General features: G+C 42.1%; 2 protein-coding genes and 3 long non-coding RNA genes across 7 annotated transcripts; 2 read left to right on the plus strand and 3 right to left on the minus strand.

Annotated features, from left to right (window-relative positions):
- Nucleotides 1-31308: 31308 nt before the first annotated feature.
- Nucleotides 31309-32128, minus strand: LOC137596037 (uncharacterized). The gene is made up of 4 exons (XR_011035504.1): nt 32040-32128; nt 31687-31762; nt 31570-31595; nt 31309-31407 (listed from the first exon to the last, which is right to left on the minus strand). It is a non-coding gene; the product is annotated as an uncharacterized lncRNA (long non-coding RNA).
- A 6333-nt stretch (nt 32129-38461) lies between these two features.
- Nucleotides 38462-40686, minus strand: LOC137596023 (uncharacterized). 2 transcript variants are annotated; one of them, XR_011035501.1, is made up of 6 exons: nt 40660-40686; nt 39906-40008; nt 39122-39182; nt 39002-39027; nt 38737-38840; nt 38462-38587 (listed from the first exon to the last, which is right to left on the minus strand). It is a non-coding gene; the product is annotated as an uncharacterized lncRNA (long non-coding RNA). The 2 variants fall into 2 exon arrangements; XR_011035500.1 differs by lacking the exons at nt 39906-40008; nt 40660-40686 and adding an exon at nt 39495-39620.
- A 7192-nt stretch (nt 40687-47878) lies between these two features.
- On the plus strand, nt 47879-76549 carry lrig1 (leucine-rich repeats and immunoglobulin-like domains 1). Its single transcript, XM_068316217.1, has 18 exons — nt 47879-48904; nt 57258-57329; nt 58068-58142; nt 63500-63637; nt 63721-63864; nt 65012-65155; nt 65564-65707; nt 67286-67429; nt 69958-70038; nt 71462-71533; nt 71953-72024; nt 72128-72291; nt 72613-72969; nt 73107-73388; nt 74794-75228; nt 75520-75654; nt 75793-76077; nt 76192-76549. The coding sequence occupies exons 1-18, from the start codon at nt 48702-48704 to the stop codon at nt 76377-76379; spliced, it is 3135 nt and encodes a 1044-aa protein (XP_068172318.1). The 5' UTR covers nt 47879-48701; the 3' UTR covers nt 76380-76549.
- Nucleotides 76550-76615: 66 nt separating this feature from the next.
- slc25a26 (solute carrier family 25 member 26) lies at nt 76616-121090 on the minus strand. Its single transcript, XM_068316138.1, has 10 exons — nt 120953-121090; nt 118778-118934; nt 118292-118410; nt 112207-112311; nt 111723-111770; nt 94237-94281; nt 90991-91060; nt 88936-89000; nt 85917-85990; nt 76616-80948 (listed from the first exon to the last, which is right to left on the minus strand). The coding sequence occupies exons 1-10, from the start codon at nt 120983-120985 to the stop codon at nt 80852-80854; spliced, it is 813 nt and encodes a 270-aa protein (XP_068172239.1). The 5' UTR covers nt 120986-121090; the 3' UTR covers nt 76616-80851.
- Nucleotides 83865-90982, plus strand: LOC137595817 (uncharacterized). 2 transcript variants are annotated; one of them, XR_011035463.1, is made up of 4 exons: nt 83865-84385; nt 87182-87377; nt 89790-89979; nt 90541-90982. It is a non-coding gene; the product is annotated as an uncharacterized lncRNA (long non-coding RNA). The 2 variants fall into 2 exon arrangements; XR_011035462.1 differs by lacking the exon at nt 87182-87377 and having other exon boundaries at nt 84141-84385.
- Nucleotides 121091-121896: the final 806 nt, after the last annotated feature.

Raw genomic sequence — 121896 nt, forward strand, 5'->3', positions numbered from 1 at the left:
TGGTTTTCGATTGAAGGCAAGAATATAAGCAGGAATGGAAAGGATGAGGGTTGGGAGAAGAAAAGCAGCTGGGGTTATGTCTCAAGTCAGGATACAGCTGCAATCACAGCGGTGTGTAAGGAGACTCAGGCCAGACTCGGCTAAAACACGGAGCGTTTCACGCCTCAGCTGCAGAGAACTCAACTGGGAAACAGGAGGCTAATAAAGAGACTGGGAGCAGAAGAGTTTCTGCTTTTTCAGAGCTATCCCCGATGTTAGTCTGTGTTTAAGGTCTGGGCCTGTATCTGCATAGACTGAACAAATCTGCATGTGCCTGAGTCTACATATGCACCCCTATGTATGAATCCTTTAATATGTTTTTTTTACAACACCATATGGGAAAAGACAAAGGCCTGCTTCTGACTATAACAACGGAAAACAGATGGTTCTCTGTCATCCGGCAGACGAGCACAAACCTCCTACGACTCTTCCAACCTGAGGGGTCATATAAAATCAGACGGCCTGTAGCAAACATTGCTTGATGTGGCTGCTTTTGAAAATATCTGAGGAAGTTCACGTCAACAGAAATAGATCTTGTATTTAACAATTGATTATTATTCTGTCTCATTTTGCAGACATTCCATCTTTGTTCACTCCTGAGACAGAGAAAAGTTTCTTCTTCCTCCACAAGGTGGCAAACTTTCTCCAATCCTTGCATGTGCATGTATAAGATATGACTTTCAACTTTAGTCATGAACACAGTATTGTGCAGTTACTGTTGTCTAAGTATGAAATGCTTGGCTCCGATGTTCTAGTGTGAGGATGTTCTTGTTCAAAGTTCATGTTATTAAAGCCCAGCTTTTGTTTCAAAGGCATCTGGGCCTCTACCTTTACCTCAGATGAATTTCCCACCATGATATTCAAACTCAACCGTTTTATCCCCCTTTCCAGATTTCTTTTTTTTTTTTTTTTTTTTGCTGGCTCAAGGCAGGAAACAAACACAGGAGGTTTTTGTGCTACGCTGTGGTGGGGGTTGAGACCTCCCACCCCTCCCAACAGCTCAACTTGATGTTGGGAGATGAGACGGGAAACAGGTGTCACCCATGACCTTCAGTGCTCAAACACCACAGGCCTCACAATTGGGGTGCTCAAAGCAGGGGCTGACTTCATCTCAGGCTACTTTACCATTTCTCCTCCATCACTTTCCTATTAGCAGGGGTGGTGCTAGATTCTGAGAGGCCCCGGGCACAGACACCTCTAATAGCAACTAACACCATGCACACATGCACTTAACTGAATATATCTAAGACAGGAGATGCAAATATTACAAATGACTATACGTATAGCAGTTCATCTGCAGAGGTGTCCAAACTAACACTACCCAACTGTGTTCAAAGATTATTTCTGTCCCATTTGATTAGTTTTCAGGATTACCTAACATTACACTGCACTTCTTACAGGTTCACCTGCTTTTGACCTCATCTGAGAAGGATGACCCTTCAGACAAAGAAGGGAACACAAAATAATAACCTCTAAATCCCAACGACTGGCTTATGTGAAGCCGGAGATGATTAGGAAGTCTACTGTGGAGAGGGACAGATGTGGGAGCTAGTGGTATCTATGTCCTCAGTATGTCTGTCAGCGCAGTTTCTATCACCCACTCCTTTTTCCTCATAAGAAAAAGATTAATTCAGCAGATTATCAAGCTCCAATAAAGTTTGTGCTGTTAACCAGTTGTTGGGAGAAGTTGATGCCTTGTGCAGATGAGTGCAAAGGGCAGTGAGGAATTGCACAGGAGGCGCCAAAGTACCTATGTGAAAATGTACTTCAAACGCTTGACAGCGCCACAAAACAGTTTCTTACAATTAAGAAATAGTAGAAGCACTGAAGAATGTATCCAAATGTCATGTTCAGGAATTCAGTGGAAATTTTTTTTGAAAAATTGCAATGCAGTTTATAGATTGCCAAGTCTTGTTGCCTTGTGGATTTTGATATTCCTTGAGGATAAGTAGATTTGAAACATTACATGTCTGAATAATAGAAGTAAAATGTAAACTGCTAGTCATCCAAAATAGAGATTAATGATAAAATGCAAAAATAATTAAGTTACTGTTAAGAAAATCTATAACAAGGAAGAACACTTGGGACTCAGGGCCTGAGTTTCCATGTACTGTTGTGCAAAAAGGGCTAATCCCATCAGACTGACATGAAATGATCCTACAGGTCAGTGAGTTGTTCCGTGAACAAGTAAAAACACCCTTCCTTGTCGATTCCAGTTCATTCCACCTGTATTTCTCATCAACAGTCGTATGTCATATCTTCTTGGCCATTATTTCGCCACAGACGTGACCATAGACGTCCTAACCATTTGTCTGTAGAAGGGCGCCTGTTTATGGACTAATGGTTATCCTGGTTGTGTGTCTATGGCATGGACTGACAGCCAACTGTTTGACACTGAGGCCACATAGACAGATGGCAACCAAATGCCTTTTATTGCCTGCCTTTACCACTTGTGTGGATCACATCGGTCACGGACACTGCAGGGGCTATATGACATGGAGCGCTCTCTCTCTCTCTCTCTCTCTCTCTCTCTCTCTCTCTCTCTCTCTCTCTCTCTCTCTCTCTCTCTCTCTCTCTCTCACTCAGTCACCCACTTGTATCAGCCCTTCAGATCTTCAGATCGAAATAAATACTGAGATACAACCACCAGTCTATTCATTTCATTGTCATATATGCATTTCTACTGTGTGTGTGTGTGTGTGTGTGTGTGTGTGTGTGTGTGTGTGTGTGTGTGTGTGTGTGTGTGTGTGTGTGTGTGTGTGTGTGTGTGTGTTTATGCTTGAGAGTGTCATATTGCCATGCTATGTGCTGACACAGCGCATAGAGCCACAGGTTGCACCTGGTGTGTGAGAGCGATTCACAAGCTGCTAAGTGTTATACACACACACACACACACACACACACACACACACACACACACACACACACACACACACACACACACACACACACACACACACACACACACAACTGTATTTTTGTCCATTCCATTCCTTACACATGTGTGCATCAATACATTTGCCTTTGCGTTAACATATGTGCTGTGGTGTCACGCATGTGGGCTACAATGCATGGATGCTTATTTTTACCTTCACAAGCAGAAAACAAGAATAAGACGCTGAACCCAAATGTGTTCTGATGCAGGTTGTGTTTGTTCAGTTTTTGTCAAGTGATTGATTGGCTTTTGTATTAGCTCTTGTATTTGTTCTGTTTATTTTAAATTTACATCTTAATTAATTTACCTTGAAACCCTTCATCAGACAGACCTGATAGTCACTGGCTTTCTTCCACTTGTTGACTGTGGTACAAAGGTCACAATGTTCATGCCTTGGGGCAATTTAGAGTCACCAATTCATCTCCAATAGAGTTTTTGGTAGTGGGCGGAAACGAGAACCCACACAGACACGTTCAAACTCCATGAAGAACAGTCTCAGGTGAATTTGAACAAAGGACCTTCTTGCTCTGAGGCCACAGTTGCTACCCTTCCATGAAGAACATGTAAAATGTTAATAAGGTGACACCTACAAACCAGACCTTCTAGTAATGCAGTAAATTTACAATTTAGATATTTATGAGAACTTACATGCTTTTAAATGAGCAGATATTTCTTGTTGGCAATATTTTGATATTGTTATTTAATTTTCTTTGCTTAAGAAGAATAAATGCAGTTAGATACATAATACGTTGAATTTAAAGAGTGAATAGCAGCCCTCGTAACAGGTTGACAAATACTCCTGCACAAATATTCAATACATTATTGGTTGTGTTATTTATATTTAAAAATAGTATAGAATTCTTGATCATACCATAACCTTCATTCACGTCAAATACGTAACATCAACTACAACCAGATGCTGCACATCGTTCACTAAGTTAATGCAAAAAAAAAATTCCAGGGATTTTACTGTGTTGTCTTTTCCTGGCTGACAGATGGATACCTGATATACTGCATGTATTGAGTGTGGATCACAACCTCCGGGGTAGATGCACAAATATCATTCAGTGAAACATTGGAGCACTTAAGCTGTTGGTAACCTCAATAAACATGCTGGTTTTGACTGGCAGCAGCCATCAGAATTAAAATACTGCTGGATCAACACAAGCCTGTGTGGTGGTGCAGTGGTCAGCCGTTAGCTGACTGAAAGAAGGTTCAAATCTAGAACTGGGGCTGTGCTGTGTGGCATCTTCACCTTCTCCCTGTACTGCATCAATTCTCCTACAGTCCTCTGATAAAAATCATAATTATAATTACAGTATAGGTATATTGTCCATAGATACTGGCTGCTTGTCAAGGCTGTACCCTGCCTCTCTCTTTATGTCAAATATGATACACCGAGAACTCCTGTGAAGGAGAAATTTACTCAGGATTTATTTAAGCACAACTTCTGAGATATAAAATGATGAGGGGCAGATGCTTTCAGCTCTGCTCACAGTTATTTGAGTTGTATTTGTGCACATTTTAAGTGTAATACTGTATTGCTGCAATTTAAGCAACTCACCACAAATGTCTGTTACCTTGAACAAGAAGTATGTAACGGATTCAATGACTGGCATCGAGGACATTGCAGTCTACTCAGCATCTTTTTTGTCATTGCTGTCACTATTTTTATTACTGTTGTAAGTTTTGGCGCTTCTTCACCATCTTATGGATGGATCCATGCCAACCTAGAGGACACACAGAATTGTGTGGGCACTGAGGAAAACAATGTTTGAAATGGATGTATTTCTTTTCATATGTAGACAAGAGCCTAGAGAAGACGGAGGTATACAAAATAGAACCTGAAAAAGGGCATATTAGAATAAAAATATTTCTACGTCAAAAGAGTTGCATCTTTACATTTTATTATTTAAATTTATTATTTAAATTGTTTGTTACTTCTTTTTTAGCCATCACTATTGTGGCTCCCACTGGTCAAGTATGAGAATTAGTTTGCATACTGTCCATATATATGACACATATCCCTCTTGACCAGAGATCTGTCCCTAATAAACATAATGCTTCATTAAAACTTCTGCCACATGTTTAATTTTGCATCCAAAGTGATAAGTGATAAAAATAAAAAAGTGATAACATTTCTATTCAAAATCTAAAATCCTAATGTTCAATGAAGGTTCAGTGTGGACTAATTCCCTGATAAAGATTGTATTTGTAGCCTGGTGACCTGTAAGCTTATTCAGTTTGGCAAACTATTTATAACCCAATGTGGAATTATTATATCTTGGACTTATTAAACAGCAGGAAGGAACAATTTAACAGTCTTTGACATTGTGAATTATCCATGACTCAGCTTTCGTAATTCTTAACTTGGTTATGTTCCTTTTGCTGTTTACTTTGTCACAGCCAAGAATCTAGCCAAGAGCGTTGCGGTTTGTGGCCAAAGACATCGGTTCTCTACCGATAAGAAAACTCACACATTGTTCCAACTGCTACAAAGAACACACGTAAGATCTAGGACTGTCTAGACTCTGGACTGCCGTGGTGTTGTGCTGTCACAGCAGAGTGAGGAGATGGCTGACATTTTGTCGAGATAAAACAGCCTTCTCATGATCTTGAATCAGACAGCAATTTGCCAAAAGTGTGCGGTTGGAGTTGGAGATAAATCAAAAGTCGAGCTGGCACCGATCAAGCCATCGCTGGCGCTTAGAAGGTGACGCTAGGAGAGGTACTATCACTTTCCTCCAATACAAGCTAATCTAATCAGTTGTATTACAGTAAAAACAGACTGGAGGTGAAACTATATAGACGCCAGAAGCCCAACACTCCAGAGATTAAACACATGTCAGACTAGACTGGAGACTCTTTTACAAGGAACATAGCAACACTTTCACTGCATGCACACAAGAGATTAACACTATTTGTAGAAGATATGTATTTATGTTTTATTTATTTTGCATAGCAACTTTATTTCATTCCTCACTCAGTATGGCTTTAAGCTGGTTTGTAAAATTTGGCGCTTCACAGTTTATGCTTAAATAGAAGGTCTGCTTTTCTGCAAAGGAATTTCCTCCATGCCTCGTTCTTGTTGACACATATTTGTTTGTGGTGGGGCAAGGACTTGAAGGGAGGGCGAGGTGAGAGGCAAGGAAACCATCATACCCCCTTCTGAGATGGACAAGCTGCTATTATCCCTTTGTCCACCCCCTTCTCCTTCTCTGAGTGGGGGCTCATAATTGGACCTTTGTGCTGTGTGTGAATTCTACGCCTGCACACACTTTCCCAGACTGTGTCCGGCCACCAACAGATGGGGTCTGTATGCCACGAACACACACACACACACACACACACACACACACACACGCACACACACACACACACACACACACACACACACACACACACACACACAATGCGTCAGTACATGGGACATGACTCTAGGCCTTACCAGACCCTTCTCATGCCCCGTTAATAAAAAAACAGCGTAATAAAAGAGAGTGAGTTTGAGGAGGCCTCAGCCACTGCAAGGAGGCTTGACCCCTGATTGTGGGTCTGAACATACAATAATGTTTTTGTAAATGACGCTTTTGAAGTTACTGAGGGAGAATGCCTCATTTTTGATTGGGGGGGAGGGATGCTCCAAAATTTGTTGTTTTTCCTTTACTTTGTTCACATTATCAAACATTGAGAGAAGAAGCATGAGATGGAAGAAAGCAACATGCTGGCAAGGCCACCGGAGCCTGTAATTGTCTGTTCGCACTTAAGAGCTTGCAGCTGCAGAGGCTTTTTCCCCCGACAGTCCTGCTTTGGCCATTGGTGATAATGGCAAGGAGAGGGAGTTTGGTGGGTGTGGGGGGTGTAAATGGGGGCCTCAATTTCTTTCTGTAAGTATTAACTGTTTCTGTTTTGCTACTTTGTCTTTTCTACACCCTAATTTCTTCACCCAGTTTCTGACACTCACTCAGTTGCCAGCTCTGCCCTCTTTCCTCCCTTCACTCCTTCACTCTTCTTACGTTTCTCTAATTTGCCCTCCACTCTCCATCAGGTACTATGTGAGAGGAGATAACCATGCAATGTGCACCTGGTTTGCCCTATAAGTCAGTCTCTTCTTAGGCTGTCGGATAGGCTACGTTTGGACACTCCTATCCATCAGCAAACAAGTTCTATGATCCGTATCTCTTGAGTCACGCCGGGTCTGTTTTGTTTCAGCGCAGTGTCAGGAAAAACACCACCTTTTCATGATAACATGCTTGTATTGTGAATGTCAGAGATAAGAAAATATGATTTTTATCACAAGGCTCATATCAGATAGCGGAGAGTTGTTTTGAATGAGAGAGCTGGTCTGAGATTGTAGAGCGGAACAGAAAAAAGGATGTTTGTAATCGTGTCTGTGTCGGGTGAGAGTCTTTGTTAACATACGTATCTGCCTGTATCCTAGAGTAAATAACCTGCGTCCAAAGCTTTGCAAAACAGCAAGGCGAATTCAAATGAGGGGGTTTTGCCATTGAACGCAGCCAATGTGATGGATTCTGGCAGGAATTTCCTCCAAATCAATAGTCATGCTTTTTCAGATGGAATGAAGCTGGAACATCTGTTGCCTGAGGTCCGACCAACAGGTGTTGCTGAGAACAGTGTCGTGAGAAAACAGAGCCTGCTGGGACCAGGTGCTCCAAAGCCGTGTTCATCTGCAGGGGGAATCTGCTTTATTAAACCAGGCAGGACTGCAAACTTGATCCAGGACAGGGCAGAGTTTAGTGCAGGGCCAGCTCGCCCACCCAGGCCTTGCAAAGTCTCTGCACAGACAGGAGACGGGTACCTCGCCAAGCCTCTCCTAAATCCTTCATATCCCGTCTGTCACTACGACTGCTGTTTATGAATAGCAGGCAAAAAAAAATGCAATTCATAGATTTTTAGTCTTTGCAAACAAGCAAAAGAAAAATACTGAAATAGTTGGATGAAAACAGTTTTGTCCGGTTAGTCATAGTCAGCTTACAAGGGGAAAATTTACAGAGGGAAAACTATTCAATAAGAAAAATAACTGAAATGACACTTCACACAGAAATGTTTATTTTTCCCTTTTCAGCCGTATTGACTTAGCTGTTTCTTCGTTCCGGCCTGTCCTGTCCTTTCACAAACACACCCAGGTGCATGTTGGTAGTGCTGCAGCCATCCGGCCTTGTTGCTGCAAGCCTTCACCACAGCAACAAGCCCAGTGGAATTGATGATTTTCAACACTTCACCCTAAGGGAGTGTGAGATTGTTGTCGATGGAGTGTCTGCATCCAAGAAAAGACTGTTAGACACACTAAAAATTAAAAACTAAGTTATTCTCAAATTTCCCAATAACTTGTGTCGCGTGGGTGTGTATGTGTGTTGTGCGTGCATGCATGCATGTGTGCGTGCATGTGTGCGTGTGCATGTGTGTATTCAGGGTTCAGATATGCTGAGCAAATCATTTCGGGTTTGGATGCCAGTGTGGTGTGATATTTCATAGTGAAGGGAGAATTGTAAAATCCAGCTGTTGGGTTTGACAGCTTTAGGGAACAGCTGGGCTCACTCAGGTTGTATGTGTGTGTGTGTGTGTGTGTGTGTGTGTGCGTGCATGCATGCATGAGTGCGTGCGTGCGTGCGTGTGTGTGAGCGCAAAGATCCACCACAAAGATGCTTCTTTACAACGCCCTGGTTTTTTCCATTGAACAAGACAGGTCAAGTTTCTGATTTTAATGTGAGGTCAGCATCCCATAAACTACATAAGCTTAACAACATACTGTGATGGCGTACATATGAAACAAGTGGTACTTAGTAAATAACAGATTAAAATAAAAAACAGTCAGAGGTTCATATTGTCTTAATTCTGGAGGGTAAGGAGCTCTTCCTTACCCTCCAGATATTCTCACTCAGAATTTGGTAACTAACTGCCATGTCTTTTGGTTTCAGCCACACACTCATTTCTTTTACACAGAATGGTATTGGTAGGTAGTAACATACATTTTTCAGCAGTCTCTTGCCTCCATGTAAACAGTCTAATATTATGAAGCTTCCCTCGTTTAACAAAGACAACACAAATTCCCAACACATGTCTGTAATTGTTCTGCTATCACTGCAGTCCCTGTCTATAAATGAAAGCTTAAATGAGGGAATCAGGGAATCCCTGATCGCCTGCACCATATCACGCAATTTGGGAACAATCTCCTTGTAAATTCCAACGTTAACTAAAGCCAAATGCCCAGACGGTAACTAATCCTCTTATCCTCAAACTCAGCACATGAAAATGGTAATTGGCTGATTTGTGACAGCAGGGAATAATAAAATATAATTCAGAAATACAATTTTTCCAATAAAATATAACATTTGAAAGACTGAGTCAATATTTTTGAAACTACTCCTCCCCTTTCTTTGACCTACGGGACTCTGGTGGATGAATAGGGAGAAGGAAGAAGGATGAGTGAGGTAAGGGGTCCTGTCCCCTGGTTGCGGTGGGGAGTTACATGAGCCTCGGCTGTAACCCGCAGGGATCAAAGGCTGCACAGTCAGACCTAAACACCATCCTCTTCTCTGCTCCCATCTCCTCTGCTCTGCCCCATTGTTCTCATCTCTCTTTCTTATCTGATCAGGCATCCACTCACTCCTATTTGCAATTCAAATGAAAATCAGACACCTGCCCTGCCAACCTTCACCCCTCTCTGCCACAACAACAAGGACAGAAAAGACCAAAAGGACGTAAGATAAGAGGCACAGAGAAAAATAAGTGAATTGGAGAAAGAACGATTATGTTACCAGTAGATAGGATTGTCAAATGGTCCAGCGAGGGGAGGCAAATAATCTCTTTCATTCTTCATTGTTACGATAGAGGTCTTCTCACATGGCGAAAGAATCGCAATATGATGTTGATTGTCAGATTGATCAAAGAGACCTAATCATCCCCACGGGAGGTTTAACATTGAGGTGATCCTGGCCTTCCATGTTGGGGGGCCCAGGTGTTGATATTCTGAAGTGCACAAGGATAAAGTCTTCAGCACTGATATGGATCGACAAGATACCACCTCAAGAATATAATGTGTAATTTGACTCACGTAAAACTTCGTTAATGTGCTGGGACTGGGTAGAGTGAATGAACATCATATAATGTTACAGATTGTGAAGCACCAGTTGAAGACAATGGTCTTTCCAAACAAGAGTTTGCTGTGTATTCTCCCCTTTTCCTTACCTCATCTATCAGTGAACATAATCTGCACTTTTCCCTGGCCCTTGCTTGCTGACAGCCAAAGGTTGAGAGTATCAGCACCTCTTAATGGGGCCTATAACAACCAGGAGACTGAAACAGGGAAAGTAGCATGTGGGGACGAAGGGGGGGTCTGTACAATGCTGTCAGTCCATTACGGAACCCTAAGGACAAAAGCGACAATCTTTCTCTCAGTCTGGCCTAGATGTGGCCAATGAAAGGCCACTGTGCACCACATATGGGAACCTATACAGACAGGCCTTGATGCATTTGTCTAGAGGTGCCACTCATTTTTACTAGACTGTGCTGAATCTAACACTGGTTTTAGTTTATTTTGTACCAAAAAACCAAGCAACAGATGTCCCATCCATCTTCCATCCATCCATCATTTTACCGCTCCATCCGCTGTTGCGGGGAGCTGGAGCCTATCGCAGCAGACTGAGGGCGTGATGCGGGGGATACTCCAGGCATGACACCAGTGCGCCGCAGAGCCACACAGAGACGCAGACAAACACACACACACACACACACACACACACACACACACACACACACACACACACACACACACACACACACACACACACACACACTCACTCACACCTACGGTCAATTTGGAACGGTCAAACAGAAGTCCCAAACAAAGGTTGATGACAAAAAGGAAATAGATTACATTCTAAAATCTTGCGACATTCAGTTTACTGTAACTGCATGAGAGCTTGTGTAACAATCAATAAAATGTATATATTGAACCATTTTTACTACAAACCAGCCCCTTATTGTACTCTCTTCCTAATGGCAACAATGCCACTTGCTGGGAGAGAGGATTTCTTTATCTGAGTGTGACTATGTACAACATCTTTCATTCAGAACAAAATCAGCCCAACTTGTTCCCATTGTGTCACGAACATTCAAAAAGCATCACACTTTCTGACCTCATTTGTGAGAAAATTATTTATGAGAGATTCAATCACTATTTTCATTGCATCTTTTGTGCAACATCTGAATCACATAATGAAATCACAGTTAGTGGTGTGTTGGTTTGTGTGGTTGCTCTCAGGGGGTGGTAAATCATTCATTTAGGAATGGTTTGACTCTAGATTTTGCATATTTTCAAAGGCTGTCATTAGTGAAGACAGGCTGAGGAATAAACATACACCTGTTTCCCCTGTTCAAGCTGCTACCAAACCCCTCCCTTCGTAGCAGCCACTGGAGCTTGGAGAGTTATTTGCGCTGGTGCTTAATTCAGATGGAGGAGGACAGTGGTATTGTCACCCATTTAAAGGTTACCAGGGACACGTGGCTAACCCTTTAGCACACTTAGAGGGGTATAGGTGAAAGCAGGCTGTAGACTGCAGTGGCAGGTGCTATGACGCATGTCCTGTGCAGTGCCAAAGCAAACACAGGGCGGTGAGGTGGGATCAGGGTGGGGCAGTCAAAAGGGTGAAGTTGGTATGGGGAGATTAGTGTGCCATGGCCCTGCTCCAAAGCCTGTTCCTGGAGGCAGTGAAAGGAGAGCTGCTGGCAGTGAAAAAGAGAGGTGTCAGGACACAGGGTCCCATTCTGCCGCATCATGTCTGTGTTTTTGAGCAAGCAAAGTCCACAGAATAGAGTATGAAGCAATACAAGAATGAAAATGAGAAATGTCCAAGTCAGCTTTAATATCTCAGACCAACAAAGAGGCAGTGTTAAAACAGAAATCAACTCTTCCTATAAGTGGACTTGGAGACAACTTTGAAGTCCAGCTACAACCTGCAGCAGTAGCAGCAGCAGGAAATATGAATCAGGTAAGGTTTCGCTTGCCTCATGTCCTCTAATGGCCCATCCAATCACCAGGACATGAGCTTTACACAGAACATGTGCACAGGAAGCCTGGAGGTATTGCTGTTACACAACAGAAACTGGATACTCCTTGTTCCCTAACCTTGGGTCCCTGTCCTGCCCTCAGCCCCCCTCACACCATTATAAGGGCGACGAAAGAGGGGTACAAAGAATGTGTGAGCTTCAACCTATTCTACACCAAACACCACTGGGCTGCTCAATTGGCTGCAATGACATATTGTGAATAAAACGTTGCATGGAGGTTGTGGACAATTTGCACGGCTAGCCAAAGGTTCCAGAAGCATCTGGAAAAGTATTTAATGTTACCATGGAAATGACATGCAAGAGTCTTAGTCAGTGATATCTGGGAGAAGAGCAAGAAGTCTGGAAGAGCCAAAGGCTTGCATGCAAACTGTGTTTTTGATCATGGAGCTGAGAAAAGCATTGGCTGTCGATCTGGGCTCATGAGTGCAGACCTGCCTATTAAAAGCTGTACATTTCCCCAAATATAGATTGAAGAAATATCAGATTGCAATATGGCTGTTTGTTCTATACATCATCACAGGGGGGAAACAGGAATGAGAGTAGCAGATGGCTAGTTATATTATAATTTCAGTTGACCTGAATCTTAAGAAGTCGCCAGGTCCAGTAAATATTTTTGTTTTGTATGTCTGTGTGTGTGTGTGTGTTAATATTTTCTTTTTATGCTAGTCTCTCTTTCTTCCCGTTTGCCTTTCACAATTTCCTGTATTTGTTTGAAACAAATTACCACAGACTGCAAACGAAGGCTATTAATACAGTGCAGTTTCAATCACTATTTGACTACACAACAAGCCCCTCAGTTGAAGCATGCTGCCTTTATCTAGTAAAACCTTTCATTATGTGTCCAAAGTATACTATTCCAAGACCAGGATGTCTAGTCAACCAAGCAGTACATGAACGGTAAACATGAGCCGAGGAATGTCTGATAGAAGTTCAGAGGTCAGAATGAAGCATGCCTTGGCAGGGACAGAGGGACATAGCCACCTGGTCATCTGGGTTAATAAATGTAGCAGGTCGCAAGGGGGGAAGATGAGCTGGACAGCTGTCTCTAAAGACACACACATATAACACACACACCAACTCAGAATCACAGCTCATAAGCATGGTCCGCTCCGCTGAGCACCAGATCCCAGGGGCCCATTGTGGTTGAAAAGGCCCACACTGCAGCCAGGTGAACTGGGGAAAAGTTCACCAACACAGCCGCTAAACTCTTTTTCACTCTATTTCTCTATTAGAACCTCCCACCATTTCATCTACTGTTATTCACTCTTATTCTTGTGAATATTCTGAAAGGAAATGGTCTTCTGAGGGTTTTTGGAACAGAGAGATTACTCTGTCTTATCGAGAGTTTGATATTGTTGGCTGGGTCATGAAATGAGCAGAGACAAAGTCAATGTCCAAGGGGTATAATTCTTGGTATTAATACTTAATGAAGTTGCACATTTATAAGTATAACTTCAACCAATCCCCAGAGAAAGCTTTGAGTAATATATTTGTAGGCAGTGTTACACTGTCTTCTTCCTGGATCAAAAATAGACAAACTCTAAATATCTTAATATTACAGCCATCTCAATTCAAGTAGTAATTTATCACAACCTCCCTTTCTCAGTTCCCATGAGACTCTGTAATAAAAGGTTGTGGACACTGTAATTGTGAAATATATGTATTTACCTGTGCCAGCAGAAATCTGAAACCCCACAGGTGCAACACACAAGTACAAAGTGTGATCTTGGCATAATGATGAACCACACAGCAACAGAAAAAGGGAAAGGAGAATGGAAGAAAAAGGAAGAGATAAGAGTGAAGAGTTGGCAGAAGATGTGTTAGAGTAAAGGTGACAGGGAGAAAAAGAGATAACTTCAGATACATAACAAGAGTGAGATATATGAAACTGAACATCAAGAAAGAAATTGAGTAGGGGTGATTATTTGCCAAAGAGACTAATAGCAGCGTCACAGGTTATGAAACTGGACACACGTGGGATTATGAATACCATTCACATTCAGCATGTGTTGTACTTGGCAATATTTCACTGGCTAGGTGCTGATGGAGGTGGAATGATCATGGCTGATTATTTTCGGCTGTTCCTCCACATAAAGTGAAAGTACTGCAAACAGATAACGATGGCAAAATGACACCGAGCCCTCAGATATAAGCAAATTACGTAAAATGTCTTGTTTTTCTCGAGTTCTACAAAGGTAGATAATCGAGCTTGAGCTTTTATAAAAGAATAATCTAAAAAAAAGTGCTGACATATGAGACACCCCCGACCCCCTTTGAAAAAGCTTCACTGTATACAAGTGTGCAATCCCTGGAAAAGCCATTGCAGTAAAGTAGAGAAGTAATCCTGTCTTTTCACTTCGGAAACCAATAAGAATCCAAGCCTTGAGTGGAATGCCTCCCCTGATGCTAATAGCTAGGATAGCAAATACAACATTAGCACCACTGTTCGAAAGAGACAGAAAACCTGTGACCACTGGGCACAATGAGACTCACATTTGTACTCATGTGGTATTTCTATCATTTTGTCGCAAACAAGTGTGTGCATGCTGTGCATGATTTTAAAAAATACACGGTACCAGTAAAAAGACAAAGTGTACAATATTTTGAGTGCTCCTTTATGATGCTTCATGTAAATCAAAGAGAACATTTGAAGGATTCATGACGGCTTCCTCGTTCAAGGACGCATCACATTAATACAATATCTTTTATCGAAACTGGCCTGATGGGTTGAAGAGGGATTAAAGGGAACAAAATTCACCATTCATTTCAAGTCTTGATGTTTTTCATTGTCATACCAATCTACATCCAATCCATAAGGATCAGTGTGCTTCCCCCTAATGTTGTTTGTCAGGTTGCAAGCATGGGTGCATGCTTAGCTTTCAATATCCAACCACACAATGACGGCTGGGGACAATCTCTTGCGTCTCAACCAGGCCAACCCCACTTCTTCTGCTTTTGAGAAAGGACAATGTCACCTGTCAATCAAGAGTGGTTTATCAATCAAATTAACAGGGGATCTGATTTAGTGGGCCTGATGGAATTTAACCCAATAAAGAAATACCATGCATCTTCCTTGGGTGGAACCTGTTGTCAACACCACAAATAAGCACAAGAAGTCTCAAGTTCAGTCTCATAGAATTGTTTGATGGATGCACAAATTTGTTGTACAATGCATGTGATTTTGATAAATTGCGTAGCATTTCAGAATCAACATATGTATTTGATGGTAATATAACATGCTCCGTCATGACAAGGGAGTGTCGTAACAAACTTATGGAGGTGCAGCACATTGTGGAGAAGAGTGTGTTCTTTGACTCAGCAAGTTTCTTGCTGATTTTTTTTTTTTTCATAGCAAGTATTCCAATAGCACCGAGCCTCAACGATGCTTTGAAGTCAGTCCAATGTTGGACTTCCCAGATTGTAAAGACACATTCCTTGTGCAAATCCTTAAAGTGCATCATAAGAGCAGTTTAATCTTTCTATTAAAAACATCACTTTGATGATGAGCGCCTTCCTTGTGTCACAACTGCGTCTGGTGAGAGAAGTTGCCATGGAATGCTGTCACCAACTACAGCATCCAAGCATAGCCACACAGAGCAAAAGTGTTGATCAGCTGCAAGTTGAGCCCAGCTGTTGCTGGGGCTGGGAGACCCGGAGCAGAGAACAGGGTGGGGTGGTAACTAAATTTCAGTGGATTGAAGAGCGAAGATGAGGAGGTAAGGTGAAAGAGGTGGAGGGAGAGTGGAAAGGGAATACAGGGAATGGAGGGGATTGGGATGGAGTGTTGAATATGGGATCGGGTGATGTTTGCATGAGGAAGTATCATATGCGACACCTTCATGCAAGTCAGTCAGCCTCAGAAAAAAGCTGACGGACACTTGCATGAATTCACAAGGATACACCCACATAGACTTAACCTTACCCTTTGGGGATATAGTTATTTCCTCTAATTGGAAAGGAAGTCCTCAATTAATTTGTCTGTCATCTGAATTTGTCACCATATGTATCCTATGACAGAACCTCGCATGTGCAAAGATAAACAATCTAAATATAAACACACTGATATAAGGGAGACGCTGCAGCACATTGATTTCTCCATGTGCTCACACACACGCAGCAGCTTTAACAGCTGAGTGGTGAAATTTGAGGGCTCCACCCAAACAAAGCTAAGCAGGTCACAATTAGTTCAACAGTCTGCTGTCCCTTACAGGGCCTTGGGAAAACCGGAACTCTACACAATGTCCAAAATCCTCAACGGTTCATTTATAAGGTCATCAAAACAGACATTGCATTCTTGAAAGCAAATATTTAAGCAGAAATTACAAAATAATATGAAGCGGAAGCCTTGAAGAAATTATGGTGCATCAAATGATGCAGTAGTTATTCCATTTGACAGGATGCTTTGACAAATGATCAAGCCTCCATCAAAGGTTGTTTTCCTGTTTTATCTACATATCTATCACACTTCCATCCATCCATACATACATATCAGGCTTAACGGCAACAATATATTGTGTATTTGTTGCAAATATTATTCTGCCGAGCTCGTTTAGCTCTTTAGTTATGTCCAATCAGCAAGTTATAGTCTGCTGATTGACATCTGAGCGAGATGTGATCACAGATAGTCCTCCTCCTCAGCTGTGACTGACTGCTCTGTTCTTAATAATTCATCCGGCCCTGGGTGTCTGAAGGTCAGGAGATCATCTGCTTGGGCACTGAGGAGAGGTGGCACTGTCATCAAATATTCATTGACCTGCTGTAGTCCCAATACACTCTCAAAATACACAATCTCCACAGCAAAGATTCACAGCTTCAGCGGACTAGTCGTGTTGTAGCTGCTGTTTGAATGTGAGAGTTGCTGAGGTGGAAGCAGAGTATCAAGTAGCCGTAAAGCTGTGGGTATAGCGATGACAGAGAGGTGATGGAGCTCTGTTTATTAACATCTTTGACATTAAATATTCACTACTCGCATAGTCTTCAAAGATATAATACTTTGGTTCAGATGCAATTGTTTTGATATTGACAAAAGAGAACACTTTATCCTTTATATCAAGCATGTTCAGTACTATTATTAAGATTTCTCAGGCATTTCAGTTCTGTGTTAATATGCTTATGTGTTCTCTCCATGGGTTCTCCGGCTTCCTCCCACCTCCAAAAACAAGCAGCTTAAGAAAATTGATCCAAATTGTCCGTGAGTGTGAGTGGTTGTCAATGTGCTGGTGCCACATCTGGGGTGTACCCACCTCTCTCCCATAGCAAGTTGGGATAGGCTCCACCGTGACCCGCAGAGCGGAAAAAAAAACAGCAGACGACGAGACGATGACGATGATATCGTCTTCAAGAAAATTAATAAATGATTTTATAATTATACCTCCATATGTGGACATGTCTGCACCAGGCAGCTATGGAGGCACAAACAGAACTGATGACCTAATACACGTCCTGCTTCATCATGATCACTCCTGAAGGAACACACACACACACACACACGCACGCACACACACACACGCACACACACACACAGTCTCTCTTTCAGGCCAAGACACTGTGCTCCACTCCAGCAGCTTTCAGGCAGGTGCTGCTGTTGTTTGTCGGAGCGTTTGGCAGCACAGTCTTGGATTGCAGATTTTCAGTTCATCTGTATCAGCTTGACTGACGTATTCTTAGAGGTATGCTGCGGAGTTAACTCACAGGGTCTAATATTTCCAGTACAAGCTTTTCCAATCTTCATGGGAAGTCTATGAATGTCTTACAGTACTCCTCATAAAGACAAATAATATTCAATATTAGATTCAGAGTCTGGTAAGAGTCAGTGTCGACATGAGAGGAATCTGGTTGACTTGGTGTAGATATACGATAGAAACTGAGTTTCATGAAGTAGACAGTACAATAATGTGCATCTGCTTATTGGGTTGAACTCATGTCACTGCTCATGTGTGATCCATTTTGCAGTGATACCATATCACCGAGGTATTTAGGAAATCAATGTGTTTCCTCAAGGTTCCTGACAACAAGCCAACAGTTTGATGTTCTGCTGCTGCTGAAAATTAGCAGCGGAACATCAAACTCACACTTAGCAAGCTAAACCACACAACTCTGAGCGTGGAAAGAATGACCCCATTTAATCTCTCCTTTTAACCCCTCCCCTTACGTTCACCTCACTGCCCCTCAAAACAGTCCTGAGGAATAGTGGTTAAAATCGGAATTGGGACACCACTCGTGACATTTGCAAATCTAATTTTCAGGATCTAACAAAAAAAAATCGGCAAAAATAACACAAACCAAACGTGAAAAATAAATGTTCGTAGTCCCAAATCTGCATGAGAATAGCGAGGGTAAGTTACATATTGTCTTGCATCTACGGTAATCAGATATTGTGATGCTGCATCTGTCCGTGCTAACATTTTCTGGGATTTTCTGCACACTATCGTCTATCTCAAAGTTTTGAGTCTGCATCTATAAAACCCATAGAACAAAGTATTTTACTTTTTTTTAATGGCCATTAGGTGGGTAGATAACCACTTCCACTCCATCTGCTAAAGAAATGGCGACACTACGATACACAGGGGCATGTAAAACAGAGTTCTAAGGGTTGAGGGTCGGAATTGGAATTGATACAATTACTTCTGTAATTGTATCAATATTGGAGTAAGTGCTCGAGTAAGTGCTTGTGTGGTTGTGTTTCTGATAAATATATCCTTCCTGTAAGATGTTTTCTATGCAAATAAATCATTAATTTTTTTCATGAGGTAAGACAGCCGTTGTTTATCATGCAGTAGGTGAGAGAATATCTGTCCAAGATTGAGTTTATTCATGCGTGAGTGTAGAGTAATTTTCTCCTTCTTAGAGGATAATGAGTTACGCATGTTTAACTGGACACACTTTGGAGGTACATGTACTGTAGATGTGTCTATAATTAGGAGAGGTGGCTCATATTCAAAAAAAAAATCTCAATAAAGTTTTTTATGTTTTTTATTTGATTTGGCAGGTGGAGAACCCTAAATTCTAGGTTCAGAAATATTATTTAATCAATGAATATTTAATTACTTTATTACACTAAGTTCAGTCTCATCTCAGATTTGTTCACTGACAGCTGTACCAATTCATCACGCTAACAAAACTATTTTTTTTTTAATCTGGCAGTCTGCTTACAATACTTGTGTACGTAACAACAAGGTATTTGCATTCTGTTCCAATTTTCTTTTTTTAAATCTGGCATTCAGAAAAGATTCAGAAACAGACACCGCTCATGTAACGTCTGTTCACACCAAAACCTAACGAAGCCTCCAGAGAGCAAGCATGACGGTGGTGCATTTGGTGAGGATATGGGAGATATGAGCAGTTGCGTTAGAGCTCAACGGATGGAGCCACAGGTGTTAAACAGCTAAGCGCTTTAGCTGCCCTGGGAGGGGAGGGATATATGTTTTTTAACTAGGAGGGCTTCTCAAACAGCTCTTCTCTGCAGGGCAGCTCAAAGCCAAGGGATCGAAGGTCGCTGAGAGCACCGATGGAAGCCATTTGTTTGGTTGTCACGGTCCAACAGGTGAGCCCTGGGCATTGGGGGGGGGCGGGACTTCTGAAAACAGCTCACCCGGCAAGAAAAAAATAGCTCCACAGGCTCAGTATCAGGAATGTCCACCACACACACGGTCACTCACTCACCACACACATCACAACAACCTGTGTTTACCCTTATTCCACCCCATGTTCACACTACCATGTTTGCTTTGAGCTTTGTGAATGAAGGCTGACCCTCAAAAAAAAAAAAGAAAAAAAGAAGAAGAAGCAGAAGCAGAGTGAGGAGAAAAAAAAATAGATGGTAAGAGCAACCATGGTGCTCAGCTCAATGCTTGTTTTTGTTTGAATGTCAAAGGGTCAAGTTTTTTTTTTTCTCTCTTTTATTTGAGGCAGACACCAAAACTGCACCTGTGCTTCAAGTGCCTCCTGACGGGTAGCTCCCCTCTAGCTGGGTTGTTTTGAATAGAATCCCGCCTAATCATCACATTCAACATGTTGCTGCACACATTCCACCTCCCTTTAGTCTATTGTACAAACTGTGCAGACAGTGATGCATTTTTCTCCTTCCATACCTTCACAATGGGGTCTAATTGCTTGTCGGCTACAAATCAGTTCAAGCTCATTTTAAATTATGTGCTGTTTGATTTTAAATTCTATTTTGCCGATTTTTCATTTAATGTGAGTAAAATGGAGCGTACAAAAAAATGTAACAAATGAAGTCCATAAGACGTGAAAAGGCTTTTCATGTTTCAGCGGTCAACTAAATACCCACGCTAAATTGAGATAGTGAGATTACATGCAAAATATTTGTTCTATTATAAATTTAAATCCATCACAAAGTTTGTGGTAAACTGAATTATTGAAAAAGATAAATGCATAAAGGGATTCAAGGTTATCTCTACCTCAGTATTAAAATTTTGTTTGCATCTATAATAATGTATAATGTACCATTAATATATCATAATTGTACTTTTAATTGATAACAAGGACATAACAGAAAAGAAAAATGTCCTTTAATCCTTTAATTTTTTAACCAGATGTGTCCAATATTTGTTATTTGTACACCATTTGTTTCTCCTTTTATTGGAATTTTTTTTTGTGTGTGTTACTATTCTCAATGTTCAAAGATCACCATCAGGTCACACAGCTGTTTTGTGCAAAACAAACTAAATGCTCCAAGTCATCTGATCTACCATGTACAAGTGCGAAGCAACTGAAGAGTCAATAGTATTTTTTTTATTAAATCAGATAAAGCAGTAATAAAATGTAATTGCTAAAGCTGGATCGTGTAAACAAGATAAATTTCAATCAATTGAAAAATGCTTGTCTTCCAGTTGTCTACAAGCTGTGCTATCTTTCTACTCACCTAATATACTAAGACAACATTTACTTTAAAGTTTCCACACAAGCCACAGACAGAAAATCAAACAGGATGGGGGCTTTATTCTGAGGATTGTGTACATATAAACAAAAAGTTAATAAAATTGACATTTTCCATTAGACTACCAATATTTACATTGTTTAATGTTTATCTCATCGCCTTTTTAATGGCAGACCATAGAAGCCTCCAACGATGTTTAACACTGCATGTAGCTATTAAAATATCAGTGAGTTATTTTAACAGTGAATGACATTGTCTCCAGTTCTTTCTCTGCCTTTCAGGAACGAGATCAATCTATAATAGAACTCAGAAAGAGCATAAAATGCTAGTAGTAAACTTGAACTCACACTGATGATCAAGTCTGTGTGGAGTTTGTATGTTCTCTCTGGGTTCATTGGCTTCCTCCAAACTCCAAACACATGCAAGTGGATGAATAGATGGATGGATGGATGACAGACAAACAATCATGTCAGGAGCTGATCATCCGATCAGAACCATGAGGGGAGAAAGTGTTTCATCCTGAGGTGACCTAAAACAAAACTGCTACACAAAGTGGCTTCAGGTGATAATATTACGTAGTGTAAGAGCGGCTTTGCTGCCCTTAGCAAAAACATTAAACACTAGTTTAAAATACAATTGTGCTTTTAAGGATGATCATAAAACAATTAGAGGGATGGAAGTACACCTCCAATTTGTTTGAGGGATGAACTTTCATGGCCTTTAGCAGCATTTTGAATGTTTTAGTTAATGAAGGATATTTATGTCACATAATTGCCACTGCAACTTAAGTTAGTTGTCAGTCGGTTCAACAAGTTAAAATGGGTGCATTGTGCTTGTTTTTTTCAGACAGTCGATCAGACAACTAACAAGCATGAAGTTATGGTTCAAAGCAGAACATGACTCCGCATTAGAGAAATTACCAGAAGGAGATATGGCGATTTCAAAGCTGTAAAAACAAGGCTGTACGCAGACCTGCAAAAATGGAACATCATAATCTCAATTTTCCAGCAGTCCCCAGGCACATATGCAACTGGACACACACACACGCACACAAGCTCTGTAATAGAGATGATTATGTTGCCGTTTAAAGATAAATGAGCAATAATAAGTAATGGTGGCTCATTTCCATCGTCTGCAGCTGAGCCTTGTGAATGAACATCAGTGTTCTCGATGCACACAAGAACCTCAGAGCCTCACTTTATCTCCCAACTTATTACACAGCAGAGCCCCCCCCCCCCCCCCCAAAAAAACCATCCCGACTTTGATTGTGAAGGAGAAAGATGGATAAGATATGTATTTAAATTAAAAGAAAAGCCAGACTCAAGGTTACCTGGTTTTAAATCCAGGTTGTATAGAACATTGACTGAGAGAAGAGTGTTCAAGGAGGAATGTCTTGCAGGTTGATTAAAACCAGGCCATTGTCATGCAAGAGAGTTGCTGTTGGGTGATTGAAAAAGCAACTGAGAGAAGGGGAAAATAAAAGGAGGTCCCAGGCAGAGCGAAGGAGGCCCTGAAAAACATCCTGCACACACTCCAACAGAACTTTTACAGCCTCTCATAGAAAGAGCGTGGGAGAAAGCAACCGTCTGAGGGCTCAGCCACCTGCGTTGATGCATCATTTTGTTTTCATTTGACCGGGTTTCATCTCTTTAAAAGTCTTTTTCCTCTACATTTTTTTCTTCTTCTTTCTTTCCTACTGATCTTTTTTCTTTTCCTCCTACTTTCCGTTCCTCTCACGTACACAAACACACATGCACACCAAACAAGTTTGCGGCCTGCAGATGTGAAGGTAGCATAAACAGCTTATCCCAGGTGCAGATCAAATGTTTTTACTCTACAGAAACACAGTTTTTGACATTTCTACATTCCAGCGTATTATTACGGCAGGGGGTTGAACGGGATATTTGAACATTTGTGTAATATTTATGTTGTTTACATCATATGTTACAGAACACTGTTAAACTGACATTAAAATTTTGGAAAAAGAATGAGAAACAGTCACTTTTTCCAGGTCAGGTAAGTTCAAGTGAATCCTTATTTGCACCGAATCAAAACTTTGCATTGCAACCAGCATGCATGTGAAAAACAGAAGATATAAGCTGCTGCACAAAAAGCAGGGTGGACTTTTTTTTTTCCACCTTCCTGACCTGGATTTTGAGGAGCAGACCATGCTGTGATTGATAATCTTCTAAAAAGGAATTAGATCGAAGACTCATATCGAAAACTGACACTGTCTTCCATATGAGCCAATTTAACTGTCAGCAGATGGAGACTTTTATTTAGACCCTGTACAATTATGATGACAAACTGGCATTGTGATTTATAGCAGCTGAAGGAGGGACACTGAAAGACGACATTTTTTTGATAAATTCACACGTGACAGCAACCGTTATCGTAACTTAATGGACCAATTTCCTGTCAGATGTATTTAAAAATCAGGATAAAAAGCTCAGTGATGGAAAATGAAACATGTTTCACGATAAATTAAATAAAACCGAATAGATCTTCTTTTGATGGGACTCTATATAAAAAACATTTCTTTCAAGGCACTCTATTCTGATCAAATGGTCAATTAGATTTTGTACAGACATTTGTAGTACACAGGGGATGGACCTTGAGTTTTCTAGCCTTTCTTTTGCTGCCACCAGAAAGTTCATGTGTCCAATACATTTATCTTTTCCTGGTAGACGAATTAGCAGAGCATTTAAGTGGTAAAGTATGCAATAGTAACCATAGTGGCTCACGTCTGACTATACTAATTTCTCCAAGATGTTGTTTTATAACCACATAAATTAAATTAAATTAAATTAGTAGATGCATCCTGTATTTTGTACCTAAAAGAAACTTTTTATAGTTCATACAGTGTACTAATGATGAACACACTTAACTTCTTATACTGTCTAACATTTCTTCACCTGTTGGAAGAGGTTTCACCAATCTCTCTGATCAAGCATGCATTTCCTGTCTCATCTGTCAAGGAGGTGAGGAATGAGCGATTCGAGGCAGATAAAAAAGCGACCAATGGAGATAGAGATGTTGTTATTATTACTGCAGATGACTGTCCGTGTCTGCAGGCACGCATACACATATTCACACCTGCAAATGGGTCAGTAACCCGCAGACCAAATGTTCATTCAGATGCCTGCATGCATGCATTCATGCATGTTAGCTTAAATGCACACATAAAGGTCAGGACACATAGTGAGCTTGCATGCCAATTGGAACCTGAAAGACAGCAAATCAACTCTACTGTACACGTAGAATGAAAACATACCTTAACACAAAAGTTTAAGCCACACATTGATCCATTTTTCCATTCAATTGGATTCATTGTGGGTATACATAACATCGCAAGTACTGGAGGCCCTGAGCCAAGCATCTACTACATGAAACGTGACACTCACTTCAGGCCTGAGTTTGATTTAAACTGAAAACTACCTGTTATGGCCATGTTGCAGTGAAATCCTGCATTTCATTTCATGCCCAAAAAAAACCATGTTATCCTCAAGATAAACTACACATCCTTCTTTCTTTTTTTTTAAGGTCTAAGGCTGAAAAGACACAGTGCGAGTGTCTCAGAGTTGGCGGAAGTGTAGCGCGTTGGCCTTGTCACCCTCACGCCTCAAACTGCCTGAGGTGTCCATTGAAAATAAGCATTACAAATTCAGGACAGGATGGGAGGGCCCACGTATGCGTGTATGTGTGTGTGTATGTGTGTGTGTGGGGGGGGGGGTGGCTGAACGGAGATGGAAAACATCAGGCAGGTTTGACACGCAGCAGCACCTTTCCAGCAAAACTAATCACTTTGTCATGTCTGGAGTGCAAAAGGTTAAACTGATCTACAGGAGTTAAGTCAAGATGGAAAAACACCAGACGGTCCTGAACGTGTAATCCCATCCTGTGGCGGATGGTAATGAGCTAATGGGGAATAAACACAACTCATAGAATGATTTCAGTGATAAAGCAATGTTTACAACAGATGTCCGTGTCTCATAATTAATGGGATTTCAACTTTTTTCTTACTCCACATATTTGGACTACTTCATGCGTTTTGCAAGCTCAAATCTCCAGGAAACTTCAAATTTATAGATGTTTTGTGACTTTTGCATCACTTTGGATGCCATCTGCCATTAGTACAGTAAATTTATTTTTGGGGGTCTGGGACCAGAAAGTCATCATAGAGATCTTGTGTAATGCTGGACTGTGAATTGTCAAATTTGATTTGAATGGAAAACTTGATTTTTTCAAACTTGCTTAGCAAAGCATTCCAAAATATAATGGTGTTGATGTATTCTGATTCTTTTTGTTGCTTTCGTACAACATTTTTTTATGATTAACTCTATTTACTTTCTGCGTATCATGATTTCTTTTTCACATCTACAAGTTATCAATTTCATGACTTGTTCCATTCATCCTGTCACAATAAAGGATTTCCATTCAAGACTCTTGAAAATCAATAGAAGGAACTTGGAAACAAAATAGGAAAGAAACATGACATACATAGATGAGAATGGAGATCATCCTCCACATGTTCATACATTGTTTGCATCTTTTTCAGTGTATGTGTGGGTTCAGAACTCTGTGTTTGATTTTTTTGAACTCCAGCATTTTCCAGCAGCAGCTCCAAAGAATAAAATTGAGGTCCATGATAAAATGTTATGAGTGTTCATCCAGAAATTTTCCAGCTGAATGAAAAACTCCTGACAGTTCCTGGCTCTGCCTTCACTCTACTTTATCTCCAGTGCTTCCCCTTCATGGGCGAGGAAATATAACGTAGTGAAATGTCACTTTACCTTTCAGTCAGTGCCTGAGTGTCTCTTCAGAAAACCTGTGCCTTGTTGTTTGGCTCTGATAGCCTCATATCTCCTGTGGAAAGAGAAGGTAACTTAAACAGCACCTAAAAAAATGAACAGGCCTTTTGTTAATGTCCACATCTTTTAATAGAAATGCAGATAAATTGTGTATATTTTCAGTACACAATAAATCTATATCTAAATATCTGTAGAAGTGTTTTCTAAAATTCTTAATCAAAACACACACACAAACGCACAGACACACACTGTAGTTGAATATATTTAAATGAACTCAGCAGGTATACAGTATATACGTAGTTGTCAAAAGGCAGGAACTTCCAACTTACACAACATGAATTACAGCCCTAGGACTGAATGGCCTCAGTGAATGCTGAGTGCTGTAATGTCTCCATGAGGACTTTAACTGTGCTTCTAATAAAGCCTGAGAGAAGAAAGGCTGAAAAATGTCCTCTCTGTGGTCTTTAAAATGTTTAATGTGCCATGAAATTATAAATTTTAAAGCTAAAGATGTACAATTTTCTCAGGAGATGATGCAGAAATTCACTCTCTGTTCCAGCCTGGCAACAAATTTCATAAAGTGTGGTCTCCATGCCACGATGATGAGGGTATACGCACACTTCACCCACATCTACAGCACTTGGCTGCTATCTGGGTCTTAAGGGTGCATAACATGGCAGCCATTATCGTATTAGCAGCAGCAGAGGGCCGAAGGCCAATTGAAGGGGGGGGGAAATGGAGAGAAGACGGAAGGAGGTGAAGCAGCAGGTGGCTAAAAAGAGGTAAAGAAAACAAGATTAAATAAAAGGGGCAGCTGAGGTTAAAGCAAGGCAAAGATGTCACCTTTATACGTAAAAATGTGTGTGCAGATTTTTTTTTAAACACTTGTAAACCCATCAAAAATAGGTGATGACTGCTGTCCCATTACGGATGGGGTGAGTTTTCCTTATTCTTTTCACTTTATCTTTTGTGTTCATATCAAAAAGGTGCAGACAAGCATGGGAGCCCCTTGTGGAAAGCTTCACCGAGGCCATGGATAATGTGATGGTGGTTGCTTTTATTAAATATCTCTTACTAATGCCTCTCTTTCAAAGTCGATGCCAAATGACTGATGTCCTTGAATGGGAAACTATTTACGGTCCAATTTCTGGAATGTCTGTTCATAGCATCACTCTGGAAAAAGGGCTGAAAATTAGCATGCCCACCTGGGTGTCATTTGTCATTTGCTGTCATCTCCAGCTCCAATCAGCTGGAGCCGATAAAGACCCGTGGCCACGGCAGTCATTTGGTGCAGGAGTGGATGCCGATTGTGCCCTTTCCCACTGACAACAAACGCCAGATGTTAGTGGGCGTGATGCGATTTTTAGGCCAGTAAAGACAGGGGAGATATGAGGACTCACACACAGCTAAATAAAGGATAAAAGTTTGTGAAAGAGGACACCGATGGCAGGAAGATGATACACATGTACCTCTACAATAAAATGATTCTCCAAAAATAACTCTGTGGGAATATCGCTGCTGCTGCAACGGGTATTTGTTGTAAATCTCCTTCAGATGCTTTTTTTCTGTTTGAGTTTCAAAATATAAGCATGATTTAACCTAAATCTACAAATCCCAACTCCAGTCAATCCACTTTCAGGTGCTAAAATAACTGCCTTTCCCCAGTGCTTCATTAAAACAGGTCAATTTTCATTATGAGTGAATGAACCAAGTAGCGTTCTCTATCCAATAAGAGCTTAGTGGAGGCATAAAGATGGGTTTATGCAAACCTCTCTTCAACTTGTTACTGCTTAAATCCCCTTCCTTCCTTCCCCAACTTCCATTCCTCACTCTCCCCTCTCTCTGTATTCAGTCACCCTGTCTGAGCTCCTTTCACAAGGTCTCTATTGAAGCCAGGGAAAAAGGCTCAGTGGCAGCAGCTGGCCACTCTTTTCTCCTGGGCAGGTATAGAGGGGCTGGGAGCTCTCTGCATGAGCGAGCCCCACTCCTCTAGCTCCATTCAGCCCTGCCTTTGCCTCTTCTATTCACCGAGGCCCTACTTTGTCAGGAGCAAGGGAGCACAGAGAAAAGGGAGGGATCACCCTTTTCTCTCTTTGTACTCCACATAGCTATACAAGCGTTCCCAAAGCCTCCGCTAATGAGTTGGCCTCCGCAATGTTGTGAGCGGAAAGAAAAGCAGGTTTTTGAAAGAGAAAAGTTTTGATTAATACGGGTTCATTCCGTTCGCTATTGTGTTCTATAAGTCTTATGGGTGTTTTTTTGCTTTTATAAGAATGCTTGTGTTGTGGACGTCTGCTTTAGTATATTTCTAATGGGAGATTAAATTTTCATGGAATGCTGTTTGATTGGATCAGAGTGATTTGTCTGTTTTAGCTGAAACAGTAAAAGCTATTGGAAAAAAAATGTCTGCATGAATATCTTTTACACACACACACACACACACACACACACACCCACACACACACACACACACACACACACACTGCAGCATCATTTAACACACCATCTAACTTACATTTCTTTACAGTTGATAACACTCTGAAGATAACGTAATGATACTGAACGAATCGCTCGTACAGTGCACACCGACGGAGCCCACATGGTCTGCTGTGCAGTAAATGGATATCCAGTTACTTCAAATAAATTGAATTTTCCACCCCTGGCCTGTGGTGCCATTTAATGTGTTTGAGAACCTAATTGAATTAGGCTGGCGGACCGCTCTGCTAATGAAACCATTCAGTGGACGTCAAAACACCGAGTGTGTGTTCAGCGAACCATGAAACGTGACAGGTCAAAGGTAGGTCTACTGACTCTGTGTTACATGGATTTAAATAAAATACTTACAGTTAAATGGGAGAAGCTGAGGTTAGAAATGGCTTTTTCATTGGATGGTTTTAGATGTGCATCATTGAGTAGAGACAAGGTGCTGGATGCAATCATTCTTACTGCGATAACTATTTTCTTTACAAGAACAAACGCTTGTGTTTAAACCCTTTTCAGCCACTGACAGGAAAACAGAAGCAGGAGACAAAGAGAGAATCAGATGACTTCTTGGTACACACACATTCACACTAAAAACACTGAAACAAAGAGTGCTGGCAGACAAAAAAGCTTTTTTGGCCACCACAGCCGTGCAGCAAAGAAGTCACCTCTGACAGGGTGAAACCAGTACATTCCTCCCCTTTCCCTGAACAAAACCCGTTCCAGGCCATTGCTTCTTTTATGAAATATTCTATTGACAAGGCCTATTAAAACAACCAAAGCAAAATACACAAGAGAGTCACCCTTCCCAACCCTGTCTGTCAAAGAACCAGTAAACCAACAAACTATCACGTCAACTTTGTTTTCTCAGGGTGAGGAAGTGAGAAATGTTGACAAAAGTAAACACCTGACGTGGAAACGGACTGCCATATTTGATGTGCGTTCAACAATGCATACTTTCATTGGGGCTGACATAGTGGTTTGATGTGTGAGCATAACTGACTGGTTGAGCACCTCGGACCACGCCTCCCACGTGATGGAACAGGTTGGGGAGTCGCTGTGGTTTGTCGGGCAGCCAAGCTGCAAGCCTCGCCTCCTGACGGGATCCTGATTTCTCATTGGACAGACACTGATGAGAAATTTAAACTTTAGAAGGCCAAATTAATAATTAATTTGACAATTTAGCAGCAATCAATGTTATTTGCTGCATTAAATTTGTTGCTGTTCAAGCTGAAATTGTCCCTCATCCATGTTTCATCTAGATGAAGAAGCCAAGATAGGAAACTAAGATCTTTTCATTTATATTAATGGGAAAAATAATCAGGATTCTTTTATTGATGTTGACAACTTATAGTCATAAAATGTTACATCATGTAAGATGGAGATATTTAAGGCAAAGTTGGATAGATTGTTAGAGAATGACAGGAGGAGAGGCCTCCAGCCAATGTGACCCGATATCGCCCACTGCCAAGAGCAAGACCATCCCTCTAGCTGCTGCCCACGAGGCTCCGCTAACTAATTACTAGAGCTCCATTCACTTTACATAATGATCTTCTGTCTTTTTCCCTCTCTACCAACAAAGAACCAGAACTGACAATAGTAAGATCACGTTCTAACTTGACTCTCGCTAGAAACTTTCGAACCAAGAAGAGTGAGAGCTTATTGGGGAAAAGGAACAAGTCAAGTGGTTCCAGACTAATAAAGTGCAGAAATATTTACATTGGATCACTGATGAGGGAAGGAGTCGAAAAATGGATGTAAACAGTTTAATATTAATTTATGTGTAACACGTTTGAGCAAACCATGAGGAAAAAATTCCCAGAATTAAAAAAAAATAATAATAATTTGGTGAACAAATATGTTTATGGAGAGGACAAATATATTTGGAACTTAACTATAATATTTGGGAAGTTAATTTTAAATACTGTTTATTTGCATGCTTGTGATTTTTTTTAGCAGGCAGATTGGCTCAGAGCACACAGGAAAAATCATGTATAGGGCAGAAGGCCAAGATGGCAGCCAGACAGGAAAGAGTTAATGCCTAAACAGTGCAGAGGAAAGTCAGTCTGCATCATGAGCAAAGAACAAGTTAAACAAAGTATTCATACCAAATAATTAATTAAGTTGTCAACTTTCTACAATAAAAGACTGTAAGTGTTGCATAAGACAAAGAAAACCTACCAATTGGTCAACTGGCACCAGACTAGTATGGTCATGAACTCCCAGGTCCAATGAAATGCACCAAGGTATACGTAAATGTGAGGATAAGTTAATAAAAAACAAACAAACGTAATTGCATTACAAATATAATGCAGTGTCTTGTAATGCAGCACAAGGGAAATATTCTGAGCGTTAGACAATTATAGCACTGATGTGTCAGTTACTTTTTATGTTTATCATTCACCATTTTAACAGGAGGGTGTGCTCCTTTGACTCTCCCTTGTACATCTCAAGCAGAACAGAACTTTGTGGCAACAAGCATGCAGATCTAAACAATCTGAACTAAAAAAAAAAACGTAAATGTCATCAACATGGATTTAATTATTTAAATAGCTCAAGAATAAGCACTGAAACCTCAGACTATCGGATGTTTTCAAGTTTTTGAACCACAAAGCATTTTTGTAATTTTAACATAATGCACTCAAATATCTTTGGATGAATGTTCGTGTAAGTCCACATAAATGAAACCTCATCAAAGAGAATAAATTCAAAGCTGAGAGAAAGAATCATCATGTTTGTCATCATTTTTTGTCTTTATGTTTACTGTTTCAGTGACAATTCATTGAAATGTTTATTTGAGAATTCATGCAATAAAGTCGTGAAATCCACATTCTGAGATCGAATTTCCTTCTTTTTCTTCTTCAGCATTTCAAGAACAATATTGTCTTTCCTGAAGACCTGTGAGGAAAGAATTGAGTATTTTCTTCAGAGCTGGTTTGGGGACTGGATGATACAGGCAGAAAATCTACATATATGTAAACGTGTAGGTAAGTTTGGCTGAATGAAGTTTGATATTTGTTCATGGTGTAATGAACTTAAAACAGGTTTCTTAACTGGGAATCCTTCTGCAGCTCACAGGTATTTTTATAGGTGACTCAATTGGTCCCACACACAGGATCATAGATATTGGGACAGTCAGTAATCCCATGTTCAGACTTAAGACAGATTTTTAGAAAAAATGTTTCAGTTATATACATAATATGAGAAACAATTATGTAGATATAAAGTGTCAAACATAAATGTTCTGCATCTCTTATGGAGCAAAATTCTGTCTGATATGAAAACAACATAAAACATAGTTTAAATTATTACTTTACCAAACGAGGAATGACTCTTATTTCATCTAATGAAAGACATAAAGTTCATAATTAGGCTTCTGGTTGAAGTGTCCGTCTCATACATCCAGTACACTGCATTAAATGAGTGATTCTTACATGAAAGAGAGATCATAATGAGGACCAACAGCAGAGTGTGTTTTACAGACATTGTGTTCAGCTGCAACAGCAGAACCTTAGAGTCAGTAGAGATTCTTTGTTACATGGGAAATTCATCTATCCTTCAACATACGTTCACTAGAGAACACATTCACTGTCTGTAAATGTGATACAAGATCTTGTTTTAAAATCAGAACTAATTTAAACAAATTTATGTTACAATACAAAATAAGAAATGTACCGTTTGTTACAGCTGCAGGAAGTTAGGCTGAAATGAATTAAATGTGTCAGCTTATGATGTTGAGCATTATGCCACTTAACAAATAGTACAAAAATACATGAAACAGTCTCACCATTAGACGAGACGTCCAGCAGGTTGTTATCACAAGAAGGTTATGGAGAAAGTACAGGTGCAGCTGAATATTCACTTATACTTCCAACCCATTAGTTGTTTCACCACTTGTACTGCTGGCCCAGCAAGCATTACCAGAGAACTGACTGAATAAACAGAACACAGAAAAATTTTGCACATTGATATGAAAATTCAAATATAGTCTAATCTAAACTAATCAAACTGGTAAGTCTGTTATTAAGTCAAGTTCATTTTTGTTTGTATATTGGCTTATTTAAAGGCATTTTCCATGGTAGAGCAGGGAAACACCTGTGATTACACAAACATTTGTATCACATGAGCAAACAATTTCAGGACAGGAATGGAAAAAGTTTCCCTTAACAATAAGAAACCTTGAGTGGAAGACTCATCATAAGCGGTCAGCTGCCTTGACCAGTTAACTGGAAAGAGAGAGAGAGAGACAGAGAGAGAGAGACAGAGAGAGGGATGGACATTGAGACAATGACAGACATTATAAGCCTTATAATGTCCTTATAAATTGAGGTCATTGTGACCTTCACAGCTGTCTCTGTGCTATAGTGAACTCTGAATCCTGACTGGAAAACCTCAAATAAATTGCTGTCTGGTTAAAAACTCACATATATGACTGGCAACCGCTCTCTCTAAAATCTTGGACATGATGAGACAGTTTGAAAGTTTCCACTGAATGAACATGCCGATTGGTGTTCAGTAGTATCAAGGCTTCTGAAAACAGCCTGTCAGAATAAACAATGACGCTCACATCAATTCTATTTTAGTATAACCTAATACATGAAAGGGATGTGTGGGTTTGTTGTGCATGTATTGTCGTTCATGGTCATTTGTCAATGACAAAATGATTGAAATAAATGCATGATGACATTTTTCTCTCTTTCCAGAATGTTTTGCATTTACCAATCATTATGTAAAATGAATGGAGCTCTAGTAATTAAATGAATCAGTATTAGCATTCTGTAAAATTTCAAAGCTGTGGGTAAAAAATTCATCCTCCACTTCAGGATAAACTCTGACGTGACATATAGTGATTAATATATGATCAGACAGCTGATCCACATGGACTAATGTTATCATTAATATCATTATACAGCAGTGAGACAGAAATATTCTGAGCCTTAGATGACAAAATCATAGATATGTTAAGATACGTAGATACAGTATATACTTTATTAATATATACTTTGTTATATACTTTGTAAATTATATTTCTTGTTTATCATCCACCATTTTGACAGAATGATTGATCTCAAGATTGATCTCAATCTGATCTTGACATCTCAAAATCAGATTAAATTGCACTCAGGTGTCGTTTAAGACACTATAGGAACGTGTTTTAAATGTAGGAAACATGTATTTTATTATATGGATAATTTGACAAATATCATGTCATAAAATCATGTCAAAACATTCTCGTAATAATAACTACACGTGCTCTAATATCTATCCAGTAGATAAATTTTTTTGTAAATGTCATTCAACATTAATGAAATCTCATCAGATAAATTAAATTCAAAGCTGAGACAAAGAAGTCATCATGTTAGTAATATTTTATTTCAACTTTAGTAACTATTCATTGAAATGTTGAAGTTTATATCAGCATTAACACAACAAAGCTGTGTAACACACATCCTGGGGTCGATTTCTTCTTCCTCAGCATCTTCCTGGATTTTTTACCTCGATAGTCTTTCCACTATGCCTGTGAGAAAAGAATTGAGTATTTTCTTCAGATCTGGTCAAAGGACTGGATGATACAGGCAGAAGATCTGCATGTTACTTAACTATAGAAACTTGGAAATGTTGAATAAAATAGTGTTTATTCATTCATTCATTCATTTTCACAATCACTTCATCCGCTGTCGCGGGGAGCTGGAGCCTATCCTAGCTGACTGAAGGCATGATGCAGGGAAACTCAGGGTGTGACGCCAGTGCACCCAGGAAATAATCTTTAACCTCTATGGGCGGCAGTGGCTCAGCGGTAGAGCACCTGCTCCAATGTTCCAAAGATCGGCGGTTCGATTCCCACTCCCGCCCAATCTCCTCGGAGTGTGAGCTGACAGCTGGAGGTGCACCATGTAGGAGCTGCCTGCTACTCTACCTCCCATTGCAGCATACAGGCCCCCTTGTACACAACATGTATATATACAGAATGCATGTGTGACTAACACTAGAGTGTGCTCCTAATTTCCCCGGGGGGATCAGTACAGTATGTACAGTATTTTCAACACTATAAGGCGCACTGGGTTATAAGGCGCACCTTCAACGAATGGCCTATTCTAAAACTTTTTCCATATATAAGAAAATTGAAGGCTTTTAGGTGTGCCTTATAGTGCGGAAAATACTGTATACGAAATAAAAATGAAATAAATAACAAAAAATGTTTTAGTGGAGTTCAAACATTGAAGTAGGTTTCTTTACCTGGCAGCCATCTCTAGCTCACAGTGATTCACGTAGGTGACTCCATCGGTACCACAGACAAAAGCAAGGAGTTTTGGACAAACCCCAGAAAAGGAACGTCTGCCCTGAAAAAATATATTGATCAAGATATTTTAATTAAACCAACAACATAAAGAAACAACTTAGAAATAATGAATTTTTTTTTGCATCTTTGGTTGTAAAATTCTCTCCAATATTAATAAAACATGTGGAAGAGAAATTATATTACTATAATATTATTGTTTTACCCTTCTAAGGAACCCTCCTTGTTCATCTATTGAGAAACATGAGATTCATAATTAGTTTCCTTGTTGAAATGTTCATCTCATACATCAAAGTATTCTACATTAAATGAATTATGCTTACATGAAAGGGAGATCATGATGAGGACCAACAGCAGAGTGTATTTTACAGACATTGTGTTCCGCTGCAACAAGATAACCTTTATGTCAGTAGAGATTCTTTGTTACATGGGAAATTCATTTCTCCCTTAACATATGTTCACTGGAGAACACATTCACTGTGTGTAGACATGATACAATACTTTGTTTTAAAATCTGAAATAATTTAAACAAATTTACGTTACAATACAAAATAAGGAATGGGCCATCTGTTATAGCTGCACAAAGTGAAGCTGAAATATTAGACATCAGTTATTAAGTGGATACATAGCATCCAAATTGATACACATAACATTAAGTATTAAATGCTTAGATTAAATTGATTAAATGTAGTTTATACAACCTGCAAAATAATTTTAAAAAATACACAAAACACTCTTACCATCAGATAGGACGTCTTGCAAGTTGGTATCACAAGAAGATTGAAGAAAACGTACAGATGTAACTGACCTTTTATTCATTTTTCCATCCTATTAAGTATTCCACCTCCTGTATTGATGGATCAGCAGGAGCAATACCAGAGTATTCCAACTCAAACAAACAACAGGGGAAAAAGCCATTATTTGTACTGACACACCTTCTTTAACTTGAAGGTGTACACTGAATTCTAAACTCTTCAAACTGGTGGAACTACAGAGTTTAATCTCTTTAGCTGTTCAACCTTTAAAGTTTCCAATCAAGTAACTAAGCTCTGGGTTCATTCTCCAAATCATTCATTCTCCAGTTAAGGATAAAGCTTGATGTGACATACAGTGATTAATATACAATCAGACATTTGATCAATGTGGACTAATATTATTATTAATATCAATTCACAGAAGTAATACAGAAGGATTCTGATCCACAGATGATAAAAACATTGATATGTTAATTACTTGTTTGTTATCCAACCAACGTTTTGACAGGAGGGTGTGGCCTGTGTGACCCATTGACATTAAACTGAACTTCTGTGTAGTTTAAGAAACTACAAGAACATGTTGTAAATGTCATAAATATATGTTGGTAATTTAAATAACTGACAAAAAAAAAACATCTGACAAAAGATCATGTTTTCTCGTCAAGTTTTATTGCTTCAAAACATTCTTGTGATTTTAACATTGGTCATGTAAAGTGTCAGACTCCACATTGATGAAAACTCATCCAAGAGAGTAAATTCAAAGATGAAAGAAAGAATTTTGTCACTTTGGTAACAATTCATCAAAATGTTAAAGTGTAATCATAATTCACACAGCAAAGTTATGAAGTTTGAAGTGGATTTTTCAGCATATTCATTCTTTCAATGCCCTGATCTTCTTTCCAGATGACGTGCGAGGAGAGAATTGACCAGTTTCATCAGATCTGGTCAGAGGATTGGATGATACAGACAGAAAATCTACATGTTCGTAAACCTGTAGGAAAGTTTGACTAATGTAAGATCTGACAATTATTAAAGATGTAATTGAGTTCAAACATAGATACAGGTTTCTTTACTTGTCAGCCTTCTTTCGCTCACAGTCATTCAAGTAAGTGACTCCATTGGTTCCACGGACAGGTTCATAGATATTAAGACAGCCAACAGCGGATTTAGATAAAGCTAAAAATAATGTTTTTGAAAAATGTGTTTTTCATGCACTTAATATAAAAAAACAACCATGTGGAGATAGAGTGTCAAATATACATTTTCTGCACCTCTTGGGGAGAAATATTTTATCAAATATTAACAAAACATAAAACAAAGTTCAAGTTATTACTTTACCCATCCAGAACGCGCTGCTTGATCATCTAATACAAAATATGAGATTCATAAGTAGTTTCTTTGTTGAAGTGTCCGTCTCATACATCCAGTATACTGCATTAAATGAGTCATTCTTACATGAAAGGGAGATCATAATGAGGACCAACAGCAGAGTGTGTTTTACAGACATTGTGTTCAGCTGCAACAACAGAACCATCAAGTCAGTAGAGATTCTTTATTACATTGGAAATTCATCTCTCCCTCAACATATGTTTACACATTCACTGTCTGTAGATATGATACAAGAGCTTGTTTTTAAATTAGAAATTACATTAGTTTATTTTCATACACAAAATAAAAATTGTACAGTTTGTTACAGCTGCAGGACAGGAGGGTGAAATGTTACACTTTAGCTATTAAGGAGCTTTGTGAAGACATTCTGAGGTTAATTTGATGAAATGTAGTTTCATTATAAAAGTGAAAAATATAGACAAAACAATCTTATCATCGGATAGGACGTCCCACAGGTTGGTATCACAAGAAGGGTGAAGAAAAAGTACTGATATAACTGACTATTTACTCATTGTTTCATCCTATTAAATATTCTACCTCCTGTATTGATGAAACAGCGGGAACAATACCAGAGTATTCCAAGTCAAACTAACATGTTAAACAGCCATTGTTTGTACTGACACACCTTCATTAACTTGAAGGTGTACACTGAATTCTAAACTCTTCAAACCGGTGGAACTACAGAGTTTAAGCTGTGAGCTGCATCCCTGCTGAGGTTCAGTGCTGTCAGGGCTTCTCTGTAGAGATGGAAAAACAGTCTGTAAGAATAAACCACAACACTCCGATGAATGACATTTGTGGTCAAACCTAATAGATGAAATTTCTGTTGCTGTGGTTATAAAGTTAAAGCATGAGTAAAAAACAAAATGATTTAAATAAGTATATGGAACTACGCTGATTTCAATATTCTGTTTTCTCAGACTGGTTTGCATTTACCAGTGTTTATCTTAAGTACATCAAGATCTGGTAATTAAATAAATCAGTATCATCATCCTTTAAAGTTTTTAAAGCCCTGGGTAATTCATTCTCCACTTCAGAATAAAGGTTGATGTGACATACAGTGATTAATATACGATTAGACGTGTGATCAATTTGGACTACTAATATTATTATTATCAATACACAGAAGTAACACATCAATATTTTGATGATGAAAACATTCATATGTTAATGACTTTTTCTTGTTTGTCATCTACTATTTTGACAGGAGGGTGTGACCTGTTGACACTCGCTTGTACATCTCCAGAAGAACAAAAGTCTGGCTTCTTTAAGCTCTTCTTTAGTGCTTCTAAATATTCTTGTAATAATAACCAAATACTGAATAATTAAAGCATACTGAAATATCTGTCCATGGGATGAATGTTCATGTAAATGTTGTCATTCCACAATAAGGGAACCTCATCAAAGAGAATACAGTCAGAGCTGAAACAAACAATTCTCATGTTTCACCTTTTAATTGTATTTTTGATTTTTGCTTCAGAAAAAAATATGGAACTGCTGAAGTTTAAATCTGAATTCATACAAAAAAGTTGTGAAAAGCACTTCAAGGGGGTCGATTTTTCTTCTATTTCCTCAGCATTTTCCTTCTTTGAATATCCCGATCTCCTCTCTTAATAATGTGTGAGAGAAGAATTGAGTATTTTCTTCAAAACTGGTCAGAGGACTGGAAGATACTGGCAGAAAATCTACATGTCAGTAAACCAGTAGGAAAAATTGACTAAATGAAGATTGATATTTGTTCAGTGTTCTGCTTCAGCAACAGTTTATTGAGATTCTTTAGTGTACTTCAACATTCAGATGACAAGATCTAAAATGAACATCTTGAGGTTGATTTTCTTTCTTCTTTCTTAGCATTGTCCTTCTTTGGAAACTCCGATGTTCTCTCCAGATAACCTGCATGGAAAAAATTTAATATTTTCTTAACAGTTACTCTGGACTGGATGATGCAGACAGAAAATCTACATGTTAGTTAAGTGATTAAGTTATGTTGTATCTTTCTCAATGTTGTAATACAGTTCAAAAGTTGATGCAGGTTTCTTTACTTCTCAGCCTTCTTTCGCTGACAGTCATTCAAGTAGGTAATTCCGTTGGTCCCACAGACAGGTTCATGGACGTCTGGACAGAAATAGGCAATGTATTTCTGACCCTGAGGAAATACGTTGAAGAAAATGTTTTAATCACACTGCCAATATACAAAATATTAATGTGGATTTTAAGTAATGAGTATAATTTTTTTGACTATCTTAGGGAGCAATATGCTGTCCAATATAAACAAACTACCTAGCAGAATTTAAGCTGTTACTTTACCCGTCTATTGAGTGCTCCTCTTTCATCTAATAAAAAATATGAGATTCATAATTAGTTTCTTTGTTGAAGTGTCCGTCTCATACATCCAGTATACTGCATTAATAAATGAGTGATGCTTACATGAAAGGGAGATCATAATGAGGACCAACAGCAGAGAGTATTTTATGGACATTGTTTTCAGCTGCAACAACAGAACCTTCAAGTCAGTATATATTCTTTGTTATGGTGGAATTTCATCTCTCCTTCAACATATGTTCACTACAAAACACATCCACTGTCTGTAGATGTGATACAAGACCCTGTTTTTAAATCAGAAATTAACAATTTATATTACAATACAAAACAATAATTGTACGGTTTGTTACAGCTGCAGGACGAGAGGCTGAAATGAATGAAGTAAAAGCTTTGTGGAGACATAACCAAATGAATACTGTATATGTAAAATTAACTATTGTCTGTTCACAATAAATATGATGAAATATATGAGTCTTACCAGACAGTGCAAAAAATACACAAAACAGTCCAGCAGGTTGTTATCACAAGAAGCTTGAGGAGGAAGTACAGGTGTATTTACTTATAGTCCCGTTATACTAAGTGTTTTATCATTTGCACTGCTGAATTGGCAAGCATTGTATCAGAGGGTTCACCGTGAAAAAAATAAACGGAACATGAACAAAGTGTGTACTGACACGCCCTCATGAATACGAAAATTTAAATGTAGTCTTATCTAATCAAACTGGTATCACTATTATAAGATCGCGTTGTCATGAAATTGTGTCAAAAAGTTCTTGTAATAATAACTCAGTGTACTGAAAAATCTGTCCAGTGCACGAATGTTTTTGTAAATGTTGTCATTCAACATTAATTAAATCTCATCAGATAAAATAAAAGTACATTTCTTTACCAGGCAAAGTTCTCTCGCTCACAGTCATTCATGTAGGTGACTCCATCGGTACCACAGACAGGATCAAGTGTTTCCGGACAAGACTCAGAAAAGGAACGTCTGCCTTGTAGAAATATATTGATAAAGATATTGTAATTATACCAACAATAATAAAAAAAACTGAGAAATATTGAAATTTTTCTTGCATCTTTGGTTGCAAAATTCTCATCAATATTAACACAATATTTAGCAGAGTTATAATATTATTATAATGCTAATAATCATTTTTCCCCTTTGCTAGGGCTCCATCCTTCATCTATTGAGAAACATAAGATTTATAATTAGTTTCCTTGTTGAAGTGTCCATCTCATACATCCAGTATACTGCATTATATGAGTGATGTTTACATGAAGGGGACACCATAATGAGGACCAACAGCAGAGTGTATTTTAGACATTGTGTTCAGCTGCAACAACAGAACCATCAAGTCAGTAGAGATTCTTTATTACATGTGAAATTCATCTCTCCTTCAACATACGTTCAGTACAGAACACACTCACTGTCTGTAGACAACACCATGTTTTATATTTAGAAGTTACATTTACAATTTATGTCCATACACAAAATAAGACTTGTACAATTTTATGACAGCTGCAGGAAGTGACGGTGAAAGACTTTGGCTATTAAGAAACTTTAAGAAGACATTCTGAGGTTAATTTGATGAAATGTAGTTTATAATATAAAACGGTGAAAAATATTGACAAAATAATCTTACCTTTGGACAGGACGTCCTACAGGTTGGTATCACAAGAAGGTTGAAACAAAAGTACAGATGTAAATGACTATTTACTCATTGTTCCATCCTATTAAGTATTCCACCTCCTGTATTGATGGATCAGCTGGAGCGATACCAGAGTATTCCAAATCAAACAAACAACTCTTCAAACCAGTGGAACTACAGAGTTTAATCTGTGAGCTGCATCCCTGCTGAGGTTCAGTGCTGTCAGGGCTTCTCTGTAGGGATGTAAAAATAATCTGTAAGAATAAGCCAGGACACTCATGAATGACATTTGTGGTCAAACCTAATAAATGAAATGTATGTGAGAGTTGTTAGGGTCATAAAATTAAAGAATGAGTTCACTGGCTTCTCATTTTCTTTAATAGTCATTTGTTAAAAATAAAAAAAAATTAAATAACTTTATGAAACTACAGTGATTTCATTATTCTCTATTCCCATATTGGTTTGCATTTACCAGTGGTTACCTTAAGTGCATAATGATCTGGTAATTAAATCAATCAGTATCATCATCCTTTAAAGTTTCAAATCAAGGGATTACGCTCTGCGTAAAACATTCACACACACACACACACACACACACACACACACACACACACACACACACACACACACACACACACACACACACACACACACACACACACACACACACACACCCCTGCTTTGTATGTTTGACTGTATTATCAAAGAGAATACAGTCAAAGCTGAGACAAAGAACTCTCATGTTTGTCACCTCTTTATTGTATTTTTGTTTTTTGCTTCAGAAACAAATCATTGAAATGCTGAAGTTTAAATTAGAATTCAAACTAAAAGTTGTGAAATGCACGTCTGGAGGTCGATCTTTCTTCTTTCTCCTCAGCATTTTCCTTCTTCGAATATCCCGATCTCCTCTCTTAATAACCTGTGAGAGAAGAATTCAGTATTTTCTTCAGAGCTGGTCAGAGGACTGGATACTGGCAGAAAATCTACATACAGTACAAGTAAAGCAGTAGGAAAATTAGACTAAATGAAGTTTGGTATTTGTTCATTGTGTAATAGACTTCAAGCAGGTTTCTTAACTGGGAATGCCACCACAGCTCACAGACATTATTATAGGTGACTCCATTGGTCCCACACACAGGGTCAAAGATTTTTGGACATACAATTGCGTTATGTCTAGGCTGAAGAAATAGAATTTGACAAATGTTTTAGTCATACGCATTAAAAAAACCAATAATGTTTGATATAAATTGTCAAACATAAAGTTTTCTGTACCTCTAAGGGAGTAATATTCTGTCTAAATATACATAAAGACATTGAAATAGAGTTTAAGTTTCTACTTTACCCGACCAATGACACGCAGTTCATCTAATGAAAAATATGAGATTCATAATTAGTTTCCTTGTTGAAGTGTCCGTCTCATACATCCAGTATACTGCATTCAATGAGTGATGCTTACATGAAAGGGAGATCATAATGAGGACCAACAGCAGAGTGTACTTCACAGACATTGTGTTCAGCTACAACAACAGAACGTTAAATTCATTAGATATTCTTTGTTACATGGGAAATGAATTTCTCCCTCAACATATGTTCACAAGAGAACACATTCATTGTCTGTAGATGTGATACAAGAACTTCATGGTGAAATTAAGTACTGTGTTCAAACAATTAATTTGGTGAAACAATACAAAAATACACAAAACAGACTTACCGTTAGATGGCTGTGCAGCAGGTTGTTATCACAAGAAGGTTGTGGAGAAAATACAGGTGTAGCTGAATATTTACTTATAGTTCCATCCCATTAAGTGTTCCACCATTTGTACTGCTGTAATGGCAAGCATTATATCAAAGAAATGACAGTGAAAAAATAAATGGAACACAAACAAAATTTTCACTGACGCACTTTTCATTAATATGTCAATGTCAAACATAGTCTAATCTAAACTAATCGAACTGGTATAACTGTTTTCCAGTTCAATTCAATTAATTTTTATTTGTATAATGCCATATCTTGACAAAGTTATCTCAGTGCACCGTCCAGGTAGAGCAGGGAAAGACTTGTGATCATACAAACACTTCTCCCACATGAGTAAAATAATTTGATGATGGATATAAAGAAAAACGTCCCTTTTCTGTTATTTTGCTCCAGTTATTTTGCTCCTGTGAATTCTTTAGTAAGGGGTTAGAACCTTACTAAAATCTTGTTAGCAAATCCCTGAAACCATTGGGGTTGCTTCCGATTCTCTGGGATGAGCACCTCCGCCACACGTTGGACCTCGGCAGTTCAGAGGGGATTTGTCCCAATTCAATGATGAACTCCAAAAAAGCTTTCACAAGCAGACTGTTCTCTAGGACCCCCTCAGAGGACTAACCTGATGTGGTTTTGGTAATCCTCAAGGTCCCAGTGAAAAAACAGAATACGGTATCATCTGGGTATACGAACACAAACTGGTTCAGCATATCTTGCAGTACAGGTATGTCACTGACCAAATGGAACACACCAAATCCTTAAATGTGTTTAAGTGATGTGTTTGTTGAATGCTGTCTTCCTGCATGAATGTGGGCCAGGTGGTTAGCATTCCGGAGGTGAAACTTTGTGAACACTGTTGCCTGAAGGGAGGGAAACAATGGGAATGAGAATTTCTTTTTATGGATATGTTGTTTAGCCCCCATAAAGTCTTGTCCTTGTTCTAATCCTCAGACGACTACAAACATTAATATGTTAATTGCTTTTCATGTTTATCATCCACAGAAGGGTGTGACCCGTTGACACTCCCTTGTACATCTCAAGACTAGACAATCTTTCTTACTGCAGATCTTTTCAACGGGTGTTTAACATTAAACTGAATGTAGGTGTAATTTATGGGAAAATGTTACAAATACTATAAATATGGATTCGATTCTTTACATTATTGACAAAGAAGAACCCAAATAAGGAGACATCTGGTCTCCTTAAGCTTTTGTACTTCAAAACATTCTTGTAGTAATAACCTAACATAGTGAAATATCTGCCCAGTGAATGAATATTCATGTAAATGTTCACTGTCCACATAAATGAAACTTCATCGAAAAAAAATACATTCACAAATAAAATAAGGAATTAGTTAAATTAGCTAAATTAGTAAAAATACATAAATAAACAACATCATCTGGGGCCTCATATAGACAGGGTGTGCAAGAACAAAACCCCAGAGTACACTCTTTTTCACGTCAAGTTCAGACATATCTAGAGCGAAATGACCGTGAACACTTCGTGAAAACAACAAACTTCATGGCTGGCATAAGCACGTTTCTAAAACTGTTGATCCTTTGGTGACACTTGGAGGTGATCTTGGGAATCTGTTATAATAAAAAAATTTGAAAACAATTAGTCCTCAGACTGACTGATGTGCACATCAGAAACACATGAACATTTAACACCGATGAACACACACTTGTCTGGAATTACATGAGTGGACATAAAAGCATGCACATTTAAAAGAATGGCTGCTTTAGCAGTATGGCTAGATAGGGAAAATGGTGCAAGACAAAGAGAGCATATGTTCAGAGATGAGGAGGATTTATTGTCACATGATGATAACTGGCTCACCAGTATTTAGGTTCCTGAGAGCGATCCTCCTGGAACTGTGAACAGAGCTGTAACTGGCCTTGGAAGGCAACACAGCAAGGAGCCATGTTCCCATACAGATGCTAACCCCACTAGGGTTCCTAGCAACCGGGGGATTCAAGTGAGACCTAGCCAATCGCTAGGGACTGTGCCAGTTGACTACCTCAGAGCTGGCTGATGATCCCTCTCACCAACCCTTAATCGATCAAGAGTGGAAGTATGATGACCTCCGTTCCTGCACTTGATCAGTTGTTGAGAGGACTACGGGTTTGCTGAATTGACAGTGGTTCTGTTTGGACAAGAATGTGGTTAAGATAAGATAGATAAGATAGATACTTTATGGGGTTATGCTGCTGTAGAGTCTATGACGTGTGGCATGCTCTACAATTTGACACACCGGCACATCGTACCAACCCCAGAGGAGCATAAGCCCGATGAAACATACAGTACACCCTCGTACATTCGCGCATCAACGCTCGCGACTTCACCTCATCGCGGATTTTTGGTAGGCAGTCACGTGATACTGTACGAGCGTTCTATTGGCTGACTGCATCCGGAAATGCGCTACATTCCGTGAGTCTCGGACTTATGTGAGACGCAAAAGTGCTTCAAACAGTCAATAAGAGTGTGGGAGTGTGTGTGTTTACTGTGTATATATATTGGACAAACTCCATGTTGTAATAATTAATAAATAAATACACAATGACAATAAATAAATCTACCCATAAGTTAAACAACTTCAGCCCATTCCACAGGCGTTAATCATCCAGTCCTTACATAATGAGTCAGTCAGCTTTCACACCTCTCTATTTTACAGTTGATAAATGGCTGCAGCAGACGGTTACTTATCTTTGAAGATTCCAGTAAGATGAGTGTGGTGAATCATTCCAGACCTTTTGCATCCTTATGTCTTCTCACTAGTCCACCATTATGTTGTCCCACCAACTGCAAAAGAAAAGAAACTGAACAAAATGTGAACAATATGTGTGAGGTAGTTAACTCATTAGATGCAGCCACAGAACTTTTTAGAGACCAGAACAATTATTTTTTGGACACGTCTGCATTGATCTTTAAATCCACTCCAGCTGTGCAAACATTATGTTTGGCGTTAAAATCAGAAGAAAAGAAAAAAAGACAAGTTCATCTGGTACAGTCATTATCTTCTTTACTATTTGTTGCAGGTAAGAAAAAAGACCACAGTGGCAAAAGCTTTAAAAGCTTTCCATTAAATCAAAATTCTTTGTTAGATTCTCTTTTTTTTCCAAATTGTAAAAACATTCATTCTCAGAGAGAAATACCTTTCATGATGTTGACAGATGAATTATTCTCTCCCTCAAAAAAAAAGACAGCAGCATCTGTGAAGAATTTGCACACACAATCTATAAATAGAATGACAGAGTAAAGATTTATATGGTGCAAGTCCAATATGCAGTATGACAAAAAATAGTAACTTGAAAGTTTTATAAATAACTTGTAAGCTACTGTTAGTTGGAAATCAACTGCTGTCATTGCTATTATTGTTTAAGAACTTTGATTTGGAAAAGTAAATCTTTGCAATTTTCTTTTACATCAGTGAGACGTCAGTAAAACTGTTCTACAGAAAAAATACCTTTCTTCTAATCAAAATCTGAAATCAAATAATTTTTTATGTTAAAGAATGTATTATACTTAAGAATTTCACTCCACAGCATCCAAATAAAACTGGTGTGTTGCTATAAAAATAATCCCCATGGAATACGTGCCAACCTCTGCCTAGTGCATTTTGCAAAATTTTGAACTAGTATTTGCCTGCTGCATTAGTGAAGCTTTTTGTGCACCCAGTCATCCAGAACTGGTCATCCATCATATGCATCACATTAAAAGACGTGTCAACAGTCCTCTCAGAATAAATTCCAAAGTACCTGGACCACATACCCTGTCTGCTAAAGGAAAATGCGAGGTTGAACATTCCTGGGATGGATAGTAGACCTCCTGTTAGCTGCAACTTGTGCTGACGATGTGCACAGGATGTGCATAGAATAAAGATCTGTAATAGTGATCTGTAATCGTGACGTATACATGAAAACAGTAGTGCATTGCAATCCAAATAATATAAATATTGACAGCAAATAAAGCAAGATAGTTCAATAAACAGTGTGGACACACCACATTTTATCATCCTTTTCAGGCTGTTGCTGTGACTGATTCAACATGACCATGTCTATTTTTAAACATAAGCTAACTAGATAATTTGGAAGTATGCACGTCATTTCTTTTTTGACATTTGACAACGTTATACTTTGGTATTAAAAACAATTGTTCTTATTCAGAGACTCTTTAAAGTTATTGTTATTGGAGCTTGCTATTACTCAGTTTTCCATCATGAGTGAAGTCATGTTTTAACAGGGTCTCATTTCTCAGATATTTTCCTTGCTTGTGAGAGCTGGAGGCCTCACCTGTGGGCTTGTGTGCTCACTCACACATGCGTGATGCAATGTGAAACCTGTGCCTATTCACTCGAAAAGGAACGAGGAACTGTGCCACTAAAGTGCCTGCAGTGATGCAGGTGTGAATATTTGAGTCGTAGCTACCATGATTAATAGCAATGAAATCTGGAACTTCTCCAAAAAATGAAGCCATCACAATAGCTCTGACAAATGCAATCAGTCAGTCTGATTTGTCAGTGCCAGGTAACAAATGTGATGAGAAAAAACTCATCGTACTGCCAGAAGGCTGAAAGGACTATTGATTTATCACAGATGTGCATTTTTGAGGCAACAGCCAAAAATTTGCTTCAGCATTTGGGAAGAATTTTGTGCTATCATGTAGCCATTTTAGGGCATGATCAAAATGGTGAAAAGACCAGTCTGGGTACACATGTATCATGTGTGAGTGTGCACACACTCTCCTGCACATATTTGAGCACAAAATCATAAACACACAGATGCACCAGTACAAAATATTCATTATTACTCATTATGCTTATCGTATAATTACTCCAATTAAATATTTTAGTTAAAATATTAGTAAGAAATATATGAAGGTATAAATAGAAATGCACTGAAAAAATAATGCGCAGTATTCCCTCTGCACTATTGTGGAGTGGAAACATAAAGTAAAGGAAAACTACAAATTGTAGATTTGTAATTATTTCTAACATTTAAAAATGCATGACAACTTTGATCATTGACAAAAATAACGAGTGTCACAGTTATTAAAATTAAAACAACAAAAAAAAATCCTTGATCTAACTCTTACTAACAAGCACTTTTGAAAGCCAATGATGAAGCATTCAAACCAATTATGTTATTACGGCTTATTATAATGCGATTACAGCGCTTGAGCTCTGCGATTGTCCCTTTAAGAAGCAGTAAGAGTGAGAGGGGGTGGTGCGGTTTCACACCCCAGGGTGGGAAACATGGGCGGGGGCAACAAACTTTGACGGACACCCGTCCAAGGGCTCTCCAACCCCGCTGCGCCTGGAGAACCCGTAACGTCCAAATGTAGGCCCGCCCATCGACCCGCGACAGCCAATCACTGTGAAGCAGGGGCGGAACCTGGAATCGCTGTTGTGCATCCAGCGTGGGACTACGGAACGATCGCTCCGGGGGAAAAAAAAAAAGAAAAAGTTAGTTCAGCGAGGAAAAAACTCATGGTGGTGGTGGTGCACGGACGGAAGGAGGGACCGGAGGACTCCTTTTAGACATTAATCGGATCGTCAAGATATCGTGACCACAGACGGCACCTGACAAACAGTCAGTTGCGTTCTCCAGCGGCGGACCTTTATTCGTAGTTGGATTTATCCGTGAGGCGTTTTTGAAGATCGGACGAAATGCTGCTATCGGTTTGAGTGACCCACGCAGGAGTTTTCGGCTCTATTCCTGTGGGTCTTTCCACAATTATTTTCATATTTGTGTGGGACATTTTACCAAACCACCATAAATCAATCATTTCTTTCGAGTTTTACAAACAGTTTTGACCCTGAATCGTTCGAACGACTTTCACGGTTTGTGGGTCCGTGAACATTGCATGTCTTTAAACATGCCATTAAAAAGCAGCTACGCTGTCTAGAAAGTAGGTATCAGCCGTTCAGAAACACTCGTTCACCCGAAACAACAAGTCAAGGACGACGTTCGACTTCAGCGGTGCACACATGTTGGATTTTCTGTGAAACACCTTTGATTTTTTTTTCTTTTCTTTTCTTTTTTTCACCCTCGTCGGACTCCAGAGGAGAAAGTTGGACCGGGAGGTGAGGAGCGGGGGGGGGACTGGTGTCCTAAATGACTGGGATGTGTTACACCGCTGACTGCACCCCCTCCCGTGTTACTGGAACACATTTAATGTGATAAAAAAGCGCGTTGGGACTGAGTTTCTATTAATATTCCAGTTTGTGGTTTTTTTTTTTGCGTGGAGAGAGCGCTCAGCCGCGCTTATTAAAAGTGGATACAAAATGGCGGCGTCCGTGGGACTATTTGGATACGTTTGTCGTTGTGTTTTTTATTTATTTTTCTCACTCCAACTGTTAATCAGTCATGGATTGAGTTCGGACGCGTCGTGCGCCCAGAACTGTACCTGCAGCGGGGATTCGGTGGACTGCAGCGGCCTGGAGCTGACAGCTGCGCCCCTGGACCTTCCAGTCCGGACGGTTTCCCTGTAAGTTAAACTGTATGGTTTCTCTTTTATTACATTTTGACAATCTGATATCAATGTTTGCAACTGTGATGGCTTGGAAAAAATTTTTTTTTAAATTTTTTTTATTTTTTCCCCCCACTCAATGGAGCTAAGCAAATAGCCATCAGGCAGTGTTAGGGTTAGGGTTTTACTCTGAAGGAATCCCGTCCGAGAGGATTTTTGTGGTTCTGCTTTGCGTTATTGATCATCTATAGAAGAGGAGATCATTTCCTACTCACAACAAGAGATGATTTATTCAGATTTGATAATAAACTGCTTCTAATTTCGCTGGGGAGGCTGTTCCTTAGAATAAAGTTCCCAGAAACCACCAATCCAGTCCCAGTCCTGGCACATGTGCCGAAAGTTGATTAGGACTATACAAACATTTAATGACTGGAGTTCAAACCTCGCCTTTCTGTGGAAAACACGCAAAAAGTCTTTTTTTATTGAGCTGGAACGGCTCAAATGTTTTATGATGATTTCAACTACGTTTGATGAAGCGTTACTTGTAAAAAAAAAACAAAAAAAAACACCTATTAAATTAGGTTTGGTGACTCATGTGTTCACAACTGTTTCACCTGGTCATAAGTGTGAGAAGAGTGAGTCAAATAATCTGGAAGCTTTTATTCAGGTGTTATGAACCTACCTGGAGTCCAGAATTCTATATTGTGATGTGTATTAATTGACCATGTTTGTTTTGAGTTGAATTCACTCACAGAAATATCAGAGACATTTATATCAGAGACATTCTTGTTCTTTTTTGTTCGTGAGAAACTTTAGTAGATAGTCCCAAATGTGTCATAACTTTTTATGGCTATGTGCTTTATCTAAATTTTAAAAAAAAAGTAACCTGAAGGGAATAATGGATAAGTTGCCTGTCTGACGTTTAGGAAATTGTTTTGGGACATTTCTCGTGGTATGTTTAGTGAACCTCGGCGTTAATAGGGTTAAATGGCACATTTTATTTACTGACAACACTCAGTCTTCTGAATGAACATTTTGGATCGGAGTCATATCCATAGGCCTTTTTTTTTAATGAATCCTTGTGACAATCAGGCGTCTTGTTACAGAAATTTTCTGCATCTGTTTGTGTTTCTGGGAATGTGGGGTTAAAGACCAAAGACCCAAAGACTCCTGGCTCCCAGGTTCCTGTGTTTTGCAGTTTATCTTCCCCTGGGAAGTCAGGAATGCAACTTTTAAAAAGTCCTGAATAACGGCACTTGTGCTGCAGCGGTGTTGCCCCGAAGCACCATTTACACAAGTTCAAAATGCAGATGCCGGTATTCTGCATGTGCATAGACACACACACCTCCTATTTTTCTTGCTGTTGTTGGGACACACATCCACATCTGAAACGGTCACTCTTAACCTTTGGTTTTACATAAATACTACTCTGTGTGTCGTTCCAAGTCTACCTTTCACTATCTCGGTCAAACCTTATCAGTCGACATTTAAGGACCCGCAATCTTGTTGTTTTCAAAGGGAATGGCTTTATAACTTCAAATTATCTTTTGAAACACCTAGGTCGCATATTTCCACACTGCTTGAGATAGTCAAATTACGTTGGCAGGTAACTTAAAGGAAATCAACTCCGTTTGGCGGTTTGTGAATGATCCAGATTAGTCTGTGGCAGAGGAAAAGGAGAACTCATGCGTTGCTGTAAATTGACAAGTTGCTCTACGGTTTACATGCAACGATAAAACTTTCACCGCATCGACGGAGCTGACTGAGTGTGTGTGTGTGATTAATATCTTTGTTTTAAACAAAGAGTGCATGTTCATCTTTACCTACAGGGCGTCTGAGCCCAGAGAGACGGCTGTGGAATCGGCTGTCGGTTGTGTTTACCTCAGGGAGGTGTCAGAAATGGCGTTAGGCCGCAGTTGTTCACGAGAAATTAAACATATATTTGCATTCTGTACAACTACTCTTAGTAAAAACGGTCTCAACGTTCTGCTTTCCTGTCCAAACCAAGAAACTGTTCATCAAGGACAAACTGCAGGACGTAAATGAGATCTCCTGTCGTTTTATGGTGAACTACTTGAGTTCCCATGTGTTGCAGGGTTTTTTTTTATATGAGAACATAAATTAGGATTACAGTAATTAGATTATAAGGAAGGTTCTCATAATTGCTCCAGGAGGTGGGAGTGCTACAGAGCTTTTTGAAAATATATGTGCATGTGGTAAAGGTTTCTTCATAAGTGACGCTTTTAAATAGTTGAAACCAGCCCATAAACTCCCTTTGTAGCTATAAGACAGTGTGATTTATGAAAAATAAGTGGCTCCAAGTGGGTGTGAGAGCATCATTTGCACTCTCACCTCCTGCTCTGAGGTAGTCTGGATTTGAGTGACGTTCCAAGCAGTTGGTGGAACCCGCAGTAATCCTGCTGGCCAGGAGAATCCGAGTCAAAGTGTGTGCAGTCTTGGCTTTCTCTCAGAAATGTCTTTCGCAAACTAAATACCTGTCTAATATGTTTCTCTTTTAATGATTGATGAATCGCCAAATTGAATTCGAAGCAGGTTTGGTCTCACACAGTCACATATTTTTTCTCTCAGGAGTGGTGCCTTATCTTATTTGCAGCCGAGGTAATGTGTATAAAAAGCATTTTTGTTCCCACAGCGCCGTGGGCATTAATGAGGTTTCTCTGGAAAATAAAAGCACCGACATAAGTCATGTAGATGAAGATTGCTGTGGTTGGAGGAGAGATAAAGCTGATGTTCTGTGTCTGTTTTCTGTTGTAAGATCCTCATTTACTGTTACAGAAAGGTTTTTGTTTTTTTTGGGCTTTGCTTCTTCACGTCTGCGGTGTAAAGAAGCAATCAGTCTGATCTTTCATGGTTGCAATCGTAGCCAACTATTTTCCCCCCTCTGGTTTCCCAGCTTGCTGCCCTTAATGTTCGGCGTGCAGCAGAGATTCTGCAGCGACTCGACCTCAAGCTTGTACTCTTAAACCTCACAACACAGCCTTTCTGGTTGCGCCGTGCCCCCACAGTTGGTTTTGGCTGTTCCCCTCAGGAAATGGGTTTGTGTTGGTGGTTTCCTGGCAGGCTTAGTGCACAGCTGACTGGTTGAGAGGGTTGTTAAGCAGAGGGCGGGCCCCCCCCCCCCGGATCACCTGGGGGACCGCGAAAGGAGACGGAGAGGGTATTTTATGCCCGCTGCATGGAAGTGTTTTGTCAATGTCATGGTCTGCTGCTGCTGCCGCAGCTGACTTTGGGCGAGTTGGTCAGGCAGTGAAAGTCCTGTCGGTGGTTAAAAAAAAAAAAAAAAAAACCTCAACCACCATCACACGTGTCGTTACATCCCAAAGAAAACCAGAGGAAGTTAAACCCTACAATTTTGTCTGCTTGTTTGTCACATGCTTTCAGGCACAGTTGTGCATGGACAAATGATTTCCAGCTTTTCACGTGAAGGCTTCCTCCAGCAGGTTCATTTCACTTGTCGATGCGGAGCGCTCCGTGAGGGCTCCACCTCTTGTGGTTTTTGGAGCGTTTCATGCTTCGTGGACTTTTAATCTTGTGATACCGAGAGTAATTATACCAAACTGTTGTTGTTTCTCTGGTCTCGCAACTCCTGCTTCCTTTCGCTGTTATTTTTAGAGTCAAACTCGAGCGTTATAAAGGATTTAAGGTGATATTATCTACCATTCTGATTTTTATCAGTCTCTCTTCACTTTCGCCTCCCTTATCAGGCTGCTTGTGTTAAAACGTGGATAGGGATACCGCGGGGAGTTGACATACGGGAATTTTAATCTCCTATCTTATTACTGCAAGTGATTCTGTGTGATCTCTTTGAAGTGACACACAGGAAACATTAGTTGTCAACAAATTAGAAAGGAAAAGAGGAAGCAGAAAGAAGAGATAATGTCTGACGATCGTGTAAAGATGTGGAATGAGTTTGACTTTAATGACGGTGCCGCAAGTCAGCCTTCAGGAATCCATCCGTAAACCGGAAGAGACGGGCTTTTTGTGAAGACACCTTCTCCTCAGCCCAGAATGAATCATCTATGAATTCTACATCTGGTACGAGTTTGGAAATGTGGAGAAATCGTTTGAAAAAAGCGTGACTTGGACAAAGAGGAGGAAGTGCCACCGAGGCAGCGTCTACCCAGAAAGTAGGCTGGCCCTTCAGGAAGGATTGAGAACCATCAACGCCATCACTACTAAAATAAAGTCTCTGCTTGTCATCGTTTTTGGATCAGATTTTCTTTTTTCGATACAAATAGACTGTTTCATATTAAATCAGTAATTTCTATCCCATAACAACATGGTATTCACAGACCTTGTTCTCCTGTTTATCCACTGCCTGCGTTGTTACCGTCAACCCTGTGTCTACACGCTATACATGTGTGCACAGGCGTCTGCGCCATGTGGATTGCACTAGCATTATTGTGCACGAGCATTGTTAGATCAGGCTTTGGGTTCACTCGGTGCCTCGGCGAATACGTACCCCCACCCCTCTCTCCCTGACCTCCTCTGGATGTTTGGAGTGACCCGCCGCATCATCAGCCTCCTGGACCAGCAGCGTGAAGAATGGCGGCGCACATGGCCCCAAGATGTGTCCGACGTTCTGACAGCGGAAAAAACTTCAGAAATGAAACCAAGTTCCGAGTCTGTCTGATTTCAAAGAGTGCAGTTACTCCTTTGTTGAGTGGGGTGTGTGTGTGTGTGTGTGTGTGTGTGTGTGTGTGTGTGTGTGTGTGTGTAATAAACAGTAAAATATGCTGATCCCGTTTGAACCCAAGTTCTCCTTTAGTGTCTGAGCGTTACACGCCATCGATTCTATCATTAGTAATGCAAATGTCTTTTGTCGGTCTGTGCTTTGAGCCTTGTCAGCGTTGATAAGATACCGGCTTTGTTCTGTCCGTTTCCTTCCTCTGTTTGACTTGTGTGGTTAAAAAAAAAAAAAATGGTGGCCTGGAGGTGGTGTTAGCTTTGTCTGCACTCTCACTGCAGTTGCCTGGCTATAAACTGGCTTTTAATGACAGGAAAAGTGGAGTGTGTGTATGTGTGTGTGTGTGTGTGTGTGTGTGTGTGTGTGTGTGTGTGTGTGTGTGTGTGTGTGTCTGGCCCTCAGACACACAGGTTATTATTTGACTAGTTTTACGGCGCTCTGAAATCGACCACATTAAAGCTCCTTTGTCTCCCAGCTGGGCTACAGAAGGCCCATCACTGACATCACTTCACACTCTCACCGAGCAAAGTTCACGCCGCATTTGTCCAAGGTAGAAACGGGAACGATAATGATGATGTATCTCTGCGCTCGAAAGTCCCTTCTCTCCTCCTCCCTGCTCATATCTACTCCCACACACACACACACACACACAGAGAACACGGGCTGACTTACGGTGTGATACACTATGACATCACTCCTGTACTCCCAGTGTTCCAAACTCCCACCAGCAGTCATGACACTTATATTTTTTGTGAGTTTTAGTGGGGGGTTTTTTCTCTCTGTGGTGCTGTGCTGATGCTTCCTTAAACAGCCTGTTTCGTCAATGGAACCTTTTATGAGTTCATCATGTTGCCTTTCAAGACGTCTCTTCCAGACAGGCACAGATTGGTGATGAATCACACCCGCCGTTGTATGAACGAAACTTCTGCAGGTCAATCAAGCAACTGTTCTAGCATCGCTCTACTTCCTCAGGGCAACAAAGCATTGATCGATTGATTCCAACACCATTTGATCTGCTGTGAATGATGGCCAACCAATGTTGGGTGTTTACGAAGGCCAATCAGAAGAGCCCACTGGATGTATGTGCAGTGGGAAGACCGGAAGCATGTTGGGGGAATTGGCTCCATCAGTAGTTAAGGAAGCTGATACCTGAGTATTACCTCAACCAAGCATGCAGACTCCCAAGGAGTTGTTAACTATTAGTTATTATTTAAAATCTGACTTACTTCCAGTACTTTCTTCATTTTGGTCCTGGTAGAGTAAAGTACAACGAGAAAAGAGCAGATTTTGGGACACACTTGGAAGTGTTGCTTGTGTTATATGGAAGGAAGTGAGAAGTCCTTTGTTTGTATATACTTGTGAATACTTGTAATATTAATCTATTTTAAACCGATGACAGTAAAGGAACCAGAGTTCTTGCCTCATTGCTTCTGCTTACACATCACCACATCCTCTCCTAGCCGACACCAATTAAACATTTAGCTCGGATAACAGACCAATTACAATAATAAGTGGTTTTTTGAACATCCTGTCTCAGTCTGAACAAGTTGTTTTTCTCTCTAAAAACCGAAAGTCGCGTAACTCTATGACTTCTGATTCCCGCTCAGCAGGTTCTTCTAGAGACGATGTGAGCATAAGGAAAGCATTAGCCAAACTTTGCAATGGAGTCCCCCTTACCCGCCCCCACCCCCCCACCCCCAGTCCATCGAGGAAAAGAGGGGATATGAGTGAGAGATGGAGGTAAACTAGCCTTATCTCCTCCTCATACAGCAGGTGTTACAAAGCTGTGAAACCTAATCTAATCTGATCAGGAAGAAAATAAATTTAGCCGAACGAGACGAGAGAGAGAAAAACTCGTGCAAACAATACAGGTGACTGAGGAGTCGCGTTTCCATGCACAAAGGACAAATTCTGTTTGTTTCCCTTGCCTTTGGCACCAGCATGTCAGGTTTGTCTTTCAAATATTAATTTTAATTCCATTAGTCATCCTTCATTTCTTGCCCTGATTGTCACCATAAACTTTGACGTGAGCGTCTGTTACGGCACATGGCCAATGCACCCCACCTGTGGATGAATTGTGTGTGTGTGTGTGTGTGTGTGTGTGTGTGTGTGTGTGTGTGTGTGTGTGTCAGTGGAGGCCCACAGAAAAGGTGTGCGAATTCTGACCTATCTTCTCGATACCATAATGAGGTAATTACCTCCTGTTGTAGGGAACCATAATTTAGTGGCATGGGAGGTGCCTCACTAGACACTCATAGACACATACGTAGACATACACGCATGTACCTCCTTGCCTGGAGGCCAGGCACATGCTCTGCTATTATGTTGTCACACACACACACACACACACACGCACACACACAGGGAGAAAGTTTATGGGAAGGAGGCTGTTATTATATGCAATCAAGCCCAGAAGACAAGAAAGGGGAATCTGTCAGGGGATTAAGATTAGTGGGAATAAATACCGTTAAAAAGTAAAGTGTGTATAATCTAAGACAATAGCAGCCTGTTGTGTGGCGGTGACCCATCCTCCTCACATTAGCTGACTTAATACCCATGCCTACTTTCTCAACGATTGGCACCCCCCCACCCCCGCCTGCCCCACCCCCCCTAGCAACAGTCTTCTAAGGCCATGGTGGGGCAAGAGGAGGAGGAATGTGCTGCATCAGGTGAAAAAAAGCACCGCTGCTCTCTGGGAACAAGCGACCATCTCTCGGCAGGCCTGTGAAACATTCCCGGGCAGTCTCTCACGTCTGGACGGACGGAGGGATGGAGGGGCAGGAGGCGGGCAGCCCAGGAGCTGTGGGCTCCCTTTGTCTGGCCTGGTCTAACCCCACCACCACCACCACACAAACACCACCGTCACCGCAGCCACGGTGTGTGTGTGTGTGTGTCTGAGTGAGAGAGCAAGACAGTGAAAGATAACACTTCTTTATGTGTGAAACAAGGAAAACAAATTTGATTCATAGGTCGTGGGAAGACCAATCTCAAATGCAGATGCATGTGCAGTGCACACACACACAAGTAAACACACACACACACACACACACACACCTCCTCCCTCACTCACTCTCTAATGGCGGTAATGCTATCTCACCAGACAAATCCGTCTAATACGCCTCTGTAAAAGTCAAGTGCCAGCTATTAAATACACCGTTACCCTAAAGTGCAAATTGACTGCAGCAGATGAATAGCCCGTGGGTCGTGTTTGGAAAGCAAGCCGGGAGGAGGACGCCCTCCCTATCGATAGTATTGATTCGACCTCCTTGAAGCTCGGCAGACGTGCTGCGGTGTTTTCAGGCACGCCTAATGTGGATGGATGAGGCTGTTTGTCAAGTGGGGATGGAGATAATCACCTCCTCAGTGGAGATCATGTTTCCACTTGAATCTTTTGGGTTGTTTATCTATTAGCACAATTCTACTAAAACGACTCGACAGATTTGTTGGTAATTTGTTGGGAGGGTCGATTAAAGGCTTGGATACAGGATTTTTTTTTTAAACTTGTCTAAATTGTACACAAATGTAGCAGATGATGGGGCATAAGTGGATCCCTTCTGAGTTAATAATAATAATTTTGCTTTGCAGTTTGGTTTTCTGAAGGACTATCGGCCATTCCTTTGTTATATTTTGTTAATTTTTTCTTACTTCTTACTTTTCTTACAGAAATCTTGGCTCCAACAAGCTGACAGTCATCGATGCTGAAGTTTTTCACAACCTTCCCAACTTGAGAGAGCTGTAAGTCCACGATACTCACACGTGTTTGATTTCCATTATGAGCCCCCTGGATGCATTCTAATGCTACCGTTACGCTCTGAATTTAACCTGCGTGTCACTAGTGAAACATTTTTTTTGTCAAAATAGTGACTAATGCGGACGCAGCTCCGTTTCCCGGCAGATCCCTCGTAAGTGTCGGGTTGAACCAAGTCCAATTGAGATTAAAGTGATGGTTCTTCTATATTAAGCCTCCCCCCCCCTCCACCACCTGATACTTCGTATGTCAGCCTTGTAAATATTTTATATGTTGAAGAGAGGGCTCGACTTTGTGTCACTCATCGCTGGTATGCCGGACTCGCACACATCCATACGTGAACTGACTGATGATGCACGCGCTGGTGACATCACCTTTCATGTGCTTCTCGACGTCTGTGTCGCTGGTGTTATTTTTGGTTTATAAATGGATGACTTGCAAGTTGCTGAGTAGCAGACCTGAGAAGCGCGTGTTTGAAATATTTTATAGTATATATGGAGCACATGAGTCCCAGAAACACAGCAGGATCTCAGCTAGTATAGCTGAGTACACGCTTAAAATAAGTATGATGTGGTGCCAAAATGTAAATGATAAATTATGCATTTGTTTGTTTCATGATCCCAATATTGGGCCTACTACTTATGAAAAATTCTGCTTCATATTCTTGTGTATTTCTTTTGCTTTCACTTTGTTGTGTAACCTTGTTGTTTGGGTTCCACTTTCAGGCGGTTGGACCACAATGAGCTGACCTCCATACCAGATTTAGGACAGGCTGCTTCCAAGATTGTCTCCCTCTACCTGTGAGTACCTCGCTGTTTCCCGCCTGGTGATCCCAGCATGATCGGCGTATTCTTAGATTGCCGCACTCTTTGAAACACTTTCATTATAGTTTTCTTTACAGTCAGGATTCTTTTGCATCTGAGAGATAACACCACCTCTGTTACATTAGACTAGATCAAAAACACCCTCTGCTCTTTCCTGAAATATGAAGATCCGTCTTGGGTAATTGAAGTCTGGTCATGCCACTAGTGTTGTTACCTGGCCATGCGGTCTTGACTGTAGTGGGAGATGCCGGCTGCCTGGGGTGTCACCTTGTAAACAGTTCCAACTTGGTCACTCCAAGTTACAAAAATGTGGCTGTGGGGGCTGCCTTAGCTGACGTCTCATTGGAGATTTACTGCCCTATTAGAGGAGGGCGTTTGTGTTTGTCATAAGCATGAGCTGAGTCGTCCATGAACTGTCTCATTTTAATGACAAAGGAATTAGGTTGTAGCTTGGAATGCATAGAAACCCATATTGTTAAATAATAACTGGAGTTCATAATACAGTGCGCCACCGAACTTTGATGAGCGAATGCACGAGGGCACACTGTACTTCTATTATAGTATAGTAGTTTTGGGGCGGCAGCAGCTCAGTCTACTGGGTCTCGGGCTGGGGACCAGAGGGTGGCCGCATCAGAACCCATGTGGACCAGAAAGCTTGGAGTATGAACTGACTGTGGAGAGGTGCCAGTTCACCTAGTGAGCACTGCTGAGGTGCCCTTGAGCAAGCACAGGATTACTCCTTCAACCATCTAGTCTTTTGATATTCCAGGAAATAATACATAATTCACACAATGTGGGTTTCATGGTCACATTCTGTGTAATAAAAACTCTCACATCCTGGTTTCATAAGCGTCATGTTGGATAAATATTTCTGAGAATAAATGGAAGTATTACTAATGCTAGTAGAAATAGTGTGTTAATATCACCCAGGATGATCAAAGGCCAGTTTCTCTGCAACAGTTCATCCCGTTATCTGATTAATTTTTGAAGTTAACAGAGAACTTTCGGATGTTTCCATTTGTTTTCCTTTGTTCATGGAAGGTTCAACTGTCCTTGACGTATCTCAGTGCCAGTCGTCCGTCTCTCTCTCTCTCTTTCCCTCTCTGTCTCGCTCTCTCTCTCTCTGTCTAGAGGTAATCTATAGAACCGATTTAACTCGATCGGTCCTTAATGTGCTGATGTTATTTGATTGCTGCCCTTTTAAAGTATAGTCTTCCATTTCCAGCCCTTGCTGGAAGTTGTATTTCCCAAAATAAACTAATTATATCTGAAGTACTGCTCCTTAACAAACTAGTTCATACCATATTTACACAAGAAAGACCTAATTATTGAGTCAACAACTTTATTTAAAAATCAGTCATCCAGTGTCAACAGTTTTGTGTCACCGTGGTGCTTCGGAATGTCCTGAGGAATGTCAGGCACAAAAGCATATACAGCACAGTGAGAAGTTTTCTAAGGTTAGAGCAAAACAGGCTCAGATAAATGTAATGTTGTTTTAACTAGTTTTTTACACATACAGTGCGCCCTCTTTCCTCGCTGTTAATGTGTTCCAGGAACCACACGCGATTAACGAATTCCGCGATAGAGCGACAAACTATCTTGTTATTTACGGTAATTCAAATGTTTATGATCGCCCCCCCCCCCATACTGATATTAAACCACCTTCTATCTGTATTACTTTTTCCCACACTCTTATCGACTGTTGTAAGCACTTTCGTGTCTCCCGGAGGTCTGAAACTCACGGAACACAGCGCACTTCCAACCAATAGAATGTGCGTACGGTATCACATGACTGCCTACCAAAAATTTGCGATGAGGCGAAGTCGCGAGCGTTGATGCGCGAATGCGCGAGGGCACACTTTATATACATACAGTAGGTATTGAAGCACATGGGCGTACACACACACTGATAAATGAACTCCTCACAGCGTTTCGCCCACATCGTCTGCTGAGTGGATTGTTGTTTTCCTTTTTTTTTTCCCCAACTGTGGGTCATTCTAACATCTCACTCAACCTGAAAACAGAAAGTCAAACCCCCTAGCTAGTGTGGTGCTAACAGCTAGCGCATACCCTTCACACCTTGCTAGTTTGCCGGCTGAATGAAGCGTGCAGCTGCAGGTTCCTGTAATGTAACTCTGATGGTCATACCCTCACCTCTTACCACTTCTCATGATTAATCATGGGTAACCGTTGTGCTCAGAATAATTCCTTGTGCTCGGAACAGTTGAACGGTGAATATTCAGCAAATCCGACAAAAGTTTGTTAAAACGTTCCCAAAAAGGTTGTGATATTGTCGTTGGTGCTTTCAGTTTTAAGCACAAACTGTTCACTTTGCCTTCGATCAACAACAGATCAGAGCAAGTTCACCTTTACTTGCACAAACTATGCAGAGTTGCAGCCCCTCCAAATGATCGGGGTGTCTTTTTTTGGCCTGACTTGAGGCCTGTTGCTAGGGGAAGGCCTCTCGGTCTGATAGGAGTGCAAGCTGGAGGGAGGGACGGATCTTTACAAAGCCACACCAGCTGAAGGGAAGGCCTGCCGAAGCACTTCCAGCTGCAGCTGTCAGTCACATGGCTTACAGTAAAATGGGTGACAGCAAGAAGGGGAGGAAGGATGAGAATATAGGAAGGGCGGACGGAATGGAGGATATGAATAGTGTCGGATCAGCATGACATCACCAAAAGCCGAGAAGAGGAATGGTTGAGGAGAGGTAGTGGAGGAGTCAGGAAAGAGGAAGTGAGATGTGAGACTAGGTCTCTAAATTATTCTCAGAAGACAATCCCTTCATCTCCACTGAGGACTGCTGGGTAGGGTTCCTATGCCATTGGTTGGATAGTCTAGAAAGTCATGTGACCGTGTGTGTGTGTGTGTGTGTGTGTGTGTGTGTGTGTGTGTTTAACCCACATTTTCACACAAATCCCTAAATAAATGGACTGAGAGTGAACTCTTAACAGGAACATCATATGTGGTTGCTACTGTCTGACTGTCTACCAGCCCATCTGTTTGCTGGTTTGCACTGTCTGAGTATCTCTGTAAAATAAAACTCCTAAAAATCTCCTAAAATAAAACTCCTAAAAATGAATGAATGAATTTCGCATTTTTGCATGACTGTCTAACAGCGTAAGACTGTTAGACATTCTCACTCTAGTTAGACTATATTCTGACTAGCGTAAGACTGTTAAGAGATATTTGGTTTAGAATGAAAAAAATTCCCAATTGATTTATTTTTTGTGGGAATACAATCTGTTGCTTGATTGAGATGCGACTTTTAAATTAATCCATATCCAAGATATCCTCCAACAAAATCAAACTTTTGTCCCGACCACTGGCTTCAAACGGGGAGGGTCTGCCCAAACATCGGCAGCAGAGATGACGCGGGAAAGATGAGACTGGAATGGGCCCGCTAGTGTAAACCCCTGGGCGGGTTCTCACACTTCAAAAGAAGTGTCAAAATGAGCCGGGCTCATGATAATCAGATGGCCAATGGGGCGGGGTCGTGAGATGTGGAATTAAGTGGAATGGAGGCGGGCGAGACCCCCAGACATCAAAGGGAGGTGCGGGGGTCTTACATGTCGGAGAGATCTCCGGTCCAATGAGCATCACTTTTTATAAACGCTACTATTGTATGTGTGGACTTCAAACACGCTGAGCGCCGGGGCTTTATCTGGCTCTCCCCTCGCAGCTGGGCTTTGACTGTGGGAGGGGGGATTCGGGGGGAGGGGGCTTTTTGGAGTGGTGGAAGGAGAACAGGGTGAGAGAAAAGAGTGAGAGAGGTCAGCCTCTCCCACCAGTTTGAGACGGATCTGTTTTTCCCAGCAAAGGTCACCAGCTGTTGACCCCACCTCACTCTTTCATTCTCCCCTCCCCCCATTCCTTCCCCCATGTCCTTTCTGCTTTGGCTCACTGTAGCCACTGTCTGTTGCTCTGTCCCGTGTGTGTGTGTGTGTGTGTGTGTGTGTGAGTGTATGTGTGTGTGTGTGTGTGTGTGTGTGTGTGTGTGTGTGTGTGTGTGTGTGTGTGTGTGTGTGTGTGTGTCTGCCCAGGCATGCATTCAAGGCTCATCTTTAACCATTTGTGCCACTGTTTATTCAGGTGGGCTGCGGCAGTGTGACCCCCCTCCACACACACCACACACACACACACACACACACACACACACACACACACACACACACACACACACACCACCACCGCTTCCTCCCCTCAGACGCCAATAAATGTGTTTTTCCACCTTGGTTAAAAGTCTGACCCTTGCTGATTGAAAACGTGTGTGTGTGTGTGTGTGTGTGTGTGTGCGTGTGCGTGTGCGTGTGCGTGTGTGCCTATCTTGAAGCCTAGAGAGGAAAGTTTGACTGGTGGAACACCTGCTCACTCACTTGTTCTTAGTGTCAAACACACACCCAGACAAAGACACTGACACGTTTCTTGTAGATGAACAATACCGAGGTTTCATTTAATGATTGAGTTCAGGAAACGTGTGTTTGAGAGAAGGAGGGTGGAGGGAAAAGCGCTTTTAACTTCAGTCAGTCCTTTCCCTCTTGCTCGCTCCATCCCTCATCGGTCCTGATCTCGTTTTCAGTATCTCTATAAGCTTTCTGACCAAAAGAAAACCCACTCATCTCCTGCCCCCTGCTTTCTACTGGGAGCTGGGGGGGGGGGGTCACACCAACACGAGAATCTTGTTCTGAATCAGCTGATCTGATAACATTTTTAGATGAGTCTGTGCCACTTAAACAAGACAGAACTGCAAACATCAAAGCTGTCTAAGACAGCAAATGATAAAAGAAACAAGGGTCATAATTTAGCTAAACTAAAATGGTAATCTATCCAGTCCAAGCAGTAATAATTGTCTTTTTTGGGCCTGTTGTTTCTTTGGTAACTCCTCTGTTGTCTTCATTCCTATGCCTTTTGTAGATTAGGACTTTAATAGAGTCCAGAACTTCGTAGGAATTGCAGCCATCTCTCCATTCCATCACACACTCTGAATCCTCTTTCAGATAATCCTGGTTAGTCACCAAAGTGCCATCTATCTAACAGATTTAACATCCACGCTCCGTTCAGAAGCACAGATGTCCTTGGGATTGTTTAAAGAAGGCCAGGCTGTGTTTGGAAGCTCTTAAAGTACACATTCTGCGGTGGTTGAAGACCACTTTGTTCTGTGTACTCTGCACTCTTTGTGCCCGAGAGGGTTTAGAGAAGCTTTGGGGTTGTAGAGTGTCTTCGTTGGTCGATGGGGAGAAAGGATGTGGGAGTTGAACAGCAATGATTCATCGATCTTTGAGGGTTTTCAGCTCCACCTTACACCTTTTTTATCTGTGCTTTTCACTTTGCAGACATCATAATACGATCCGCAGTATAGATGGCAGGCAGACTAGAGGGTTAGTTTCTGTGGAGACCCTGGACCTGAGCAATAATGACATCACAGAGCTGCGAGGGCAGTCCTTCCCTGCAGGCCTTCAAATCAGAGATCTGTAAGTACGGTCTTATTTCTATTGTCACTGTGGCTCACACCAGTAAATGTAAATTTAGGAACTAACTTTCTTTTTGTGTTCAGGTACCTGAACAACAACAAGATCAACACGTTGGAGCTCGGAGCTTTTGACCATCTGGGATCGACTCTTCAGGTCTTGAGACTGAGCAGAAACCGCATCAGTCAGATCCCTGTGAGAGCCTTCCAGCTCCCGAGGCTCACCCAATTGTGAGTTTCACCAGATTTCACCATCCAGGCCACAGTTAGTTAGATACTGAGATGGTCTTACTTTTGGTCACTCTGAACACATTGAACACATATATGAGACAAAGAATTGTAAGTTAAAATACACAGGTGTTATCGTTGGCTGTTGATGGAGGTCTGTGCTTTTAGTGTTTGGAACACTATTAGTGTGATCTATGCCTCCAGGGGTGGATAAGGTCTGACAAGGTACACACTGGAGCCATATTGTTGGTGATTTATTGAATTCTTCCGTATCCCCAAAGTGGTTATTTCATTCTCTACTCTGTGATCCATTATCTTTGTCAAACTTCCTACCCTCATAACAGCGACTTGGAGCTATTTATAGCGCAAAGCCTTCGTTCTCTGGCTCACTTAATGGACGTCTTGCCTGTTATGGCTGTAGGAGCACAGGTGGACCTCCTGGTCGCTCTGCCTGCAGTGCCTGTGGTTAAGTTACCAAAGAACCAGTGTGGATGTTTATCTAGGCTAAATTAAGAGCTTTTGCAGTCTTTACACACACAAACACACATACCGGATGCTCAGAGTCACCCTTACATGTAGATATGTTTGAAGCCTCAAGTAAAGAATTACGGAAGTGCTTCAAATCTCACACCTTCTTGTCTTCTCATGCTTTCTCTTAGCATCGCTGTTAAGTAATAGGGTCATATACTGACCCTTGTTTGCGAGTTAAAGCCAGTGGGCACACAGCGCTGGCTTTGTGCCACCAGTGGAACGGATATCAGGACGGAATGCCCGTTAAGCCGGGGGTTTGTTAACGGCAAAATGCTCCTACTGCAACTGAAGCATACAGGCTACAGGTTTCTTAGGGTTTGTTGGGTGCTAATCGATGGTCGATGGTGAAACCTTCCTCCGTCCTTAAAAGGGGGTAAAGCTGCTCAAGCTTTGAAAAGTACAGTATTTTCCTCACTATATGGCGCACTGGATTATAAGGCGCACCCTCAATGAACGATGTATTTCAATTTTTTGTTCATGTATAGGGCACACTGTCGGTTTTTGAGAAAATGAAAGGCTTTTAGGTGCGCTTTTAGTGTGGAAAATAATGTACTGTATGTAATACTTGAGGTTTTCTCTCATCAGTCGGTCTTTTGTCGTTTGTCTGTCCGCTTTGCAGGGAGCTGAACAGGAACCGGATTCGTCAGGTGGAGGGTCTGACCTTCCAGGGTCTCTCCAGTCTGGAGGTCCTCAAACTGCACCGAAACAGCATCAGCAAACTGACCGATGGGGCCTTCTGGGATCTCGCCAAGATGAAAGTCCTGTATGTCAAAAAAAGTATTGATTATGTATCAGTACATTTTTACATTAAATTGTTTGTCGTAGGTTAAGGGGTTAAAATGGGCTGGAATGGTGTTCATTAAGTAAAGAAATAAATCTTATTGGCAGTTTTACAACACGCCAGTTCACTTTTTGGATAGATTGCATTTCTGGACTGAGCCCGGCTCTTGCCACTATTCCAAAATTAAGGGTTCCTTCAGATGCCAAATCCCACTTTAAACCCTGTTAATACTTTCTGTGATGTGTTCTTTTGCAAAAAGAAGAAGAAGAAGAAAAAAAGACCAGCAGTTTTATCCCCACTATTGTACTGCCTGCAAACCATTATGCCCAGATTCTCAAACTCCTTCTTCATGCTTTGTGCTTACATTTCTTGTTTTCATCTTTTTTGCAGTCACTTAGATTACAACAGCCTGTCGGAGGTGAACAGTGGCTCCCTGTACGGCCTGACCTCCCTCCAGCAGTTATTCCTCAGCAACAACTCCATCGCCCGCATCAATGCTGATGGATGGAAGTTCTGCCAAAAGCTGAGGGAACTGTGAGTACCAGCATTTAAATGAGACTAAACACTGGAGCGCTCGTGCCAAATGTCCTCTTTCAGAATCATTTTCGTAGACAGTGGTTAAAGTTTCTAAAACTGGGAAGGGGGGGGAGGATAAGTGCAGTGACTAAGAGTTGAAGGTAACAAACAATGTGTGTTCAATTTTATTTTTAAAAAAAAAAAAAAAAAGAAAGAAACTTGAGACCTACCACAGTTGCGGGTTGACGTTTTGTGATCCAACTCCTGAGAATGCAACATGCTTCACCCCCATACATGTTACACTCAGCACAGCCGTCTCAGAATAAGCCTGTTTATCCCATAATTGAAGCTGAGCTCAAGTGCATTCAAACCCTGTCACAAGAGTTATTGTACTCAGTTCTGAAATGCTGGGATCCGACAAACTGTGGTGTAATCCTCCATTGATTGTGTTGTGGTAATTACACTGAAGGATCACCTTCAAAAAAGGCCTGGGTCTAAATTTGCGCTTCTTAACCTATTCTGTTGACACGACTGTTCTTTCTCCCATAAAGCGCTTTGCTTTGCTGACGCGTTGCTAACAGTAAGCTAGCGAGGGTTATCTGTAACCATGACAGAGGTGAAGGTGGTGTTTACGTTAGGTTGCTCCGTCTATCTAATCGCTGTTTCCTGTTTGCACATCTTTGAATGATAGATTGCCCCCAAAGCCATCCATCCAAGCGATGCACCAGTCAGCTGGTGCATTGCTTTTTTTTTGCTTTTTTTTTTATTATTATTATCGAGAGTTTCAATGACCAGCGTGACTGATAAGAACAAAAAGATTGACTGGTCTTTATGAGGAGCCTGTTATTGCATACCAAATGGACCAGGCTGAGCTGGTCATCTGCACACATGACTGGTCAAGCAGACCTGAGGCCCGGCCACAGAGACAAACAATGAGGGCACAGAGAGGACAATAAAATGTACAATACTGCCTCTGACCACTTTAAATGATGCCATCATTGCATTTGTAATCAGTAGTTATCAGTAGGTATTGTAATGGAGTTTGAGTCGTGTCATTTTATTTTAACCTGCCTCCCGAACAAATCAGGAATTCATTGGTTGTTTTCCCTAATAACAAATAATTAAATGAGTGTAACTGCTTGGAAAACTATGCACTAACTATACCTTTTATATTTTCATTAAAGGCAAAAAAAAAACAAATTTGGATGATTCTGAGCACTGCGGTTCATGAGTGCTGATATATTCGTATGGGGTTTACCACATAAATGGAGTTTGTATGATGTAAAAGTTCTAATAAAGAAGTCGTCTCCTACCCTGACAGTTTGAACCCTGTTTGAGCTCTAAAAGTCTGCTCGGCACAATCTCTGTTAGCATCTCAAGACAAGACGTAATGGAAAAATACATCACAGAGCGGCTAATAGCGAATGAACCATAAAATTAAATGTAATGACATTGCAAGCTGCCTCAGCGTTCTACCGTCCCGTTATCTCCAGACCTCACACAGAACGTTTCTCCTTTCTGACAAATTTTCCCACTCTTTCCCCTTCTCCACTCTCTTTTTTTCTGTCTTCCCGGTTTGTCTGTTCCTCTCTCCAGGAATCTGTCCTACAATAATCTGACACGTCTGGATGAGGGCAGTTTGTCTGTGTTGGGAGATCTCCAAAGTCTCCGTCTGGGCCACAACTCCATCAGCCACATCACCGAAGGAGCCTTCAGAGGCCTCAAGGCTGTACGAATACTGTAAGTACCGACGCCCCACCGCCGTTACCCAGAGCGCAGTGAACCCCCGAACCACCTGCTAGCTGTGGTTTTAGCCACTGTTGAAATTAGGGTTAGGATCTTCCACTTGGGAGAAGTGAAAACCCAGTTGTTTAATATTGTTTTTATCCTCCTCAGAGAGACATTTAAATGTTTTTGGCTTGTGACATTCATTCATTTTACTTGAGAAAGCAAGTAAAAATGTTTTAAAGACCGTTGATATCCATTTGTATTTATGTCTATTCACGAGTTTTTTGTTGTTTTTTTTATAGACTTTTATGAGGTATTCATGTGGTTCCTGTGGAAACTCATTATTTCTCTCATGCCTTTTCTCATTTTATTCCTTTTCTCTGGTTTTGTTTCTGTTTTTTTTGTGTGTGTGTCTTGAACACTGGTAACCAACAAACTTTAAATTTGTTCCACATCACTCAACCCCCCCCCCTTGAGATCCTTCCTGACTTTTAGAAGCCACCAATAAAGACGGGATTCTTCTCCAGCTTATCCTACCCGGGAATCGCCGAAAGCACTAAATGGGACTGAAGAAAGAAAATTTGGGAATAAAAGGGAGAAAGTTAGGGTATAAATCCTGGAGAAAGACTTCATGGTCTTGGTTCTGAACCAAAGTCTTTTTGGCTTTGCCTTCCTCCTTTAGAGAAAGCCAGAACAGACTTGCGCCAGAGCTTGCTTGACAAGCTTTCTCTCACAGCTGAGTGACAAGCCAAGGCACATAAGGCTTTTCTCTGCAGGCACACTGGCTGTTAGATAACCAGCTATAGACACAAACCCATTTCACACTGCCTTTTCAAAGCAGGACTGATACGCCTTAAATATGCTTCAATGTTCTGTATAAAAGTTTTAAAGACAGAATGGGTGGTTTAGTTTTTTCCCACCTCCCAGCTGGCAGTGGAAGTAGCCACAAGACTTTAAAAAAAAGCAGCTAGTTGTAGTTAGACTCTAACTCAAAGACCGACAAAATCCTTAAAAATGTCTTTAAATTTGGAAGACGGTGTGGGCTCCAGAAGGTTTTACCATCCGGAAAGAAGACACAACCAACCTCCATGTGAAAGGGAACATTGATTATTTTGTCACACGTCTGTTGCTGGCAGATTGGCGACATGCCTAAAATCACCCCGAGGCAATGTTACCGTCAAAGGTGGCATCAAAATACCAAAAGAGGACTTGTGATGACCCCAACTCAGTCCTTCTCTAATATTTTCCTTTCCTGTCATTCATCTGTCAGATATTTTCTTTATGTGTTGCCCTTTTTGAGGCAAACGCAGTCCACCTGTTTCTTCTCTATCCTAACTGTGATCCGCCGACACACGTCTGTACGTTTTCATGTCCTGATCTTCTCTTGATTCACTCCTGAGCGCCGTGTCTTTGAGGCAAGCCCTAATCTAATCATCAGCGAGGAGGACAGGCGTGGGCCGGGCCCTGAAAAGGAGCCGGGAGAGCTTTAATTGGGTCTTCAGCGTTGGCCGTTGCCGGCGTGGGGTTGGAGCCTGCATCGGGGTAGAAAAAGCTTCCAAACAAGCCAGGCTGCCTTCTAATTCGGCCACGGGGGTCGTTGGCTCATCGAGTGCGCCCACACCCCCCTTTTTTTTCTTTGTACGGGGGCTCTCCGATCTACAGCCCCCTGCCACCGGCCTGGCTTTAACAAGGGGGACGACCATTCACATCCAACCAGCCAGAAAGAGTAGGAAATTGGCAGCCCCTGTCCAGTCCAACTAAGACAGCGGCGAATAGAGTCTGAAAAGAAGCAAAGGGGGATAAGAGATGCTCAGAAAACAAAGGGGGGGGGGCGGGGGCACTATTGTGAGGATACATGAGGGTGTGGCTTACCATCAAGCTCAAAGGCCTTTCTCAAGTTTGAAAGGAAGTCTTTCAGACGTTCAGAGGAGTCCGCCAGCTCTGTTGGGTTTTTCTTTTCCTTCCAGAGGGGTGGAGGGGTGGGGGGCGGGTGCAGCTATGACTTCACCTAGAGAGGAAGTTCTATACACACTGGAAGGGGAAGAAAGTGCATTCAACAAGTGTTTGGAAAACCTCGAAATGCCGTAAAAGAAGCTGTTTTCTTTTCTACCTTTTCATCGAATCGGTTTCTTGTCACCCGCCCACGGCTCACGGCTTTAGCCGCGCCGTCACACGCCGCCGTCAACCCAACACAACCCGACCAAATTCGGGCTTTCGCAAGACATGGTTGTTCCCGCCAAGCGCTCCATGCTGTCATGAATTATACATGTGTTTCTGTGTGCTGAAAACACCAACACACACACACACACACACACACACACACGTCCTTATCCACCCCTCGAAGGAAAGAATGCGCTTGGCTGGCAGAGCGGAGCGGGACAGGGGCTCCCTAAGGCCAGGTGCAGAAGAGGTGGGGGGGTGGGGGTGGGGGCTGAAAGGGTAACCCGTGACTTCCACAGTGTCTTCTGCCAGGCCCGCGTTAACGTCTCAGACGTTCATTCCATCTTTCTTATCCTCTTCTTTTCTCTGGTTCTCCACAGGGAGCTGGACCACAACGACATCTCAGGCACAATAGAGGACACCAATGGGGCCTTCTCCGGATTGGACAGCCTCAACAAGCTGTGAGTGTTTTTTTCTTTTGATTCCCTCCACTTTTTCTTCACTAACAGAAGTCTTTTCTGCTCTTCAAAAATAAACAGAGGCAGAATTGAACTTTCATCTTCCTTTATCTCCGGCCAAGTCCGGTTACGGAGCCTGAGATATCCGTTTCCTTTGAATCCCGCGTGCCGCTTGGGAGGGAAATCGTCGTCATGATTTATAGCGCCGCTCCCCGAAGCATCCGATGTCGTTCCTTTCAACCGATCTCGATTTTTTTTTCCCGCGATTAGCCGTCAATATTTTTGCATTTAAAAACGTCGAGCAATCAGAAGCGCGTGCGTAGAGAGGTTTCAAAAGACGAATGGGAATGTTTTTGGCACTGAATGGAGAACCGTCTGGCTGGAGTATGAAAAGATGATGTCCAGCCAAGACGGTTCCCAGTGTGAGCGCCGCTGAAAGAGAACGAATGGGAGACGGAGGGAGAGAAAGGGCTTTTCTTCAAGCTGGCAGGAGCCCCCACCCCCTACCCCCAATAGGCTTACTTCTATTTCTCCTCCATGCCTCCGCTCCTCGCGTCCAGGCCTTGTTGTTTGGAACCGAGAGAGGGTGAAATCGAGGGGCTGCATTCAGTCATGAACATCAAACGGCTCACACGTCCCGCCCTCTGACCTTGCACCCCCCTTTTTTTGTCACGGCGTTGGCGGAAGCAGCTTGCTGCATCCCGACACCGGCAAAAGGGAACCATGGGGGGGGGGGGTGCAGAGCGAGAGAGAAAGGTTGAGACTTGAAATAATCCAGCGTTCAGGAATGACTGTTTAAATAGAAATAAATAAATTATAATAATAATTATCAATAAATTAATAATAATTACAAAAATTAATAATACAGTAATAATAATTACTAAATTAATAATAAATTAATAATAATAAATTAATAATAATTAATAGAGTAATTAAAACTGTCTCATCATACCTGAAACAAAACATGCGTTTCCTCTTCCCTTCAAGAGAAGTTACAGCGATGGGGGTGGGGGGTGGGTGGGGGGGTGGATCAGAGCCCAAGTCAGAAGGAACATCAAATCATTTCTTGGCTCATGACGGTCACACACACACTCACTTGGTTGCATGTCCTTAAAAGCTCTGCAGGGGAAACAAGCGCGTGCACACGCACACACACACGCACGCACGCACACACACGCACACACACACACACACACACACAAACACACGCACACACACACACAAACACACACACACACACACCTTTCCTATGGCCTAATCCCAGTACAGTTCATATTTCCAAAACCTCAATATCTTCATTTTTATCAGATTCAGCCTCACTTGCTAATTGTGTCCCCCCCTCCCCCCATCTGTTTGCCTCCCTCTTCACCCCCCTCCTCTGTTTGCCCCCCCCCCCCCCCCGATCTATGGCGTTTGGAAATGCCAGAACTCTGTTTGGAAACAAGATCAAGTCGGTGGCCAAGAAAGCCTTCTCTGGCCTGGAGACCTTGGAACACCTGTGAGTACGGCCCTTCCTGTTAGAGAGAGAGAGTGTTTGGGCTGGGGGGGGGGGGGGTTATAGCCAAAAGTAGTTGGCGGAGAGCAGGCTGCTAGCAATTTAATAGCGTCTTTGTAAAAGGAGAGGACAGGCTTTTGCGAGAGCCCAGCTGCTTCTCTCTTGTTAGTTTAGCACAATCTCAACTTTGGCCTTTTTCCTGCCTCAGCAGAAGGAACAAAGTCGTTGAACATGTGGCGTTTTTCCACAGGAGAAGTGGACTTCCTGTCAGCTCTTTCACAGGACATCAGACATGAATAGATTTACATCTCTGTTCAACTTTTAATCCTTGAAAACCTGTTTGGGAGTGTGTGTATGTGTGTGTGTGTGTGTTAGGGTGTGATGTACATGTGTCGATGAGACGATGTGTCATGTCCCCACAGGAACCTGGGCGACAACGCTATCCGATCCATCCAACCCGATGCTTTCAGTAAAATGAGGAACCTCAAAACCCTGTGAGTGCATTCATTCATTCATTCATTCATTCAACCATCCATCTGCCTACATGTGATCTAAACCACCCGTGTTTCCATCTCTCTCTCCCCCTCCCATCTCCAGCCTCATCCAGAGCGACAGCTTCCTGTGCGACTGCCAGCTCCACTGGTTACCCAACTGGTTGGTGTCACATGACCTGCAGTCCAACATCAACGCCACCTGCGCCCACCCAGAGAGCCTCAAAGGCACCAGCATCTTCCAGGCTCCTCCCAGCAGCTTTGTGTGCGGTGAGTTGTGCGTCTGCTCGCCGTGTGTTTACGCAGACGTGTGTGTGTTGAGAAAAACTGACTTTGACAGCTGCTCTGTTCTGTTATTTACATAGTTGCACGTATTTGTTTATGAGCTGTTTTTTGTTTAGCTCTCTGTTAGCAGTCAGGCATGCTAATGGCTCCTTACTTGTGCTTTTTTTTTTTTATCCCTTCACACAAAACCAGCCGACACCTACCGGGACACATTTGTCGTTTTTGGGTTGATGTGCAATTTCTACCTCCGTTTTCATTTTTTCTGCCGTCATTTTCTTTCTCATCTTTTCTTACTTTCACTTTCAGACGATCTTCCGAAGCCTCAGATCACGGTGCAGCCAGAAACCACCATGGCGGTCCTCGGCAGCGACGTGCGTCTCACGTGCACGGCGGCGAGCAGCAGCTCCTCCCCCATGACTTTCGCGTGGCGTAAAGACCAGGAGCTGCTCCGCCAGGCCGAGACGGAGAACTACGCCCACGTGCGCGCTCACCACCAAGAAGGCGCGCCGTCCGACGCGCCGGGGACAGTGGGCGGCGTGATGGAGTACACCACCATCCTACACCTGCGGCGCGTCACCTTCGCCCACGAGGGTCGCTATCAGTGCATCATCACCAACCACTTTGGCTCCACCTACTCCACCAAGGCCCGCCTCATTGTCAACGGTAGGCGGCTTCTTAAAGCAAATAACTCCATAATTAACTTGACGTATCGACCCCCTCTGGCTTCTTTACTTTGGGATGCAACGGCAGCTTTTTTTGGGGGGGAGTGTCGACTCAAACCGCGTCTTTTCTGTCCACAGTCCTGCCGTCCTTCATAAAGACCCCCAGGGACAGCACCATCAGGACCGGCCACACGGCCAGGCTGGAGTGCGCCGCCGAGGGCCACCCGGCGCCGCAGATCGCCTGGCAGAAAGACGGCGGCACGGATTTCCCCGCCGCCCGGGAGCGCCGGATGCACGTCATGCCCGACGACGACGTGTTCTTCATCATGGACGTGAAGCCGGAGGACATGGGCTTGTACAGCTGCACGGCCAAAAACACGGCGGGCACCGTCTCCGCCAACGCCACGCTCACCGTGTTGGGTAAGAGCTGAGTGAACGGATTTCCCGTCACTAGTTGAACGTTTTCCCACAAGCCCAGAAACCAACACTTGTCAGCAGAGCTGCAGTCGGCCGGTAGCCGGTGGGGCCGGTAGCCGGTGGGGCCGACGGGGCCAGTAGCCGGTGGGGCCGACGCTGCAGAATGAGGCTCTCTATTTTTCTTTTCTCTGCAGCTGTGGCCTGGCTGCAGGTCAAGAGCCAAAGGTCACAGTTGGGGGTCAAAGGGGGGTGGTGGGTAAGCACGGGGGGGGGGGGGGGGCGTCACAGAGTGGTGCTTGTTAGGCATTCCCACCCCTTCTTCTTCTTGGTGGGAGGGACAGTCATGGCTGCTTCACTGCAGGCCCCAGTGCTCCCAGTTTATTGGCTGTTTGACACGTTTAAACCAAACCAAGCGGAGCTGCTCTCCTGCAGCATCTCAGCACATAGATCAGCTTTGTCCTCTGGCTTTGAACTGAGTAAGGCAGCCCCTTGTTGAACAAGGGGGGGGGGGGTGTGCTGATACACAACAGTTATAAACCTCAAATGTCCCTTAAAGATCTCAGGCGTCCGTGTTTCTCATCCACACATTGTGATGAATAGAAGAGGCATTCTGGGACACAGATTCTCATCCACTCATTAAAAATATGGAAACAAGCGTGACTCTGGACTGAATCTGACATGTTTGGGTTTGAGGGCCTGGCAGTCAAGGGGGGAGGGGGGTTGGGGGTGGAGGTGGCTTTAGTTAAGGGGCCCCTGTTTGGAAAAGAGTGGCAGGGGGAGAAAAATGGAAGCCAAAGAAGAAGTGAGGGGAATGGGTGAATCAGTGTGTGTGTGTGTGTGTGTGTGTGTGTGTGTGTGTGTGTGTGTGTGTGTCCAAGTGGGATTTAGGGAGAAGAATTGGAGGGAAGGGGGGAGGGGGTAATAGAGTTGGGAGGATTGATGGAAAGGGAGAAAGTATTGATGGAAAGAAGAGGGGCGACTGAAGTGGGTTAAGTGAGATCTCTTAATCTTTGTTTGTCCCACTGTGAGGCGGAAGTGCTCAGTCTGAGAGGAGAGGCCCACCTTAACACACACACACACACACACACACACACACACACACACATTCAAAAGAGTACAAAGCCTCTGGGAAAACACTGGACACCCTGTTTTCTCCTCGGAGGACAGGAGTCCTGTGGGTGTGGGGTAAAGAAAACGCCGTGTCACAGGTGTGACCTCAGATGTCACATGACACACGAGCCCATCATCATCAGATGAGCTTTCATTGGTTGTTCTTTCTCTGTCCGTACGACTGACCAGCCTGTAATCCACACTGAGAACAGACAGAAACCTGAGAACAGAGGAGCGATAAAAGAAAACGCTGACCTCGGCGTTTCTAGATTTCTGATGACCCCCTGCTCTCCTACAGAAACGCCCCACCTGGCCCAGGACCTGGAGGACCGCAGCGCGGTGGTGGGGGACACGGTGGCCCTGCAGTGTAAGGCGCTGGGGAGCCCGCCGCCCCGCATCACCTGGCTGCACGACGACCAACCGCTGCAGCCGTCCGACCGACACCACTTCACCCCGGGCAACCAGCTGCTGGTCATCGGCTCCGTCTCCCTGGACGACGCCGGGCGCTACACCTGCCTCATGTCCAACACGCTGGGCACGGAGCGCGCCCACAGCCAGCTGCTGGTCACCCAACGCCACATTCCCTGCGCCACGCCGGTGGGGCCCAGCACAGTCACCATAGGGATCATCGTCATCACCGTGGTAACCAGCATCGTGGTGACGTCGCTGGTGTGGGTGTGCATCATCTACCAGACCAGGAAGAAGAGCGAAGAGTGCAGCGTCACCAACACAGGCAAGCTGGCGTCCGTCGGCAACAGCCGGGATTCAGAAAACACTTTCATTTCTTTTGATTAATCAGCTGAAATTTCTAAGTTTTAAGAATTTAGATGGTAGAACCAGGATAAATTTAGCTGGAAATTAAAAATAATTTTAAAAAAAAAATTAAATTAAATAAAATTTTTCATAAAAAATAAATAAAATAATTTTTTTTAGAAGAAATCAGTGAGTCTCGCTGCTCAAAAATGTGTGTAAATCACAGAATCCTCAGCTCTGGGTTCACATCTTCTTCTCTCTTTGCTCCTAGATGAGACCATCGTTCCCCCAGACGTCCCCAGCTACCTCTCCTCCCAGGGCACCCTGTCCGAGCGGCAGGACGTGTGCATCAGGGTGGAGGCCGGCGGCAGACCCCAGCCCAACGGGCACGTGGTGGACGCCACAGGTAACCGACGGCTTCCGTTTCTTAGGCGCCATGTTTTGTGCTCATTTGCTTCGCCTCCAATTGGTAGAGTCGAGGCGTCGCACGATGATGAAACCAGCGCCGCCGTTTTAACGTTTCTCCCCCCGCCCCCGCCCGCAGGTTTCGACGTTGGGGTCATGTGCACGGATTGCATGGAGAACGGCAGCAGCTACTCCAAAGATCCCGAATACCTGCCCCACGGGTTTGGACCCGCCGGAGGCGTGGAGTATCAGCAGCATTCTGCGCCCCCGCTCCACTCCTTCTGCCCGCCAGCGGAGCAGCAGCACGACACGGGGCCCCACACCACCCTGCTTTGCAGCAGGACCCCCAACGGCATCCAGAAGGACATTCAAGAATGTCGCAAAAACCACAACACGTTACAACAGAACCAACGCGACAGGAAAGGTGAGCGGATCAGACTTCAGGACGGTTAGGACACAAAGCTGGCTGTAGATTCACCTGTCTTCCACCAATTTCTTTCCTCCTTGACTTCTTTTTTTTTTTTTTGGTCTCCCCCAGTGAACAGAGGGGGGCAAACTGGGCCGTCGCTACACGACTCCTTCCACAAGCCGGTGAAGCTGGCCAACGCCAGCGGACCAGGCTGCCTCGAAAGCGAGCCTGAGCTCAGACAGACTCTGCTGTCCAACGGACACATCCTCAGAGCCTCTCAGGATGAGAACACCCCCCTCAGGAGAGCCAGCGACTAGCACCGACTCCTCCCACCAAGGGGGGTGGGGGTGGGGGGGTGGCTTTCAAGAAATCTTTTTGTTTTGCACTGGGGAAGAAAAAACAAACAAACTGCTACCTCATATCGAGGCGAGTGATTCAGAGTCTCCTGGTTCCCAATTGAAAGGGAGCGCGAGGAGACGTGGGATAGAATGGGTGGGGCGGGATGGGGTAGGGGTGGGGGTGGGGGGGGAGAAGTGGTGGGCGTGTACGGGGGTATCCGGAGTGTGAAGGTGGAGCTTGAGTGGGCGGCGTCCCTTGCGAGCGTATCACCTGTACATAGTTAAAAACCTTCGTTCGGGAGGTGACCAATAAAGAAAATTTCTAGCTCCAAAAAATGTGACTTGCATTTGAAGCATGTAAATGTGGGGAATCTTGTACAGTGTATGAGCTTGTGGGGAGGGGGGGGGGAGGAAAGAGAAATATACCTTTGGACATTTGACTGTACATAAGAGTTTTCTTATATATTATATAAGTTTTACAAAAAGAGTATTTGAATTTATATGCATGACAAAGAAAGGAGTGATGGTATTTTTATTTTTCTTCAAAACAAACAAACAAACAAACAAGACAAAAAAAAGCAACCTTTTCAGCTTTTACCAACATTCAGCTGTGGTGCCTTATTGCATGATCAAAGAACACTCGACTTGTAATAGCGTATATCAGACTTTTTTTGTGAGACGAACCGGTACACGAAAGCAGACACTTGATTGCACTTAGTTTTGTTTTTCTTGGTTTTTTTTAACAAACAGACTCGGCCTTACAGAAAACCAGCTCACAGTCATTGGTTTTTGTTTTGTTTTGGGGTTTTGTTTTTTTTGTATGAAGGAAGAGCTTTGATATAAATTTTGTCGGAACGTCGGATGGTTCGAACCGGGATTTATTGACACACTTTTTCTGTTCACTTCACAAACATGCAGATTTCTTACTTATTCTACCAAAAGGAACGCAGGAACCTTCAGACGAGGAAGGCGCTCCGCCCGTTTTGACGTGATAAAAGTAGAACCTCGGGAACCGTCGAGGCTCTTCCACCTGTTTCACTGTATAAGTTACTGCTAAGCTGTTCTATTTGGGAGACGAAACTGTTTCTATTCGTATTGATTTCTTTATTTGTCCAACCAAGTAACTTTGGCAACCGCACGTGGGTCAAACTGTTGCGCTGTAAAAGCCAGCGGTTGAGTTTTTCAGAACGAAAACCCGTCGCGTTTTCATCACGACGTCCACAGCCACTCGCTTATTTATGCCATTAGAATTCTTTGGACGTAACGGAGGAGAATCAGGGAGAATGATGCGTCGTGTCATAGTGTTACTGCTGTAATGTGCCTCAGCATTCACCGTTACGCATTCACGGGCGCCGACCAGTATCCGCCTCCGTCACATCACTACAAGCTGAATGTTTTGTGTGTAAGGTTACGAAAAGGTGGAGGAAACACAAGAAGCAGGTGAGACGTGCTCTGAACAGATTCACCAGGATTGTCAGGATGCACCGGTGTTACATTGTCGAATGTATGCATGAGTTTGGCCAGTGTCTGATCTGTGTTCTGTTAGCGAGGCGCTTCTCTTGGTTCCACCTATCAGAGGTGATTTTTACCAGCAACACCAATCAGAGCTTCCTTGTTGGAGAAACAATCCCAGTGCAAACAGGCAAAAGGGACGAGACGGAATGAGCTACACTTCATGTTCTGAGTAATTTATTGAAACGGTTTGAAACTCTTGTACCAGTGGCGAAGCTGAAACAGTGAAGTGTCTAACGTGGTCTTGAAGTGTCTAATAAAATCCCGTTTTGCTATTGTTCTCAGTGTCGTGTCGTCTTGCTTGTTGAGATACAACTAAGAGGATGTGGTGGTGACAGCAGAGCTGCAGACAGCTGAGTTAACATTTAACGCTGTTCACATGTCACAGTGGTTATGGAGAAGCCATCAATTCAAATGGAGCATGCACAAAGATATAAAACCCAGAGACCTTGATCTTCAAAGCAGTGAAGTAGCTTATGCCTGGACCACAAACACACACACAAAACTAATCTTCCAACCAGGAATGTGTCCCGGCTCCCTGAAGCTCCAAAGGCAACAGGCGTATTTTTTCCTTATGCGGGCTCTTAAAAATATTTGCTATGGAGTCGGGGATGACTGAGGGTCACCGGCTGGCCAGAATGTGCATTCCAGATGGATGTTTGTCACCGGATGATTGACATGCCTCCGGTTCTGGCCTCCACCAATCACACTGCCTATTGTTGTCCAGCAACCTAGTGACAAGCACCCTGACAAACACTCCCACCTGTGGGGCCATCCGTCTCCCTCCAACCCCCCCACCCTCCATACAAACACACACAGGCTTCACTTTTACCTCTGCAGCTACTGCAAGGGCAACAGGAAGGAACAGCAGTGACAGAATAAGTCATGTGTAGATACTTCTTTCAATCAATCGTTTCACTTAATCGTAGATATTGCTGCGCTTTTATTTTGAAAAACAAAACATGAAATCCATCGTTATTCATTACTGTTTCCTCCTAAGGACACTCGAAATAGAGTCTGTAGTTTGTGTTTTTATTGGTTCAGAACCCTTTATATTTCCATTTTCGGTTGAGAGGAATCACAACAAACTATATTTCTCCCCCACTTGACAGTCATGCCCATCATCTCAGTTTTAGGCCTCAGTTGCTGATTTGCCAGGAACTCGGCGATTCAAATCAAAACCATGTGCAACGTGCACGGCTACACACACAAAGAGCGAGTCAGAAAACGTGCCTGTTCCTCCTCTGACACACTTCTTTCATATGGGCAATCTCAAATAAACTGGTTCAGTCAATCTGTTTAAAACTAAACAATTAAGAAACTGACTTGAATGCATTAAAATGAAGCCAGAAGTGCATGTTTTGTAATGTATATAATGTATTTGAAAAGGAAAGTACATTTTATTGATTCATCATAACAAACCAACACTCGACACTTTTTAGCCAACTTCTAGTTATATAATTTTTTTTAATAGCAGTGTTGTAACTCTGCACTTTTAAGAAGATGCTTCACCTCAAGTTAAAAAATATTTCCCCTCCTGTCCATGTATATTGTTTTGATCTGTGTTGCCACGTTTTTGATATATGCTGTGTGTGCATTTAGTAGTGGTCGAGAATAAAAAGATGAATTAAACCACCACCAAAAAGTAGAACTGGTCCTTTAAAAGAAAATTTGTAAATTACGGGAATTTTATAGATTTTTTGTGCGGAAGAGATATACGACTCTAACGTCTGCATCTTTTAAACACTTCTGTACATCTAGACTTACAGAAACAGTGAAAGAATCTCCATCAGATGGAGGAATGGATGGATGAAAGCTATAGGTAATAACAGAATTCTACTCTTTGAAATAAACTAATCTTTAGTCTTTCATTTTACAAAGGTAATTGTTAAAAAGTCCTAAATTCCCAGGATTAATTCTCAAACTCTTTGAAACAAAACAAGTTACATCAGTTTCAGTTTGTCTCATTTATTTGATGCAATTCAGGTAAACCCACATTTGACGTGACGGCAGAGGGAACGATCCCAAGGCAGCTCGGTTTCCCCACCGTGTCCTTACACGTAGAATAAATAGTCCCATGAGCCTCATAATACGACACCTCCACCATGAAAACCCGAAAACCCTACAATTTTTTTTGTTAGATATTCACTGCAGGTGGTTTTCTTCAGTAGCTTTGAAAGACTTGTGGATATAACAGTGAACTCCTGTTACTCATGTGGGGTGTCTTAAGTGTTAATGGTGTCTTAAGTGTTCATGACGGATTCCAGCAACAATCTTTATTTTAACAGAAATGATTACACACATCAATAATGCTTGTAACCAACAAACTCCAGTTTCATCAGACTATCAGACCTTGGCTTTAAACCAGGAGGACACCGTCCATCACACGACTGCAGGTGGTCATAGATTTATTTATTTTTTTAAATAAAAACTATGCAGGATAAAAGGTTTTTAAAAAAAGGAAAATAAAATTAGAAAAACTAGAACCTCACCTTCTAATTTTGTTAGTAATAGCGATAAACCCCAGAATGTAACTGAAAAACCTTTGCTTAGACTCCTAAGGTTCTTCAGACTGCAGCCTTCTATGGAGAGCATTCCATCGCATTGTTGGAAGCATCTCACAGGCGGATGAGATCAGTTGTGCTCCAGAGGAAGCGTAACGACCGTGAGATACGACCGTCCCTCCCCAGGCAGGTCTTTAAAGGCTTGATCAGGAGAGTGAAGAATATCGATTAACCAGTAAAACGATCGTGAAATTGTGAGGAAGAAGCCCGGAAGGAACCACCAAAACCTCACTCAAACGCATAAAGACGCTTTACAGCCTGGATTTATTGAGTGGGGGCAAGTAGGGCGGGCGGGCGGGGTGACGTGCTGCTTCCAGATGCAGACGAGCCGGTGTCCCTGCTGCTCCATGGAGGTAAGTTGCCCAGGTGCTGTTGCTATAGGAAAAAAGGGCGGGACTTCTCATAGGCGCCCAAGAACAGGAACCCACCGATACCGATGATGGTCACCCTCGGCACGCAGCCCGCAAACACGCTGCAGAGGAAGGAGAAAAGATCATTTCAGATGGCATTATTCACACTGCATCATACAATATTAATTATATTACTGTATTAATATTGATGTTTACACACTGCGGGGGTGTGGGGCGAGTTTAATAAGAAATTCATGTTAATATTTAAACGTTTTCCTGCTGCGTCTTCAATTAACTCCATGAAGAAGAAAAAAAGTTCTATTGATCAGCGGTTTCTGGAAGTGATTAGCCCCTCCCTCCTGGAGGAAGTGATTAGCCCCTCCTCTTGGAGGCGGCGTTCAGGTGCACAAGGTCTTGTGGGCGGAGCCACTCTACAGGAAGAGGGGCCTGGATGTTCCAGAGGTCACAGGATGCGATGAGCCATGACCCGCCACCCCCACCCTCCCTAGAACCACCCCCGAACCTCCCTGATACACACAGCTGTTTTTGGGATTAGGCTCGAGCCCCCACCCTCAGGCCTCCCTGGAGTTTTAGCCCCCCCTCCCTTGTTTCTCTCTCTTTATGCGTGACTGATGGTCTGATGACATCCACACATGTCCCTCTGCCGTCCATCCATCCAGCTCTCAGTCCATCCGTCCAGCGATGGCTCCCTCAGCTGGCCCGGTGGTGGTGGTGGGGAGGGGGAGGGGGGGGAGGTTAACCGCCATCTCTTTTTCTTGCTGTGTCATCTACTTCTGAGACGCACACTCCCCCCGTCTCGTCTCTTTGTTTTCTCTCCTTTTATTTCCCCCCTTCTCTGGTTTTCTCTTTTCTCTCTTGCCGTCTGCGTACCAACATCTTCCGCCTGCCAATACACCCCCACGCTCACATCCAATCCAGATGTGCCTGTGTGCATGTGTGTGTGTGTGTGTGTGTGTGTGTGTGTGTGTGTGTGTGCCAGGACTTGTGTTTCTGTCCATTTTAATTCTTTGAAAAACTGATGAGACATCACAAAACACTGTTTTCCATCAGCTGTGCTGCAGCCCATCCTGCAGGGACGCGTCTCCATCGGGTCCCGTTCGCAGCAGACGTCTAGATTTGTCACAGCAGCACAGTCACAGCTGTTATTACGAATATTAACTAGTGGATCGGTTCTATTTAAGAGTCATGTGACTGATTTTCTCATTCTTTGAGTTGGCTACTAAATGCATCTTTCCACACGTTTTCAAGTGTTCCTCGCTTTTTGACTCGGGCCTTAAAAAAGAGCAAAAAAAAAATAGGCAAACAAATGAATGAATAGGCAAACAAATCTCTCTTCCCAGAACTGTAGACATTTTTCATTCTTTCTGTCTTTTGTTTGCAAAGTTTTCATAGGGCTAAGGGTCAAGGGGGAGAACTGAGATTGTGCCTCAGGCACTATTTCTGGACACCTAAATCCAGCCTTTTCACTGGAGAAATTACAATTCGGGTCACAAACGGGTTCGCTCCTTCTATGTCACTTTTGTCAACTGTAAAGCTGTAAAAGTTGCCGAGCATGTCAGCAATCTCCCAACTATCCCAACCATTCACACAACTCCGTGTCTCAGAATGCCCTCGCCCCGATCGGGTGTTTTCAAAACACAGCGTGTTCGGGTTCAGCGGGTACGTGAGACACAAAGACAGCGTGTGTGTTGGAGGGAGGGTGTTTGTGTGAACACCAACCGGTGTAAATGCTCCAAATGAATGCGTAGACATTAGTCAGAGGTCATTTCCTGCCATCTCTACACAGCTTTCTATCGCCATCTGTTGAAACGTGAGCCGAGAGGCCGGTGCCAGGCAAAAACTTGGTAAAAGTCAGAGAGGAATATCACATAGGATCCAAAGCAAAATCAAAAACTCCAAAATGCAACAAAAAGACGGCAAAATCCTCACATAATCTGGTGTACCTCCTCACCTGACGGGACTGACTGCCAGCAGTGGGGGAAAGATTAACTCATTTTAAACCCAGCGCTCTTGTTTGGTCTCAAGATTGGACGAGCGCTATGTTTCCTGTCTGGGATCAGACCCACCTGTGGACTCACGAGATGTCAGAGCAGAGCCAGAGCTCAAATGTTCCTCTCAGCCCCTCCACCCCACCCCCACCCCTGGGGGAGCTTCGACTCATTCTGACATCACGGCCAGGGCAGCCACTCAGACCTGTCATCCCTCTATTGTAAGCAAATTGCCTCTCCTGAGGAATCGAGACTAAATATAGTTTTAAAGCATGATAGGAAAGCACAGAAGAACACGTTGGTGAGCCTTGGCCGCGGTTTTAGAGACATGATCGTGCTCTTGAAAAAGAGGAGGGTGTATATTTTCATTTCTAAGGCGCTTGTGTAAAAACAGGAATAATAGTGAAACAGTAGTGACTTTAAAGAAGCAGGATGGTTTTAGAGCAGGAGTGTCAAACTTATTTTCACCGAGGGCCACATCAGCATAATGGCTGTCCTCAAAGGGCCAGATGTAACTAATAAATGTTACTACATGTAACTCAATGTAATATAACATAAATGTAAAATAAATGTAACTACTCCTTAATGTTAAATGACTGAATTTATTACTTAATCAAGTTACAAACATTAAAGTTACACAGAAAAAATACGTGTTTGTATGTTATAACATAAATCCTTTTGTCAGGTTATGAAACTCACAGAACTCCATCAATCGAGGATCAAACTATCCAATGAATAAAGAAAAATAACATCAAACATAAGTTAGGACATTAACTTTGTTCAAAATGTTTTTGTCAAATTAATTCCTGAATTTTGGGAAATGTAGTTTTGGTCAAGAGACATTTTTGACTATTTATTTTTAGACACTCTGACCTTGTATGTTCTAGCAGGCCACATAAAATGATATGGCGGGCCACATTTGGCCCCCGGGCCTCGAGTTTGACACATGTGTTCTAGACTGGAGCTGAAGACTGGAGTGTTTTGTGGGTCTACTTTGATTTTCTGGGACAAACTGCGGATCTCCGTGTGTTTACATATCATTTATCCGAACAATGAGTCGAACTTACTGTTGTATTTTTTCCACTGTCAGAAAAATCCCATAAACAAAGCAGTCATGAATAAATCCAAACAAGTACTTTCTTTGTAGTACTTTCCACTGTGCTCTTCAGAAAATATTTCCTGCCTTATTCAGATCTGAGGCCTGTTATGACATCATAAGAGATTTCACACCTCCTCCAGGAAAGAGACGCAACAGGTGCTCTTTTAATGACTAATATCCTCCATTCTCTTCACTGCGTATGGGCCGCTTGATATTTATGTATTCATTACTGGTTATTCGTGCTGTGAGGGACGACTCCTTGAGTCCTAAAATCCGTCACTGTGTCTCGTGCTGAAAGGATCTAAATATAAAGCAGAGCAGCTCTGGCCCTCCTCAGATGTAAAGTGTCGGTTGGCAGGAGAAAGTCGCTCGTCATGGTGTCGTCGGTGTGAGTCAGCAGCAGACATCTGCTCCGATGCATGACTCACCGACTTCAGCAACGCTAAATCTGGTAGGTGAGGCGCAGCTCGCGTTTATTCCTCCTTCGCTGAGGGAATCAAGACTCCCGATGCCATAAAAATGCAATTAGGGTTTACCGCAAACTCCCAGCGTCTGTTTTGTTGTGTGTACGGAACGCGGTTAGAAAAATGCCATTTGTTAACTTTTCTTCTTTTGGTTTACACAAGGCACAGAGCACAGAGACCGCCTGGAGGCCGAGCAGCTTCTCGGTTGCTGTTTTGACATGTTTCCCAGAGCCGTTTGCAGGTTTCCGAGGGTGAGGGGGTGAGGGGGTGGTAGGCTGGTGCAGGCTGCACCGCGCTCTGCTAACCCGGGGTCTCTGGGGCGTGGGACACACATGGAAGCACTTTAGAGCTTCACTACACTGCAATTGGGCCTATTACCATAATTACAGCTTTAAAGCTCCCGCAATTTGTATCAGGCATGCACCAGCGCAACCAACAGGCCCCTGGGCCTGTGGAGCAACAGCAACCACCCCAACCCACCCCCCCGCCCAACATTATTCTACTTTCTTCACATCTCACTCTCATCTCTCGCAGTTGCTTTATTTCCTGTCACTGTTCCGTTCTCTGGTCGCATTAATAACACAGAGAGAGGAGTTCATCGTGTCGGAGAGCTCACGGCTGTCTAGCCTGCGTGATGTGGTTGTGTATCGCTGCTGGCCTCCAGAGGGTCTAGGGTGGGGGTGGGGTTGGCATCAAACCCCCCCCCCTTTTTTTTTTTTTCTTCTCCCCTTCCAACGACTTGGTTACTGTTGCAGCTGGGAGAGGAGGATTTGGGCTTTTCCACAGGGGCCTGCCAACTATCACCTCATCCAGATCATGCAGTCGTCTCCGGCGTGATTTTTATTAAAATTGAAAGCCGAGGCTTTTACTGATGTTAGAAAGCAATTTGTAGGGAATCACCCTTGGCTCATTTTGAAACGCAAAGCCGAAATGTGATTTCTCTCTGATTAGATTGCTTCGTCGCATCGTACACAAACTAACAACGCATGGCGATGTGTGTTTGTGAGATACAGAGATGTCCCACTGGTGTTTGGCCCAGTCCCAAACCAAATATGCTCTGGGCATTAGGCTGAGTTGCATTCTAACTAAATGATGGCAGCTTGTACACAAGCAGGCCTATTAATCACCGGGGCTGAGGGTTTGTTTTAGTGCTGGCAGCCCTCTGCGGCCCCATTAGACCCCATCGGACATGTTGTGCATTATAAACGCATTAAAACACTCAAATAAACCCTTCCACTTGGCCCCTGTAACACCTTAATCAATAGGATGGTACCGCTCGCCGGCAGGAATGGCTTTAATGCGTCTCATTTTTCAGCTGTGGCTGTAAATTCCAGCCCGACCCCCCATCCCACCCCCAAGATTAAGAGGGTCTATCATCAAACTTGATTACGTGAGGGATGAGGCGGAGTGAAATCAAATCATGTAAAATAAGGTTTTTTAAAAGGGCCGGGATATCGGGGGAAAGAAAAAAAAAGCTTCAAACTATCAAGAAGGTCCATCTCTGAAGTGAGGACTCACCCGGTGAGACCTTGACTCCTCCAGACGTCATAGATCACCAGGGAGATGCGGCCCCTCGCCGTGGACGTGCCGGCCTGTGGAGAAAAGAGAGCGGGAGAGAAAATAGAGGCGTGATGACGGATGGATGGTCTCCTCCACTTCCTGCTCCTCCGACAGACACCCTGTTTAGTCTTCCTCAGCTGTGCTTCCTTTAACCCGCGTGCCCTCCTTCCATTCCTACACCTCTCCCCTTCCATTCTGAGCAGCTGTGTCAGTGAAGGTGACACCTCCAGCACCCACCCGGCCGTTTGCCCACCCAAAAAACACATCCAACAAGTTCTCCTTGTTTCCCTCTGCGCCAGTCAAGTCTAGAAATGTTATTTACATAATACAGCTTAGCCGGCCAGAGAGTTTCTAATCCACCGCTGTGGAGTGGCGGGGGGTACAGGAGCTGCAGGACGGGGGCCGGTCGAGGTTAAGTGAGTCTGGATGGTACAAGCGTGAATGTGTGGGTGAAAGATCGTCAATCTGAGCTACACCTCAGCGAGCATGTTTATGGAGTCTGCTGTAAATTATGACTCCCAGGAAGACGAGGATGATTCCCGTGTTTTTGTGTGTGTGTGTGTGTGTGTGTGTGTGTGTGTGTGTGTGTGTGTGTGTGTGTGTGTGTGGAGGGAGGGAGTGGAGGGCCCTCACCCTTCTCCCCTTTCCCTCATGTTTCTGTTGGAGACAGGTGGCAAAGAAATGACTCGCCCTTCCTAGTCTGACAAGTTTTCTTTTCCTTTACTGCTGTGGAATGGTGGAGAAACACACACAAACACACACACACACACACACATATATATCTATATATCAATCCATCCATTTTCTTGCAGACAAGACGACTATAATCTCATCTTCAGTTGCCTAGCGGGTCACGGGTTACACTGCAGATTATCCCAGCTGGCTATGGGCGGGAGGCGGGGGTCACATGACAAGACGAAATACCACTCAGGCGCCACTCACACCTACGGGCACTCTGGTCGGACCGATTCACCTTAGTCTCATGTTATTGGAGGTGGGAGGAAGCTGGAGAGAACCCACGCAGACATACAAACTGAACAATAAGGTATTGAATCTGGAACCTGATAAATGTTACATGGGTAGTGGTTGATGATGTCAAGATTTGATGACTCAAATAAAAGTGTATTTGTTTGAACATTAATTCTAAGTCTCGCTGTACCTGAGACGTTAAGGTTAAAAAGTATTTCCCAACATTTTGGGGCCGGTGTTTCCTAATTTTTCAGACTCGTGCTGACTCCACTGAGGTTCTTACAGTCGTATGTGTGATGAAAACCGATAGCGATGCTGACAGTCTCCGCTCAGTCGACCAACTCTTTGCGGCAGCTGTTTCCAGCGGAGGGCAGTGAACATGACATCGATGACAGCGGAGCGGTGCCAAGCCCAGGAGAAGGGAAGTGTTGTACAGTAGCAGCGTAGGAGGTGAGGGGCAGCGGTGTGGTGTGTGCGGTGTGTGCCAGGCATGCTGCCAGCACTGCAAGCAACACAGTGTGGCAGGACTCCCGACCCAGAAGGGGTGGGGGTGGGGGGTGGGGGCGTTCTGTACATCCAGCCCTATTCTGCCGAATCTGTGCCAGGCGACCTACCGTACAACACCTCTTTCATTCTGACAGCCGCCGAAACGAAATGAGCGTCTGCATTTCAGAAACCAACGTGACAAGTTCCAACACACACACACTTCCTTTCCTCACCCCGGTCCAAAACCGTCCACACCGATCAACAGCAGCCTGGTCCAGCCTGTCTGTCCGACTGCTCCTGTCAGAACCCGTCGTCCTGTTCTGCAGACAGTTTGCAAAACCTAAACTTGACTCTGACAAGATTTTTAAGAAGTGCTTTTAACTTTTTGTCCTCTTGCCACAGGTGGCGGGGCGGATGAGCGGCTGTAGATTAGGACGTTTGTGGTCTAATGTTCCCTTTAACATGTTTGATTGGAAAATTACTGATTAAAAGCATAAAACAGGTAAATGATTAAATTAGCAAAACAAAACAAGGAATAGAAATTTGTGAAATTATTTGATGAAATCATATATAGAATAAGAAAAAAGACTAAATCTGACATTTGTTTCACATCAACACTGAGAGCATTTGGACCAAGACTTTAAAGCCGTTCCTGTTTGAATGTAGTATCAGTTTAAATCAAGTCAAGTCCTTTCCTTCTTGTAAATTACAGCACCTGCATTTGAAACTGTGTGCGAGTATCGAGCCGCTCTTCCACTTCTCACAGGACATCAGGTCCATCTGAATGTTTTAATTCCAGCATCTCATTAGTCAGGATGGAGGGGGGTGGAGGAATGGAACACTGTGTTTGCTCCAAGAACCATGTGTGTGTGTGTCTGTGTGTGTTTGTGGGGGGTTTGATTGGGGTAACTCTGAACTCACTCCCCTTTACACACACACACACACACACACACACACACACACACACACACACACACACACACACACACACAAGACACCATGAGGGAAGCCAGACATACAGTACGGGAATGCCAAAAGTTAGACAAGAGATGGAGGGAGGTGAGAAGAGGTGGAGGGACGGAGGAAGGCGGGGACACCGCTGCACGCACAGGGAGAGGGGGACAGTTCCTGAGGATGGACAGAATTGGGGGGTGGTGGGGGTTGAGGCCTTCTGTTTCACTTCTCGCTGACAAGCAGCCTTAAGATGGAAATTCTTGTGGTGCAGCAACAAGTCCGCGCTCTAACACTAACCATGCACACAAACATGTCGTCCCAGCACCGTCCCCGGTCCAGCTCGGATGATGGATGTGTGTGTACGTCTCACTCCTGTCCCGTTGCTACCTCGGCCCGCTCCGTCCCGCATGCTAACACTGGTGAAATCTGCTCAGGCCTAAGGCCCGCTCAGCTCTCTGCCTGCAAGGCATCACCTGACAGCAGTGTTTAAAGGCCGCTGCCAAAGGAGGTGGTGAGCGCCGTGTGTGTGTGTGTGTGTGTGTGTGTGTGCGCATTTGTGTGTGTATACCTTTGCTAGCATGATCCTGGTCTTCGCCATGTCAAGGGGAGTGGTACAAAACCCGGCCATCACACCTAAGAAAGAAACAGAAGCACATTTTAAAAGTTGAAACACAGCAAAGATTCAGTTTTTGATTCCCTTAAATATTAAACGGTTTAGCTGCAGATACACTGCTACAACAAAAACAACAACAATAACTATAATAACAATAATAATAATAACAGTGAACTACTGGCGCTCCACCCCAATAGCTCCATAAAAATATTCTTCTTCATCCAAGATGTCCCTGTTATTACACTGCTATTACAGTTATTACACTGTCACCCCCACCCTCTTCCAAGCTACACTTCCAACATCTTACTCTAAGCTGTTGTTTTTATCGACACCTCAACCTCCCTAGATGTAGGCGGTGTGGTCCAGAGGGGTCCCCACAATGTGTCAAAGTTAAAAAAAAAAAAACGTGTGTGTGGGCGAGTCAGTGCCAGAAACATAGCGACTGCTCTAAGTGTATCCACATGGGCCACCAAGGAGAAATGTGATTGGGAGTGATTTGAGGCCAGGAAAGCATGAGGATCAGTGTTGTGTAACACACCGTTACATTTTGCTAGTTAAAGCCGGCTGATAATAGGAAGGGATTTACATTATTTCTCCCCCCATACTTGGGTGGGTTGAACTTCAGCAAGAATGAAAAGCTGCAGTCCTCTCACAGCATCGCCGCAGCAATAAAAGATGCATTAAATCTCCAGAACGGAGCGCTGAATCGGAGCATCTATAGTTGTCTGTTGGAGTCATGTGACGTGATGAAGAGGGGATCCGAACCAGACGATGATCTAATCTCGTTCGCCGGGTTTGTTCCTCTCCAGTTCAAACAGGGTGAAGCTCATTCTAGGTGCTGATGGTGGTGGTGGAGATGTTTGGGATGACTGAACACGTCTGCTCGAGCATTTCCACTGTCAAACAGATGATGTCTGAGTGGAAGGGGGCGTGTGCAGAGCGATGTCAGAGGAAGTGACTGAAACGTGAGGATCCCTGTTGGACGGCAGCTCTGTCATGGTGGGACATGAACTTGATGCCTCTGTGGAAACCCCCCCCACACACACACACACACACAAACACATTACCGCTAACCCTTTTCACTCCCTCTCCTCCCAGCTTTGGTCTTTGACTCCAGTTTTTGAAAAACTTAAACATCTAAGGAGGTAAAATGATAAGTTTAGTTTGTTTTAGCTGTTAGTCGGACAGCCATTTAACTCATTAAGTTACAGTTTGCATGAGTGATTTTTCAATCAGGGATGGGAACAGGTGATCAAATTGTGGGATGAATCCACCCAGGTGAACAGAAGCTGTTGTTTGTTCAGAATCCAAATTTTAGAGATTTTACTGACTTGACTTCTTAATTTTATCAGAATCTAATGCAGGTGTTCTGTATAAATAGGAATTTAAGTTGTAAGAAGAAAGGATCCTTAGTGATGCTCTTCCTCTTGACTCAAGCCGGTCTACGTTTACCAGCACTTGTCTATTGTGTGTTAGAAGCAGTTTTGTATGGTTTTTACACCTGTTTCTGTCTTTTCCCCATGTCATATCCCTTTCCCCTCTTTCATTCCTTCCCTCCAGCGCTCTCACCTCCTCTCCTCACCCACTGCAGGCCCCAGTGCTCAGGAGGACTCACAGCTGCAGGGGCTCGTACCCGAGAACTGACCCCTCTCATCCACGCTTGGTCCTGTGTTTGTCCCTCCCCTCATACTCATCCAGGCCAAGTCTGCTGTTACTTACTAGCTGAAAGCCTTGTGAAAGGCCACAGCAAGACAAAGCAGGTCACTTTAGTGCGATAATAAACTTATGCTATCATCTTCTCCTCTCCATTCTTCTCTTTTCTGTTACGTTCTCTCCTCTGAAAAGGTGATTTGCTGGCTATAAGCTCATTTTTTATGCATCACTATGGCCTACTGGTTATCTACTATCTATCAAATAGTCAAGTCATCAATTTTAGCCATCCATCTCTCCAGTTCCTCATAACCTCCCTTCGTCCACCTCTTTCCCAAAGCAGCAAATAATCCCCTGCACCTGCAAAAGCTCCGCATACTGCAGACTGCCAAGAGTGCAGCTTGTGACCTTGCTTCCGTGACCACAGAGTCTGTGTTGAGGTTGGTGGAGCCGGAAGATGAGGGGGAAAAAAAAGGGGGGGGGGAGAAGGGGAGGGAGGGGGAGAAAGAGAGAGAGAAAAGACTGAAGTTATTAGGGCATATTGGACACAGTGAAAACACATTTTGAACCTTGATCTGGTCTGGGATCCAGGCTCGCGGCTGGGAACCGGGCCATCCGGCTATTTTAGTGTTGTCTTTTCTCCCAAGTGATGTCATGCTACTTGTTTCCCAAGAACCGGGGCAAAACAAGAGAGCTGCAAGAGGATGTGCCCCCCCCCCCACACTTAGCATTCTTGGTTTACATTTATTCTTTCGATGCCATCTCACTGAAGTCCAGTAGATAATCCTTTTGCTGTATTTAGGTAATTACAGGTAAATATATAAGAAATTGTGTTCTGTTGGGTCACCACAGCATCACAGGTTTCACACCTCAAGCTGCTCAGCGTCCTGCTGTATCCACCTTGTTCACATATAACAGAATCAGGGTTATAAAGGACAGAAAGCCTTCCTTTGACACTGCATAAAAACATGCTTGCACCTTAATACCGTGAGGCATTTAGGTGCAATTTGTTTTGTAGTGTGTTGCATCATATTATTAACATTTTCAAAATCTCAACAGTTTATATTCATTAAAAAAATATATTAAGGACATTTTTTAACACATCTTCACAACAAGTCAAGTCACAATCATCAGTACTGAAAAAAAATCGTCTAAAATTTTGATTTAGAAGGTTCTCTTTGTCTCTAAGACAGGGCTGCATTCCAACTGGCTACCGTCTAATTCCTGCATAGCGATGAGGAGACTATGCAATACTAGCCATTGTATAAAATAAATGTGGACAGCTGCAGCGCCTTGGGCGCTGCAAGAAGTAATCATACTTCTCAGGGAGAGAAATTGAGCAACAGCATGGAGCGATTACTAATATTTTCTTTTTCCTCCCCCTCAAACTTTAATCTGTTGCGTGTTATCTCCTTCTCCTCCTATCTCGCACATATGCGGACGTCATTAAAAAATCCATGTGTGCATGAGCAGCACACGCAAACAAGAAAATACACAGAAAAACAGCAGTAAGGAGATGAGCTTGCCGACAGTGCATGAGTTCAGGATGCATCATGTGTGTCCCATTAGACGGCAGATTAAAAAGGACATTTTTGTTTTCCACTTCAAAGGCCTCACGCTGGGGGATTCCTCTCCTCTCCAAGTCTCTCCATCCTTTTCTCTTTTGTCATGAATAAATAAGAAGTAGTAAACCTGGGAAAACAAACGTTTTGACCTTTGCACTGCGGTGCCGGGGTCAGGGTTTGCACCTGGGCGACTTCACACCGGACATCAGGGAGGAGTATATTTGTGTGTGTGTGTGTGCGTGTGTCTGTGAGCGTATGCATGGGGGAATAAGCATCTGTGCATCTAAATGATCAAATGTGAGTTCTCATGAAGCCTTTGATGCTAAATGTTTGACATTTTTTACACATTTATCTGCTTCAATCACAAACTAATAGTGTCACAACCCCTTGTTTTGTTCTTTTTGTTTCTGAGGACAAAAAAGATGGGGCAGGATATGAGGGCGATCAGGTAAAACCACAAATTACAATTATAATATTGTGGCATTAATGTGTGGATTATTCACATAGAAGTTGTCTTTAATTCTCTGCAGTAACCAACATGTTCACTTCTTCTATGTTCTTTGACCAGCCTGATAAATATACAGCAATGTTCTGACTCTCCCTGCCAGGACAAGAATCTCCATCACGTCCCAGAAGTCAAACGGTGTGCTGAACAAACTCAGCTAAAGGATCTGAGCGATCACTCCTCACTCAACAAAACCTACTGTAAAGCTGTTGGCTGCTTGGTTTTCCCCTTTTCCTTGCTTTGTGATTGTCTCACTGACAGCTGTGCTGGCTTGATATGAAAAAAAAAACAACAAAAAACATAATAAAATGACAGCGAGTCATTGTGTTGAAGCCAGAAATGCATCATGACCAAAACCATTGTTTTCCAGTGGTTCGACGTGCGTGGCTCATCTCTTTAGCATCGCTTTTTGGAATCTTTTTTGAAAAGGGGCAGTCCAATTAAAAACTTCTCAAACAACACAGAAAATGCACCGAGAGGTTATGTTAATGACTGATAGTGTGTAGAACCACTCCAAAGTCACACCACACCCTTTTTTAAGGTATTTTCCAAGCAGCTGCTCTGCTGCAGATGATTTTCTCTGTAATCGGAGCTCAATTCTACACATTTATATCCCACAAAATAACTGGACTTCTTCTCCACTCATATTTCTTCAACCAAATTGCATTATTTTTATGATTTTAAAAACTCCGATCATCTTGGTGGCTATGCTTTCTATTCATGACTATTCAGAATCCCATCATAATACCCACGGTACATCTGGGAGGACTGGGAGCCAATGGATGGAGAAGAGGATAAAGAGAAAGAGAAGAGAGTTCCAGATTCCAGCAGCTCAGCTCTCTGCCAACGGACAAGTCCAGATGGCCTGGAGAGAGAGGGCCTTTGAGTGAGGGACAAAGAGACACTTGTGGATGACAAAATCTAACTCTCACAAATGTACAGACATACATTCGCAGACACACAGACACAGCTGTGCGGCGTATTGTTCGTCTTAGCTCTGCTGTTGGCTCCCAACACCGATGGAATGTTTGACTGTCCGCCTCTTGCGCCCTTGAGACATGATTTCACTCCAACAAAATGCCGTCTTTTTAGAGAGAAAAGGCTTCGTATGTGTTCAGGGCCACACAGTGAAAAGAGAGAAGATGGGAAGAAGGAAGGGGGGGGGGGAGACAGATGGTAAGAAAGAGAGATGAACGGTTAAATGACAGGAGTAGTTTTTCCTGCGTTGAATTGTGGCTGGACTGATGGAAGTTGTGAAAAAAAAAAACATTAAACTGTTGTACATTTTGGTCCACCGCGATGAGAATGCTGTGGTAAGCATGGTGTGAATTTATCAGAGTGAGGTCATAACTATACTGCAGATTTATAGCAGGGAGTAATTACTGCAAATAAAGACTGTGAGAAATAGGGGAGAGTGGAGGGATGATGGAAGGTTAAGTATATGAAAGAGAGCCTGGAAACTGGACATGTGGATAATAAATATAAAGAGGTAATTATGTCAGTTTAGCAATCCATTAAGGAATTATCTGAACATACCTTAAAATATTCCCAGAGTGGAAACTGGATGAGTGAGAACGGGACCTGAAAAACAAGCACAAAGAGTTTTCATGTTTGGGATTATCCCAGCAATAGTTTTTGGTTTTCTCCCAGGTTCACGTTTCATCTTTAACCTCCAATCTCCTGCACACGCCATTCCTGCCACCTTTCTTTGTTTCCTTCCTCTCATCTGCCTGCTCACTTGCTGATGATTAATGAATGAGACGGGTTGTGGTCTGGCAGTCCTGGGTGGATGGATGGATCAAACGCAGGCAGGAAGTTACAGCGGGAGGAAATCAATGGCAGTGCCAAGGCAAGGGGGCAAATGACACACACTGTCAGACCACACACACACACACACACACACACACACGCACGCACACACACACGCACGCACGCACGCACGCACGCACACACACACACACACACACACACACACATCCTGTCATCTTGTACTGCAAGAATGGCAGAGCAGGGCAGGAAGGAAGAGAGGAAACAAAAACAGAACCAAAGAGAAATAAACAGTGACGCTGAGTCGTGACATCAGTCTTTGATCACGGGAACAACAGGATCATTCATTCTTCTGAGCCACCAGCTCCATCATGTTCCGTCTGACCACGTCAGCACATCTGGTCACGTCCAGCTCCGAGTCATGACGGAAACACGTGAGTTATGCTTATACCACTCAAGGAGATATACAATGAATTTAGTCCAAATGGCAAATTAAGTGCTGTTAGATAGTTTTCAGTTGTAAAGTTTCAGTTTGTTTTTATTTTGAAGTACTTCATGTGTGCTTTTCATCAATCAAAATCATTTGAGTAATGTTTTCTAATATCTCTGAGTGATTTATTGTTTTAAATCAGATTGAAATACAGTTCATAAAGCTAGAAAAGAAAGAAAAAGTTTTTTTTTAATATATACTCAGCAGAAAGCTAATTCAAATAAAACATTTAAAGACACCCTGTCAATGAGAACAATCGGGGAAAAAATCAGAAAAATCTGTGTTTTCTGACTGTTTCATGGAAGTTATGCCGCACATGACAAATAGCACATCCACACCACTGCACAACCATTTGGATTATGTGTGAATGCAGCTGAGGGGCAAACTGCAGCTGGTCTGCTATTTGTCTCGCTGTTTCTTGTGTGTGCTTGAGTTTAGCAAGAAGCTTTCCAGCAGTAATCCAGTCAAAGTTAATCTCTTTAAGGCCTAATAACAGCTTTTACCAGAGCAATGATGAAACAATTAACAAATAAAACAAGAAATGGAGCTTGTCGTGTAAACTTATACAACGGATGTCAATAAATTCTGGAGAACCGCTCTGCACCAGATGAGAATGTAAAAAGTGGCATTAATAACGTGTTCAGAAACACCAGCGAACACTGAGTGGACAAAGATTGAAATACTAAACTTGCAACTGTTCAAAAGCAAACTATTCAACAATTCATATCAGACAGAAGCAAATGGAGAAATAAACAGCAATTGAAAGTTTAACTGTACTTTCAAATTAACAATTTCTTCTGTTAAGACTTCATATAACTAGATTGGAACTGGATGGATAAAGCATATATTCACTTATAGTGACATCATTTGAATTTGTATTCAACTATCAAAAAATAACAAAGTGACTTCAAGTGGAAATGATGCAAATAGTCAATATATGCAAGTCAATATTACAATTAGCAGGCATTTTTTTCTTTATTTAAACTATACATTGTGCCGTTACACTGTTAACCTGTGCGTCTTGTGACTGTGTCAGTTTGACGCAGCATACTGCCTCAGGACATCAACAAAAACCACCTGGTTGTAAGTGGTAGCAGGCACACCTGCAAACAGTTGCTGAACTTAAAGTCAAATGGGGACATTTTCTAAACCACTGGGAGACCTGCTTAGATTTGATCTTTGCCATATGTATCGAGGGCCAGTTTGGGCCCCAGCCATGTCATGGCAAACTAGCAGACAACCAAGCAGACAGCCAGGGTCATGCACCACTGGGGTTAGCATGAAGTCAAATCTACATTAATCATCAATGCTGACTGTTTACGATCTCATAATATCGTCTGTGATACAACAGATACAATATCACAGCACACATGGAGTCTCTGGATCAATTTCAAAGCTGCCATTTTTTTGGTGTAAAGTACTAGAGAAAGTGTTCCTTCAGAAAATGGCAAACCATAACATAGAAGCCAGTCTGTAGAGCTGATAGTCAGTTCTCTAAAAACTGAATTACCTGCATCATTAGGTTGGAGCCTTTGGAACAACTCTCAAGTGAATCTCTCATGTGGAGTCCCTGAACCTTCCTCCTATTTTCCACGTTTTTTGTTAATAGGCAAAATTACACAAAAACACAGTATCATGTCACTCCTATGCAGATGATACACTGCTGTACTTTTCCATCCAACCCATTGATCAGACCAGATTCAATTAATCGTTAAATGTCTAGACATATTGAATAATAGATGTCTAGCTTCACACAAATATACAACAAGACAGAAATCTTGTACTTGAAATCCCATACCATTTCGACCAGGACCATTACTCAATTAATTTTATCTCATACTTGTCTGGCTTTGGACTTTGCTGCCTTCGGATAAATTATCCATTAAAACTTAGATACCCCTATATTTATCACTGTTGAATCCTGCTGTCTAAACTAAATATCTTCACTGTCTGCCTCAAATTAAAATTATTAAGCCTGTGTCTACCAATTATATTTTTGTGACCTTTTTGACCTCTTCCCACAAGTCTTGCTGCACTGGAAAATAAATATGAGTCTCAACTCTTCAACAATGAGCTGGAAAAGCAATACAATTCATCAAAATGCCACCAAGTATTGTGCTGTGAGTTTCAGCTGTAAAACACAACTGTCATCCAGCTGGTATCCAGGGAGAGGACTTGAATTCTGGTAAACAAATGATTAACTTGTACAGAAGCACGGTATTCCATATATGAATATCTAAACAGGTCTACATGCTCTGCATGGTCGTGTGCCTGCTGGTGTGTGTGTCTGTCTGAACAGCAGCCTTTTTTGTTTGCTGTATGACACAATTTAACAGTGATCAAAAGTGACGTGGCCACTTGCCGTGACTGTCAGGTACTATAATTTAGGAATACTGTATTGAGATTGTGTCTCCTGAGTCGCTCCTGTTGCTGATGGTGCTCCACTTTGTGTATGTACAAGTATTTGTGCTACCTTTATTAGCATTCAGAGTAGCTTTGGGCTGTCACAGGTCCTTAGGCACTTGGCAGAGGGAAGGAAAAACACATGTCAAAATATATTCACATTGAGCCTGATTGCTCGCAAGCCAGTAGGCTGCAATTTGACAAAATGACTTTTAATAGGTCATGCTGCTGCCTCTGCATACTGATGAGTTATTTAGGAGGAGAAAGACTAAGAAAGATGGATGTTAAGATGGAGAGACAAGCAGACAAATGTATAGATGGCCGAGGCAAGTAATGATGCATTATTCATATTTTCCAACAGATTTTGTTCCAAATAGTACCTCATCCCTTAATGCTTGCAATGTTCCTACTTTAAAACACACAGACATATATCTGCTGCTACCGTTGACCTTACTGGAAACCAACATTATGTTTGTAGCCAAAAAAAAACAAAAAAAACGCTTGAAATAATTCCACTGAGATGACATGAAGTCAGTTTGTACTCTCTACTTAGCATAACCAATGGATTAAATTATTTCAGATAAAGACTAAAATTTCCAGTATCCTCTAAATGACAACAAGAATCAAACAATGGGTTAAAATGAAAGCAAAAGAAGATTAAGAATGGATTCAGACAACAACAAAAAAAAAAAAAACCAGCCCTGCTTTACAGCAGCACTGTGGTTTTTCTTGAGACATAGGTGAGACAAAGAAATATGAGCCCCTGAGTCCAGATGTTATAGTCCTGGTAGTAGTTATTTCATCTTTTACTGCAACGTTCATGAAGTGAGCTGTAGAAATGCAGTGTTCATATTAAAATATGTATGAATGTATGAAGGATATTCACTTGTATCACTTACATGTATTTGATTAGGGAAAATTATGCTGAATCGTATGAAGCTGCGCTCCAGCAAAAGTTGAACAGATTTATTGGACAGTTATCATTATGGCTGGCATGCTGAAATGGTTCCCCGAAACTAGTATTCAATTCACATAATTTGGGTATCACACTTGTCTGATTTTGGGCGTTCTAAAAAAAAATAACATAATGTTTTAATGTGCTGAATGGTTTGTTGGTAAGGACTGGAGTTAGGGACTGGTTATGTAAAAGTTGTGTTTGCCAACGTTAGTATAAATGCTCAGCTAACGTCATCTGAGACAGAGAGAAAAGGCCTGCGCTGGCAAAATAGCAAAAAAAATTACACCATGATGTCAATGACGTTACATATTGAAATCCCAGATATATTTAACAACATTAAAAAAATACTTTCTAAAGTAACTCAATCAACACACTGTGGTGCAATCTTCACCCCAACAGTTTCCTCTCTTGCAGCTCATTCTGCAATGTTCTTGCTCCCAGATGTGGAGCAAATGAGCAACAGAGCAAGTGTTTCGTGATCCAGAGAAGTCTGTAGGATCCTCTGTATGTAGTCCAAGTCCATTTGGAAAAAGCTCTGAAACTCAAGGATTTGGAATTCGCCAAATGTACCATGGGAAATGGGACTGTGAGTACTCTCTGAAATTCAATTTACCAGCAAAGCTTGGAGTATCAGCTCATGATTGAATGCCTCTGCAAACCATTCATGTTCTAGTTGACATTCTTGTTTGTCAAGACATGAGTGTATCTTTTCAATTAAAATAAAATTATCACATACATTTGTTCTGCATTTGTTGTGGTACAGAAACAGTCAGGTGGAAAAACTAGGAGGAAAGAGTGGAGAAGATTTTAAGTTAAAGTAGACAGGAGTCAGATGAGGAATCACTAAACACACAGAGTAAGTTAAAAAAAAAATCATATATGCTGGCCATGAGGAGTGAAGCCTCAAGTCTAAGTCCACATTTATTACCCGCTAATGCAACAAGGCTGAATTCACTTGCCAAAGTCATACAAGCACACGCACATACAAATATTCAGACACACCCATATTCCAGCTGCTTCATGTCACAGAAGAATGAACCGACTGCGGTGACACACTGATAACAAACACACAGGGTAAACTTTAAAATGTTGAAAGCTGATGAAGTCATTAATCATGTCAGAGTCGCAGACTGGCAGAGTGGCATTGGACACATCTGTGTGTTACTGAGGCCAAGTGTTCAGCCTCAGTGGTTGACAGTGAAGAAGTCGGACCAGTTTGTCTTTCGTTTGAAAGACATTGTAGTTACAAATATGAGAGTAAAACACGCAAGAGTATGTGAAAGCAAATGTGAAAACAATCACCAAGCTCTACCAGAGAATCTGAGAGTGGATGTAGCTGTGAAGACCCACGAAGGCGTCTTTCTGTTTAGTGACACTTAAATGAAAGATGACAGATATGTAAGAAGGGTGACTGCTGCAATAATCTATGAGGAAATGGTGAGTGAGGGGCAGCAATTTGTTCCCTAAAACAATTTTTTAAACAATATTTTTGAACTAACTGGCTCAGGTCAAAGGGTTAAATAGCTATTTTTGTTCAGAATTTTTTCTTTCAGTAAATTGTGAGATAACAATTTTTTTTTTTTAAATGTCCCTCAGTTATGAATTGCACCAAAGCTGCATTGAAAGAAATGTTAAACAAAAGGGTCACATTTCACTGATGGTCACATTTTGTATTTTGTAAACACTAACCAGAATAACACACGAGTACTGTACTTTTTTTAATCTGGCTTGACAGTAAAAATCTGGTCAAACAAAGAGTTGCACATTGAGAAGCGCTTCCAAATTGTAACCTTTTGAAAACTGTGGTTCCATTTGGATCATTACAAAATTTTAATTTTGAATCTGCTTAAATTAGGTTTCAGTTCCCACAGCATAACTATTGTAGTTTCTGTCAAACAGGATTTATGTGTGCATTGGCCACCATCGCCACACCAATGCACAGTTTCATTTTTTCCCTGAAAGAAACTGAGTTGGCACAGAGCAACACATGTTCAAAAAAATTATGTTACAAGGGCGGATGCACATGCAATTTGACTAAACACCTTCGCCTTCATCGTGTACAAAGCCACAAGTGTGGGTTTTTTGGCATGTTGCATCCCTGAAACAACAGCGAGCGGCAGTTCAGTAAATCCCTGAAGCAAAAACTAAAGAACAAAAAGCAGAATCAGAATTGGAATTGGAATCAAAATCCTTGATATCCTAATTTTGCCCACCCTAAAGTCACACAATGACAAATCTCAATTTATTTGCTGTTAAGAATTTTTAGATTTACTAGTTTTGGCCAATTGTTGTTCGAGGTTTTTAATCTGTTGGCTAATAGCTTATTATGATAATAAAGAGAAAGTAACCCAAAACCAAATAGTACGCAGGAGAATTGTAACTTTTACTGATATTTTATCAATATTTTTGTGACTGAAAATGGAATATTTCACTTTTTTTGTTGTTGTTGTTGCAGGGCAAAGGCATTTCGGAGCCTGAAAAAGATGAAACAGTTCACACTATTACGGTTTTAACCTAATACACACCCTCCAAAAGACTACAACAGAAAGACGATTAAAAAAAAACAATTAGACTGTCTTTTTTTTGTTTGACTGTAAATTTTCTGCTCTTCTTTTTCTGTGGTGTTAATTTTGAAAAATTCCACTGCCACCTGCTGTTCCGGCATGCTTATTACAGTGGCTTCGACTGTTTTCGCAGATCATTGTGCCCGAGAATAGCTTTAAAAAGATGTTGTGTGAACACTGAACCTGTTTTAAATGCAAAGGCAAACCTTTTCCATTTTTAGGAGCACTATTGTTGTGTAAATAACACTCACCTTCAAATTTTTTCCAATGTTACCCATGTTTTAACCACATAAAAGGTGCTAATTATTTCCCTATTATGGGCGGTTTTATGTTATGTCTCTAAACACTACACACAAGTCAAGCACACATATGAGCTGAAGTCACACCTAGTTAGTGAAGTGACGACACCTGCTACACCCAGTAGTGACGCAGCAAAAACCCAGGCTAAACATAGGAACACGGGAGGAATTTATGTTGCATAGTCCAGAGAGAGAGAGCGAGACAGAGAGGGGTACATAAGTACCCCTTGGGGACAAAGGGGTTCAGGGCCTTTTAAATAAACAAACACATGAATAAAATCAATCGATATGAGGAGCCTGATCTGTCACTGTGGGCCCGTGTTTGGCTTCTCACTTCATAAGGGAGGCCTGTTGGGGGTGGGGGGTGGGGGTGGGTTGAAAACTGAGAGCTCCAGACAGAAAGAGAAATAGGGAGAGAAGGTTGGATTACCTCTCTCCTGGCACTTGTGTAACGCCGGTTAGAGGAAGCCAAGGCTCTCCTTATAACAGAAAACAGACTCCAATATGCCGTCTTAGTCCGAACATACGCTCACACACACACACATGCACGCGCACACACCTGCCATTACTCTCCCTTGAAGCCTTTCCAAACATGAACTTAAACCATATAGAAAGCATGACACCCCCCCCCCCCGTTTCTGCTTGGTGCAAGACCTAAAAACCTAAATTTGTCACAGACCAGGGGGTGATTGAGGCGGGTCAGTCTCTACACTTCCTGTAGCATTAACGAGTGTCCCTTTAAGGACTATACCGTGAGGAGTGATCGACCATAAGCAGCTGCCGATCGCTTATGTCTGCCTTTCCGGCTCCGCAGTAATGTAAAAACGAGAGAGTTAGTGCACTTGCTGAAGAATTCCATCTGACATTTGAATGCCAAGGGCAGTGTGTGTGTGTGTGTGTGTGTGTGTCTAAACAAGCCAAACTAGGGAGAGGTTTGAACACCGGCACATCTCCCGTGAGCAAATCAAATCACAGCTGGTCCACGCTTCCCATAAACCGCTGCAGCCCCGTGGATGACGACACAGGGCAGTTATATTCCAGACAAATTAAGACTTGTTCTGAAGCGGAGGGAGAGAGGGAATGGAGAAAGAGAGAGAAGCTAGGTGATGCCGGTGGCGGGGGAGAAACACACCGCGCTGGCAACGATTCAACAGAGCAATTCCATCTACATGAGAGAAAAAGCTTCCAAGAAACTGAATAATATTTATGTCGCACCGACGATTTTTTTTTTCTTCCTCCCACCTGTGTGCAGTTCGTTGTTCCAAAAAGGACACCTGATACAGCAGGACAGGCAAAGACCTACTGCTTCCTTATCTACAGACACCTGGGGATTATTTTGCTGCTAATGCAATACTCCATGCTGGAATATCTGCATATATTAAAAGTTTAAAAACACATATTTTTGGGACTTAAATACATAAAAATAGTTAAAGATGCATCATGAATGCTGTGGTAGAAAATAAAACGATTCAAATACATATTTTATGTGCTGGATAGACCGACAGTATTTCCTTGGGCTGTTTGTATCTGTCACAACCACTGACATACGACATTCATGTTGGGGTGCATTAGCCCATGAATGGTGTTATGGTGCGACACAGGATGCCCTGAGGGCTGACCAATTAGCTGCTGACAGGAAGGGAGATGGATAGCCGCTCCAGGATCCGACCGAGACTAGAAGTGAGACGTGGGAGAAAATCTGTTACTGCTTGTTTGTACGACACGGTGCAGCGTTAGCCCGGTGCACAGCTGCTGGAGGAGCACAGAGGTTATTCAGGCGACAATATTTCTTACATTTTTAGCAGGAAATGAATCAGACACTGACAGGAACATTTGGTATCCAAAGCTTAAAGAGACCAGAGTTTTCAGCACCACTTCTTCCTCATATTCTGAGGGAGGTCACTGAGGTACATGATAGGATTCTTTGAGATGAGATTCTTGGAGATATCAGTAGATGAAGAACCGGAGAACTGTTTTACCTCATGCTCACAGTCGGTTTTCTAATTGTGCTAACAAATAACTCAATTTAGACAAAATATTCGGCCAGTTTATTATCTGTAGCCATGCACAAAAGTATTTTCTACTCCTGCCAAGTACGTCAAGTTAAATTTAACTTCCAAATGTATGACTGATGGGAGTGACACGAATTTCACGCATATTTGAAGTTGACCCTGAGGCTGACCTCGATGGCTTTACTGCAGATGACGTCATACAGTGATAAAATGCAGTAATAAGATCATGATAATATAATATTTTTTAATGTTTGCTCAAATACAATCTAATGGCCAAGAAGCTCCTAAAGTTTGTTACTCTACCTAAAATCTCCTTTAACGTTCCAGTAAAAGTTTTTGCAATTTTTAAAGTACTTTAAAGTACAAAGAATGAAAGGATAAATGACACTCTAAGAATCCTTCACGACAATTTTAGTGTTGAATGTGAGGCAATTTAATCTCCTACCCCTACAAAATGAGCAATACAGCAATAATAGCAAGGTTGTTGGTGTAAGCAGGCAGTGGGAAACCAAAACGAAACCTTGGCTGGCAGAAGTTCAACAGCAACGCTACGCAGAGCAGCAAGAAATTAAGCATTAAAATAAAAACTATTGGAAACAGTTCCGATAATAATCACGTAACTTGGAAAAATAGAACACAGAGCTCAAATCAACACAACTACCTCATGACAGTGTAGTTAACCACCAGTTGCATGATTCTGACAGATTCAATTACACAAAGGAATGTTGAATTTGTGTGCCTACCAAAAACACAACACAGATCATTTCTAAGTGTAACACACAACCATGAAGAAGCATAAAGATAAGATACAATAATTCCTTTATTGGTCTCACAATGACTAACTTTTTAGCACCAGAAACCTGCTAGTGTTAGTTTGGCCGGACCTCACCCAGTCACACAAACATGGCACGATACTTATCTGCTTTGCATTTTCATCATTTATGCAAAATTGGGGCCGCATTTGCCAGTCAAAGCACTTGCATGTTAATAATGGTTTACTGTAACTGAGCAGGTCAGAGCAGCTATTTCTAGCAGCTGCAAGTTGGCTGCAAGCAAAACAATTATGTTTTTTTATTGGAAAAACACTTTCAAATTATTTGCATCTAGAAAATCTAATAAATTTCAAGACTATTAAATAATGTCAGCGATGATGTACGAGTTTCCCTTAAGAGGGAAAGGTGATACAAAGATGTGGAATAACATCTCCAGCATGGCACACACATGTAGGTGAATTAGTCTATGTCTGGCTGGCGAGGCGTCGGGAATGCACCCCACCTCTTGCCAATTCCCAGCTGGGACAGGCTCCCTTGTATCAATCAATGTTAAAATTTCTGAAAACCCAAGTCAAGTCTGGGATAGAATAACTTATTATCAACACTCCTAATGGATAAAATAAAAACCACCTCACTTCAAATGTATTTGAAATTACAAAATTAAACAGATCAAGGACACCAATTATGTTACGCTCACATTTAAGGGCATTTAAATGTCACTGGATTCTGTTCAATGGTTTCCATAGAGATGTGAAGACAATGGTCTCTACCATAACCCTTAAGTATGAATGAGAATAACCCCATATGTTCTATATGTCAGGAGCAAAAAAAAAAAAAAAAAAAAGGTACCAAGCACATATCAAACCATAGAAGCACATGGCTCACGTAAGCAACAGCTCCAGTTTGGACCACGACTGATGTAGATGAGTGTTGAAATATAAATTGGTTTAAACTCCTGACCCCTGCTGCGGTAGAGTGAGGTGAACACTCCTGGTATGAGTAACATTTAATTTTTTTAAAAATTGTTTTTATATTGGACATTTAGCAGTGACATCACAGTTTGACCCTTGACATTCATGTGGTGAGTTCCAGATGCTTTTTGGTCGTAAGCACTTGATTGGCTGAGGGAACTGCGGCAGGCATGTGGTGAGGTGGGGTGGGGTGGGGTTGTTGGTGGTGGTGGGGGGTGTGTGGGTGGAGCAGCAGGTGCTGCTGCTCTGACAGCCTCGTCTGACTGTGTGAGAACAGGGAGAAGAAGAAAAAAAACTCCAACAGCTCTTCGGCGGATCATGCAATGGAGGCTTAGATGATTTACATTGCAAACGCCAAATTAATTCACAAGCAAATATACTTTAGATTTACAGGTAGTGTTACTGTTATTTATTAAAAAAAATAAAATAATAAAAAAACAAAAACGATGAAGACATCTGGTTTTGGAAAGGAGAGGAGAAAAAAAGATTGATGCTAATCGTAGCTTCTCAATAATAATTTTAAAAAATGCTGTTTTTTATCTAGGTTAGCACTGATTTATCCTTCTTTTACTCCCTTAATTCTCACACTCTGGTGTCACTCCAGGATAAAGTGAAAATAAAACACACTCTTATTCAGAGGAATGAGGGTTTACCTCATAAGTAGATTTCTTACAGTTATTTTAACAGAGGTTGACTGACAGAGATGGCTATAGCTGCATTTGGGCAGTTAGGGTATTATGTCTCTTTAATGCCTGCTAACCTCAAATAGAACAGATGTCTAATTTAAGTAAAATCAGCATTGAAAGTATGGCTGTCAGGGGAATTATGCATCACACTCAATCTTGTGTGCTGGCAGCACCCGATTCCAGCATACAGGAGCACATGTCCTTCCTTCCACATGACATCCAAACCACTGCCATCCCTTATCCTTCCAGATCCAGTTCCCCCCATTATAAAAAATTTAAAAAAAACTACCCTCCCACCCTCATCCTTTGCCAGGCCATCAGGGCAGTGTCTTATTGGAAACACATGTGGAACGCGGAAGATTTTCTGATTATATTGAAACAAACATGCACAAAGTGGGAAGCAATCGCAGACCAGAGACCAGGAGGAACCCACAAATCCTTCCGACTTGGTCGCGTCCGTAGCGCTCACACACACACACACACACACACACACACACACACACACACACACACACACACACAGCAGAGGAGGGGCTTTAGTTCCGCAGCTAAAACAACAGGAACTTTTTCCTGGAAAATGTCTGGCAGTTGATATTAGTAATAAGTCTCCTTGCAAAAAATGCAGAAAAGGACTGAGAATCCCTGCATTACAAATTAAAGCCACAATGATGGATTTTTTTTTTTGAGGGGATCGAGGCGCTCATTGGAGACACACACACACATACTTAACAAGTGTGTGATCCATTATCTTCAGCGGTCAAGACTCTCCCGTGTCATTTTCGACTGGGGAAGCTAAGAAAGTCTTTCCCTGGGCAGAAAGGCAGACGTGGGGTCTGACAGTACAGCGGCGGATACTGTAAGCGTATCCGACTGTAGAAGTCATTAATGAGACCACATGTTGATCTACGGAAGGTTATTGAGGTTTTCTTCTTTTTGGCAAAAGCCATCATGCCAGTGCCCACCCCAGAGAGAGGCTGGATGGATGAGGGGAATGTAATTTAGGTATGTGGTGCACAGAAAAAAAAAAAAAAAAAGGTAGACACAGTTGTATTCATACAACCCCACTAATGTAAATGACAGGTGCAGCCAAGAAGCCCATCCATCCATCAGTGGTGGTGGGAGTACACCATTAATCCTAGGAGTGAGTGTGGTAAAGTGATAGAGATCATCCAGTGACGAAGAGGAATGGTTCTCTGCAGCTTAAGAAGGCCATCACTCTTCCCACAAAGGTCGGTCTAACCTGCAAACAACTCACACGGAGGCAGCATTACAAAAAAAAAAGAAAAGGAGGCTTCGAATTCAAACAGGTGTCAGAAGGTGATTCATCAAAAACTGAATGGGATCAGAACTCGGAGGCTGAGGTCTTTATGCAACTTTGGTTGGACGGCTTGAAGTAAGTTGAGGAGGTTCATGCATAAATAAACTCAGTGACCAGGTTTATCAGAAGCTCATGAACTCTGTGACTCTCTAGCTAGTTTCTGACATGCCGTTTTGGTTAGCAGTAACTTCTGCTAGCTGAAGGCTAATGGCAAATGATAAGTCCTAAACAAGCTTCTTTATTCCAACCATCTGCACCGATATGTTTCCCCTCTTGTCAGCCTCTCAGAAATAAGTTACAGCTTCACCTGTAGCCTGAATCAGCAATAAACAATTAAAATGTAAGACAAATTGCTGGGTTCGGTATCTGATCGTTCATCAAACAGTGCAAGAAAACCAAAAAGGATATTTATCAAAATGTAATTTAAGTGTGTACATCATGACACTATTGGTATGTGCACTCTGCTACATTTAGTCTAACTACAGTATGTCCTTAACCAGAAATGATACAGTACTCAAAGTCCAGAGACGGTTAACACCCCTTTATTATTGCTTGATATGAAGCACACACATGCACACGCACACGCACACACACACACACACACACACACACACACAGCTGTTAGGTCAAGTGATGTCGAGGGTCAGGTCTAATTAGGTAAACAGGTTTTTTCAGGACTCATTGATTACAGTGTAAACAGAAAACTTCGCAGGAGCTCGCATTCTTCAAAACGTTCACCTTTATCTTTCAAACCAGGAATTTCTATTTTACTGTTTTTCTACTAAGTAAAACAGTTTAATAATTTTTAAAAAATTATCTATAATTTATCACTTTATTTTAACCCCTTTTTTCTCTCTCTTGAGATTCTCTCAGATCCTGACGTCACATTGAAGTGTTGCTTTTGATTTTCAGAGACTCATGGCAGCTGATTCTAAACACAAAGCAGGGAAGAAGCATTCCGTACTTCCAGACATGTCCCACAAACACAGAGGATAATAAACACTTTCCTTTCTGCCTCCCGTCTCTAGATCTGCTCTGTCTTAGTCGTACGAGGGTGTATGAACACCAGCCTTTGTGCTTCAGCGAGCACAGAGACAGGATATGAGAGTGATTCTCCTCACCTCTTCCTTTTGAACCTGCGGCAAGAACAGTGAGAAAGTGACATCGTTCCAAAACAAAGGGTTAGGCGGGGGTCAGTTCTGCTTCGCTGCATGCATGTGGATACATGCCAAATACAGCATCCGAGCAGCGGGAGGTCACGCCTGTCACAAACTACACAAAATGACCGAGATGCACATACCATGCACACAAAGCTGCAAATTCCACACAGGTCCACCTTTAAAAATCTGCAGTTGGCGTGACTGAAGTTGAGCTTGGGGGGGTGGATGAGGAGAAAGGTTAACCAAACACACCTGAGGCTGGAATGCAACTGTAAGGTGCATGAGGGCCCATGAGAATGAGAACATGAGGAAGCAGAAGGGGTGACTTGATTTATTTCAAGCAGAATTCTAGCTTGTTTAAGATCACGTCAAACAAAATATTGCTACTGAACTAATCTACAGCCACTGTGATGGGTTTCATTTTACTGTGGTTGCTATTGTCTGATTTATGTAGTCCAAACACTTAATAATCAACAGGTACTGTAATAATGGATCACAGATCTAGTCAAGAAAAAAAAACAGCCTACATCTGTTCTCAAGTTTTATTATTGATAAAATGTGGGTTCCAGCATTAATCTCACATGTTTTTAATAAATAGTCTTCATCCAGTAAAACAAACAAAATGTGAATTTGAGAACCAAGGAATCAATTGATGAATCAAACAAAAAACAACAACAACCCACTGAATAATTGATGAAAATGATAAAATCTATCAAACCTTGTCTAAAAAAACAACCCACTGAATAATTGATGAAAATGATAATAAAATCTATCAAACTTTGTCTAAGCATAAAACTGGTGTGAAGCTCCTGCCTTTAAGTTTGGAAGTGTGGTAAACATTGCGAAATACAGCATGATGGAATATGATTTGGAATAATTCATCCCTCCAAAAGACTTCCAGAAACTTCTGGGCGGGGGTCTGATGGCAGCCCACCTTATTAAAGCACCCATCATTTAATGAGTTCCTAAACATGACATAAATCCAGAAATCCCAGAGAGGAGCGACATAATTTGGCGTCTGGATATCAGTTAACACCCAAGTCAGCAAATCATTCCTTGCAGCCAAACCCCATCAGTGGAAGCGGAGGAGGGATAAACCTGGGATTGAAGACGAAGAGTCGTGTGTGTGTGTGTGTGTGTGTGTGTGCGTGTGTGTGTGTGTGCAGTACAGAAATCTTGATGCAGAGGTGTTTCATAGGTCTGTGAACCTCAACCTTAGGTTTCAGGTGTTGGGTTGGAGAAACTTTAAGCCTGGTTAGATATATATCCAACCAAAAAAAACATTTCTATTGCAGCGAATTAGGTCTCGTCTTCCAGCTCACCTGCTTAGATGTGTGATGAATGAGATATATTTAGTGTAGCTGTATGTTATAGTCAATTAGACAATGTTCAAGGCTCCTCATTTGACTGTGTCGCACCCCGTCAGCTTCACTTACACCTATCCCCCACATCCTTCACACCACATCACTACGGTACCATCTAATAACTCATCTTGGGCTCATTACTCAAACCCAAATTGGAGTAGTGCAGATGAAATCCAAGATCACACACACAAACACACACACACACACACACACACACACACACACACACCACACTTTAAATCAAAAACATAAAGGGCTGTCACTACAGCGCCTGCTGCTTATGTCATAATGCTGAATTGATGTCACAGATAAGCAGTGACAAGAAATAGAGGGGTGCACAGGGAGCGAGGAGAGGAGTAAAAGGACCAGCATTTATCTTGGCATGCCCTCTAGTGGTGAGAGGTGGTACCATCAAAAAAAAAAAGCAGAGCAGCCAAAAAGACAGGCCCCATCATATGATTAAAGTTTAGCAAAATCTGATGAAAGCGCCTGGTTTGATTGTAGTTCACAAAGTTATTTCACATCAAGACAAAATTATTACATTTTTTAGAATAACACTGAACAAAATTCATGAACAGTTAAATGGATTTGGACGCCTCCTGAGAGCTGCTTTTAAACAAAACTTAAAACGTAAATCTTGTAAATCTGTGTAAACTAAATAAGCTACAGATCCTTGTTGTCGCAACGTGAGTTATGTTGGCTCCACGTCGACAGCAGGGACGCTTTCTGGATGCCAGCATATGTTGATCCAGAACCTGAAGATACGTGAAAAGAGCCCCTTCCAAGAAGTGCAGATCACTAATGCAATGGGTGCCAACAGCCCTCTATGACAAAGGCTGGATTTTGTTTGTTTTGCAGGCAATATTGATTTTTAAAAATTAGCTCCATGATATTCAATATCAATCTTCTATTTTTTCAATGGTGGAATGTTCCAAATATGCATTTTTTGATCCCTCCATAGCTTTTCAGCCCAATCGCAAGGATTAAGGTTCACCTCAAAGGTCCGCTAGAAGCAAACACGGGTCATTTTCATACATTCTGAGTGCATTTACGGTTTAGAAAGAGCCTCGCAGGAGGTCGAGCCCCACACTCCCTGCACTAATGTGACATCATACCCATCAGACATGCTTTCAGGGCCCTAATGAATATTTTGCACACAGAGAGAGAGAACACCAATTAATGGCCCGGCGACTGTGCGGAGGACACCCCACACTACATAAACAAACTTATCTTGACAGGATCGCTTGGTCAAAGCAGCGAGATGTGAGCATTGTGAAGGAGGCAGAAAGAAAATTAATTACCTTCCTGACACACGTCAAAGCCAATCACTGTGGAGCATCACTCGCCGTTCCTGCACCCCAAATCCCTGCCGCCACCGCTGTTACGTTTCATCTCCCAGCGTTAGTATGCACACAGGCCGCGCGCCAGCCTCCAAATGTATTCATTTATTCAGAGCCCCTCGGAGAAATCACAGTGTCTTGTTGTGCTTCTTTTTTTTTTTTTTCCCCCCGGTTGTCCAGATGGAATTTGCGTGAATAACATCAGTTTAGTGAGGCAGAAAATAAGTACAGGCTAGCACAGCAGAGGGGACTAGATTACACCTTCAACACCCCCCCAAAAATAAAGGATGGAAAGACAAGTGTCACCTTCATATACTTCTCCTTCCCTGCCTACCGCTTCTTTTTTTCTCTTTTTCTGTTCTATCAAAACACATCGAGGGGACGGGTGGATAAAGACCTGTAAGGGTTTCACAATAATTATTTTGTGTCATCATGTACTGAAGGTGTAATTAGACAGAAGATAGAGCATCAAAGAAAAAGAGCAGCATTTTCATTACAAAAAGGTTGAACAGTCTTCAAAAGAGGGCGACCCCGGCGTTCGTTTATCCACGCTTTGTTTTGCATTTATAACCGATAATTGCATTAATTAATCACACGCTCTTCTTACGAGGGGGAAACTATCGCGCCCGCGTAATTGAATGAAAACAAGATGAGGAGAAAAACTGTAAATCAATACTTCCAGCTTTGATAAAGCCCAAAAGAAATTAAGATTGTTTTCCAAAAGAATTCAGCCTTCAAGAGTCGTTCATAATTACAATCTATCGAAATTGATTTCAGGAGAATGTGTGAGATCACGCCTCGAGACTGCCTGAAAATAAACATTAGACAAGAGAAACTAGTTAAAAAAATAATTTTTAACTAGTTAAAAACTAGAATCCTACTGGAAGACAACCAACGAACGGCTGAATCAATCCTACCTCTCTGCTGATCAAACTTCCGTATCCTCTGTACAAGCCTCGGACGCCCTGGAGAAGAAATATTATATTTTCACAAACACATTTTCATCACACGGCAGCTTGCTTTCAATTTCATCTGATGTGGTGACTTTTCATTTCACAAATCATCAATGACAGATTTAAACAGCAAGAGAGACCAACTACAATAAGACTCTTTTCTCAATTAATCCATCATTTTACACATTTTTCAAAATTTGATTTGGCATATCTTTAATTCCATCTTTATTTTACACATCTAACTTTGTTAGAGTCAAGATTTCAGTATGATCAGAGGAAAGCATCAGTCAGATGTCTGAACGGCGTCTGAAACACGACAAAAGAACTTCTCCCCGCCTCAGTCGGTGGTACTGTTATCTCTGACCGGAGCTACAACCACCACACAAATTATCAAAGCTGTGATAAGCTGGAGTTTTCCTTCACGAATGCCCTGTTGGTTGACGTGTACCTCTTCTCTGACTGTCGTCAGCAGGATGTGCCAGGTGGAGGATGAGGGCGAAGCCTGGGCCCTCTGCTTGATCACCTCAGTGGGATTTCTCCACAGACACCCCATCTGTAGGATGGAAATAACATTTGATAAAATCTTAGTTTACAGGACTTAAATTGAAAGGCTTTTGATATCCAACACACCACATGCATCGCCCCCACAACACACTACCGCAGGTACCCGTTTAGCAGGGCATGACACCAGCCAGCGCGCGTGTGTGTGTGTGTGTGTGTGTCCTCGCTGTGTGACCAGCCCTGACACGGCGTGGGCCGAGCAAAGCGTTTACAACCAACTGGCAGGTTAATGAGAGCTCTATTTAGCATCCACTCAGGACGATTAACCAACCCGATGCACACAGGAGACATGACACACCTCAGCGACACACAGAGATACACACACACACACACATCCACACCTCAGCCACCACAGTCCACACTACAAGTTCCAACCCATCCACCATATGTCAATACAAATATGGACTGCCAACAGCTAGTGGAGATAGACATGAATATTTATGCCTAAAAACTTCCAGCGCCCAAAAGCGAGCAGGCGTCCAGGCACAGCTGCCCACCTTGTGACTCCGTTTCCCATTTATCCTGCATCAAAGTGGAAATACCCACAAACGGCAGGCAATCTTACGGAGGGATTTGTCACCACCGCCGCCACCACCATCCACCCCCCCGAGACTCCCCTTCGTCACGCAGATGCTCGTCTGCTGCTTGCACCCTCGCCACAGGCCATGTGAAGCAAGGAGGAAAGATAAACTTTTTGTTTGAGCTCTTTCTCCATCTCTCTAAACAAATGTATTTAACATTTGAGCCCCATTACAATCTATTGCCGTACCCTGTAAGTGAGGGGAGAGGCTCACTCCTGTCATCCACTTCTCCGCTCTGTCATCTCCTCTACCCAACACCAAGGACACTCTAAGAGCAAGAAGACGAATATATGTGGAGAATAAAAGGAGGAAGGATAGGGCGGGAGCTTTGGAAGACAAGTGAAATCACAGGCCGAGCTGAAGAGAGCTCTATATGCTCTTGTGCTGTGCTTCTAAAAGTTCTATCAAGAATTTGTCCTTTCAGCCTCCTCTCAGTTTGTGACGTTGGCTGTAATACAATGCAAAGAGTCTAAAGAAGACTTCTATCCAGCCCAGATCTTATTGATACTTCAGGTGGATGGGATTGAGCTGGAGCTTCAACCTGACTGTGGAGCAACAGTGCCCCCAAGTGGCCGATGTTTCACCTGCGTCGCCTCCCTTTAATAGGTAATCTGGCTGCATCCATCTCAGGGATCTCATTTGCCCTCCCCTTGGTCAAGTTATCATTTATAATACATTGTACATCATGTTTTCCCCAAACCAATTTTCCAAAGGACATGAATAAGGCAGCTAAATAGAAAGAAAGTGGCTATGACAAGTAATTACTGACGTAATTGGATGTGTGGGCCAGAGTTGGGACGGCCTTTTTTTCTCCTGTCAGTGGAAAGGGGAAGACAGAATGAGCCAGAGATTATACCAAATAAATTAGGGACATTGTTTGTTTGGGAGTAATTTGCACGCTTGGGACTGGTGAAAAGGATGTCGAATGGGGCCTCAAAGGCCATTTCTGATCCTTCAAAACAGGAGAAAATGGGGGGGATATTGAATCAAGACATGATCAAGTACGACTGGGGCCTTTTAAAGTCTGGGTAATAGATAATAGATATCCAGCATTGATATACAGCAGTCTTGAAAAATCTAACTAGGAAAGGAATGGATTCCTGAAAGATTTTGATGTGTGTGTGTGTGTGTGTGTGGAGGAGGATGCTGGAGGAGACATCAGATGTCCGTTTCGGTTCCGTCTATGATTGCCCTTCATTCCTGGAACTTTTCTCTGGCTTGTAAACATATTATAAACCTGCCGGTCATCTTTTAAACTCCTGCTAACATTCATCTTTATTTACAAGCTGTTGGATTTGTCAAGCAGCTTTAATTAGGAGTTTGCCTGCCTGTGATTGGAGCCTTTCAGTTTACCTTGGCACATTGTTGTTAATCCAAATGATGGAGCCTGTTTTCAATTTCCAGCACTGGCTGCAAAACAGCACGGTAACAAGCCAGCGCTCAATCATGGGCAAACCAAAGGAAGGAATGGGAAATTAGCAGCGACTTGCAGCAAATCATCGATATAGCGAGAGAATCAATCCGCCGATTGAGCGGTCACATCTCTCCGACCTTGGGGCATTCTTTTTCTTTTCGGCTCATGGCCATCGAGACACAGCAGTCAGTCGATCAGGACTCAGGATTAACATTTGGTCCAGTAAAGACGCAACAAGGTAAGAAAAGCACACCAGCTTCAACATCTTTATGTGTCACTATCAATAAAACTGTGGAGTAGTTGGAGTCACTCACACACAAGAAAAAAAAAATAGAGAAGCCAGTTCGACCGTATAAAATTGCATATTTATTTAGTATTTTTCTGTTGATCAGGAGACAACATTTGGTGTAACACTGTTGTATCTATATCCCGTGTGGCGCTGGCGAAGCATAAGGGGTATACCCCGCTTCTCGCCTGTGGTAAACTGGTACATCAGAATGACTCTAAATATGAAATCTAAAGCATCAACTGGAAACAAACTCAAGACTTTTATAAAGTCTGAGTTTGGTGTCGGACATTCTTTCGATAGAAAGAAACTACCTAGACTTTTTTGTTCACATGCCGAAACCTGGAAATACTACGTTTTGCCAAGGAGGACTGAAATAAAGGTGAAAAAAAAAAAGACGGAATAGAAGGAAGAGATAGGGTCACGGAGAAAAAGAGATGAGGACACCGCGTGTCTCCAAATTTGAAACAACAGCCAATAAATCACGGAGCGTGGCGCTGCTCGAAGGCGATGCATGGATTATTTCTCAGTGCCAAGTTAAGTGGCTGCCAGTTTCTACCCCCAAAACTCCTCCTTCTCTCAGTCCCCCTATCTTGTCATGTCACACTGTATTTTCCAGTACATCCTCCTGCAGAAGTGTGGTGGTGGGTGTGTGGGTGGGGGTTTTTAGATGGGAGAGAGAGAAGCCCGCTGCCTGGCCTTGACAAATGAGCTTTCAGGGCAGACGTCGGGCGAATAGGAATGAAGATAAATTTGATCTAATGGCTGGATAACAGCCTGCTAGAGCCTGACAAACGCCATCAGCGTACACATTCTTTATGGGAGCGTCTCGCCGCCGCAGTCGCCCAAACATCAGGACACACATCAGGATCTCTCTCACAAGTCACACGATAAGTAGATTCCTCTACAAAGAGGTATTAAATTTGAAAATCTCTGTTCAAGAATTCTTGTAACTTTATACGATATATCTGTGTTTTAAAAAGAGCGTGCATCCACCACCTGTGATCCTGAATCAGGCTTATTTAAGGCTTGATTCATTCAGCTCACAGGTAACTCATTGCCTTTGCTGTGTTCACTTAATCATTCCAACATTCCCTCACTAAATAGCACAAAAAAAACTGAATCCAACAAAAAAAAGTTGGAGATACTTCTTTCTTTTTGTAAAAAATTCTCACCTCATACTTTATGAAGAATAAATTCTGAACCACAACTCAGACTTTGACTGAAGTCCACCTCTAGTAAGTTCATATCAAGTTGAGCACATCGTTCAAAGGGAGGCTCGGGGATGAGATCTGCAAAGCGATAAGATCGGAGTGAATGTTACGGAGTGGAAACAGTTGGCAAAGCAAAACTAAATGGACTCCCGGGGAAAGGATGGTGGGCTGATGAATGGTGGGGCGGGGCCACCAGAGAGAGAACAAATAGGAGGTTGCGTCTTCTTAAAATTTATGTACTGTATTTCAAAATCAGTCAGTGTTCAGCTGCTCCCACCAAAAGACATATAAGCAGGAGGACGAGCAACACAATGAAAATCTCACCTCATACTGGGACCACAAAATATTTAAAGCAGGCGAAACAAAGTTTCTGTAAATATGTAGATACAGTATGTTTGATCATTCACTAGGATGACAAACTGATTTGGGTTTAGGGATTAAAATCTTTCTGATGCACCTTTGTGTTTGTATTTAAATGTAGCTGTGATAAGAAAATGGAAAAATACAAAATGAAGATATTACTGAACTTATTTTGATTCAGAAGATCCACAACAGGTCAACACCAGAGCTACAGCTTTGTTTGTTTTTTCACCACTTACATTTTGCTCAACACATGCCCTCCATCTTCATACATTAGATTGAAATCACCTTTTGCATGATTAGGAAGATAAAGATACAATAGATGAGATCAAGAACAAAAGAAAACAAAAATATCATTTGATTCAAAAGGAGACAACAATAGCACTGAGGCTGATATATATTTAAGCACATTTTTTGGTTATTTAGTCCATAAAATTTTAAGAAACTAGTTTCAAATAGCAGCATCTAAAATATCCACAGTGATGTCTTCAAATTTAAGTCAAAAGATTTTCAGTTTAAAATGATATAAAATAAAGACAAGCTCCATTAATCAAGCATATTCAGCTACTTTGGGTGTATGTCAGAACTTTAGTGCAGTAACCCAATTAAAAATCATTAGCATTGACTGAGGAGACACTGAGTCATATGCAGCAGCCGTTGCATCATATTGCAGGACTTAAGGCCGTGCACAGGGCAGCGTCGGGGTAGGCCTTTCATGGGTAAGCCCCAAGATTACTTTCTTTGAACAAGATGTATCCAGTTGCCAAAAATGCAGTGGGATTGTGCGCCTGCTCCGCTCAGCTCCACTCCAGAGGATTTGTCTCTTTGATGTGTTCAAATCCAGAACAACGGGAAAGGGGGTTAAAGGTAAACGCGACCCAAGCCTCACCTTTCACACTCATCTGAGTCGGGCCGCAGACAGAAACGAAGATTGTTATTGCAGTCGTTATTGTTGAAGCTCATACAATAACGGCAGCTTTGATTATGACACCAGATGATCAAAAACACAAAGCAACTTGTATTGAGTTTGTGCTTATGCAAGATTAAAATGCATCGCATTCCATTAATTTGACTGTGGCAGCCTGCCACAGGTTCATAATGAACCAAAACTCTTTTAACACGTCTCATAATTACACTGGAAATATTTTCAGCCTTTGTGAAGCAAAGCATCTCTCATTAAACAAAAAAAAAAAAGATAACAGTAGAGCTATCTGGTCACAGCAACAGACAGTCAACCAAAGCTCAGTGTGTTTTACTATTTTCTACAAGTTCCTATCAGTTTTCTTTTGAGGGACACAGAACGTCTCATCCCACTCCAGAACAGTTCCAGGTCCAGCTTGCCAAAGCCTCACAAACTCCTGGGGGAAACGCTGGAAATGCCCCCTCTCTAGAGGACAATGAGACTCCAACACACTGTGAGCTTCATCCCATTGTAGACAGCCACATTTCACAAACACGCACAACGACTAGTCTAAATTCCATCCATCCGAAATCAATCTATACTAAAAGCCCAGGATTTTGCACAAAATCATGGTGGTCAAGGAGGGGGGCTTCAATCTACACCCCCTACATTTCCAATGCGAGTACATGTGGGCCCCAGACGGCTCAGATCCCGTGATTCGCTGTGAGTGACTGGGAGAGGATGGGGCCGAGGAAATTGTGCTGCTGTTGGTTTCAAGCACGAATTCCCCCCGACTTTGTGCGCTTGAAGAGTAAGCTGGGAAAGTAGACGAGTAGATAGGAGGTAATGATCTTATTTACCCTACTAGTGAGGGCAATTCTGGGAGAGTCCTGAGGACGAATCCTTAACTTACCCGGCTGGAGACCGCATACTTGCCCCCTCCCCTTTCCAGCTGCCCCCCACCTCCCACCCCCACCCCCCTGCCTCTCACATCATGGTCTGTGAATTCTGAAAGGCAATAATGTTAACAGACATGCTTGTGGCACTCATCTTCCACTTGCACTGGTGGGAAAGAAACCAATGAGGGAAGAGCGATAAATTGCCTGAGAATGAATTAATGTTTTTAATATTCAGTAAACCAAAAGAATAAATCGAAGTAAAAAAGCCAAAAGAGAGAAGGCAAAAAACAAGTAGGATGAGGAACACGTAGACTTACGGTTTCTGCAGAGGCGGCGGCCAGCATATGAGTGACACCTGCCCATTGGGACGATGCTTCCCCTCCACGCGGGCTCAGCAGGGACTTTGTGAAGTCGTAAGTCACAAAAAAAGCAGCAGCTGTAACCGAGCAGAACCACAGCCATTTAAGGCCCATTAGTCAACCAGTACACAGCAATTAATATCCCTCACTACCACTGACAGGAGAGAAACGGAGGTACGAGCAATAATGTGTGTGAATGAGTGCATGAGAAAGGTCAAAGCCGAAAAAGTTACGCGTGTCTCGTGTGGAGGGACTTTGGTTCTTTCTTCCTCTCACTGGTAACGCAAAAAAATGAAAGCTGTAAATTCTACAGCTGTCATCAAAGCGGAATTTTAAACTTTGACATACCAAACAAGAAGGCTTGTTTGGTATGTACCTCTGAGAGTTGATTACGGTCAAAACTGTAGAGTAAAACTTCAGCAGAACAAATATCAAGCATCTTACAGCCGGGGAAGGATCCGACAGCTGCAGGTATGACTCCGGAATAGATGCCCCTGAAACCCCCCGCCTTGTAGAAGCCCTGCTGACTTTGCACTCTTGTCTTCACGGTGTCCAGAGGGAATAAGCCCACGTCCACAGTAAAACCTGCACAGCCTCCCGCCTGGAGAAACAAAAGTCACATGACATCACAGGAGGAAGACATTTTCATATCTGGTTTACTTTGGTTTTTTCCAATGGCCATTGAAAGCTAATCTTATACCCGTGTTATGTCTCCATCTTATCTCTGTCCTATCTTAAAGCTTGATGTTTCTATATCTCTATAACTACTGCTATTTCATCGTTAATCTTGACTTTATTTCATCTCATGTCTCATCCCTACGCCTGGCTCATCTTTATCTTGTTTCTGCTTTATCTCTACCTCATCTTTTTCTCGATCTTATCTTTGCATTATCACCACCTAATATTTATTTTATCTCTATCTTAACTTAAATCTTGTTTTTGTTTCATCTCTATCTCTTATTTTATTTCAAAATGCCTTTTTTTGAGAGAGAAGCTGGAGAGTGACAGGAAGGAGGAAGAGGGGGAGCAAACATGGTTTATCTCATTTTGGTTTCCTGTAGTTTACCTTTTACCTTGTGTAATCTTAAATCTCAATGCTCGTGGTATCTGTGGCATCTTGCTGTGAGACAAAACTGCACATTTCAGTCTTTTTGGTCTTTTATTGTGGGCATTATAAGGTACACCTGTGCACTAATCATGTCAGATCAGCATCTTGATGTGGCACACCTGTGAGGTGGGATGGATTATCTCAACAAATCAGAAGTGCTCACTATCACACATTTAGACAGATTTGTGAACAATATTTGAGAGAAATGAAAATATTGTGTATCTGGAATGAATTATAGATCTTTAAGTCTGTCTCATGAAAAATGGGAGCAAAAACAAAAGTGTTGCGTTTATATTTTTGTTGAGTGTATATACTACTATACTATATATATACTATAGTATTATACTATATATATAACTACTATATATACTAGATATATACTATTCTGTTGTAGTTTCAGAGTTACACATACAAACTTAGTTAAACATGGTTGTTAATCCAGATCAACTTGAAAAACAACGTTCAACCATCCTGAAGGTAGTTCAGCACAGCTTCAGGTTCCCAGAGGCTGAAAAACACGAAACACTCATTTTCACGTTCATGACATGTATTGATGACCAGCTGTGATGTCTGAACCTCACAGCCGCCCACGCTCCAGTGTGGTGGCTAAATGTTTCTACCAATTTTGTGTACTGCACATTGGTACCCAAACACAATACCCGCCCTCTCTCACCTCCTCTGCCTGTGATTGGCTCTGACTCCGACTCATGTCACTCCCATCAACCATCAGCCAATCACAGGCAGTGAAGGAATATGAACACTTAACGCGGGCCAGCAGTAGCCTTTAATTACAGTATAATAACTTTTATAAGAAGTATGCGACGATGACTACAACAATTTCGGACACTTCGTTTATCTATCAAAACAATTGTGTGCACTAAAATGTATTTATTAAGATTCAAAAAATGTAATTTAAAAATTAAATTTACATTAAAGTGTATTTACACGAAAACTAAATCTTCCCACGATCGACCAAAGTGAATCCATAATCCTTCTAAACGCGTTGTTGATGAACAATCACCTGAGAGACCAAACGACGAAGAGAACTTTCTTAACGTCCAGTGGATTGAACGAAAACCTCAGGCTGTGCCCCTTTTATGTGAGCACACATATAAACAGTCTTGTCACGAACACGGGACTCGAATCCTAACCCTTGGGTATTTCCTGAAGCTTATATATTACCATATGCAGTAATTAGTATGTAGTACCGTAGATACATACTGTATGGTACACCTGCCAAAAGTTAAAGAAGTACATTAGTTTATATTCATTACATAAGAAAGTTTATCTGAATGCGTTTCTTCTTAAGTGATAAACTCTTATTATTATTATTATTATTATTATTATTATTATTATTATTATTATTATTAATATTGTTTTAGTTGTAATTGTTATGATGTCACGTCTTCCATGTCCCACCGGTCAAAGTAACGACCGACCGGTCAAGCGGTAACACTCGGCGTGGAGCCTCAAATAAAAGTCACCTGGTGGAAAAATAGAAACATTCTCACCAGCAGCGACGCCAAAACTTCTCGACTGTTCATGGTCCCCTTTCACAGACTTCTCTTCTCAGCTGTACACATAACTAAATTCTTGTACATCAACTGTAACCAAGCGTCGAGGTGGCTGACATCTTGGTTCGGTGACGTCATGACGTACGCTACTCACGTCTTATCGCGAGAGTTCCAGATAGGCTTACTCTCGTTCCTCTATGAGGTGGAATTTTTATGCGGTGTTTCTTCTGGTCATCGTCATTTGATTTTGATTTTTGCAAAAACACTTTAATCACATTCAAACATTTTACAATTTTACATTAGATGAAAGCACTTCAGTGCTTCAGAAGAAGATTTTTTGCATAAACACTTCAATCACATTCAAACATTTTACAGTTTTTCAGTAGATGAAAGAACTGAAGTGCTTCAAAAACACTAAAAACCAATAAATAAAAGGAAAATATAATTCAAAAATTAGTGCATTATATCAGGAAGTTTGCAAAAGTGAGTTGATCATCAACTAAATCGTCATTGCTCCCAGATCTATGCACACATAATATGTAGATGTGGCTTTATATGGATCTGCCTCGTGCTATGGCCTTACTTCTAAAAGCTAAAACTGGTATAATGAGTGAAATGTAAATAAAAAGCATGAACAGTGAAATCACACACAATAATTATACCACAATTTCTAATGTACTAAATATTATTAATATTATATACTGTATACTATATTATGAAATGTTATACAAGAACAATAAGATACAGTAACTATCGCGTGTTTATTTTGTCATGTTTTGAATTAAATATGGGATTTCATTGTTTTACAAATCAAGTGACAGCGTCAATAAAAGATGTCCTGAAGAAACGTCTCTTTGTGTGATCATTTTCTCTGACTGTCTTCCATGTATTCAGCTTTTGCTTTATCGCGTCTGACGAGGGCAGAAAGAGAGAACAGAAAC

The sequence above is a fragment of the Antennarius striatus genome, chromosome 5 (genome assembly GCF_040054535.1).
Source record: "Antennarius striatus isolate MH-2024 chromosome 5, ASM4005453v1, whole genome shotgun sequence".
NCBI classification, from domain to species: Eukaryota; Metazoa; Chordata; class Actinopteri; order Lophiiformes; family Antennariidae; genus Antennarius; species Antennarius striatus.

Excerpts from the sequence above, each read along its gene's own strand:
- lrig1 (XM_068316217.1), top strand. The coding sequence starts at position 48,702 with ATGGCGGCGTCCGTGGGACTATTTGGATACGTTTGTCGTTGTGTTTTT. Across the intron at positions 65,156-65,563 it reads CTCGCCAAGATGAAAGTCCT|TCACTTAGATTACAACAGCC; the intron begins GTATGTCAAAAA and ends TCTTTTTTGCAG. Across the intron at positions 72,025-72,127 it reads ATGAGGAACCTCAAAACCCT|CCTCATCCAGAGCGACAGCT; the intron begins GTGAGTGCATTC and ends TCCCATCTCCAG.
- slc25a26 (XM_068316138.1), bottom strand. The coding sequence starts at position 120,985 with ATGAACAGTCGAGAAGTTTTGGCGTCGCTGCTG. Across the intron at positions 118,935-120,952 it reads AAGTTTTGGCGTCGCTGCTG|GCGGGAGGCTGTGCAGGTTT; the intron begins GTGAGAATGTTT and ends TTGTTTCTCCAG. Across the intron at positions 118,411-118,777 it reads TGTCGGATCCTTCCCCGGCT|CTGCTGCTTTTTTTGTGACT; the intron begins GTAAGATGCTTG and ends GCTCGGTTACAG.